At 40.0% G+C, this 144,179-nt stretch overlaps 4 protein-coding genes and 1 long non-coding RNA gene across 7 annotated transcripts; 4 read left to right on the forward strand and 1 right to left on the reverse strand.

Moving 5' to 3' along the window:
• Positions 1 to 962: 962 nt before the first annotated feature.
• Positions 963 to 24,132, reverse strand: dnai1.2 (dynein, axonemal, intermediate chain 1, paralog 2). The gene is given in 21 exon segments (XM_022200518.2): positions 963 to 1,284; positions 8,142 to 8,327; positions 12,353 to 12,452; positions 15,131 to 15,276; positions 19,205 to 19,284; positions 19,468 to 19,555; positions 19,687 to 19,776; positions 20,076 to 20,323; positions 20,496 to 20,539; positions 20,661 to 20,778; positions 20,931 to 21,015; positions 21,311 to 21,387; positions 21,390 to 21,435; positions 21,556 to 21,615; positions 21,755 to 21,910; positions 22,080 to 22,135; positions 22,431 to 22,554; positions 22,864 to 22,944; positions 23,057 to 23,140; positions 23,608 to 23,667; positions 23,824 to 24,132. Coding segments are annotated over 21 exon segments (2,037 nt in total). The 5' UTR covers positions 23,860 to 24,132; the 3' UTR covers positions 963 to 1,212.
• A 224-nt stretch (positions 24,133 to 24,356) lies between these two features.
• On the forward strand, positions 24,357 to 37,152 carry fam219aa (family with sequence similarity 219 member Aa). 2 transcript variants are annotated; one of them, XM_022200540.2, is made up of 6 exons: positions 24,357 to 24,610; positions 28,461 to 28,557; positions 29,440 to 29,533; positions 30,215 to 30,295; positions 33,674 to 33,749; positions 34,227 to 37,152. In XM_022200540.2, the coding sequence occupies exons 1-6, from the start codon at positions 24,551 to 24,553 to the stop codon at positions 34,383 to 34,385; spliced, it is 567 nt and encodes a 188-aa protein (XP_022056232.1). In that variant the 5' UTR covers positions 24,357 to 24,550; the 3' UTR covers positions 34,386 to 37,152. The 2 variants fall into 2 exon arrangements, with proteins under 2 accessions (XP_022056232.1, XP_022056240.1); XM_022200548.2 differs by having other exon boundaries at positions 24,358 to 24,610; positions 33,674 to 33,728.
• Positions 37,153 to 37,275: 123 nt separating this feature from the next.
• Positions 37,276 to 43,792, forward strand: zgc:109965 (Nicalin-1-like). Its single transcript, XM_022200187.2, has 15 exons — positions 37,276 to 38,218; positions 38,828 to 39,018; positions 39,296 to 39,440; positions 39,685 to 39,782; positions 39,867 to 39,944; positions 40,074 to 40,177; positions 41,532 to 41,620; positions 41,715 to 41,854; positions 41,948 to 42,126; positions 42,240 to 42,327; positions 42,437 to 42,475; positions 42,816 to 42,988; positions 43,090 to 43,143; positions 43,226 to 43,304; positions 43,436 to 43,792. Exons 1-15 carry the CDS (start codon positions 37,945 to 37,947, stop codon positions 43,490 to 43,492), a joined length of 1,788 nt encoding a protein of 595 aa, XP_022055879.2. The 5' UTR covers positions 37,276 to 37,944; the 3' UTR covers positions 43,493 to 43,792.
• Positions 43,793 to 44,699: 907 nt separating this feature from the next.
• LOC127534245 (uncharacterized) lies at positions 44,700 to 46,959 on the forward strand. The gene is made up of 5 exons (XR_007942280.1): positions 44,700 to 44,871; positions 45,597 to 45,910; positions 45,988 to 46,038; positions 46,167 to 46,286; positions 46,377 to 46,959. It is a non-coding gene; the product is annotated as an uncharacterized LOC127534245 (long non-coding RNA).
• A 1,162-nt stretch (positions 46,960 to 48,121) lies between these two features.
• On the forward strand, positions 48,122 to 55,978 carry myorg (myogenesis regulating glycosidase (putative)). Of its 2 annotated transcripts, none has more exons than XM_022200579.2 (3): positions 48,122 to 48,236; positions 51,352 to 51,731; positions 51,918 to 55,978. In XM_022200579.2, the coding sequence occupies exons 2-3, from the start codon at positions 51,469 to 51,471 to the stop codon at positions 53,707 to 53,709; spliced, it is 2,055 nt and encodes a 684-aa protein (XP_022056271.1). In that variant the 5' UTR covers positions 48,122 to 48,236; positions 51,352 to 51,468; the 3' UTR covers positions 53,710 to 55,978. The 2 variants fall into 2 exon arrangements, with proteins under 2 accessions (XP_022056271.1, XP_022056253.1); XM_022200561.2 differs by having other exon boundaries at positions 48,146 to 48,402.
• Positions 55,979 to 144,179: the final 88,201 nt, after the last annotated feature.

Raw genomic sequence — 144,179 nt, forward strand, 5'->3', positions numbered from 1 at the left:
ATGCCAATGAGCGTGCATGTTTAACACAAGCAGCCTCAAGAAAAGGACATGGCCACAAGGATGGATGCAGGTTGCACAGACCCTGAGAGAAAGGAATGCTAAGTACACAAAGACGAACTGGCCTGTTGTTGAAGGTTTCTAAATATATCCTCTTATTTCATACAGCAGCTTGAAAAAACAGAAAGTCAGTCTATTGCTGAGAACAGGAACTTGAGCCTGTGTGGTGTGTGTGTGTCATTGTCACTCATAAACATCAGCGAATCGTGAGGCAGAGCGTCTTGCTAAGGGGGTTATATAAGGACTAGAGAGGCTTAGTACAAATTTGTGTCCTCTTCAACAAAGCCCTCACATTGACATCTGCTTCTGGCTGTCTATGACGGGCCACTTGCTCTGGACTGAATCACAGGATGCTCACATACAGAGGGATTAATCCTATGGAACCCCAAACATTGCAAACAGGCTTAAATATATCCCCCTCATCCCACCACAGGTTATTAATACCTGAATACCTTATTGATACCGATATGTATTTCAAACTTTACAACCTTCCAAACATTTAGCAGATATCAGAGTTACACTGAAGGGAGAAAAGGTTTTAAAATATATTATCCCTGACATGAAAATATACCTGTTAATGCTACTATGAGTAGAATTAGAAATGTTTCAACAGTAGCTTCAGTAGATCAGAATATAATGCAATACTGAAATGTGATTTGAGCAAAAGATGTTTTGCCTCTAGAGGATACTACAAACAGAAGTTCATAGCCTCCAAAGAAATTGTTGGAAGTCATCTTAGTAAAATTATTCACTGAAGCAAAAGTGAACAATGCAATCAGCAGTGGATACAGGAAAAGGTAACTTAGAACAGTTGATCACAGAATAAATTCTGGAGCTTGTTTAGACATATATAATGCGGCCAATGGTGGAATTGTATTGAAATTGCTCAGAATTTGCACAATACATACGGAGAAATGTTTAATAAATTCCTGCAGAAAAATACTGAAGCATCAAAATATGCATTGTTGTATCAAATGCAAGTTAAATCAGGAGATAGCATTTTAATAAATATGAACTAATTGCTTTCTTGTCATGTTGATGTTATTTACTGCATACACTGAACAAATAAAGTCGCCTTCAATAAACGAAAACACCAGATTGTACCATGCTGTTGTGTCGGGCAGAGAATCCACGGTGGACCCGTAAATATATGCTTTACTCTGGTTTCCTTAGTAGACTGAGGAGCGTCTCCATCTTGGCTGCTTCCACCTCTGGACCCTCTTTGCCCTACACACATATGCACACACATACATGTATTCATGTGCACACACACACACACACACACACACACACACACACACACACACACACACACACACACACACACACACACACACACACACACACACACACACGCACGCACACAGAACACAGAAATCTGAAATTACTTGACCTTTTGCTTGACCAAGCACTGAAAGAAACCACAAATGCAGCAGGCAGGCGGTTAACAAGAGGTCAATACAACACAAGCAGACAGATATTGAAATTGATGCAAGGTCAGTAGTAGCAGAGTCTTTGTATTTCTCTATTATATAATACTTTACTTACACCTCATTGTAAAATTTGCTATGAAGACATAGAGCTACTGCCTAAAGAACCCCAAAGCCAAAAACATATCTAAACAAAATGATGGTGTGAGCACATTACGTCTTCCTGTGTGTACAAAAGCAGAGTCTTTTAGTACAATATGGCTCAGCATTAGTTCTGCATTGCTGCAGCAGCTCATTTGACCTCTGTAAGAGGATAATTAACAGCAGTTATTAACCTATAGCTTCACTTGATCTTAACCATTTTGATCAGGAAATAACACAACTGACTAGGAGGCTTTCAGAGGGAACATGCATTACACTTCATGCAGCTGAATTAAGGTTGCTGACATTCACAACCTCCTGAATATTCATCCATCCATTATCTATTCTCTCTGTCTGCATAATAATCATTATGGTCGCAGAGGAGCTTGAGCCTATCCCAGCTGATTTAGGGTGAAGGCAAGGGGACACCCGGACAGGTCGCCAGTCTATCACAGAGCTACACATAGAGACAAACAATCCTTGTCACATTCACACCTACGGACAATTTAACCTCTGCATGTTGTTAGATGTGGGAGGAAGAACTTGGAGAAAACCCCGCATACACAGGGAGGACATGCTAACTACATGGAGAAAGATTCCAGGTCCAGGACGGGGGATGCAAACCGGGGATCTTCTAGTTGCAACCCGACAGTGCTAACCACTGTCCACTGTGCTGAAAAATGTCCTCTTTATAGTACTAATGCATATGAATGTCTTGCCTTTGCAGTAAGGCCTAGAATTGTGCGTCTACTCATTTTCTGGCACCCTACACTGATACAAATATAAATGCCATTATGTAACTTTTTTCTTTGAGGCAATATTTATAAATAGGCTATCATAAAATACTTCATAATGCTGCTTTTATATTGTGACTGCCACTTGTGATTTGTGGGTAACTAGGAAAAAAAGCTGCTGCAAAGAGAACCGATGAGGTGAACACATTCAACTTGCACACAGTTAAACGGAACTGTGTTGAACATAGAAAGGGGGTCATTTGATAGCATACATGCAAAGTAATAATAAAAACATTTTTTAAGTGTGTGTCTAAAGTTCCCAAATACGTACACCTTTCGGTACGATATGTTTTATTTCAATAACAATACTTTCACACCAGAATCCACTTGAGTCAACTTGGGACAGTGACTTTGGAGCACACACGTGAACACAGCATAAGACCAGTTATGTGTATGGACAGCACTTCATGCCTTTGAAAACATGTTTTTGTTTTTGTGACACTAATACTTCAGAAGCCCAAAGCAATGAATTAAAAACTCTTTGAGGAGCACAACAGACATTAGGTGCACAAGAGTATGAAAGCCAAGAAGATGGATCGCCTTAAGAGCAAGTTTCAATACCCTTCAAACTGATGACTGCAATACATTAGTATTATTACAGTTTGGATTGTGAGGCCACTGCACTGTAATTTTGGATACAGTTGTTGACATAAGTTTACATACACTTGTAAAGACTATGCATAACAAGGCAGTCTTTAGTTTCCAATATCTCCTATAACATGCATGTTGGCTCATTTATAAATGCATTTCAGGTCATCTGGAAATATGACAAAATCTGCTGGGCTAAAACATGCATATAGTGACCTGAACTGTCAGTTTTGGTAAAGCAGAAACCTTTGTTAATCAAATTTACCTAATGGCATGGCCTATTACAATCTCATGAGTAATTATGATTGTCCACAGCTGCTGACTCTGAGCCAATTTAAATAGAGCCTGTTTGATACACTCTTATCCATTAGTCTCAACCCCAAACACTTTAATGGGAAAGCCTAAGAAGCTCAACACTGATCTAAAGAAGCACATCATTGACATGAACAAGTCAGGACAGTGACTTGGAGACATTTTAAAGCAGCTAAAGATTCCAAAATCATATGTATACAATTATTTCTTAGTATGAAGTGCATCGTACAGTTGTGTCACTGCCACAGTCTGGAAGAAAAAATAAGCTATCACCAGCTACTGAGAGACAATTGTTCAGGATGGCCAAGAGTCACCAAGAATCACTCATAAGCAGTTCTGGAAAGATCAAGAAGCTGCTGGAACACAGGTGTTAGTGTTCACAGTCAAGAGTGTTTTATATTGCAGCTGAACTGAAGTTTGCTGCTGATCCCATGTACAAGAAAAAGGCCCTCTGGAGAAATGTTCTGTGTCAGATGAAACCAAAATTGAGCTATTTGGTCACAATGACCAGAAATATGTTCATAGGACAGAAGGTGAGGCCTTTCACCTCAAGAACAGCATACCTACCGACAAGCATAGTGGTGGTAGTATTATGTTCTGAAGCTGTTTTGTTGCCAGGGGAACTTTACACAAATTGAACACAATAATGAAGAAGGAGGATTACCTCCACACTTTTCAGGAAAAAAGACTAAAATCATCGCATTTGTGTATTTCAGCAAGACAATCATCCAAAATGCCGATCAAAAATGGTGAAGACATTGCTAAATGAGGCTAGAATTACGGTTTTAGTGTGATATTACCAAAATCATGATTCAAGCCCCATCAAGAACATGTGGACTGTGCTGAAGATGTGAGTCTGTGTCATAAAGTCAACAAATTTAGTTACCAATTCTGTCAAGAGGAGTGGTCAAATATACAACTAGAAGCTTGCAGACAGCTACCAGAAGTGCTTTATTGGGGAGAAAATGGCCAAGAACTGTACTAGCCTTGCTATATGTATATTTTTGACCCAGCTGATTCTGTCAAATTTTCAGAAGACCTATAAAAAAATATGGAAGAACTACTATGTATCATTGTTGTTTTTTTTGTTGCATGTTTTAATCATTCCATGATATAAAATTAAGAGCTGTTGGAGTCACTGGACACTCAAAACTGCTGTGACATCCAAGGTCTTAACCAGGAAATGCAAACTTTTTCACAAATATACACACATTTTCCACCATTCTCATTGCACTAGTTTCAGTAGGTTGGTATGTCAATTTCATAAGACATGCTGTTGAAAATATTTGCTGTGGGTGTTTGTGCCTGATGTTTATTTGCCACATTGGGTTCTAAAATACTCTGTACGCTGTCAGTGGTGCTGAACTGAGCAATTATTTCCCAATTGTGTGCTTTAGGGCCACAGTCTGAGGTCCCTAATGAGGTAGCACTGTGTGTGCATCAGTGTGTATATTGTTATGCTGTGCTCAAATAAATTGTGTTCATGTGTGTGGCCGAAAGGCGTAGCAATACCATGTATAATGTAGTGAGTTGTGAAAATAAATGCATATTACTCTAGTCATTAAAATTTTTTTCTAGATTACATGCACAACACAAAGGAAGACTGTAGAGACCACAGAGCTGATTTTAAATGGACCCTGATTAAAGTGTTGTGACTCAGCGTGCCATTTAGTTTCCTCCTGTGTTTAGAAGGACTGCTGATTAGTCCACACCTCATTAACCACTGTCATCACGGGCAACGGTGCATTCAGCGACTCATCAACTGTGACTGGACTAAAAGTGGAATTTTGTTTTACTGTATAGCTACAAATTGCTTTGAATACATAAATTATTATTAGTTTTGTTCTTTTAGTTTCCACAGTATCATCCTTTTTTGGCCAATCTGACAGTATGAGTGACAGTCAATATGAAGCAAATATCTTTGGTAGCGTTGAATCGAGCGCTTTATATTATATTTTTGAGGATAATTTCTTGAGACTTTCTTTTAAAAAGCTACTTTGTCTATTGATCATTTCTAAGAAGCTTAATCAATTAAGATCCCTCCATCCTGTGGCTAATTTTTAACTGGCATAAATGAGCAAGGAAAACTAAATACACCTGATTAGTGATGCTAATTGAGGGGTGGAGGTGTGGGGAAATTAGCCTGGGGTCAGGACTCAACAATAAATGAATCATCTGCGCTGTTTTCATTGATGTGGAACAAGCGGGAGTCATGAATAATGCAGAAGTGTCGGCATGCATCCAGATTGTTTACAGATGAGACGGTATATAAGGTGAAAGGGGAAAAAACAGTTATACAAGAGCAATGATAACACTTTGAGAACATACTTCTTTATAGCTCTGAAACTAGACAAAGATTTGGAAATTCCATTTGCATGTGCCAATAGAATTGTGTGTATGTTATCTTAATTGAGTTCATATTCTGACACAGAAGACAGAAAATGAAATGCTGCTTTTTAAATGCTCAGTGCCTGGAACAATGTTTTATAAACAGAAATAGAGTAATTTTCAGGAATATTGTGTTGTTTCCTTTATATGAATTTCTGCACTATGATTTAAATATATTTTAAAAAATCCAGTTTCCATTCATACCAAATGCAAAAGTAGGGTGATTTTAAAGGATCTTGGTTATCAAAAGGTAAACTGGCGCTGCAGTGAACAATGTGGAAACACCTGACAGGTTAGAGCCAAGAAAGCTTCATTTGTACCTTGTTGTCTTGTAAACATGGCTGTAAACTGCTCAATCCATTTACAATTTTTGTCAATTTATTTGTCATTTTATTAACGATGATATATTTAATTTAACTGACTATAATTTGGATCAACAATTTAACATTTTGAAAGGCTGAACCTTATTCTTTCTGTAGATATTTCTGATCAAAATTAACTATGATCACAGACTGTTGAGGCTATTGTATGCAACAATTGGCTGTCAACAGGATCTGTGGTCATGTGAGCATTGTAAATAAATACTGTTTTAGCACTACAGTACAATGTTCGGTATGTGTGTTAGGGCCCTGATCTGCTGTGCTCCTTTCCCCTTTGGGTGTGAATAATTTTGTCCTCATTCGGTAAATTAGTACAAGCTACATCTGTCATCACTGCACCTGTTCAAAAACTCAGCCAAACTGTCACTGCCAAACTGTCACTGCCAAACTGACTGTGACTTAGTGCAGCAGCTCGCCTATTTGTATCTTGTTTGTGTGTTTTCTGGTACTCAGGTTGATTGTGACTGTGCCAAGAAACTTGTTTTATTAAGGGTTTGAGACAGTAATTTGTGACTTGAGCTCTAGCCAGGCCGTAGGGCTTTGTTATTTTTTGATACTGTTACAATCACATTTCACTAAAGTGCACTTTAAGTATAACGTGCATGTTTAGACATCAGGTCTAGGATTGCTACTCCCGCCTGATTAGCAAGTGCAGTAAAGGCAGAGCAGAATTTACTTTTGAGTTCTTTTCTTGTCAGTACAGATCAGGTATAAAACTTTAAAGCATCTACTTTTTGCTCATATTTATTTATTTTATTTGAGTAGGATCCACTGGCCTCCGTTCCTTCTTTTGTGTGTTGTGCTGGTTTATGTTGTTACCCCAAAAATCTTCCACTACATTCAGCTTTGGTATGATTGCATTCATCTGCTTGACTACATATTCCTTCTCTTTCTCCTAGCAAGGGCTGCACCATTGTTTACTACCAATAGAAGCTGCCACTTTAGGGTTTACTCCCTCTTGTGGCATAACAGGGCAATAATCCATGGTTTCATATGTGTTATTTCTGCATTCGGGAAACTGAAGCACAGTGAATATTTTGCTAGCTACACTACAGTATAGATAAATACTATATACAATGTCTTGTTTTCACATTAAGACATTTAGAATATTTAGTTAAGATTTCCAAAACCTTAGCTTATGTTAAATGTACACTAGTTTACAAGGTTTTAATGCTTCCAACTGGAAAATTTATCCTCCCGAGAGGATAATTATTGTTGGTATTATCAGCAAGAATATTTTCAACCTAATAATCAATAATGGACTGTGCATTGTGAGACCTCTATTAGTGGGGCAGTGGAAAAAGCTAAACTTTGGAATTTCAAGCCAACTACACAAAAATGGCCATTAATATTTTCATGAATTATTCATTTGGCCTTAAGAATATGCTAATATTCTAACAGATTAGTGGATGCGATATACTAACAGAAGACGTGATCGTTTTGGAGCAAATTCATGGAGAATTTGGTCTAGCTTTTACCCTGCATGTTATAGCACTTGGGCTGCACAGTGGTGTGGTGGTTAGCACTTTTGCCTTGCAGCAAGAAGATCCCCGGTTCAAATCCCAGCCTGGGATCTTTCTGCATGCAGTTTGTATGTTCTCCCTGTGCATGTGTGGGTTTTTCCCACAGTCCAAAAATATGCTGAGGTTAATTGGTTACTTTAAATTGCCCGTAGGTGTGAATGCGAGTGTGATTGTCAGTATATGTAGCCCTGCGACAGACTGGCGACCTGTCCAGGGTGTCCCCTGCCTTCGCCCGAGTCAGCTGGGATAGGCTCCAGCACCCCCTGTGACCCTAGTTAGGATAAAGCGGTGTATAGAGAATGGATGGATGGATGTTGTAGCACTTACTTTCTGCAGGTCATTTCACTCTGTGCATATAGCCTACAGTCTAAACTTGCATGTTGAAGGAATCAAGGAATGTTTTGATGTCCTTTTATTCAATTGAGTGAGATTTTTTTAAAAGCCCAGATTTTTATTTCCTAACTTTATTTCAGAATAGAAAATTGATCGCTGAGAAATGCTTCCGAGGCAGCTTGTTAAAGTTCTTACCTTGGGCTTCTTGCGGAGGTTAGGAGAGAGTTTGAAGCTGTTGACATTGCCTCTGTCATCTCCCACAATAATGATTGGATGGATGGGATTAAACGCAATGTGAGTCAGCTTGGTCTTCTTTTTGTCCACCACTAGCTGCTGGCAGAGAGCCTCGTATTTGTTGATGTTGAGGTCAAAAACATGGACCTGAAAAGAGAAGTCCTCATACTGGTTAATGTGTTTATCAATAGTTTTTTCTTATTTTTAACCCCAGTACTAAACTGACATTTCTGTGGTGCACCACTACCACAACAACAATGGGTGACAGTGTAAATGAAAATCTACTTTTGTTTTGTTTATAAGTCCTCAGATTTGATCTTCCCAGAAATGTAAGGGCTAAATGTGTTACAGACTTCCTTTACAAGTGCGTGTTGTGTATTATGTGAAAAGTCGAGTGGAGAAGCACAGTTTTATCGAGAGGCTTGTCTGACCATCTGCTTAAGGAAGGGTGTTCCTACCACTTCATTGAGTGTGCACTACTCCATATGTGCACATGTACGTGTATTTATCCAAATGTCATTGATGATTTTATAGGCATCTTCATGCAGAAGGAACCAGATCACAGATATTCTTAGCCTAAATGCATTTAGACAGTCTGTCCACAGCAAATGAGCCTGCAGCACTGCAAAGCACAGCCCACGGCTGTTATCAGAAAGATGGCATGGTCTATGTGTATAAACACCAGACAGAGCATCACAGTCATCATTTCTAACCAATCATCATACTCTGTCTGGGTATGACTTTCTGTAACCTTCTATCACTACAGCCATTAACTACTGTGTTTGTGCTGTTCATGTACTGTACAAGCACTAAAGTAACATGAGTCATTACTGATTGCAGTCTGCGCTGGCTGCATCTATAATCCATGCAAGAACTTCAAGCAAAGAGAATATTAACTGTTATTTTGCTATAACATAAAAATAGTACAACAGTAAATGTACTAAACATATATTAGGATGAATACACAGCTACACAATAGATGTGACTTTGTATGCTTTTGTGGTTAAATTTTTATTGAATGTATTTAAAGCTGAGATGTTGTGGTAGTGGATATAAGAAGGAATTCATCAGAAATTATGATTACAATGCCGTAACATTTACTGTTACATTTATAGTTAGAAGACAATGTATTCTTACACCACCCCAAAACTTTTTAAGCTGATGAAGGTAGTTTTTATTGCTTTGGGTGGTTGTTGTTAAAATATTAATATCTAAATATAGTACAAAGGGTATAATAAATGACACATGTCAAAGGGTAAATAAAGCTGCACAGAGACCAATGTGAATTGAAAGACTACAAACAATTTGGGTTAAGCCTTGACTTTTGACCACTGCATCCTGACACTTTCCTCAACAGTCAGCTCAGATGGAGAAGCAAGGACCGAGAGAACAAAGAGATATTTGTTTTCACGACACAACTCTGCGTCATTCTTACACCACAGACTGTCAAGCAAATCATTATCCCCATGAACACATGTACACAAGCATGTACGAAGACGCGCAATCACACAAACATGTACACGTTGTATCCCTGACATTTTGCAGTGTAGCAGGAGCAGCAGCAGGCCAGATTGTCATCAACAGTATATACGTGTCAAGGAGCACACAACTCATGCTGAGTCACTCAAGCTCTATCAGACACTTGTCACAGAAAATGACAATTGCACTACAGGGACATGGCGGTCCCTAGCAATAACATGCCGATTAACATCATGCATGGAAAACACACCAGGGAAAATGCTGTCGATATTCTGCCATTCTTCAAATTCTGACAGCTACCAAATGTAAGGGAGAGCTATTGAAATAAATGGAAAAATATTTTTAGTGGATACAGTAAAATCCCTGTGAAGTTTACAGGTAATATTTAAGTTACCTCAGAAATTACGATTACAGCAAACACCAGTATATACACACAATCAGCCACAATATCAAAACCACTTACAGGTGAAGTCCAACACGTTAATCATCTTGTCGCAATGCAATGATCCTTGTTGGGTAAGCTTCGACACTGGCATTCATGTGGATGTTGCTGTGACATGTACTGCAGTGAACATCCCCCAAAATCGCAAGAACTGCTCAAGAATGGCTCATGGAGTATGACAAAAAGGCCAGGGCATTGACATAGTCTCCTCAGATCTCAATCTCACCAAGCATTCATACACAACATTAGGCAGGTGGTTTTAATAGTGTAGCTGTATATATGTGTATTCAATAATCAAAGCATTAAGTGTATCCCTGGAATCAGACTAGGATGATCCATTAAAATTACAAGCTCAGTAGGAAAAAGCAGACCAGACTAACTGAGCTTGATCAAATCCAGTTATAAAAGCTTGTCCTTCCTTCCACTTTGAAAGGACATGATATTGTGCTTGTTGGATGTGTGCCAACTGATGAACTTTTAATGAGTTTTTTAATAGCTGCTGAAAATTCCTTTTGATCTAGTTTCAGGGAATAAATCACAGCACACATGAGATTTCACATGCTTTCTAGAAAATGCATTTCATTTACTTTTTTTGGTAGAAGATGTTTACAGTTAAACTGTTGGTTTTATGTATGTACTGCTAGTTGCAAGTTGGACACTACAAAAGGAACATCAGGTTTATTATTTTGAATTTGTTTAGAAATCTGATGTTTCCTCACTTGCATGTCTTATCAAGAGTGATGCATAGTTGTGAAATAATTTGCATGACAATGGTTGGCATATTACAATGCCGCTTGTGCCTGTGCTGACTGACTCCTGGCACCAAAGAGGGTGTGACACACATACACACACTATCACATAAGGTGTCTCTCAAATTGCTCAGCTCTCATTTCCTCTCTGTCACTCTCACTTGACTTCCCTTGGCACACTGAACAGGAAATGTGGCAGACACAACACTTTGGACTTTTATAGTGTGGAGCAGACTGTGAAGACAAACAGATGGGGACAGCTTGTAGCCATACTACGAAAATATGTAGAGATGAACAACACAGCATCTGCTGAAATTACTTTTGGCTGGAATCAATAACTACTGGCAGAGCAGGAAGCCCCTTTGTTACAAGACACAGTGTTTGAACAAACTTGATTGCTTGAGGCTATTCAGCATTAATCTGAGACTTAGCCCGAGACCACAGCGAGGGTTTCGCCAGCTGAGTCTCTAACTATATTATTAGGATAATAATAAAGTGGGTGGCAGGTGGTAGACGGTGCAGCTGTTTGTTTTTTCACATTTTCAGTCAAGTAAGTGTCAGACTCATGTCATCTTAGGCACAGAGCGGATATGTGGTGGCAGTAATCAAAGCTTTCAGACAAAGAGCATCCTATAGACCTGCATATGCCTAAGACTGGTTGTATAGTCAGCCTATATGATGTACAGTCATTCAAATAACTTTTCATGAAATTGTATTTTTGATCCAATGTCTTTTAACAGAGCATTTGTAATGTCTCTGCTTTTGTTAGTCCTAGTTCAAGGGAAAAAAAACAAGGCAGGTAGAGACATTTCCCATTTATTGGCTTCCGTCCTACCACAAATCCTATGTTCATGGGTGTCACAATACTAAGTTGAAACTGTCTGTGTTGATTGAAATGTATTGTAAGTAAGAATGTTACAGTTTGGAGCACTGCTGTACTTGATTGCACCAACAGGTGTTTCTACTACACTCACAAAAATATAAACACAACACTTTTGTTTTTGCTCCCATTTTTTATAAGATGAACTCAAAGATCTAAAATTTTTTCCACATACACAATATCCCCATTTCTCTCAAATATTGTTCCCAAATCTGTCTAAATCTGTGATAGTGAGCACTTCTCCTTTGCTGAGATAATCCATCCCACCTCACAGGTGTGCCATATCAAGATGCTGATTAGACACCATGATTAGTGCACAGGTGTGCCTAATTTTTGTTGAGTGTAATTTTCACTAATTGTGGCAATAATATTGCTCAGCTCCACACTTACTGTATGTCTCTCATATCGATGCATTAAAATATGCTTTCTTTCTTGTGACAAATGAAAACACCTATATCTACATGCAATGATGTGCATTCTTCATAAATCAAACTTATTTCACAGAACATAGCTTGAAACTGAGTATTCTGAGGCCCATAAAAACAACAAAAAAGTAGAAATTGCTAAACTTTCAGGTCATAGTGAACAAACACAAATTACAAAAGGAATTTAAGACTCTTACATTCCCATCTGTTGTCACAGCAGCAAATACAGTGGAGGAGTATGGAGACCAGGCAACGTCTCCAACAGGTTCTTTTAGGTCAAAGATCAGCATTGGAGTGCTGAAAACACACACAAACATAAAAGTCAGAGAGGAAATACAAACAGAAAAAATGTAACTTTTCATGATACTGCATGAAAACGAGGAGTCCATGAAATTCACTGTCATTTGAAACCAAACCAGAATGGCTACTCAGAGTCACAGAAAGATGTAGTATAGCTGAGACTGTATGCATAGTCTATCTTTGGCTATAGTCGAGAATTAAAAACAGTGTTTTCTTCTGTGATTTATGCATGTGTACGTGTGACTTCGTCCTACAAGTTTTCAATGGTAGAAAATAATCTTTAGACTATTATTCATGGTAATCAGTAACAAAATGTTCAGACACCAATGCCTTGTCAGAGCCTGGCCAAACTTTTGGACATTAAACAGAAGGTTTCAGTAATTGTTGCCTGTCATTAATTATTTATGAAACACCTCTGGAAGCGGGCTGCACAGTGGAGTAGTGGTTAGCACTTTCGCCTTGCAGCAAGAAGATCCCCAGTTCAAATCCCGGGGTGGGCCTGGGATCTTTCTGCATGGAGTTTGCATGTTCCCCCTGTGCATGGGTTTTCTCCAGGTACTCCGGCTTCCTCCCACAGTCCAAAAATATGCTGAGGTTAATTGGTTACTCTAAATTGCCCGTAGGTGTGAATGTGAGTGTGACTGTTTGTCTGTATGTGTGGCCCTGCGACAGACTGGTGACCTGTCCAGGGTGTCCCCTGCCTTCGCCCGAGTCAGCTGGGATGGGCTCCAGTGCCCCCTGCGACCCTAGTGAGGATTAAGCGGTATATAGAGAATGGATGGATGGACCTCTGGAAGCTACATGAAGAAATGAAATATTTCTAAGAGCTGGAAACAGGTACCTACAGGCTACCATTAAATATTAAAAAGGAGTGCATGTGTGTTCAAGAGTGACAGAGATAGAGTAAGCAACACTTTCAACAGATTGCATCTTTTGGTAACAAAGAAGTACAGATATACAGGTAAATGTACTAAGGCAAGAAATAATTATATAACCAACACCTGAGACAGTCTTTAGACACATTCTACAAATTAAGCTTAGCTCAAAAATTTCTGTTCAGCACTTAGCATGTCTACACATCAGCAAGAAAAAACTATTCAAAATGTGTAAGGATTTAACAGTCTAGTTAATGTCAAATAGGGGCACACACTCCCACAACTGTAAATGAGGTCTGTAAGTAAATGATGAAATGTAAGTGGAGTTAATATTTTGTGTCAAGTATCCATCCTAATTCTCTGTCATAAATACAGTATACTAATAGGTAGTCCTAAATTTGATCAAGAGGTGGAGTATTTTCTGAGAATAACCCTCCCAAATTGCATGAACCTTACTAAACAAACCAGAATGCAATGCAATCAGCTGCACTCTATTATTATCATTTGCACCAGCCTATAACAGTAATTCTGTGTAAGACATGCCTTAGATGACAAACTACATTTAAATGTTGCTATGCCTGTTTTCTACACGACATGCACACAGGTAGTTGCAGAATATGTCTACAATTAGGCGTAAAAGGTTAATGATTTTACCCAGATTATTTTAAGAGTGGCACTGCATATACTGTGAATCCAGAAACAGGGTGAACAGGATTCATTTATTATGTCCAGTTTTACTACTAGATTTTGGGCACATCCTTCAAGCCTTTTAAATAACAGACTTGATCCACCACCTTTACTACTACAAAGGCCTTCAGTTCATTCAGGGATGTCTAATGCCGTATATCATTTTTCCTGGATACATTACTCTCAGCAGCACAGCAAAAAGCTGAAGCGTTTACATTTCTGAACAATATGGCAAAGAGTTTGAGAAAACTTGCATGATCCATAAGGTTGTCTCCTGTAGACAGTATGTCATCCTTAGGATGTCCTAGATCACACCCTGTCTCTCATAATGACTGGATGATTACCATCATTATTCAGTCAAGCTGCCTGTGCTGACAAGATGTGGGAGGCACAGTGGGTTAGTCAAATAAGCTTGGAAAATTATGGTGGGTCCTTGACATATACAAAGTAATAAAGACTAATGTACTGCAATATTAAAGATTACAGGAGTGATGATTACCTTGTCCCTACTTCACTGAATGTACATACATATTTGAACACAGAGCATTAGTGTTGCTACAGGTGATTAAATTGCAGTTGCTATTCTGTAACTAACCAAGCTCTTGTATCACACCAACACACGTGTCATACAAGATGTCAAGCTACTTCTTTCAAACCAACATTGAGTTTCACAGGGACACTGAAACATTATTTCATGTTGTTTTGAGGACATTTTATACTCGCTTCCAAATGCAACCCAGCCACCTACTAGGTGTCAACAAGTCCAACTGTGTTTAATAGGACAGCCAGTTAGGCCATCAGGGACAGAGATGGAAACCGATTCACTGTGATGGTGGGCGAGTGCAATAGCACCATGTAACCTGGATGCCACACATACTGCAACATGTTCGATGGACAGCGTTTGATTATTGTTTAATTCTAAAAAATAAAAAAGTTGAAAACCGAGTTAAAAATTTCACAGAAACTGAAATGGCATCTGGTGATAGAAAAGAAACAGAAAGCCATAGGTAACAGAGTTTTACCAAAAACTAAACAAAAAAGTAAAAAGCATGCCACAGTTACAGCAGATGAAAGTATCCAATCGTTCACTCTACTAGTTAACTTGACTCTTACTTGATGGTATAGTCCCAGATCTTGATGGTCCAGTCTGAGCTGCATGAGATGAAAACCTTTGGATGAAAGTGGTTCCACTTTACAGTATCCACTCTCATGGGGTGGGCATCATAGGTCTCCAGGATCTTGCTCGAGTAAGTCTTGCACTAAGAAATATAGGCAAAGTCTTGATTTTGACCAGGTAGGTGGTATAAGCATGAAGTCATATTTTTAAACACAATACTTAGAGATGGAGCTCATTCAGTGACTGCTAGTAGCACCTTAAGAAAACTAGATTTGAAACAACTACGGTATTGGTGGACTGTTGTAATGTCATGTAGCCATCAAATACAACTTCTTGTTTTATCACTGGAACAAAGTGCTTTCACCATACTATAAAAGGAAATACAGGGCAATAATTTGCACCTACGCATAAAGTAATTTCTCAGCAGGTATATATTGTTTCCAAAATCACATTGTTCACTTATTCATTCCTTATAGTGAACATGCAATAGCTTACTGAATGAAGAGCAGTAAACTGAGATTTTTTTTATACCTATCACCATCCTTTTTGTGTTGCCACCATCAGCTGATGAATTGCACAACAATACTTTTGTCATCTTTAAAATATGGAGCCTATACATTCTAGGATTTTTAGCAGAAAGCAGTGTACATGCTGTGGACTGTTTTCACAGACTGAGCAGGAGTCTTCAAAAGCATACACTACTGTTCAAAAGTTTGGGGCCACTTAGAAAAGTTTTTATTTTTCAGAGAAAAGCAGCCTTTTTTAATGAAGATAACATTAAACTAATCAGAAATACATCCTTGACATTGTTAATGTGGTAAATGACTATTCTAGTTGGAAAATGCAGATTTTTAATGGAATATCTACATAGGGGTACAGAGGAACATTTCCAGCAACCATCACTCCTGTGTTCTAATGCTACATTGATTGTGTTAGTTTATCGTGTTGAAAGGCTAATTGATGATTAGAAAACCCTTGTGCAATTGTGTTAGCACATGAACAAAAATGTGAATTTTCATGGAAAACATGAAATTGCCTGGGTGACCCCAAATTTTTGAATGGTGGTGTATGTTTAAAAAAATAGGATATGACTTAAGCTAAACATTAAATATGTTCTTAAGAATGCTTTCACAACTGATAGAAAAGACTTGTGGTGAAAATTATGATGCAAGTGATACTAGATGTGTGCTGTGATTGACAGTTTTAACCCCTAAGAAAGCATTACAGTCCACTGCGGTTCAACATAGAATTACCCTTTAAGTTTCCATAGTATCATTACCATTGACAGAACAGGGTTTACAAAATCTCCAGAACAACAGCAGAGCTAGACAGCAGAGATAAATTAACTAACAATCTGGGACAAAAACAGTTTTATAGGTTGTGGAGACAGCTGTTGAAGTTCAGAGTGGTGACAGTTTAATTGTTGACCTGCAGTGAAGTGAAATATTCTTAATCTCTTATCTCCCAGGGTTACTATGACACTGAACTTTGAGGTGACAGACAGAACATATTTTATCACACGTACTGAGAGGGTGTTTGTCAGCAGGTCTGCAAGGAGACGTAGGTGAGTAAGCTGATTTAACAGGAGTGCAGCAAAGGTGTGAGTCCTCGCTCAACATGCTAACATTTTTCCAAAGTGTCTGGTTTAAAAACAAAATTGCAATAGGGATTAGCAAAAGATGCATAACAGATTCTCTAGGTCAAGAACTCTAGGTTTGAAAGCAAACTTTGAAGGGTGCTTATATACTGTACAAAATATTTAGATTGCTTTCAATACTAGAATATATTAAAAGAGTAAATGTAGCTAGCAGGCTGCCACATCCAGCTCCCAGCTACAATAATGAGACAACATTGCGTAATAAACAGCATCTGTGCATGTGTTTTAGACATGTTATATTGATGGCAGCCTATTATAGCATTAATAGCAGGAATTAACCTCAACCCCGTAATCTCACTGACACTATACACATTCTCTTTAAGGCCACATGTGACAATTTTTTCACTTTTCAAAAGAGCTAGGTTTTAATCTACAAAGATAAGTCAGTTTTAAATAAAATGTGTGTATTAGTAACAGAACTTTGTAAACACTTCTGTTACTAAATCAATAGAACTTAAAACAAAATAGACTGAAAGAGTTTCCAAATGAAAAGAAACACTGAGAAGAACAGTCAAAAAAACAGCAGTTGCTTAAGGAGACACATTAGGTGCTTTATGTCAAACCTAAGGGACCCCCAGTGGGCCATGTGGACACTCACAAACACACATATGGAAAATCTCTCTCTCTCTCTCTCACACACACACACACACACACACACACACACACACACACACACACACACACACACACACACACACACACACACACACACACACACACACACACACAGAGGAATTGTTAATGGAAAAATTCTAGCTTGTGCACCCTCTGGAGTGCAATCCCAGCAGGATATCTGTAAGCACACCACAAACACAATGAGCTTCCATTTTTTAGACGAGACACTGAGGAACAGTGTAAAGCCCCAAGTTAATCCTAATGGCACAGAAAGACAACACAGTTTTAGGTCTGTGGTTTGGCTGAACAACAACAGCAATATCTTGGATTTATTTTCAATAAATTAATCAACTAAACTAGCATAACCTGATTAGTATTTTTGGCAGAAGGCTGTGATATTACAATATGATCATATTTCAGATTTTTTTCTCCTCTTTGTTTGTGATCATACATCTACCGTTTTTGGCACCACTGTCATGATACAAAACCTTTGAACAGATTGTACTGGTATTGTCAACCACAATAGGTGTACCTAGCAAGCCCATTTTGCAAAAGATCATTTTAATTATTAAATAACTGAATTAAATAATGCCACATTCAAATAATTATCGGATAATAATGTATAGTATCTGCAAAAATAGATCAATATCAACATATCTACAAGCCCTTCATAGTACATTGTATCAATATGGACACACTGTATGTGCTGGATTATCTGAAGAATGGTTTAAGGCTCTGCTGAAACTATCTTATTGGCTTGTGTTAATGATGACAAGATCAACTATCAGCAACTGAATAGACAAACACAGATTGTTTGACTCTTCTGATATGTTAAAGCAACTTGTTTGCACTCACTTTGCATGGTTCCCCTCCTGGAGATCCAGCTCCCTCCCATAGTCCAAAGACATGCATCATTTGAAGGCTGTCAAGTGGCCCAAGTGTGAGTTTGGGCGTGCATAGCTGTCTGTCCCTATGTTTGCCGTGTGATAGACTGGTGATCTGTCAAGGGTGTACCCTGTCTTTCAGCCTAAGTCAGCTAGTATACGCTCTAGCCCAAATTGGGTTGATGGATGTTTACACTCCCTGTGCGCTGCCCACTAGGTCTGTGTGCCACCAGTTATCCCAACTCTTTTCTACATCTGACCTCCAATTGTGAATGTATATAGCTAATGATAATTCACTGACTGATTAGTGACTTTGTCTTAAGATACAGCAGAACCAGATTTTTGTGTGCAATTAGAGTGGGAGACCCAGTCAAAGGGGGAAAAGAAAGGAAGGAGAAATGCTGCAGACATACTTTGTGATCAGGACATTGTAAAATGAACCAAAATTCAGGGTCATAAAAGCCACTGTCCTGTGTGATTAGCTATACTTACATTTAAAATGAAAAACCAAAAAATTAAGTCTCTCAACCCCACCGCCTGAGGTGATCTAATTGGCAATGACAGTATGAAGACATAAAAGGAAATGATTGCTCACTCTATTTTCTAATACCCACTACTACCAATAGGTTCAAAATTAATCAAAGATAAATAAAATAATGGAAATTATTGACAATTCATACTTGATAAAACCAGCATTATGTCCAACTAAACTACCGTAATAATGTCTGATAATTGCGTGTGTTCTAGGTTTGGCTGAATCATGTAACCTGTACTCTGACCAAAGGATTAATGTTATGATTTTCTTCTTGACTGGATATCCAATGGCCTAATTGGGTCCTGTCAACAACATGCTAAATGTAATGTTACAAATGATGTCCAGTCAAAACCAGTAAAGTATAATCCTTAATACATACCTTGTATATTTTCCCCTCCTGGGTGCCAACTAGGAACAGATAGTCAATCTGTTTATGGAAGTCCATTGATGTCCCACAAGCTGTGAAGTTAGACACACACTGTTACAGATGCCAGTCTGATATACTGGGCCATGGCAAATCTGAACTGATACTGGATCAGTCTCAACGTGAAATGCTTTATATAATTCATAGTCATAAAGGAATGTTCTGAGTACTTCCTTTTAGATATCCACATGAAAGCATTTTAAGTGAATGAAACCTACCAATAAGGGGTATCTGTGCAGGTTGTGTTTCCTCAGTTTCAGCACCAATCAATGGCAGTCTGATTATATCTGTACAAACCAGCTCATTCTGCAATCATGCACACAAACAGTCAGACATGCTTCACAACAGCTCATACAAAAACAAATCTATCTAGCCACATATTGGAGTGCAAGTTAAATACGTAAAACATGCAAATAAAATGTATTTTGTTGACGAACCTTGACTAGTGTCCAGGATACAACTCGGCCATCAGACGACACAGAATAGAAATTATGGTTGCTGTCCATGTCATCATTTTGCCAGCACACCTGAAAAATAGAAAGAAAATCAACATAAATCCACTGAAAACTTCACTGAAGTAACTTAAGAGTAGCATTACAACTCAGCACCACTGCATGCTTGATGTCAGATGGTTTATCAATCCATCTCCACTTACAACTTAACGTTTGTCAAAATGACAAAACTCCAATGTTAACACAAAATTGGGAGCAAGATACGCAAAGGTTGAGTGGCTGAAATTAGACTGAACAATACACGCACACACACACTCTCACACGCTACAACCTCACATCACACTATCCATCTCTGTTAAGCCCCCTACACTAACCTGCCAGACTGGGGCTGTGTGCTTGCCAGTCTTAGCTGTACTCTTGTAAATAGGCTCCTTTCCCTCCATCTTCAAGTTATAAACAGCCACAGAGCCGTCATAGAAGCCAACAGCTACCAGGTAGGTACACTGCTCGTGGATGTCAAGGCACAGGACACCAGAGCTGGTGGGGTAGATGTACTCTGGGAAGGAACAGTTCTTATATGTGTAGAAGAGAAGCATGCCGCTTCCCTGTTTACAGAGGCTGTCTGACCATATGAAGGACACAAGGGAACAGATTGGCAAAAATAATTAGAAAATAGATTTATAAAACAAATACATTCTTTTTAGAGAATGGCACACATTCTTTGTGACTAAATTAGATCAAATTTACATTATCTATGAGTTGTTTAGCAACAGTTCATTGTTCTTAGTACTTACATGATCCCATTCCCACACCAAACAGATCTGGATATTTGTTATTCCTGTTAAGGACAAGTTGCTCAATTAGTCATCCTCCAATTCTTGTGAGAGAGGAGCGACCATAAAATCACTGAAATACAATCACTAATCTGAGGAAACATGAGATGCGATGATCCAACCTACCAGCAGAGGGCAGTAACAGACAGTTTTTTGGCTTGGTCATATTTGAACGTCCACAAGGGAAGGAGGGTACCATTTGCGAACTTCAACTCATCGGCGGGATCCTCATAGTATGCAAAATCTGAAGGGGGATGAAAAGGAGGCAGTCAGATCAAAAGAGAAGAAAAGACAAGACAAGAAAGGAAAAAAGAAGAGAAAAGATGAACAATGATCTGTTTACTTGATTATCAAATGAGATTGTAGTTACTTATTGTGCCATTTGATAGAATTTACCTTGCGCTATCTCATCAAAGATATTCTGATTGACCATTCGTTCCAAGGTCTTGGCTGCCTTACTCATTTTACTGAGGTCAACATCCTTCAAAATAAACAGAAAAACATACATTAAATGCTGGTATATTTTTGATAAAATTTCATTCTTCATAAAATTATTGTGGACTAACGTAAGACCGATGGTAAAGCATCATCAAAAGTACTAGGGTAGTCATTGTACTAGCTCTGAAAAGGCAAACAATGATTTGACATTAACAATGCATTGGTATGGAAATGTATACAAATTGTGCATGACAACAATATTACTGTGGGTGTCCTAAAATGCAAACATTATCAACATGTTGAGTTGTGGCAGGAAAATTGTTCGGCAGTCAATTTACCTGAGTCTCCATCAGCATCATCTTCTTATGACTTTTCTCATCTTTTTCTGATGGTACAGCTTTCTGCTTCTCTTTATTTTTTCTTGTTTCTGCAGCTCTTGCACATACGCATCATAGATCTCCCACTGCCAAGAGAACAGAGTTAATCGTCATTCAATGCAAGAACAAACGTTCACAGATGCACAAACGTGAGATAGCAAACCTGGCCGAAGCGTATCTTTAAAAACAGTCAGGTAATCCAGTACCTGATTAGCAGAGGCAGAGAATCTGCTACGTGGAGGAGGTTCAGTCTGGCAGTTTATCTCCTGCAAGAAAATAAAAACACCTTCACTGAAAGTTTTGAAGTTATGAATATTTCATTATATACCCATCAATAGTGTTTTTCATGAAGATATCTCAACAATTATGCAGAACAGTGGCTATGATTCCTCTCCACCTGCCTACCCTTGGAGGATTATCGAGAGTCTGGGTGGCCCTGTCACAAGAATTGAATATGTTAGTAATTTTTGGCTCTTTCTTGTCAGTTTTGGAGGCAGCGCTGTCTGGTCTGTCCTCCTCTCCAGCTTCTTCCACCTCCCCTCCATCCTCTACAAGTGTAGTCTGTGGAGAAAACACACATGAAAGGTTTGCAGCTTCAGTCAAACTCTTGGCCTTTTTACCTTTTGAGTAAATGTTGATCAGGTCTGTCATAAATTGTTTTAAATTAAACACAAAATATTGTCCAACACAAACCAGAAGTCTGATTTCAGTCTAACAAAAGACATTTTACCGAGGTTTCTGTTCTCTCCTTATCAGATTCTGCTCCGATGTCAAGTCCTGCATCCTCTGGATACATCAGAAAAATGTAATTGTAATTTTACTATGTAGAAAATGAACCCATCATCTTTACGTGCAAACTACCAACATATCTTGAATTTTATGGAACAAGTTGAAAGTGACATCTTGTGGCACCAAGTGTACATTACACCATAGAGAAAACCTGGCATGACATGCCTCAAAAACACAATCTGGGACATTGTCTGGAGTTATGGAAGATAAAAATATTCAGGTCTGGTATATATGACAAACTACTTATGTGATGTATATATTGTATTGCATTGTAGCATGTTTCAGTAAGTACCTTCATGAAGACCCTGCTTGAGCATTAGTCTACGACCTTCATCAGAGTTTTTATACACAAGGTTGCCCTCCAATTCAAAGATAGGAATCATGTGATCCACAACACAAGGCTTGAAACAACGATCCTGAGAAAAACAAGAAACAAAAATATGAAAAATATGAGCAAAAAATATATTTGGTTTGGCTTTAGTAAAGTGAGAAGAAAATGTATTATACTCACATTCTTAGCTGGAATCATACAAATATTGAAAAAGCACACAGCACAACAGGTTTCTTTCGAGTGCTTATGACAGTCTGACACTGAAGCAAGAATAGCTGCATTCTTTAATTACTTGCTACAGAATCTCAGTTTTACTGATTTTGCTTCAGTATTGCAATCACATTGCAAATCAGTGATGTGCATTTATAAACCTGACTAGATATACCATCTTTACCTTGAATATCCAGCGGACAATATTATCAGGGGCATGTGGGTTCTGTGTAGTCAGGACCCTTGTGATTTTCTCCTTCAGCTCCTGGTCATAACAATATAGATATAACAGAGATTAAAAACACATGGATGCCTGCGTAATTTGGTTGAGGTGTTGATTTCAAGAACAAAGAAATTAAAAACCAGTATCCTCTTACAGCCTCAGTGAGCTTCAGTTGATCTGGAGGCTTAATAAGGCCTTTGATGTGTCCACCACTGATCTCCACAGTCTTTTCCTCATCCTGTAACATCACAGAAGAGATCTAGAATACATCAAGAACTATGTCATGTGGTAAATGCACATATGTGTGCTGTACCTCTCTTGCAGTCAAATGTCAATTTTTTTTAAAATTTTCTTACAAACAGAGAACAAAAGAAGAACAAGCACAAGAATAGTGCCTTCCCTTATGCGTAGCTGGTGTGTTTGAGAAACTAAATGATTACAATTATCAAGCACTCATAGAGCAGTTTTGAGAACTCTTCCCAGAGAGTTTCACCATCATTAGCATCTGGAATCAATCTGGAGGAGATGAACCATTAGATATGGGTTTTGGGGGTGACAGATATATGACTGAGAGTCTCCTACTGTCAGCCAGAATTAAAAGAGCCTCTCTGATGAGAGGTAAAACGTCTTCAAGAAACAAAAGAGACGTCCAGTTGCTTTTGACTGAAGCCCTTGGGATATTGTCAAAGGAAAAGGCACACCCACCTTTTCCTTACTTGCAGCTTTAGTTGACTTCACTCCAGGTGGTTTCTGAACATTAGAAGCCTGCATAGCAATGAGACAAGAACTAAGTGGTTAGTTGTAAAGTCAACGCTACAGTAATACACTGACAGTACTTTTACTCAACATTTAAACGCCTTGGACGTGCTTCATGATTTTGATAACTTAAGCTAACGTTAGTTTAACTGTATTGATAATTACCTTTCGTGCTCCAACGTTACTGCTCCGCACGGACATTTCGGCAAGAGCCCGGCTTTTAGGCTTTAAAACTGGTTAGCTGGGTCCGTTTTTTTGGCACAGGGTTACAAAGTAAAACTTATAAACTGTGAAAAGCAGAAGAGGAGTTTGGTCTCCAGACGTTACCTGCTGCTGTATACAGGTTACCAAGACAACCGTGACCCACAGGAAACGGTCAAAATTACTCAGAGCACAATGTTTTACGTTTGTGAATTAAAAGCAAAATGTTGCTTTATGCAGAGAATAAAACAAACTAGTCAACAACTAGAATACTGCTACTTCTATGTTTTTAAAAAATATATTATGGATGTAATTCAGGCAAAAACGGTAAGGCACAACTGAAATAATTCACAGTTAAATAAAAAATCTACACATTATTTTAAACTAAATGCTGACGTTTCTCAATGTAAATAAGGTATTTTAACTAAAATACACGAATATGGTGCACAGCGCACTTCCATGTGATCTGCTCTGTGATTGGCTGCTTCGTCATGAATATTCTATAGACCCGGAAGTAGGGCGGTACTGCTGTTTTGCTGTCGAGTCACCTCTGTCAGGATGGAGGAAAACGAACTGCTATCATGCTGATTAACGAGGGATCCCGACAACCGAGCATCATAAACCGGCATAGTTAGGCTAAACTGAACATTTATCTTGAACGTCTGCATCGTTTCTACAACGCCTTGCCAAAATGATGGAAGAAATCGACAGATTCCAAGTGCCTCCAGTCAACGGAGAGACGCAGCCTCTGGTGAGAGACGAAAGACAAAAACACATCTTATGCAAATTATTCTCTATTGAGTGCAAACGGTATTTTTTTTTAATTTGTCTCGCTTGTGTGCCTGATCGTGACAGCTGTGTCACACATAATCTGCGCCTGAGCTAACCGATGGCAATTTACAGCTCTGGGACAAACTGGATCTCTGGGATGGGTGTAAGTCGACCATTCATAGATGAACGAATAGCGGCTATTGCTTTCTATAAAAAGGACTTTGTCAATAATAGACACATGGATTGCTACATAAGCAAACATTCACTACATTTTATCATGGTGATTAAGCTACGCACTTGGCTAAAATCGTGATCCTTTAAATCCACGTCAGTATGCGCTTGTTTACATCAATAACTGCTCACTGTTTTTACATTTCGTCATTTGGTGACGTGTTATTTGGGTCGGGATGTGCTGTATGAGTCCAAATGATGAATTGGAGCTCTGTGTGCAAACCCGTACTGCAGACTGAGCAGTGATGACAGTTAGCCTGAGCAGAGTCCCTCCATGGCTTACTACATGACAAGTCTCAGATCTGTTATTGACTTGTTATGACATTAATATTTTGCTGCGCTTATAACACATCTCTGTTATAGATATGCACTGATAAGTCATAGCAACCACTAAACAACTAAACCATCGCTTTTATTCTCTCCATTTAATTTTGAGCTGAGCTTTATTTTCAGCAGTACATTACTGTCACAGATAATTCTGATACCCCGGCCTTATTCTCCTCACTTCAAACGAGGCAGTCTCAAACAGCTGTCCCTTTGTAAGTGTTTGCCTTGGGGGCTTAGGCAAAAGCAGAGCTCCAAGTTCTACTGTTCATACCATATCCATGTTTCCCCAGCCCTGCTGTCCCTGAGGCTAAACTCTGGCAGAAATCACAGAAAAAGCTTACTTTTATTGGTACAGAAGCTGCTTTTTTATGCAAAAAGCAATTGCCTTTCCCCATGAAGATTTGATCAGTCTGCCCTCATGTTTCATCCAGTGAGATTTTTTTGTGTGAAGTTGAATCCAATACAAGAGATGCTTGGTTTGTGGCTGCAGTGTGCCGTTGTGTGCCCTAAAACCATCTCGAACCCACAAAGTTTATTCCTTTTCATCTCATAACTATAAGGGCCTCTGTCAGTCAAAAAACACTGTGGACCTCTCCGGTGCTACCTCATATATTTTACAGTTCTCCTCTTTGGATTTGCACAGATTCTGACCATGCCTGGATCCCGGTGTCTGTGGCACACATGGCTGTGCATTTTAATGCTAATACCATCATTGTGATTCTAATACCGGATGAATGCACTTGGCACCTGCGTCTTTGTTGAGAATCAATTTGACACAAATAAAACCGCTTTATATAGAATTTTGAGTGTTTTCAATCTTTGTCTATTACATGTATATTTCTCTCAATCAAGCATGGTATCTAAATTGCTTTCCAGTCGCAAATCGTCACATTATTCAGCATGAGGACGTCTGAGAGTGAATACTGTAGGCTATTTATGGTAGATTGCCCTGCAACACTTCAAGATTGCAATATATGTAGCCCGGTTGTCATAGTCATGTGTAAGGGTATCATGCAACTGTTTTAATGGTCACCTGATGTATCAGTCCTCACTGCTATTGGCCAGTGAGCGGTTGTTATGCATAATCCTACAAATCGCTTGGTGTTTATGCTTAGTCAGCAACCTTGTGGCTCTTCATCATCAGAGGCAGAAACGGATTCGCCAACAGGACGACAGACTGATTAGACTCATACACAGAGTGGTCATTTCTCTAATGTGTGTGTGTGTGTATGTGTGTGTCTGTGTACACATTTTGTGCGTTCGTCACTGTGAGTGAGCGTAGGTGTGTGTGAATGCACGCTGAAGGTCAGGGTGAGGCCATGTTTTACTGTAATACATAAAAATCAATCCGTCGCCCCAAGTGTCACAGGTCAGGTCTGCATCATTTGTCAGTGGCTGTCAGATTGTGGTCTTTCAGGAAACTGTCGGCTCCGGCTCTTCTTGTATATTTTAAATGTATGTCTGTGTATGATCCCATTGATTGTTGCCACTGAAAGGGCTCAGTTTTCATTTCAGCTTTAAGGTTTAGAAACCTAAAGTTACATTTCTTTAGGCCAGACTTTTCACTGATTCACTGTATTCTAAGCTGTTATGCTTCAGGAAGAGTTTTAACTTGTTTATTATGGGATACCTGCCACTTGCTATCAGCAATTGTGCTGTCGTATTTTTTAACAAGTTGCAGGGAATTCTGTCACACGTAGCTTGGAACAGAATCCCTTTCATTATTCACTGGCAGCCCTGCTGAAAAATTTCAAAGGGATATATTTGACAGACTGTGTGACCCTGCATCATCATAGTATCTTTCTGTAGAGGAATAGAAGTGCGAAGACGCAAGAAGAAAAAAAAATCCTCTGGGTAAGCCTAATCATCTAAGGGAAGTGCCTGTCACAGAACAGAAAATGTTTGTGCTTGTTAAAGTCGGAATACCTCATCTGTGAGATGTGATTTCTCAACCTCTACTCGTCTGTGTTCACTGCTGCTCATTAATTATTCCAATGCTTCATCACCAGGAGAAGGTGAGGCTATTAATGAAGGCCACATTGATTGGCATTACTAAAAAGAAACTATTTATTTCTAGTTGAAAATTGGGGCAATATGAGAATAAGAGATGAGTTTTCAAGTGTGGCTTGTGTTCTGTCTGACAATAATGTGACTTAGAAATTTTCTTGGGCGTGAACCTGAAATTACATGTGTCTGAACATGTAGTGCTCTGCATGGCTGTTTTATCAGATTGTTTTGTTGGCAGTTTGTTTTTAATTGCATTACATAAAAATTGATATGCAAAATAAGCTATTCACTGTCCCCGCTAAATACTCATGAATTTTTCATCAGGCCCTAAGAGATTGGATAAGCTCTGTTGGCCTCATGGAATTGGTCTAAATTGGTGCAGTGTTTCTCAGTGATACCATAAAAAAGGTTTTGATGAAAGAGATTCAGGCATATCTGTGCTCAGACCTATTTATTTTGTTGTCCATTCATGCAGTCTTCAAAGACACTTATTACTGTTTAAAATGTTGCTAGGAAGCACAAATATGCCTCGGCCTGCAATGAGGCTTCTGGACTTTCAACACTTAGAGATTTTATGAATAAGTATAAATTAATAAATAGATTTAAACAATCAGTAAATTGTATCTTGTACACAGCACTGGTCTGAGCGTATATGAATTCTTAACTGTGACTGTAAGTGTCTCAGCTCTAGTTATAAAAAGCTAAATGCCTGGTAGTATTCATTTATCTCTCAGAGTGCAACAAGCAGAGGCCTGTAGGATCAACATAATGTGGAGCTCTGTGAGCAGAGCAGGCCAAGCACAGCCCAGCTCCCCTCTCGCAATCTGGGGAAACCATGGCTCCAACAGCAACCCCCTCTGTTCTCCCCTGGCCACCTCCCCATGCCATCACCATTGGCTCACACATGAAAGAGACAGAGGCACCAGCATAGGCCGAACACTTGAGCCTATTGACGCTGCAATCCAGGGAGCTATAGTAGGCCAGAGGAATCTTGCCAGGGTGTTCAATGCAAGCAGTTTCTAAAGCGAGCTGATTTTCCAGGCTATGTTAGTGATGGATCGGATCATTATTCTCAGTATTGAGTTTATTAGATTCACATACCCCAAAGAAATAGTACAAGCTGATGGGAATTTGTCACTAGAACACACTTTGGTTTTATCCCTGTCTGACATGAAGAGGCAGAGAGAGAAAAAATTCAACTGACATCGCGTGTTCGGTGTTAGTGTTCAAAGCTAACATGCTCTGCACTGTGTTTCTGTTTGTAGGACCCAGCAGCATCCTCCACCTCAGAGACAGAACCTGACACTAAGGGAGAGAGTGTGGCCATGAACTACAAACCCTCACCACTGCAGGTCCAAATAGGTATTATAACGAACACAATGCAAATCAATACATGACATGACTTGACAATATCAAAGGGTTTAACAGTAAGCAGCAAAGAATGGAAAGCATGTAGCACATCAGAGAAATATGTGCATGACATTTGCAATTGGATACTATAGTAAGCAGGCTTGCTTTACTGCATCACACACAGTTAAATTCCATATAAAAACCAAGGGATTCCTTATGATATTTATGAAGCACTTTGCATGTCAATGAAATTATGTTTCCCAGCATTGTAATTTACTTCTACTGTCAGTGATGTCAGAATATTCCTGAACAGCCTCTGTTACTGTACTATCCCAACACTGATAAAGCCTCTGTTGCATTCATGGTCCCTCTTCTTTATTTAGTCCTAAGGACTGTGATCCAAAGAGCTTGTAGAAAAGTAATGTTTCCTGAAACTACACCATGAATCTCTCCAAACTGTTGGCTCTGTCATAACATTCCATCCCATAAAGCATAGTTACTGTGAAGCTAAATGTCTTGGGATGAACTTTTAGCAATCTGAGATGTATTTGATTTTCACGCTACCTGTAGCCTGTCAAAGAACAACTAGATATTATAGCAATATATATATGTATGATATCATGAAGACTTACTCACAAAATATTTCACCCACACAAAAATTACCAACCACTAGTAGTGGCAGCATGTTGGGTAGGAATCTTATTACAACATCTACATTCCTAGCCTCTTGTTAGCTATTCTCATTACAGAGTTGTATACTGTGCTACATTTGGTTAACAAGGCTTTAGTTAGCATTTTCCAAGAAACAAAACCACACAATACTTCTAGTTATAGTAAATGTATTTAGCCTAATTGCTGTATTTACTGATGACCTCACTTCCTCTGGTTGCCCAGAGAAACAGAGGGACCTTGCCAGGAAGGGATCAGTGAAGAATGGCACCGTGGGAAGTCCTGTCAATCAACAGCCTAAGAAGAATGCCAGGACAAGGTAGCAGCTTCCACTGACTGTTTGTTTCTCTGTTATTTTGACCAACACAAGCGCAAATGTTACACTTTGCATTCATTAGCATCACAAGCAATATGTTTTTGCATCTTCAGTGCTCCGTTCAGTGCAAAGTACCGCAACCAACTGAAATGCAAAACATGCGTGCAGCTTCTGAGGGCTTTACTCGCTGCCAGCCTGCCAGCGACGCCGTCGGACTACCTAATGTTACAACCGAACACAGAGCACAGCAAGGCTTCTTAGAGAAAGGAAATTGGATGTTTGGGAGTATGAATGCTGATAAAGAGTCAAAAGCACTGAGCATAAACCCAGTACAACCCACAGTATTGACAACTGGCTCATCTGTTTAATCCCACTCCCTGGTGGATTAGCGGAAATATAAGAAAGGCTACCCACTGGTCTGAACCCGGAATCTCTGAGGCAGAAAGATAATCTAGAACTGCCTGCAATCTGAGGGCAACAGATTAGCCCCAATTTTTTGGGCAAATAAATACCATTATAAGGACAAATAGAATATTCTGCTTTGATTCCTTGACTTATACGTTTGCAGGTCTTTTCATACATGTTTCAGTAATCATACATTGTGATATTTTGTCACAAATGTGAAACTAATTAGTTGTATGCATGCTTTCTTCTAATACACATGTGTGCTGTGCTCTTTTACAGGTTGGTGGTGCCAAACAAAGGCTACTCTTCCTTAGACCAGAGCCCAGATGAAAAGCCTCTGGTAGCCCTGGACACTGACAGGTAGGTGCTGCACATGTCATCATATCACTGTCTCCAACACTAAAGCATCACAGACATGGGAGAACCGATGTTTTAGCAACAGTAGACTAAAAAGGACAAATTGGCTAACTTGTAGTTTTATACGCCTCACTCTGTCACGATGAGACATTAATCCATAGAGCAACTTGAGAGAGTTCTTAACAGAAGGGATCCTAAAAAGGGGCAAAGCCTCTCCCAGGGCTCAGGATTAGAGGATAGCGGGCAAGGATTTAGACAGGCAAAAGCAGCTCAGAGAGAGCGCTCCCTTCCACCCATTTCCAGCAGCTCTGTATATGACACAGATGAGTCCCACCCTCTGTGTCCCCCATATGTTGCCACATGAGGCAAACCCTCTCATGTAAAATGAGCTCTCTGGTGGCCAACAGAGCTTACATCATATACTCTCTATGACAAGCTTTCTGACTCACTGCAACACCGGATACCCGTTTGTTTATTGTCCACAGTTTAGACTCATGTGCACACCCTTTGCACAATGTCTGCTTGTTCTGCTTGTTTGCAGTACAGGAAAGTCTGATTACTCACTGGAAGGAGAAACTATGATGTTACTGCACATTTGTACCTCAGTATGTCTGTACATCCAGCCACATTTTTGAATTAGTAATTTGACTATGAATCAAGACAATATCTGTACCAAAAATGTGAAATCTATAGGCATCATGCAAGAAGCACCCGTACATGCAACTTTGCATTCACCAAATTTCCAGCATTTAGAATTTTTTCTCTTAATTAAAATTTATGAACCTTTTGTCTGAGTCATGTACAGTCAGTCTGCTTTGCACTGCAAGGGGAAAAAAAACATTATTTTGACATGAAACCATAAAACGTTAGTATGAATTAATTTGGAACTTGAATACAATACAGGCAATATTTAATATATGCAAGTCTTCCAAAAGGATTCTTTACATAGCATAATTTTTATTGCTATATTTTGGCATGGAGACTTGCACAGTTCAGTAATTAATGGGGAAATTGTTCTCACCCAGCAGCCTCAGGGACCTTCTGCAGTTCTCTGTCTCAAGTGTGCATCACCATCTACCTGGTTATAATAGTAGTTGGTCTCATATCTTCGTCGCATGACCAAATCACATGGTTTGTCAGGGACCACTTTTAAAAAGATGCTATTTAGCTTTTAAATTCATGTAGCTGAAACAATTCCCTCATATCTTTTTCATGCTACAGCAGCTGTGCTATTAATAATTCCTAATTGTTTCCTATCCTCCAGTACAGCTACTGACACTGCTAAACGTGTTATCTTGTTTGCCGATTACCAAACAGCAGGACTTGAAACTCATTAAAAAAAACCTTTTTTTTTGTGAATGAAACTCGCTCACAAATGTAGCTGAGCATGTAGCTTTATGTAGCACGGTTAGGGATTCTGATTATGTTAATGATCAAATCTCATTAACACGCACCTCCTCATGAACAGGTGATGAACATCAGGCTGAAATAAGTGATTTTGTCAAGTCAAGAGAGTTTAATATAAGAATATGAAACTGGTCTTCCATTAGGCCCAATACCGTGGAAATGTCAACACTTCATGTTTACTAATCACTTCAGATATAAGACGCAGCTTTTAACTATGTATGCAGTTTTTTTTTAAGTGGAATTAAATGCACTACTCAGCTTGAAAAACTTTGTTGGATAATTTCCTCTGAGGCTTTCAAGTGACTCTGAAGGGTTTCTGAGTCTAAGAAATAACCCCTGATGATGCATCATTATCTAGAGACTAAATGGCTCTGGTAGAAACTGAATCTTCATTCAGTCATGCAGTCTCGTTCATTATTCTAATGGCATTTGTACGTGTCTGCTTCATGCCTAATTGGATGCTGTGGTCACTTTTTAATAAAGCTGCAATTTTACTAGGTCGGACCGCAACACTTTCAACATGACATATGAAGTCTCAACTACACCCAGGTGAATTTTTGGATAGGCGCACAAAAACGCACTACTTCCAGTGTTGTGAAGCAATTTGAGGAAGGCTCTTTTCATGTTCCATCACCAGTTTTGGTCCAAAAAAATCACAAAGATGCTTTTGTCTGCCAGAATCACAGAATACCTTTCTCATTCACATTCCGCTACAGTTTCAAATCAACTAAAGTGTCTATAAAAATAAAACTGTGATTAAAACAGATCAGGTCGCATCAATGAGGCTCACCAGTTATTAATGTAATGTCTTGGCAGAACATGAGCAGGAGTTTAGTTTGTTGCTTCCAACTGCTTGTAGGAGTTTATGAATACTTGCAGCATCAAACAGCAGCAGGGTTAATATGAGTGTATTTGGAATAAGAGAGTTGTTTGCATTCATGCAAAAGCGACAACAAAACAACAGCACCATTAATTAGCTATAGTGATTAATAATAATAAATGATCCCTGACATGGAGACAGGATTGGCTCAAGTCTGTTGAGCTGTCACTCATCAAGTCACAGTTAAAATGTTGCAGTTAAAGTATTTTTACAAAGCTTCAAAGTTAAGTAAGTTAAGTAAGTTAAGCATATTATCAAAGGCAAAACATGGGAAATATAGGTATTTAATAAATCATGTTTTTCATCATTTATAAATTAGTGCATGATTAAGCCTAATATTTATGTACAGTCCAATCATATGTGAATGAAAAAATCGACTGCGTACCGTCGCTGTCTTAATCACTTTGGTGGGCCTATCTGAATGAAGCCGTGAAGAAAATCACCAAAAAATGAGCTTTGTGTGAGTGACTGACTGCCGTCATTTTAACACATTTTTAAAGCAGCAATGTATGTGAAAAAGGCTTACAAATGTAAAATGCTCCGTTAATATAATATTATGATATACAGTATAATATTGAATTTCCATTCAGGATGAATAAAGTGATTCTATTCTATTCTATTCTATTCTGTTCTATTCTAATAACTTGCATCACAGAATTTAAACTTTTGCGGTCATTTCACCCCTCACCATCCTGCTGTCCCCATCCTCATCCCCACTCTCACCCAACCAGTGGAGGCAGATGGCCGCCTTCCCTGAGCCTGGTTCTGTCAGAGGTTTATTTCTCTTCTCCCTTTGTTAGGAGTTTTTTCGTTCCTTCCCACTGTCGCTCATAGGGAATCCAAAAGCAGCTTTGGGTTGTTGGGTTTTCTATTCTCTCTATAATTCATAAGGTCTGTACCTTGCTATGCTAAGCGCTGTGAGATGCAAGCTTCAAACAAAGCAATGTAGGATCCATCCTCCATACCTTCGACCCTCACTCGGAATAAAAGACAGAACACTAAATTGTCTGATCACCCTTTCAAAGATTCACACATCCTTATCACTACGTGTTGCTATTATGCAGACCCTCATCATGATTTCTCGTGTCTTTCAGTGATGATGACTTTGACATGTCCAGATACTCCTCATCAGGATACTCCTCAGCCGAGGTGAGATGTCTGAGGGACCAGGTATCTATACACATACTATATTGTTTCACAGCATCATTTGGTGAAACCACAAGCATCGCCACGTGATCACCCAGTTCCTTTGTCACACCAATCACGCCAGGTGTATGTGTACCCATTGACAAAATGTGTACCGGCTCCTCCAAGCTTTCATAGTCACAGTCTCCTTTAAATATTTCTTTAATATTCATCAAAACAGATTATTTCCTTTTCATTTCTTCCTTGTGTAGCTGAATATGTTTCATTTGTTTTTGCCTCTTTCCTCAACCCATTACCATCAGTGACCTGCATGTACTCTGTTTGTGTGGATTTAATTATTATTATTTATCTGAATGTTTTTTTTGTCTATAACTTCTGTAACAAACATTTTTATAATCAGTATAATAATCAGATTAATTAAAAAGGCTCACTCCTAGTCTAAGGATTGGCAAAGGCTTTTTCTGAAGTTCTGCTGACATCATATTTCTTTGGCTCCTACAGCAGATCAACCAGGACCTGAACATCCAGCTCCTGAAGGATGGGTACCGGCTCGATGAGATTCCAGACGATGAGGATCTGGATCTGATCCCCCCTAAAGCGGTCAACCCCACCTGCATGTGCTGCCAGGCTGCTCCCTCCACAGCCTGTCAAATCCAGTAGCACCCACCTACCCCCAACCCCAGAAATCTCCTGCCTGCCACCTGCATTGAGGCCAACTACTGACCAGAGTGGCAGCAAGGAAGAAAGACAATTGGCTGGCAAAGGCACAAAGGGAAAAACAAGGGTTTATAAAATGCTAAAAAAAAGAGAGAACTTGACAAATTGAATATGTACAGTACCTGTGCATGTTCCTCCTATGGTAGGATCTGTGCATCTTACTTCTGCGTTGTTGGTTCAGCAGGGACTCGACTGATGGCAGAAACATTACCTCTAAGGAAAACATGTTACTTTTGCTTCTCCTTCGTTTGACTTCCATGCCATGCTCATGGATTTCCTGGTTTAAGAGGGCCAAGAAGGATTGTGTGACATTGTGGAAGAAGCGAAGTACGAAACTACGATGGTAGGATCAAGTGTGTGAGACAGTGACATGGTGTCATTGGTCCATCCAAGGAGTCGACTTCTTCTTCTACTGGTGTATAATTGATGGTCATATACAACGGACAAGAAGGGATTGGAATCTCGGTAGTGCCCATTCGTTTTTCTCTTTTCTCATTTCTTTCAGCCACTCTGCTTTGTCTTCCTGTGTAAATACGTGTCAAACATGAAAAGGACATGCGTGTCTGATTATGCCCAGGAGAATAGCGCTAAACCCTCAAGCTGCTGATAAAACACTAATGCTTACACACTAAGGTAGTAATCCACATCATTTTTTTCCCCCAACGTTTATCTGTTACACCGAGATTGTCCTGCTTAATTCTTTTATATTCAGTTAAAAGAAGCTGAAAAATGCATGCTGCCTGTTGACACTGTGTCCTGATGACCAGCCTGTGCAGATAATTTATCACTTTTTACCGACCCCATGACCACATCCTTGTGCCGAGGAGACAATATGTGCTTTCAAGTTAGTCATATTTAGGTTCACCTACTGTAATACCAGTAGATCTAGATAAACCGTTCTAATAATGCCAGAAACGAGCTCATGAATTAGTGTGTACTTTGTGTGTGTTTGTTCATGTTTGCCCCCACATGAGTGTGGTTAAGATGCTCGCAAAGGTAGCTACCACCAGTGAAGGTTGCGATATAGTTTATATATATAATTTTCTCAAATGAAAGTTGTGCAATTTGTTCATACCTGCTTTTAAAGAATGTCTGAAGTGATTCCATATTGCTTGGATGATTTTTTTGAATTTCTTCTGTTTTGATAGGATGCGCTTTCCTTTCTTTAAATATTTTGTTAAAGTTTCTTTTGTAAGGTTCGAAATATGTGTATTTCCCTCCTGAAGTACACTATAACTTATTTGTCTGATGTGCGGCAGAAACTGTACATGTAGCATCACACAGCTGTGTATTGTCAATGCATTATGCCATTTCATGTTTTCCATGGAGTTCTATAGGAAGTTGCCCTTGTTGTCCGGAAGTACTGAATGTACACTGTTTATTTTATCATGTTTTTTTGTTTACATCACTCTGATGACATTTGCAGAACTCAGCAGGAATCGGCTATTTTTCCTCGTAGTAGATCGAGCTGGGTTTCTCCAAAAACACTGATAACGAGAGGTTCTAAAAGTGTCTGAAACATTTCTCTTACAAATAACTTAAACATTGATAAACTTATTCAGCTCGTGGGAGAAATATCTGGATATCCTGAGTGTTCTGATGACTGATGTTGAAGGGATTTGAACTATGGTGCATGTCTAGAAAGACGTCTCGTTTTTAGATATGAGACTGTGTTTTTTTGGGAACGTTGCATTCATTTGTCACTACTGTTCATCTGCACATTTCAACAGGTTTACATTTTTATAATGAAACTCTAAGACAAAGGGCAACAAAGGCAGTCACTGAATGGAGATACATTGTGTAATTTATGGCTCCATGATGACTCAGTCTCAGTTGTTCCTATTCTTTCTCTTTTTCTTTTTTTTGGGTTTTGCAGTAATGCCACATCTGCAGGTATACATATATGGGATGTCAAAAGAGGCGTATTTGCTTTGGTCAAATTGATGAATGAATGGTACTGTATGTATAGCGCAAAAATAACTAGTATCTATGTGGATAGAGAAAAGGAACAGTTAATATTGCTATTTTTAAAATCTTTTCCTTTGATTAGTTTTGCTGGTTTGAGTGAACCTCGCAGAAAAATCTGTAACCCAGTAAGAAAACATCTCCCTTCTCTTATCACTGATATCCCTGCAGCATTTGACTTACAAAAATGCACACAGATTTAAAAATAATATACACAAAGAAGGTGCCATGTGTGTAGATAGTAAAACAATTTTCATGAAGTAGAAAACTACATGAACAGGACAGTGGGCCATTTAAAATGTCACCAGTGCAGCTACTGGGTGAAGTGATGGTTGGACCAGTAGCTGTGTTTAGTTAACAGAAACATGGAGGGACTGACTGTTGTGCTGCATTTTTCTGCCATTAACATCATCCTAATGGATTTGCACACAGGTCATCACGGTCATCCTATACTGAGTGCAATACTTGTGGCTAATGTATAAACTGAGGCGTAGATTCACTATCTTCTTGAGTTTCTAGTAATTCGTTGTAACCGAAGCTATTTATTTGCAGTTGTGTGTTTTTCATTTTATTTTCATGTACGGGAAATACTTCATATACGGAAATACTTCATATACAGACGGATGCTTTTTATTTGTCAGATGCTTGTTATGACGATTGTGAACTGGTTCCATTTAGATTTTAATGGTGTTAAAGTTCTGTGTATAGTGCAACATATAAAAAAAATAAATATTAGGTATCTCAAGTTTGCAAGTGTCATGTGCTGCTGTAATTTGCAGTTGCAGGTTTTGTGTTTAGTGTTACAACCGTCGTTATTGCTTTCCAGCCCAGCACTTGTTCAGACTCAAACAGTTTTCTCCGCAGGAGATGAAACAAATAGCTTCTGGATGAAAGTGTTTGTCTGCCTCCCACACAGTGTCTCTGCTGGTGATGGCTGATTACCCACCGATGTGAATGACATTATGAAATAAAGAGGCAGGTTGAGGAGATGGATCGAGAAATAGAGGAGTAGTAAGTGTAAGGGGTGGGGGTTGGGCATTTGTGATTAGCCTTGAGTTGATCCCTCGGGAGCAGATGGTGAATGATGGCTTACACAGATGCCTGGGATCTCAGGAGGTAACAGAAGTGCATGTCCACGTTGGAGTAACACTGAAGTTGAGGAAGACGTAGAAAGACGGCTCATGAGACAGGTGAGGAACATTTCTATGTCCAAGATAAGGCAATTATTGCATAGTTAAGTTCATGCTTATAGACTGGAAATATTGTAAATAGTTGGAGTCCTCTTCTGGAAGTCCAGGTTGGTTGAGACTGTAGTACTCATCACAAGATACATGCTTCATTCACCTGTACCTAATGAACTTTTGTAAGTTTTTGGCCTCATTTTTCCTCAAACAGGAAAACAAACAGAAAAGCATCTGAAGTTTCTTATAAAGTCCAATTTAAATTAATATTACACAAATAAAAGATTGGTACTTTCAGAATAAGAGCCCGCTGTAGAGTGTAAACAGTGTTAGTTAAGAGTGAAGCTAGTTTGTAAATGAAAGTTTTCTCTAAGAGAGATGTAATAAACTATTGTAGCACGTTGTGCAGAGTTTTTAGATGGGTATTTTGGCCTCGTGTGAAGTCTAACTTCAAGCTTCATTCATGCAGACAGATCCCAACTGAACGTGACATCATGTTGCTGAGCATTGCTGCTGCTGTGCTGCTGCTTTGTGTGCAGTGTTTGCATGGCTCTGCTCTTCCTGCTGTGTCCTCCTATGAGTTCACTGCCTATAGGATGCAACAGTACAACTTGGCACAGCAGAAGCATGGTAAGTTTACACAAGTGACAAATTTGGACGTATATGTGTTTTGATTCAGAAAAAAAAATAGCATTTTGTATCTTTAAGGTGTCGGTACAAGTTGGTATTAAAAGAAAACTCCCCCGTTAGCTGTTTTCTAGGGTACAGTACAGACATTGCTTCTATAGCTGAAGTTAGCTTCCACTTAAAGTTGTGTTTCGTTTTTTGTTACTTCATTTTTATTGGATCTTAACTGTGCAGAATGATGTATGCTCAGACTGTGTTTTCAAATGAATGTGCGGAAGAAAGAAAGTTTCTCTGACCTCAAATCCGCGTTTGACTTTTCCATGAAGTAGAAGATTCTGTGTTCAGTGGCTAAACTTTTGATTTCACAAATATTTTTGTGTTCATAGATCCAGGATTTTTCAATTAGGCTGGAAGAGTAGATGCAATTTTAAGAAAAATTAGATAACTGTGGAAAATTCATGATAAACACATATTCAAAGTAGAGTATACAGAGTGCCCCCCCACCCCTTCCCCCCAAAAAATTGATAGCTGCAGTCAAACTCAAATTGATATGTTTTTGTGTAGCACTTGATATTTCTGTTTAATTTGCCTTATTCTGTGTCTTTTGCTGAGGTTGTCGTGGAGCCATTGTTGTTGCGGAGGCTCGCTCAGCAGACGAGCCATCACTAACCCGCCGCTGTGTTATCATGAAGGTGTCAGACTTCACCACAGAAAGATACTTTGAGGCCCAGAGACAAAATGCTGCTGCTGTACTGATCCTTCTGCCCAAAAATATCTCTGGTGTCTCTCATGAAACAATACAGGTAATAAACTGAGAACATTTTTGTGCTCCATGACAAGCTGTAAGGAGACTCAGAGCACATCTTTTATCAGACACCGTTGAGGATACAATTTTTGAACACCACAATATCAGTTCTCCGAGGTATTAGGTAACAGCTCGATGAAGTGTTGTTATAGAGCATTATACAATAGTTATGGAAATGAGAAGAAAACAGGAAAGAAAGGAAGCTGTTAGGTAGCTTTTAACCAGTAGCTCAGTCTTTTTTGCGCCTGCTTGCTATTTCTTTTCTCCCCTTTCAGTCCTTTATGGTGAGTGAGAGCGAGGCCTTGCAGAAAGAAACTCTGATGCCAGTGTATGTCGCACCCGAGGACGAACAGCTGCTTTACATGTACGAGGAGGTCAAGCAGGCTGCAGCTACACGGACCTCATCCATATTTGTCAGAGGTAACAGATGCAACAGGATCTATGCAGTGAATACGGAGGATGGATGAGCTATCTAAGATTATATCTCAAAGAAAATGACAGAGGTGTTGTAAGAAAATAATTATGAAAAAAGAAAAGCTTGGAAAGAACACAGAATGGAAAAATGTCCCAAAATGGAAACAAAGAGCTGGAGAGATTGTGTCAGATGGCAAAAACTGAAAAGAAAACAATGCCTTTCACTAAACGCTATTCTTGTTGTTGGCAGTGCTCCGAAGTATGATCACAGCTACAGCTTTTCAGATCTTAGTGAGCAACAACGTCGCTATTAAGGCTGTCACTGACAATTCTATGGTCACACTGGAGGTGAGTGTGGAGCCATGACAACAAAATCAGCAAATTTCAGTCAGATCTTTTTCCACTTCCCTTGTTTTTGGCTGGTTATTTTAGGGAGTACTTCCTGGAGTAGGCGAAGACATACCCACCATCGTCATCACAGCCCACTATGACTCCTATGGACTGGCTCCAGTGAGTTAGATGCTAACACACCTCATTTAGAAGTGCTTTTAATAGTCATAATCATCTGTTCCCTTCTTAAAATGTTACCACTGAGTACCGTAGTGAGCTCATATACGGATGTGTTTGTGTGCCACACAGTGGTTGTCATATGGAGCAGACTCTAATGGCAGTGGAGTCACCATCCTGCTGGAGCTGGCACGTCTCTTCCAGAAACTTTACAGCAGCTCCAGCACCAGACCTCAGTGAGTTCTAGTTCATTTTAACAAAATATGTGCGCTTTGGTCAATATCTGTTTCTATAATACACCTGCATTTTTATTATGGGTGGTACTGATCAGAAAATAACACCTAAAACCTGGATGAAAACTTAAACATACTTCAAGACTACTCACATAAGTAAGATTAGCTTTCATTAATCCCAGGGTCAATGTATAATTACGGGACTTTTTGTAACATACTTGACAGGTATCATAGTTGACATTTTTGCTGTTTTCAGGCTTAAAATCAACATGGCCGCCTATAACCAAATACCACAGGACATTTTTTAAAGATTCTTCTAAAATAATATATATACAATTGAGTAAAATTGAAATTGAACGTTATTTACAAAGATATTGTAGTAAACCTGTTGACATGCGATAAATCCACACTAGACTCACACACTGCTTTATATTAAATAACTTAAAAAGCCTTGGAGTCTTGCCTGTCTTATCTTTAGGAGGAAATGACATCATGTGGAGCAGGTCATGTGATCTGGAATTAACACACTTCCTTGAGAAGTGTTTTTGCAATGGGTAACTTAGTTAAAAAATGATTTCTCGAACAGAGATACAATTCATTATTTTCCATATAAAATTTGATATATTGCCAAAAAAGAAATATCTGTCATGATTATCTCAACTTAATAAAAAGAACACAATCAAAACAATTTTTGAATTATCTCATTTTATTATTGTTTAGCTAATTAGAAGTTAGAAGGCACTGCATTGTTGTTATTAAATTCGGATGGTTATTTAGTTTAACATTTTCATGATATCCAGTCATTTTTCATGATTAAACAATTCTTTCCACAATGAAAAATTAGGGAATTTGTAAATACATGGTCATAATGAATAAAATGTATGCAAGATATACTGTATCCCATGGACTTCAAAAGTCACTCAGTTATATATTAACCCCCCACAGTGCGGAAATTTGCAGTAGCAAAGGGTATAGTGCAAACATTTAAGGAATGTAGAGGGGAAAAAAACAAAACAAAAAAACCCCAAAATATACACAAGTACTAGTTCTACAAATAATAGTATTGTACATATCAGTGGTAGTGTGCAGGTTCTTTTATGTAGAGACATAATGAGTGAAGTATTAATATCGCACAGATTGCCTCAAGGCAGTAAAATACATATTACATATCACATATTATAGCATATGTAGAAAAATAGGTACTGGACAGGGTTATTAAAAGTACAAAATATTTATAACTCACAGAATGTGTAGATATTGTACCAAAGAGAAGCAGGATGGTTTTTATGTCTCTGTCCTGGTGAAAATATTAAGGCAACATGTCAATAATGAAAAAAAATTGTCCTTTTTGTTTTAGATATCATTTAATGTTCTCTTTGACCGGAGGAGGAAAATACAACTTCCAGGGCACAAAGAGATGGATCGAAGAGAATCTGGACCACGCTGGTGAGTTTGTGACTTTGCAACCCCTCCAACATGTGGAATGTGATTCTAAACATGAGTTGTCCAGTTTTATTTTAGCCAATCAATTTCTCTCCAGAGTCCAGCCTGCTCCACGACAATGTGGCATTCGTTCTGTGTTTGGACACACTAGCCAACGGGGATGAACTGTACATGCATGTGTCTCGTCCTCCTAAGCCTGACACTCCCATGCACTCTTTCATTCAGCATCTGGAGGAGGTCAGCGGCTTCACTGTTTCTGTTTATGCGTTATGCACAAGTCTTGTCAGTCTTAAGGGCCTCCCACATTAATATTTTTTATTTGTCCTGCAGGTGGTTTCCTCCAGATTTCCCTGGGTGAAGGTGGGATTGGTTCATAAGAAGATCAATCTCGTGGAGTCGACAGTAGCCTGGGAGCATGAGCGCTACAGCCTACGAAGGATCCTGGCCTTCACTCTTTCACATCTGGAAGATCCCAAATCTGAGCTCCGTGGCTCTATACTGGACACGATGTAAGCTCTAAGCTCTGGTTGTGACTGTTAGAATAAAATATTTCAGCTACTTGAAAGTTTGTTTGCACAAGACTTAGCAAATATAATTAGCTTGTTTGGATATCACCTCAAAGGTCACAAGTGGATTTCAGAAAACTTAAACGGAATGGAATCATCATAGCAGAAGCACTGGCGCGGTACATGTACAATCTGTCTGACAAGGTGAATGCATGAAGACACAATGTACGTTATATACATAAAGATGGAAACTATATTCATCAGCTGATCTGTTTTTATTGCATGTTAATTACTCCGTGTTCTTTTCCTCAAGGGTTCACCAAAGGATGTGCAGGTTTTCAAGGGCCAGCTGGTAGGTTCAGGGTTATTTTGGTTAATATGCAAAGCCAAGTGCTGACCTCTGGTGTTATTTTACAGGCATTACACAGCGTTCATCTTCAGTGCCTCCAGTCTGCATGGTTACCACAGTTGATTCAGTGGATTCACTTAAAGATCCGGGCGTTTGTATAATGTAAAAAGTTTAGTTTTTCTGTAACAGCTTGATTTGTTAAATGTATTGTTCCTAAATGAAAAAGGAAAACCCAAACTGAACCTTTCACAGCTAAAAATTGAGAGTTCTTAACATACAGTAAAATAGATTTTTATGTAATGATTTATAGGAATTTTCTCACATCTATGTGTCTTTAATGCAGGACTTTCAGGACAGTCGCATTTCTAGTTTGATGTCTTTCTTGACGTCCATCCCTCGAGCCACCCAGCTGCTGGATAAAGAACCCAGTCACATCCTGCTGGTCAATTCACTGGAGCACGAATTCAAACGTTACCTGCAGCAAGTTTACAGACACACCTTCCGACAGGACAAGAGGTGTCGCACATAGTGATAGTTTGAGTAGAAAACACTGCCACGCTGTCAGCTGCTCTAAAAGGCACAAATGCAACAATAATGATGATATTTTTTTCCTATAGGGACCCAGAAATTACTTTCTTTGATCAAATGAACCAGCCAGTAGTGATGTACAGGTAGCTATGTGTCTTCCTATTCATTCTATGCATGTGTTACATTCAATAAGACATCTGGAGAATGACACAGCTTTTCTTTCAGAGTGAAACCTGCTGCCTTTGATCTGTTCCTGGGTGGCTGCATTGCTGCTTATTTGGGGATTGTTTACTATGGAATCCAGGTTTGTTAATGTACTCTTTTATATAGTCCACTACTTCTACATTCATATTCCTATCCATATTCATGTATTTCCAAAGCACTGATAGGAGGAAGAAAATTAATTTATCAGGTTTGTTTCTTTCTCTTTTACAGAATTTCGGTTTTCTCTACACAAAACTGAAAGCAGCGGTGAAATCCAAGCACCAGTAAATACTCTGAGACTATGAATGCTGAGTCTATGACAAGGACTTTGAAGTGTGCTCTGAGCAAGTTGGATGTTTGCTTCGCTGGCTGTGTGAAGAACATGAAAGCAAAGCGACATGAATCTCCTCAGAATGGTCATATGCATAACCTTAAAAGTGCACGTTCGCTTTGAAATGCATATTATTTTAAAGTTGTTTGTACCTTTCATTATACAGAATGCTGTCAAACTGTGCAAAATTACTTTCATGAATAGACTTCGAAGTTGTTTGTACACAAAATTAATAAAGAAGGCGTTTGTATCAAAGCTGGGAACACAAAGCACTGCTTGGATCTGATTTGAGCGTTCGTGAAGGACATTCCTGCCACATCATGACTATGGTTTGCCATGTCCTCTGCTCTGCATCTGTTGACATGGATTTGACTGGGCTTAACATAGCTGTCAAACGAGGCCCAACCACTGCAGTGGATGAACAGCCAGTTCCTGTCACAGATAACTCAGTGAGAGCGCTGGAGACACAAAGGCACCCTACGGCGCTTGGTGAATTATTAATGCTTATGTGGCATGCTGACAGTGAGTAGAGGTGACGCTAGATGGTGGCGGGAGATTCTTAGAAGTCCTATTCCTCTGCTGGTTTGTTCCAGTTCTGCAAATCTGATAAAACCTCAGTCGGTTTTAACTACGAGGCAGCCAAACAGCCAGGAGCTGAGCCTCAGTGTTTGAGATCAGTGCTTGCGCTTGTTTGTGAGGGCCCCCGGGAGGGAAATAGGTCATGGACAGTGACCCCAGGTATGTGTGGCTCTGCAGGGGGCTTGGAGCTCAGGAGGATTAGTGGCCGAGTGCTCAGGTAGCACAAAGAGTTGTTCTGCTTCAGCAAGGATGCTCTTAACCTGCCTTTGCTTCCAGCAGAGTAGATTCATCATGACAGCTACAGGTTAAACAAAAACATTTTATCTATCTGGTAGCTCTTAAGGATTCATTCAGGATTTATAGCTCTTGATGCAAGACATGTACCACGCTGAGATACATGAAGCACATAATAATTAATGAATGGCATGAAAACAGGTGGCATAAACAAAACAGTAGCAATAAACCTCACAGATATCAAGTAATTTTTCAAAAACTAAACAAACCAACTAAAAGCAGGAGGCACACAGATATAGGGGAAGGGGTGGAGCTACTCGGTGATGGGGAGGAGAAGGATGCTGCATGACTCTCAGGCACACTGGAGGTAAGCAGTAGAAAATAAGAAAGGCAGTAAATGAGGATGGCTCCCCAGGTCTACATGACTATGTACAAAGAGCATTTCAGCTCTCCTGGCAGAGCGAAACGAGCAGAACTTCGGCCAACGTCTGCCCACCGCAGGAACAACCCCCAGCCCCGGCCGGTAAGATGCACAACCTTCTATGTAATTGTAAGAAATATCTTGGAAAATTTGTCACCAGAATTTGAAATGTTGGTGCTTTGTCCATGTAAGTGAGCAAAATGAAAAATATGGTGAACTAAAGGTCAGATAGGATTCACTTATTAATCCATATATTGTTTTATATGTTAAGATATACTGAGATGTGTTACACTAATTGGCAGCTGATTGTTTACATTTCCCTCTGCATGGTGAAAGCTGTATCCCATCTATTATTCAGTACTTCCTCCATGTGTATTTATTCATCCAGGAGTAAACAGATCTAAGAGGGGTGTATAATTACTCTACTGTAAAAGAAAAAAAAAGTAACAAAACAAGACAAATAATGCAGGAGAGAGGTGATATTAATATATGCAAATTTTACAGCTTTCACAACACTCGCGGTTTTCAGTGTATTATGAGGACGTTAATACACGGAGAAAACCAGTCGAGAGAAATCTAAATGGAATTTCAGCACCTATGAAGAATTAAAAAACAAAGCAAAATTCATTCATTATTAGAATTTGTTGTCTGTGAAACAAATATACACCATATTAAATGTGACCACCTTTACAAGATACTGTATTCAGCACAGGTAAAGAAAAATAAAAACTAGTGCACAGTGTCTCTACCAGAGCTCTTTTTCACTTTGTCTTCTACTTCTGTGTATATTTTCTCCTATATATGGCATTGTTTTTCTTGGCCCCCAGGACTTTCTGTTTCCCCGGAGTCCTCCATCAAACTACAGGTCAAGCTGCACTCAACCACATCCTTTGCTTCCCGTGGACACCGGCCGTCCCCTCTTCCCCCCTGTCAGACATTTGTCATTTCATAGTCCTGTTACAACTTGTCCTGACAACTCTCTAAACACAGCAAATGCAGGGAAACCACAACACATGCCCCATGTCAACCTCTCGGCAGGACAAGCTCTGCCCTCTTCTGACAGACTGCAGAAACTACAGCTGACGGAGCCTCCATCTGCCACCAACTTGCAGCTCCACACTGCTTTGAAGAACCCCCAGAGGTATATGTTAACCAGGTCAATCTATAGTCTGAAGATAGCGATAAATACACAGTGATTTGGATTGATTTTCTTGGCAGGAGAATGGATTATCAGAGGACTGTCCATCCAATCTCAGCTCAGCAGCTCCAGTAAGCAGATAACCTTTGACCTCTTCCTGTGGCCTTTGGACCCTAAAAACAGTGGATTTAGATGAAGTGATTTTGTAAGTCAGGGTATAATGATGAAAAGTAAATATGTTTAACATTGTCTTGAACAGGCAGAATGCAGGTGCTCAGCTTCGAACAAGGCCCCAAACTAGCCTCCCTCGTGCAGCTGCTCACAACTTTGCGCAGACTCGATACAAGCGGTGTTGTTCTAACAGCACTCTGGATTATAGGTGCACGTTCACACAAAGATATGCATCTCTTCTGTCTTTCTGTGCCATCAATAATATCCACTGACGTCTACATTTTTTTCTTCTCAACAGTGGTTGCTACAGCTGCTTCCATGTGGTGAAACCCCACCAAGCCGGACACTACATCATCCACCCTGAGTTTGTGTCTGAGTGCCTTTATTAGGCCTATTAGAGCACATGGCATCCAAAGTGGGGATCTGGGACCTGCAGAGGTCCTTCAGGGGAACCTGCAGGGGATTCCCTTAGCAAAATGAGGGATTGTTAACTTTTGTTTAATTCTCTGCTAATTAACCCAGTGAGACGAGGTGTAAGTGTGAATTATGTAGGCTGCACCCTCATCGCTGTTATCTCCTCGCGTACGGCATGGCAACCGCTAATCAGCACTAAATCAGCAGCAAAGATCTTCCTGTAAGAGGCTTGTGATGATGAAATCCAATGAGGAATTGTTGCCTTAATGTGTTGACTGTGACATTGCAATTTTAAACAACTACTAAAGTGATAACTTTCCACATGTAATGTAGGAATTCTTTGTTGCATGTTTGAAGCCTTAAAATGGGAATACAAACAATTATTATAGACTTATTATGGGTACTAACTAGTGACACTATGTGGCAGACAAATATGTCACAGTGCAAATAAAGTGATTAAAACAGTACAGTGTGTTTCACAAATGGATCTGAGCTCAGCATGGAAATATAAGAAGCATTAAATACTAACTTTTGCTACTGTTAAATTTTGTGCATGGAGTGTTGTGTACTGATTGTGAATATGGATGTGTGTGTGTGTCAGTTTGAATATTTTTCAGACTTGTTGGCAACTGCTGGTTGTAAGAATGAGGGTGGTTGACATATAAGGTATTTTAAAAGCTTAGTTTATGTAGATTTAACATTCATTCAGCATGTATTTTAATGTTATTAGAGTGCCAAAGGAGCTCCTTTCACAATCCATTTCAAGATGCATGTGCATAACAGAAGGATAACGGTATCTGACAGTTATAAATAGACTCCTGCACGCTGTCTAATTTGCACAGATATATTTATTGGTGCAACTTTTCAGTGTTAGCCAGAATCCATCTCTAAAAAGGAGTGAAGAAACTCCACATACCCCAGGCAGGTAAGGAACACCAGAAGAGAAAAAGATGATTTTTTTCATACTGTATAAAACATGACAGTCAACAAAAACACAGAGAGAAATAATGATATTGCCACAAAATATTAACATAATGTGGGTTAACTCCTAGGAATGAAATACTTTCAGCATTTTGTATTCACAATATGGGCCAAGGCTTGCAAGTTTCTGAAAATCAACATGCGCAAAAACATCACATTATTGCTGGTCTTTTCCCCCAATAATATTTCTGACTGCAATAACACAACTGTGAGTACAATATCCTGCATGCCATACCTGTACATGTGTAAATTCAGCATGCCATAGCTATACTTATCTACATTATGTCATACATATTTATATGTAAATTCATCAAAGTTCATGAAATTCATGAAAGCACTTTTTGTATTTCTTGTCCTGCTTCTTTAATGTAAATTTCCACAGCGAGGGATCCTTAAAGTGGATTTTATCTTATCCTAAAATACTTTTAGGATTGTTAATATTTTTTCAATGCAGAGCACTTTTTTTTGCATTTTTGTAAAGACATTATTAGCATTTCTCACTATACAGACAATGAGTAGTGTTAAGTGTATCAACCAGTGTGATCTTCTCAGACCAGGCATCACTTAAAGATGTGCAGAATAAGAAAATATAGGCTTTTTTCCCCCCCTCACTTCCCTGGACTACATTTCCCATGATGTCTGGGGGCGTCTGCAAGGCGGATACGCTGCAACACGCTTTGATTCCTCACTCGGTGTTTTTCTGTGAACTGTGGCGAACAACTTCCAATTTGAGCTGCACAGAAGAAGCTGCTGCTTCTGATCGGTAGGCAGAAAGTATTTTTAACCAGCGAGCTGCAGAGAAAACGGACTGTGCACAACGAGATGATTATAGCGCAAACGGACTGCGGCTTATTTTTATTCCGTTAACTTTGTCGCAACTCCCACCGAGGCGCAAAACAACAACGACTGTCTGCATGCATCGGATCGACGTATGTAGAAGTTGTTGTCCACTCTTTGCTCTGCGATTACTTCACGGTGGCTGCCATGAATACATTAAAAGTGACCGTTTGTGGTTCGCGTTAATTAGTGAATAAAATGAGAAAGTTCAACATCTTGTCTGAAGTAAAGATCGATGGTAGTGGAGGATGTATTGACGTACTTCACTCAAGTAGGAGTCTAAAAAGTACACTGTAGAAGTACTCTGTTAGAAGTAAGAGCAAGACACTGAAAATGTTACTTCAGTATTCTCGCAAAAAAAAACGTAATAAAAGTAAAAACTGAAAGCATTTATTGCATAAAAATGTCCCCTGTCACTGTATAATATTGAATGGATAATATATTACATTATTATGAATTATTTTTAGCCTTGCATTTATGTAAAAGCAGGATTTTACTGATCTAGCTCATTAAATAGATCATCGCTATTCTGTCTAGGACTGCAAGCAATCTGCTGATTATCTCCATAATTAGTGATTGTTTATCTGTGTAAAGTCTGAAAATAGCAAGAAAATAGTTTGTCTGTATAAACTCTGAAATGTCCTCATAATGATTATGAAAATAGCAGCCGATTCTCTTACAACTGACTAACCTAACTGATTAATCAATCTCCTTGATAACTGTTAGGTAGTTCAATTTAAAACAAAGTGGCTTATTTTAGAAGTTTGTTACACATTTTGTGTACAAAGGTCTTAATTTAAGAAGCAACTAGTTTCTAAACTTTATACATGAAGTTAGTGGAGTAAAAAGTGTCATAGTTCCTTTTGAATTGTTGTGGACTAGAAGTACAAAAGGTTTAAAAAGTACCACCAAATGTACTTAGTGACATTCCACCATGGAAGATCATCACTTTATATCGTTGGTGCTTCGTAATGTTCTGCCTAGTACACACATGTTCAAGTTTATTAGCTGAAGACATAACTGTAGTCCACATAGTGCAACATGCCACACACACACACACACACACACACACACACACACACACACACACACACACACGGGTTTTGGAGATAGTGAGACATTCTCAAACAGCTGTTCTGACTCAGCACTTCTGTGTTTGTTTTTCTCCATGTCAGGATAGATAGGAAATCGGCTGAAATGGCAGATATGAACTCACCCTTATCGTAGCACAAACAAAGAAATGCCTCAGTCGGAGCGTTTTCTGTTCGTCATCGTTGTTTGGTGAGAAACAACAACAAAACAACAAACACTTTTTTCTGTAAAGTTATTGTGATTCAAGCTGAAACGATTCCAAACAAGTCCCTTAATTGATTAGTTGAGGGACGTAAAACTAATTGACAGTTTTGATACTGGATTGTTGGTCAGTATTAGTCACTGTCACATCTCATTGCTATTTGCACTAATTCTGTTTACATATTTATATCGTTTGATTATTTTATTTTATTTGTATATAGTGTGTATTTTTCTATTTTTTTATCTGTAGCTGGGAGTCACCAATCGAAATTTTGCTGCGTGAAAACACAATGACAGTAAAGATTCTTGATTCTTGAGACATGCAAGGGACAGGAGAAAAAAAAACAAAAAGACGAAAGACATTAAAAAATAAGCAAGAAACAAGCAAGTATTAGTGTTGGATGTAGCAGGTTTTTGTTAAAAGCACATAAAACTAAAAAGAAATTAAGATAAAGCTGTATAACCAGCCTTCTTTCTAGTTCCAGCCATGAATATTTGTCGACATTTTTGGACTGGTTGATCAGAACCTACAGTACAAACATCACCATTTCATTGGCTGCAACAGTTAATATTATTTGTTGCAGCCTAATGGGATACAAAATCATGGATTGCCACGGGTTAAGTTCTTGCATCTGTCCTTGCACTTTTTAATTAAAAGCAAAGTGGAATAGGTTTAATTTACAGTAAATCATGATCTGACTTTCATGCTTAATTTTTCTACTTGAGTCCAGCCGCCTGAGCGGATCTCCAAGGAACTAACAGTTAGTTCTCTGTTAATTAATGGTGGGCTTATGTTATCACTCCTGTTGTTGGGGGAAATCTATACTAAGGGTGGTTGAACACAGAATTAGTCAATTAGATTGCTAATTAATAGCCGGCATTTTTATTATCGACCTCTGCTGCCGGGGCAGAACATGAGGGTCAATTGAAGTTAGGACTAGTCAGCAAACAGGGAAGTTGGAGAGGACTGAACTCCTCTCGCTCTGCTGTGCATTCTAATCAAATCTGTTCTGATTAGCTAAAGCCACATTAACTAACATCAACCAGTTAATTAGCCATAAGAGTTTCTTCTGTGTCCTTGCTGGGAAATACAGCGAGTTCAATATGGATCTTTGTCTTTGCAGTTTTTGTCTGATGTGTTGTCAAACTGGAATAGAATGATTCAGGCTACTTGCAGTTGGTTAGCCAGGCTTGATAAAGCACAACGTTTAGTATTCTTTCCTTTCCTTCCTGGTATTGGCAGAGGTTTAAGGCCAAAATCCCCTTTTCTGCTTCTCTACTCCTTACATACCAATGAGTCTTCTTTTCAATTGAACTCATATGTTAGAATTACTGCTGGGAACATCCACTTTATCTTTTTATGGGTAATTGGCAGCAGATTTGTTTTGTTAAATCTCCAACACATCTTTAAAGTTTACATCCTGACAGCGTAATGCCTTTAAGTGCTGTGAAATCACTTTGTTCAGCAATGCAGAGCATGTAAGACAATGCTAGAAATGTAATGGAGGCTTTGAGCTGACAGGGAAGCAAGAAAGACTGAGAGCACATCTCAGGCCCTGATCTGGGTGGAGCGTCTGTGATGGTTGAGGCAATGTGTACTGACTGTTCACATTAGGTATGCAGATATTAGATGAATGTGGCTCGCTAGATAGTTGTAACTTTTGAACACTTCTCTAAAGTCCACATGAAAAATGCAAATATTTTGTCGAAATCTCAACACTGACTTTTCATTCTGTTTCTAATGACAGGTTTGGCAAACAGATGTGACTAGAGGGCCCGAATACAACAAAACACTTTCCCTGCAAAACATTTTGATGATCTGTGCAATATCAACTCTCGGATTTGCCAACTGAACATAACAAGCCATGTACCAAGTAGTACCGGGAGGAGCAGGGGGCACAATTACAGATGTTATCCCCAAGCAGAAACACAGCAAGGACACTCGACCCTTAGTCGGAGCTGGAGTAATCGGCCTGGTGCTGGTGATTGCAGCTGTGACTGCGTGGTGTTATTACATCGCCTCTCTACGCAAAGCTGAGCTGCTTAAGACACAGCTGCTGGATCTGAATAAAGATGGCTACATTATCCGCAACCAGGGAGGATCCATTGTTTTCAGAATGGACTTCAGGTTGGTGTTTTTACATTGTTGTTGAAATTGCATTCTTGTGTTTGGATAAAAATTTCAGATGCATCACAAATAATTTAAAATGTAAAGGTACAAGTGTTTGTTGAACCTTGGTACCGTTTAATAGAAATGTAAGGCTTGTGTCAAGGGAAAATGTATGGAAATGTTACTATTTTTACATCTTGGCAGGTCGGGGACCCTTGATTTGGATTCCTGCTCGAAAGAAGGTGAGATTTTAAGCTGTGGACGCACCACTGATAGAAAATTAAACTTCTTCATTGAGACAGTGCGACCTAAGGACACCGTTCAATGCTACCGTGTGCGATGGGAGGAACTGGTTCCTGACATTCCTGTTGAGCATGCCATGACATACAAGTTTGCTCACTGGTATGGCGGTGCAGTGTCAGCAATTCAGCACTGGCCTATTTCTATTTCCGGCCAACAGGCTCCCAAACCATTTGTTACTAGTGACATCTACTCAAACCGAAATGAATTTGGTGGAATTTTGGAGAGTTACTGGCTTTCATCCAATGCTACTGCCATCAAAATTAATAATTCTGTTCCCTTCCACTTGGGTTGGAATGACACAGAGAAAACCATGTACTTCCAGGCACGATACAGTGATAGTCCCTTCAAACCAAACCCAGGAGAGGCTCCATGTGCAGAACTTAGCTACAGAGTTTGTGTGGGCTTGGATGTGACATCCATACACAAGTACATGGTTCGCAGATACTTCAACAAACCAAACAAAGTGCCTGCCAAAGTCATGTTCAAGCATCCTATTTGGTCGACTTGGGCTTTACATAAAACAGACATTGACCAAGAGAAGCTGTTGACTTATGCCTCCAACATCCGCAAACATAATTTCAACTGCAGTCATCTGGAGCTAGACGACCGCTACACCAGCCGCTACGGGGAATTTGAGTTTGACAGAATAAAATTTCCTAATGCTTCAGCCATGTTCCAAAAACTGAAATCAGACGGATTTCTGGTATCACTCTGGATTCACCCTTTTGTTAACTATGACTCAGAAAACTTCCACACTTGCGTAGATAGGGGTTTGTTTGTCCGAGAGCCAACAGGACGGCTGCCGGCCTTGGTGCGTTGGTGGAATGGCATTGGAGGCATTTTGGATTTCACAAACCCGGAAGCCCGTGATTGGTTTTCCTCCCAGCTACGTTCACTGCGCTCTAGGTATGGGGTGTCCTCCTTTAAATTTGACGCAGGGGAAACCAACTACTTACCATGGAAATTTAGTACTCGGACCCCCATTCGGGACCCAAGTTTTTTCACAAGACGTTACACGGAGATGGCTATTCCCTACAATGATCGAGCTGAGCTGCGCAGTGGTTACCAGTCCCAGAACATATCCTGCTTCTTCAGGCCAATCGACAGAGACTCTGTGTGGGGATATGAGTTGGGTCTCAAATCTCTTATTCCCACAGTGCTCACCATCAGCATCCTGGGCTACCAGTTTATTCTACCAGACATGATCGGAGGGAATGCCTATCTGAATCGCACTGATGGAAATCATGTATTACCTGATCGAGAGCTCTATATCCGCTGGTTGGAGCTGTCAGCCTTCATGCCCTCCATGCAGTTTTCTATTCCGCCGTGGGAATACGACAATGAGGTTGTTGAAATTGCTCGGAAATACACAGCCCTCCATGAAAGTATTGTGGCCCCAAGGGTTCTGGAGCTGGCTGGCGAGGTGCTGGACACTGGGGACCCGATCATACGTCCTCTGTGGTGGATTGCCACAGGTGATGAGACGGCATACAAAATCGACTCCCAGTTCCTGATTGGCGATGACCTCATGGTAGCCCCGGTTTTAGAGCCTGGAAAGCAAGAGCGCGACATCTACCTCCCTGCTGGCCGTTGGAGGAGCTACAAGGGGGAGAGGTTTGATATCAAGGAGCCACTGCATCTCACAGACTATCCTGTAGACCTGGATGAAATTGCCTACTTTGTTTGGGTGTAGCAAGAAGGAAATGACAGACTTGACAAGCCTATGCTCCAATTTCCTTGGGAGAAAAACATCACAAATTTGTCTTTAATGGTTGAGAGGGAAGATTTTATATCAAAAGATTCATTTTACAAATGCTTTTCTGCAACAAAATGTGTAGACTTTTGAGCTAAATTAAAATTTTAACACCACATTACTTCACAAATGTGGAACTGTGTTTCTCAAAAACGCTCAAAACCTCATTTTAATTTTTCATTTAATTTTTCAATTTCATTTAATCGGAAGAATGTAACATCTTCTTCAGCATTGTGCGCTTTGATAAAAATAGGTATGAGTCCGTTACAGTAAGACTGCATTGTAAACTACTGATCAGATCGGTAAAGCTAAGTGTATTAAAATCATAACAGTATGTTTTTAAGCTCATCATTTGAACGTCTTTTAGTCATTAGAGGAAGAATTTTCAAGTTATTTTATTTGCCATAAGCTACATAGTGCTGCTTTAAAAGCCGTACAAGTCGTGTATTTGACACATTTGTTTAAAAGGGAATATACAAACTGTGAATTGAATGAGGCATAATTGCCACTTTATGCCATAAATCTGTTGTATCTTTGAGTCTCGCAGCACTTTGAAATTCAGCTGAAGCCAAACAGACTGTATCGTGGGAGGACAACTGAGGGCATGTCACGCTTGTCATTCAGCAGATTGCAGTTCTACATAATAACTGGAGAAATCCTACTTTCCCGTGACACTAATGACTTTTCAGAAAGTTTTTCTGCTTCACATATCAGGATGACTGCTGGAGGTTTAATCATTACAAACTGCACATGCTCTCATTTGTGTAACACAGTGTCATGTAACTACTCTTCGCCCAAAAGAAGGTGCCTTTTATTAGTCTCTAAATATTTAATGCTCTTCCTCAGGTAACTGCTTTCTCAGGCTGTAGTGTGTTTGAAGTGTCTGGTAGCTTTTCTTATACGTTTTGCTGACACTGAATGTAGCATAACAGCAAATACAGCAATGTCTACTACAGTGACTACCACATCCAAAATAATCATATTTCTGTAGCATTTTTTGAAGTCATTTTTCATTCAGAAACACCATACAATCAGTGATAATTTTTACTTTATGACTATACTGTTATTATGAAGTTAGCATCACTTAGTTATCTGTTTAAATGGTACAGTGTTTTGTTAATGTGAATGTTTTAACTGCAGTGATGTCTCTAAGACCCATGTGTTAATAACAACTGCCATGTGTTGTGTGTGATGTTTTAAAATGCATTTGTTGTTGTTACTGATTATTATCAGTTTATTATATTCTTATCAGTTTTGGTGACATGAATCTGGGGTCAATGGGTTTTTACCCCAAATGCTGCAGAACATGATCTCCTGTGTTCGTCAGGCATGATATTTTCCTTTAATTTTTCACTACGTTTTCTTTTTTTTTTTTTCCACAGTTCTCGATCAAAGTATATCACACAAAATCATGTATCTTATTATCCAGAGATGAAACGGATATTGATCTTTTCATAGGGGTAGGGCAGCAAGCATCTTCCACCGACTGGCACCCTGCAAAGTATATCCAAGAAGCCAAGAATAATATTAGTAACGTGGCTCATCTTCATTTGTGTTACAAGTTTTAGAGGAGATTTATAAACATATATTTTTGACATAATGAAAATGATTCTAAATCCTTCCTAAAAATTAATAAATGCATAAATTATGTGTTTAATGATGTCCATGTTTGACCCTTGTGGTTCTCTTGGTAGCTCTTTTGATAACTAATGGGTTTTGAAGCTGCACCAACAGTGATTTTATGTCTTGTGAACACGGCTAAGAAAATGTCCACGTGCTTATTGTGCAATTTCCACATTTACAGCGTTTTTATGATTCCCACTCATGACCAGTATTGCAGCCTCTTGTTCCTTGACACGAGGCTCCCCTGTTGACCTCAGTGTGTTATGTTTGTGTCTTTTTGACACAGTTACATCACGACTACACTGCCTATTTAAAGCAGTCCTCACTTAGCATCTGGGGCAGGCCAATCTCTGCGGCTATTTCTGTCTCAGACGTCTTGCTTTATGACAAGGCTGAAAGACTGAGTCTCGGGCTGGAAGTTTTTCATTTTTTTTGTTTGCTTTTGGCTCTTATGACCCAGTGCGTGCAGTTTGTTGTTGTGAGTGATAATTGGCATCATTTGCATGTGACTAAAAGACTGCATTAATTTCAAAGTGCATGTTTGGATGTCACTTTGGGTGAATGTATTAAAAGACATCAAGCTTGACTTTTGTTTGCTTGTGAGCATTTTTGTGACGCTTAATTTGCATGGATCAAACAATAATCTTTGTCTGAAATTAAATGTTTGCCATCGTGACTAAAACTGCTAGACAAGTGGTGTTAAATCCTCCAAGAATGCTGTAAGAGTGACTATATGTCAGATTATACTTTTAACACACTAAAAAATAAACAACTAAATACAAATACAAGAATAAAAGATAAATGGACGGGAAATTTAGGTCAGTAAGCTGATCATGCAATCATTGAGCCAGTAACAACCTATAACCTTTTATGAGTCTGCAATATATGAAAACTAATGTGCCTATCAGTTCAGTATCGAAAGAGACACCCTTGAGGGACTTCTTCAGCTTTTTGATACCTGGCTCATGATGGGGCAATAATGACAAGGTGATGAAACAATTGTGCAGGTTATTTGGAGGCTGTGTTCAGATCAATAAATCATCTGCTGGTTCATAGTGTGAGGCCACAGAGCAAGTGATATAAAAGTGTATGACTAGACATCAAGAATAAGAAAGATAAACTTACTACAGTTGGAGATAGGAGTGAGAATGCTTGTTACAATTACAGCATTAAACATGGTTGCTCTTTCTGAGTTCAAACAGTCTGCCATCTCCATTCCTCACAGATATCGTCGATCTTTCATATGTTTGGGGAATTTATTCCATTTCACAACAGCGGGATATGCTTCAGAACTACTTCACTTTATTTGCCAATGTCTCATCTGTCTTCAAAATTGATCTGGACTTGCAGCCTGTGCGGGGAGGACATACATTCATTGATTAGCTGTCTGTGTGTTGTTGGGATCAATATTATTTGTCGGTGTGCTTTCTGCAATCATATTGTTTGGTTCTGCCCATCTTTTCATAGACTGAACAAATAATTTATGTAAGATCTTTAGGAGCTCTGGTGTATGATCTGGGAGATTTCTGGGAGACGAACTGAAAAAGAGAGAAAGATGATTTCTGTGTGCCAAAACAGCGGCTTGATGAATTACATTACAGTTCAGTGTATGAAAGCATATATTTTACTGTTTCCTCAGCAATATTAATTTGTTCATTTACATTAAAAAAGATGCTACGTATTTTACATTACCTGTTGTTTATAGCAGCAGACTTCGGTTGAAAATAGGTGTGCATATTGAAAAAATAAGCAAATCATTGGTTAATCATTTCAACAACTGATATTTAAATCTAGCCAGATATTAAAAATTAAACAATGAGACATGAAGTCTGTGCTGGTTTAGGCCATGTGGTGCTGCGGCCGCCCAGAAGGGTGCAGTGTAGCTTCATTGATGAGTTCTTTTACTGACATGTCAGTGGACCGTGGTCCAGATGTTGCACGCACACACATACACACCACACACACACAACAAGCAGGACACAAAATTGGCAGAGCTCTCCCCCCTTCCTTCTCCACCTGTGAGCCCACCTGTGTGTCCATCTGTAGAGGAGAGACACCAGTTGTTCTGATTAGGAGCCAGTGTGTCTCAAGTACCTTCCTATATCCTCTATGCGAGACCTCAGTGAGGCTATCTGCTGTCTGTCGTACACAGTAAGGCCTGTATGTCTTATACAGAGAATGGCGCTCTGAACAACAAACTCAGAAAGAAAAAAAAAGGTTCATTAAACAATGATAAAACAAATTTAAAAATAGCTTGCTGTGGTTAATGTCCCCAGCTGTTTGGAAAATCTGGTGACACTGACATTATGTTGAAAATATGTAAAATACAAAGAGAGCAAACAGGCGTTCTGTTTTCTGCAGTGTGTATTTTTGTTGCAATGTTTTTTTGCAGCAAAATTCAGCTGGGCTTGTATTAGCATATGTCACAAATTAGCAAATTCATGAATTATATATATATATATATATATATATATATATAGTTTACACAAAAAGCTGATTTCTGAGCGAGATCATCTGTTCACTAAAATAAATTCAGATGAGCGCACTTTATTAGACTTGCTAGATCACCCATAGAAGCTGAACTGAAGGGGTGACAAACAATGACGAATAAGCTTCACTTTATTAAAAAAAAAAGCTTTCTGGCTCCTTGGAGCTAAATGTGGAATGAGCATTTATTGTAGATGACCACAGGGGAAATAAAACCTCATGGCCATCTCTTGTGTGAAGTGAGAATCTTTGTCCTTAACCCAAGATTTTCACTCCGTAACTAGAATGACCTCGCATCTGGTGTTGCCACGGCTTGTCTGACAGAAATATGTCTGTCCTCGCTAGGTAACAAATGAACCCAACACCCCAGAGAATGGTCTCGCATCTGTTTATCTTTTTCGCCTGTCTGTTCAGTGCGCTGCATCAGGCTGACACTCCTCTGCAGCCTTTGTGGATTTCAGAACTTGCCTCTGGCATTACAGGGACACAGTCGGTGCTGACTGGTAGCAACATTTGTTAATGTTGGGACTGGATGGGAAAGTAGAGAGTGTATCTGTCTTAATAAGTTAGTATCCTTGGTGGGACACTGTTTTGCCATTTTTCAATTTTATTAGTTTTTTTTTTTTTTTTACATTGAAATTTTTTTTTCCTGTGTATTCACTCATGCTGAACCAACAGTCAATTAACAGACCAGCAATTGGGGACTATTTGATAAATAACTAATTAAATCAGTTTTTCAAGCAAAAATGCTCCACACTGTCAGGTTACATTGATTAAAAGTGCTGCTTTTCTTTCTTTAATGTGACTGTTATTTGGACAAAAACATGCAATTGGATGGCATCACTTCAAGCTCTAGGGAATTGTTCTGGGGATTTTTCAGTACTTTCTGACAATTTATAGACTAAATGAATAATTAAATAATCAAGAAACTAAGCTGCGAATGATTTTATGATGAAAATAATTGTTAGCTGTCGCCCCAGTGTTGGCTGACTTTGCAGCTGCAATTTGTTGTTGGAAACTGTCTTGCGTCTCGAGTCTGCAATGAATCATAATGTAGCGTTGAATCATGAAAAGTTAGAAAGTGGTGCCAGAAATGCAGGCACACTTAGTAAAATTAAGGACTTAGGTGAGGACAACAGGCAGGGCACTTCCTCTGTGCCTTGGTGGGGGTAAGAGGTTGAATGAAATGTCAGGCGCTGAAGAACAGATGCATAATTGAAACGTTGCGTTGCTGCTGCAGCCGTGCACAAGGTTGTTTGATTGATACTGTTTTAGAACACTCCTGTCCCCTCATGCTCATGGGGTTTACCTGGGGAGAAACCAGGGGAGTGGGAAAGGTGCTTAGGTGGCTCATCTGGGTTTTGGAGGAAAATTGGTGCCATCCATCAAACACTGCATTTAACAAACGCTAACGCAGGCCAGGCCAACAAAGGATTCGTATATAAGGCAGTGAACTGGGAAACATGTGCGGTGCAGGGACTGCTGAGGGTCTATCAATCAGCCAGTCAGCTCCTTTATTTAACAAGCGAGGGCCACAGACCCCGAGGGCCACACTCCATATTCTGGCTGGTTGGGCATGCAGTCTTCCCCTGTAAAAGGAAGAAAAAAGGGGAAGAGCGGGATGACGGGAGGAAGGAAAGAGGGGCATGAAGGGATTGGGGTTTGGTGGGGGGGTGATGGAGGTGCAGAAGGGTTTGGCCCGTGTCCCCTGGCGTGCCGGTGCGCTTCATCTTCTCAGTGCAAGGGCCTGGAACTGCTGCTTGATGGGATTTTCAGCCCTGTGGCCTCCGCTGTCCCAGCATCCATCTGGAGGGCTGCCGTGTGCACAGCGGAGAGCCAGCCACTCAGCGACACAGCCATAAAGAACAACCCGTAGGCCAGCCAATGCCACTGATCTGAGGCTCGCAGCTCTGTTCAGTGGACAGGCCAACACTCAGTGGCACACATTCCTGTCAGGGACACAGACTGATCCCTAAGCTACTGTGTGCTCAGTGTAACAGAAAACACGCTCTGAGAGACAGCCCACATCCGACCACTGACTCCTTCAAAGCTTAGAAAACTGGAATGGAACGGGAACTTCACTATTCAGCACCCTTAATGGCGTAGACAGGACTATCTCCCCGCGCTCTCATTTTATCTCTCTCACCGAAATAGCACATATACACTTATCCTGTGCTTCTGCAATGTGAGACTTCAGATTTTTTCCTCATAAATTTACAGTGCATTTCAGATTCTGATTTAGGAACAGCACAGAAGTTGCAATGGTACCTTACAGATTATGCAAATGCATACACAGTGGTCACACAGATTTCTGAAAGGCAATGCTTCCTTTGTATGTTTAATAACACGCTGAATCCATTTCTATAGAACAGTTGAGTTTAATACCACACAGCGCAGCATCCAGAACAATACACAGTGATATATAATTGAAAATCAACACCAAATATGCAAAGACAATCATTACTGCCTCTCATTATTGGATCCAATTTATGTATGCCCCAGGGAACGGAGGAGCAAATAATGGATTGGTACTGTGGAGAGCCGAGTTACTGTACGCATCATATTGGGGTTGAACATGCACGAGATTCCAGCCTGATATAACCCAAAATAGTGTGGAAAGTTTGGATTGAAAATGTTTTTGTTTCTCCTCAGGGCTACACAGCATCATTAGCATATTTTTTCCCTCCTGACGACTGTAAATTCAGTGAATGTAGCCCTGTGGTGGGTAAGGTGGGCAGACGGCAGACTGTATAAATAAACAGAGTCTGTCTGAGGGCAGCACTGTGGCCCCCACCTGCCCACCATCAATCAATATTACAGCGGCCACTGGCAGCCCAATCGCCCTTTTATAGGCCTGTGAAATGATCAAACATCTGCTCATAACCATGCTTCATATATAGATGGATCACACGTACAATATCAAATCCTACAACTAAATGTAACAATGCCAATATGGTACATTTATCCAAAAGTATGTACAGTGGGGTGTACGAATAGCCTTTGGACAGAACTCATCAATAACTGAATTAGTGAGCTTTTTAAGGCTCTCCAAATAGTGACGATCAATGAAGTCTTCCTTTAATGTGGCCGAGCCAAAGCCCAGCTCACTGTCAACTCTTTCTTTGTTTACTGTTTAAAAGTCCACCATGCTGATGGAAGCTGGGTGAACATGATAAAAGTTGAGGCCAGTAACTAGTTTGGCAGCTGTAGTAGACAAAGGTTGCCGGGGCCTGGTCCATGGAGAGGAGGAATGAATCCAAGTGGTCCAAGGTTAATGGTGGCTTGAAACAAAATGGATTCAGTGCCAGGGGCGTGCTGACAGGTGATTTGACATGAATGAAGGTGGGCCATCAATCTCCCGTTGGCCCCTCTGACCCTCCCCCGCCCTGCCATAGCAGCTAGGGGGCGCCAGGTGTCATGGTGCCCTGACCTGTACAGGCCTCCAGATAGCCCACCTGCTGTCTGCCTAAAGCTCCCCCTACGGCTAGAAGAGACTCCCATCACTTCACGCTTGGCTGGCATAATGAAACTGTGATTGGAAGATAGTGAACTGTGACAGGCAGTAGTAGACTCAAAGTCTTCTAGCCAAATTCAAACCTCTCACTCCAGGTTTCCTTTTACAGCCCTCTCTTCTCTTGAATCGCTCTGACAATTTAATGGTGCAAAAATGATAATCTGCCAGCCTATCTTTAATATGCTTTCATACTCCGCGTGGCTATTGTCTCACGTACTGTAGAATAAAAGGATTTAGTAACTCGCTCAACCTGAGGAGAAATACAGGTAAAGTACGCTGAGGCAAAAAAACACTTTGTGTAGTTTGAGTGTCATTAAATGCACGTGTGTACGTGCTCACCCCCAACTACAAAGTCCACCCCAGGCAGGTTGGGCTTCACATTTAAACCTGACATAAATTCCCTGTCACAAATCCCTGGGGCAGCCAGGCTTGTAGGCACAAAAGCAAATATTTCCGTTCCTGATCACGGCCAATCCCTTTTAACATCCACACCCTCAGACCACCCTCCTCCCCACCCTCCCCTGAACGTACCCTAGCACCGCAAGCCAGCCATTTGTCACAAAGTAATTATAGAATTATCGATTGGCAAGCAATTAACACCTTTCTTCTCTTTTTCCACCCTCCTCCGGCCCCCCACCCCCACCCCATCCACCCCATCCTTTAATTTGAACTCGTAGAGAAAAAAGGAATAAGAAGAGGGGGGGGCTGTAGGAGCAACACATTTAATCCTGCTGGCATTTCCTAGTTCTCCTCAAATTAATAGGGTGACGGGGACAAAACAGCTTTTCTCTTTCTTCCTCTGTTTCCTGTGTTATTTTCTCTCCTTGTCTTGCCGGCTGATCTATCTTTAACAGAGAGGGAGCTGCTTAGAGTACAGCCAAACACTCTATTCAAGCTGCGATGAATGAATGTGCCATTAAACCTTATTTCAGAAAGAACACTACATGCTTCATGACAACCACACGGTTCCTGATATGATAGCAATGTCACTGCTGCAGAACTCTCGCAGGGACAAATACCTCGCGAGTATTGACTGCTCTTTTCATTTTTTGGCAGCCTTTAAATTTGCCTCTTCTCTGAGCCCTGTTTTCCAGCTGCCACTGGTAGTAGTGGTCCAGATGGACGTACAGGGAAACAGTGTTAGAACCTCCGGCTGGCAGGTGTCGGAGTCAGGATGGATGTCATGGAACATCACCTTAGTAACATATGGATAGGGACAGAAGAGTTGATTCCCCTTCTGGCAAGTTCGATCTTCTCTTTCTGTTTACCAGCTTCTTTCTCTGTGCATGGCTCACTCTCCCAGCTTTTGCGTTATACTTGACATGTCCACTAAAAGAGTCTTACGGCTTATGCCTCCTTAACTCTACATACAAGGGCATTTTGTTGCATCTGAAGCGGAGCATAATCTGTGTTCTTAAACTGTGGACCAAAAGTGGGTCACAGCTCTGCTTTTAGGGTGTCCTCACAAAGTAAAAAGCACCAATAAACATTAATGAGTCTGTACCGTGGGATGAGACACTAAATTTGTAATTTGGGGTTTTGCACTGAAAAAAAGCACCCCTGAGTTACACGATTTAATTTCCCTCCGCTTTCCCCGACTCGTGGGCGGGGTTGGGGGTTGGGGTGCTGGTGGATGGGGGAGTAATGCTACTTCAAAATTGCAATTCATGTCATCACACCAGTGCGTTATTTTTCTTTCCTGTGAGAAGCAGATGAGATAGAGCTGCTGTTCTCATCACAGCAGCCATGACAGAATTAGTCATATTGATCAAAAAATGATAACAAAACTAATTTTCTCACCGAAATGATGAGAAGGTGAATGGAAAGGGAGCTAATTTCAGTACGATCAGAGTGATGTATTTCTCAGTTTAGAGCTATAGGGACTATATTGGCCATTTAATGTTTTAATAGTATCACACTTGGTACTTTTACGCACATTAACGAAGTAAACAGTAGAAAATACTTGCAAATGTAGCACACTCCTTTTTACACAGCACTCTCTTCTTCCCTCAAAATACTGCTAACCTAATGCGAGTGGCATTAATTTGACAGCAATTTAGGAACAATTTGAAGCCATTTAGGGACCTTTTTCTTTCATCCTGTAGTGTTGATCAATAATTCCCCTCAGGATGTTATTCAAACACACATACAGCAATATTCCTTCCTGAAAAACATTGTGATATTGACCTGTTTTTCCTTCCCTGCAGCGCTTCTTATTTTCTCAAAGAAAGGGCAGCCCAAGAGACAGACATTGTTGTGGCCCTCTGCACTATGCAGGTTTTCTGGCTTTTATGGCTCAAACACTTTGGCTTTCTGGCACACTTTCTTCAAAGTCTGCTTAAATCTCTGGAATGCTTTCTGTACCGTTGACATTTAAGATAGTTTTGAGTTTTATTTGTTAGTCCGTCTACACTTGTTTTGAAATGAGTTGCAACTTTTGGGAGTTAACTGCAATGTTTAAAGATCCCCTTTGGTGAGAATCTACTTTTTAATCATGTAAACATGTCAGTATGATTGGTTTTATTTGCTAAAAGTTACATCATAAGCAAAAATTAGCAGTCAAGACTATAGTTGAGCCTTTCCCCAATGAAAGTGCAGGACACTGATGACATTTTCAAAAACACATAGTCAAAGGTTTCATGCATAACAACTTGCTGTATTATATTTCTGTAGAGTCGGTTTCTGGTTTGAACATGTATAGTTCAATTACTCCACTATTAGGGCTTGCTATTGTGTAGCATTGAGTAATTTCACTGTATTTGACCAGAGTCACAGGTGAGCTGGTGTGCTGAAGCTGCAAAGAACAGGGAGGTTGGAGTGGCAATAAGGCATTGAAAAGATCACTTTCAGTGATAAAGTTTCTAAATATGTCACTTTGATAAACAGAGATGAATTTTTAGGGGTTAAATCAAGACTGGAAAAGGATTTTAAAACTCACCATCATCATCTCATCCTCATTTCAAATTAAAGACGATATTGCACTGGAAGCTTTCAAAATCAAACACAGACTCTCATAGTTTTCGCTCATAAATTTCTTTCCATGCAGTGACTTCCCACATGGCCAAACATCAAGAAAAGAATTTCAATGTCAATCTAGAATTCCATCCGTAGTCATCCACAGTTTAATCTGTACTTTTATGCAAGTTTTGTTACCTTTACCCAGGCAGCACTGAAAGCAATAACTGTGTGCCCCAGAAAAATGAGATACTGTTGGTCAAAGTAGCATTATTCAATGTTTACGAAGGACAGATGAAATACTCCACTACACCAAGTGTAAAAGTCTGAAAACAATAAGCCCTTTTCACTGCAGACATTTTGACACACATGTAACAGATGAGATCAATTTCTCCATTGTTACTGCCATCACTTGTTCAAAGTACAGACACTCTTTTGCTCTAGTTTGAACCACTAAGTCCAAGAACAATAGATGGTCCTCTTTACTTGGCCAACTGTTTTGGTGATGTTCTTTTGTTTATGACATGGACTCATTCAGCTAATTTAGTTCCATTTTTTTGTATTTTCTATTTTCTTTGATAGTAAAGCTCACTTTTTGTATTTTCAACTTTTCTCTACTGGTGCATTTGGGTCCTCCTTTCCAAACAGTGACAGTTCTAAATAAAGAAAATAATAGGTTCTACTCATTACTTTTATATTAAAAGCTGTTTCAGGTTATGCTTTCTTCTTCATTAAGCAGAAAATTTCCATAAAAGGCAGGGGCAAGCACTTAAACATTTTGCACTTATTTAGAGAAAACACTAAAGAAATTGGAAGAAAAAAAGTGCACCAGTTCTCCTTTTATGTTTCATGTGGTCCTTTTTCAGTCATAATTTTAAAATTGTTCAAATGACTTTTGTGATCTTGCAGGTAGCGATTAACAGATCGATGTCAAAAACATTTATTATGTAAAAACGTGCCATTTTGCAAAGGATTGCTTATCAACAGTATGATCTATATGATATGTGTAAAAAAAAAATTGACTCCCTTGTCTCAAAAATCCTGATCACATTTCTTTCTATTTACTTCTAAATCGCATAGTTACATGGGATCAAAGAAGACACATAGCTATTGTTTTGCACTTTATACACATCTGTGGTTTGGTGAATTGCCTTCCACTTACTGCATCAACATGCACAATTAACCAGCGGATCCCTCTCATGATTCATTAACCTGCGTCCCAGCCGTTTCAAACCCCTCTCCTTTATCCACACTAAGGTGTCATATGAAAGGTGTTGGGGTTACATAGGAGTCACGTGTGAGTTGCAGTCAATGTCCATTCCTACTTCGTGTTGGGAGATTTGAGGTCCACCTAATTTATCAAGTGGATAGTGGGAATCAAACAGAAGGTACTGGTGCAGGCAGTCAATTTTGAGACAACCCCCTCACCTCCCCACTTTTCAGGAAGACAACACCATCTAGGAATACCTATTTGTTGTTTGACATGGCCTCTGTTGTAAAATTGATGTTATCATCCAGTGAGCTGATGTGTTTTGTGAAAGCCACCTCCTTAGAGGTTCCTTTATTCACCCACGTCAACTCTTCCCTGTATCCTTAACCCTTTGATGTGCACCGTGGGTCAGGAGATGCGCTCATTTTCCATTGGATTTGGGTCACTTTTAGCCCATGTTGTGCATCAAAGAGTTAAAATGGCAGCACACTGACATAATTGCTCATACCTCCACTGGAAATCTGTTGCTACTTGTAGGAAAAGAGTAAAGGATGCAAAATATTAACCTTCTGAATCTCAAATTCCACAGGTAGGCTTGAAAGGCATGTTTTACAAAATTGGCAAAATTATGGCATTCATCAGAGCCAGAAACTGTGAAATCAAAAGAAAATGCTAGATTTTCAACCTTCCTTGTACTTTATTAGTGACACTCTGTTCCATTAAGAAACTTCATCAAATTTAAGGTCATGATACTACATGAAAATCATTTTATTCTAAAAAGAATAATTGTACAAGAAGTTTGCTCTACCTGGATTCTTTAAAAAGAAAATGAATTCTACCCTCATCGGTGAAACCATGAAACTATTAGTGACTCAGCTGTGACCAACACTCATGTGACAAAAATTTAGTGAACCAGAATGAGCTGCAGGCTGTGTTTAAACAGATCAGAGAGGCAACAAGTATGAAAAGAAATAAAAATTGTACGAAGTGAAATATCTTTTGTATGTAGAGTCACTTTTTTTCCAGTATTGGTAAGACCTTCAGACATGTTGATTTTAGGCTTTTTTAAAAACATTTTTGTGAAATAAATAATTTAAGTGTTTCAACTTTATTTTTTTATGATTTGTGGCATCATAACTGTGTCATACTGCACAGTGACACGTTTCAGTGTCTCTGCTTGTAGTCATGGTTGTGTGAATCTGTTCAGAGGTTTGAGATAAGATGTTGCTGTATAACTACCAGTGTTGTTTATATAACCCTGCTCTTCCAGTGCTCTTGTTTTATTATGTGTTATCATCTATTAATACACACGTGGACAAAATTGTTGGTACCCCTCAGTTAAAGAAGGAAAAACCCACAATTCTCACTGAAATCACTTGAAACTCACAAAAGTAACAATAAACAAAAATTTATTGAAAATTAAATAATCAAAATCAGCCATCACTTTTGAATTGTTGATTAACATAATTATTTAAAAAAACAAACTAATGAAATAGGACTGGACAAAAATGATGGTACCCATAACTTAATATTTTGTTGCACAACCTTTTGAGGCAATCACTGCAATTAAACGATTTCTGTATTTGTCAATGAGCGTTCTGCAGCTGTCAACAGGTATTTTGGCCCACTCCTCATGAGCAAACAGCTCCAGTTGTCTCAGGTTTGATGGGTGTCTTCTCCAAATGGCATGTTTCAGCTCCTTCCACATATGTTCAATGGGATTCAGATCTGGGCTCATAGAAGGCCACTTTAGAATAGTCCAACGCTTTTCTCTCAGCCATTCTTGGGTGTTTTTGGCTGTGTGTTTTGGATCGTTGTCCTGTTGGAAGACCCATGACCTGCGACTGAGACCAAGCTTTCTGACACTAGGCAGCACATTTCTCTCCAGAATGCCTTGATAGTCTTCAGATTTCATCGTACCTTGCACACTTTCAAGACACCCTGTGCCAGATGCAGCAAAGCAGCCCCAAAACATTACTGAGCCTCCTCCATGTTTCACCGTAGGGACAGTGTTCTTTTCTTCGTATGCTTGGTTTTTGAGTCTATGAACATAGAGTTGATGTGCCTTACCAAAAAGCTCCAGTTTGGTCTCATCTGTCCAAAGGACATTCTCCCAGAAGCTTTGTGGCTTGTCAACATGCATTTTTGCAAATTCCAGTCTGGCTTTTTTATGAGTTTTTTTCAGCAGTGGTGTCCTCCTTGGTCGTCTCCCATGAAGTCCACTTTGGCTCAAACAACGACGAATGGTGCGATCTGACACTGATGTACCTTGGCCTTGGAGTTCACCTTTAATTTCTTTGGAGATTGCTCTGGGCTCTTTGGATACAATTCCAACGATCCGTCTCTTCAATTTGTCATCAATTTTCCTCTTGCGGCCACGTCCAGGGAGGTTGGCTACTGTCCCGTGGGTCTTGAACTTCTGAATAATATGAGCCACTGTTGTCACAGGAACCTAAAGCTGTTTAGAGATGGTCTTATAGCCTTTACCTTTAAGATGTTTGTCTATAATTTTTTTTCGGATGTCCTGGGACAATTCTCTCCTTCGCTTTCTGTTGTCCATGTTCAGTGTGGTATACACCTTTTCACCAAACAGCAGGGTGACTACTTGTCTCCCTTTAAATAGGCAGACTGACTGATTATGAGTTTGGAAACACCTGTGATGTCAATTAAATGACACACCTGAGTTAATCATGTCACTCTGGTCAAATAATTTTCAATCTTTTATAGAGGTACCATCATTTTTGTCCAGGCCTGTTTCATTAGTTTGTTTTTTTAAATAATTATGTTAATCAACAATTCAAAAGTAATGGCTGTTTTTGATTATTTAATTTTCAATAAATTTTTATTTATTGTTACTTTTGTGAGTTTCAAGTGATTTCAGTGAGAATTGTGGGTTTTTCCTTCTTTAACTGAGGGGTACCAACAATTTTGTCCACGTGTGTATGTGTTTTAAGCTAAGCGTGTCAGTGGTCCATGTATTTTACTTGTGGTTGCAGGTTGCTGACCAGTAAAGTCACACTGTCTCGCTTTAACATCACTGCTAGTAGATGAACTCTGTCGAAGACAGTGATAAAGCTCTAATGAAAGACATTTCAGCAGCAATTGGCTGAATTGTGAGGGTCAGGCCTCGATGCTGATCAGTCTGTTGTGTGCATAATGACTTGTTTATTTGCTGTGTATAATGAGCGTATGGTGAATTCTGTATTAGTACATTGACCAGAAATGTTGGTTAAAATATCATACATCCTATTTATTTCAGTGTAGTGACTCAATGACTTGTGTCTTGTGAATTTGTTAAACGAGAATAAGAAAACACTAGTGGAGCAACAGGTTGGCCTCCATTAGGTGGTGTGGGAAAAACTGGATGGGTAATATAGTTGTGGGAATGTTGGGTGAAAAGGGGGCTAACTGGCAGACAGAATGGAGGACCCCGGAGCTGGTTTTGTTCCCAGTCGGGCCAGGACCTGTGAGCACAAGGTGGACACCCTTCATCAGGCCGTGTCCCCACCCCTACACTTGCCTTCCAGGCTCTCATTTTCCACATGATTAGCTTGCCACCTGTCCTCCGGCTGGCCCTTGGCCTCCGGGCCATCCGCATCACGACACCATTTAGCACTGGCAAGACTTTTACTGAGACATGCTTTATCACTGTGGGCCTGATGGAAAGAAGGCCTCAAAAACTGTGTGTAAAAATTTGCTTCAATACCTACACTACCAAAGTAGAAAGTCATGTTAGAACTTTGTGATCAAAAGCTGATATATATATATTCAGTAGGCTTGTAGATGAACAAATTATATACAGACAAAGTTAAAGTAGAAATCAAACAAAAACCAGGACTTTACAGCACAATTAGGATCCTAGTAGTTTTTAAGAGGAGTTACTTCTGATTTAGATTGGAGTCATGTTCGTGTAGTTCTCATATGAATCAGCGGAAGGCACTGTTTACTACAGAATACCTGCTCTAAAGCTCCAAAGCGCAGCTGGCTGTTGAACAGTCATAACTTGTGATCCATCTGCAAAGATGACAAATGTTAATGGGCTGATTGGCTTTTGGTAACATCCCAGAGTCTTCATCTTAATGCACAAAGATCTTTACAAAAGATAGTTTGTGTGACAGCCCAGTAGCAATCTCCAAAATTGTTTAGACCGCATTATCTCACATTGAATAAATAAGTGTCATTATTGGTGAGATAACTTGTAACCCTGATTTCTATTCTTCAAACAACTGCTCAAAGCTTGTCTCACCGTGCGACATACAGTTGAGATTACTGCATGTTAAAGGTGTGTTTCTTGCGCAAACTGACAGAAGCTGATTTTATTCCTCTCTTCTGAATACATTTTCCACCTGTTTGAACCTGTTGTGTGATGCACAGTGGCACAGCGCGACACACCGTGTTATCCCTTGGTAATTCAGCCCGCTGGTAATACATTTATGCTCCGTCAGAGCAAGGGATTGGCCCTGACCCATGTTGGCCTTACGTCTGATGGTAGTGGCTTCAGACAGCAGGGACAAAAAGAGGGTTACTAAAGAGGAATGGAGGTCATGCAGTGAAAAAGAGAAACCTCTACCACTTAAAATTATGACAAGCTGGTACATTAATAAATTTCAGATCTCCGTGTTCGTTTTTCAGGCCCGCATGAACATACATAATAAACCACTGAAATTTCATTACCACATTTTGGATTAGCACAGTGATCTTCATGAATATTTGACGAGGTTATTTGTAGTATCCGCAGTTTGAAAAAAAAATGTCACCTACCACTTCAAATTATCCACAGCGGAAAATTTACCACGTTGAGAAATGTTTGAGAGGAGGCAGCAGCACAGTAAAGCAGCACAGAGTGAGACGTCATTTATGTATGTTGTCAAGCAGCTTTTCTGTGATGCTTGTATAGATTCTAAAACCCCAGAAGTTTTTGTTTTTCAGACTTTAAGGTCACGCTACTAAAGCAGCAGTTGTCAGACATTTTGGCAATTAGATTCTCCATACTTGGAGACACGACACGAATTCTCACATCAGACTATTCAATACACATCCAGGCTTAATTGAACACAGGTGGGAGTTTGGCAGCAGGGAAGAAGAGAAAGAAAGAAAAGAGATGAGGAGGAGGAGGAGGGTTGTGAGACAGAGTAAAGTTTTTCAAGTCTTTGTCCCTCCTCAATTTGCATGCCTAATGAAGCTGAGCAGGAGTTAATAGCGGGTGTAATGACTTCTGACTGGCTGGGCTGAGGGCTGCTGGGACAGGAAAGGGCTCCGAATGGCTAACTATGGAGTAAGGTGGGCAGAAGCAGGTAGGGACACGCTCTGTGGGAGGCAGCAGAGGAAGCTGGCTTCACCTCTGATACGTAGTTTTTGTTATTAGGGTATATTAGGCTATTTTAGGAAAGACGGTAAGTAAAGGTCATGGGCAATAGCAGAGCTCAAGTGTTTCTCAGAACAGCTAAGGACAGCAGACATAAAATTAGACGCAGCATGGCAGCAAGGACAAGTTGAGGTGCCTTACAAGTAGAAAACCAGTGAGTTACAGCAGGCATAAAAACACATTCAATTGGTCATTTAATCAGCATAGATTAACTACCATCTCTGTCTGATTATGAACTTGAGATATACAGTAATTAGATGCTGTGTGACACATCAGTAGACTCCATGGATACACCAGGTGGGCGGTAGCTATAGGCAGGGTTTGGAGTAAACCCACCAAACATCCATCTTGTCCACCAAATCAAAAGTCAAGACAAATGCCTTGGTGTTCAGTCAGTGTAAAAATAGCAGAGAAAACACCAACAGAGTTTTTAAATTTCTGATTGTGTGAACTGACCAGAGTGTCTCTTACAGCATGCCAAGTGATTAAAAAGACAAACACGGTCCTGCTGCTCGTGAAAAACCACACACTCCACTGCATGACCTGCTCCAATTCCTGTATGGTTAAATTACTGGTCTAAATGTTAATTTGACTTTAGTTAAGTTTTTAGTTTACCACATTTATTGAAGTCAAGGATCAAATGACAAAAAACTAATCTCACAGGAGGAGATGCCAGTATTTGGCCTCCAGCCAGCAGCCCTCTGATTGCTAATCCACTTCTTTAACCTCTGGACTACCTACAGCATAAGTTGCCCACTTATCATTTCAACCAGCCAACTGTATTCTAGCAAACTAGAACTGGCCCTGGTTATACATCTTTTAATACAGTTGATTTTTCCATCTGTTTTCAATATTTATTTGCTGCTAATTTGTCACGTTTGTCACTTATTGTACAGTAGTTTCAAATTATCGGTCATATTTGTGACATCAGTGCACCAGTCTTTTTTAAAAAATAGCTTTTGTTTTATAGCATAACAAACACTATCCTTCATTTCAATTCACATGTTGCACCATCATTTGTAGTTTGAACTGCCTTTCATTAAGACTGTATTCATATTTGTTACTTTTATGTTAATTTATCATATATGTATATGCATGGGATGCATGTCATTAAAGTTAATATGAAATCTATTCAACTGTGTTTTGACCAGAGATCCCATGAAAAAGGAATGCAAATTAAATAAAAGCAACCCAGATATTCATTTGTATCAAAATAGGTGATGACACCATGGACATGTTCATATTTTAGTTTCACTGCATTTTGTCTTTTGTCACATTTTGTTTTACATCATAAGTGATGAGGATAAAGTGGATGATGAGCTTCACATTATTTTAACAAGAAGATAAACACTACAGGTCCTTACGAAAAGCTGTTCTTTCAAACTACTTCCTTGGATCTTCCTGAATTTACCAAATAAAAGTTGCAAATGCTTCATTTGCTTAATCAAATGCTGCTGAAATTTGTTGGAGACCTAACTAAGACGAAACAAAAACTTTAAAATAGATTAAAATCTGGCGTTCCACATTTCCACAGCTACCAATTTTTTCCCACTTCTTTTGCATCTTCTAGCTGATGTGTTTTCCTGCTTTTCTGGCGCAGCTCACAGAGAATTCAGACTGGCACCGTCACCCACACTGGTCACTGTGTGCCAACACTTCTGCTGGCCGTAGGACACACACACATGTACACATGCATGCACGCACACACACACACATACACACACGCACACACACATACATACACATACACATACACATACACATACACACACTCTCTCTTTCCTGATGGCCACAGATGTAGTGGTGACCAGCCCATCTCCACCAGGTGTTGCTTTATAGCTGTGTCACTTTGAGCCTGACTCCATCTGCCACACTCAGCAGGAGAAAAATAATCCAAAAACAAACTGCTTTTCACAGCATGTTCACAAATACATAGAAACATTGATATGCTCATAGTAGATCATGTGCATTCCAAACTTTGGTATCATCCCCTCATCATGCGTGCAAATGCTTGCTCATATGTACACAGAAATGTATAATTAGCCTAATATAAACCTCTCTGCAGTTCACTCTAAATTCATTGTTTTCATGCAGGGGCGGAGGAGGATTTTATTGTTGTTCTGTGTGTCTTTCATTGTCTTTTCATTTCTCTTGTTTCCCTTTAAGGTTGCTTCTGCAGTATTATAGCCTGAAATAGTCCCTAGTTCACAGGGATCACGTATTGCTTTTTGCATGATTGCTGATTGTTGACTATAAACAATTTCAGCATCTTTAAATCCATGTCAATAATATTACTTGCAAAGAAAAAGCTCTGATCTCAAATACGTTTTTAGGTCATATTACCAAATACATTAAAAATTCACTATTTTCCAGATAGTGGATTCTTTTAAAAAAATTACTCAGGATTATGGATACCACAAGTTCTCTGAGGCATTAGTATAACATTGCCTCTTTTATAATCATAATTATATAATCATAATTAATCACACTCTCCAGTATCACAATAATGTTGTTTACTTGCAAAACTGAACCTGGGATCTGAGACACTGGCATCGAATCCTAATAGCATTGTTTAGACTCAGCGATCCGTCATCCCACCAACAGGTAATATGATAGCAGAGGAAACAGGCAGTGCAATTAGATTTGTGTTGAACAGTGGGGCGTGCTTTTCTCCACCGCATGCTTGAATTTTTAATCACAGTTGTTCTATTTTGGAACACACCTGCCTTGACACAGCGTTCCAGAGACTGCGAAAGAGCAAAAGGTCGAGCCCTAAAAGTGATAAAGAGATGGAGATGCTCATCACTGGCTCATGCATATTTATACTTTATTTAATTATATGTAATGAGAGGGTGTATTTGATCCACACAGTGCTCTTAATCAAGAGCTTAGGATGATTTTCTAGTCTACCAAAGGCAGACATCTTCCAAGTACTTATGGTAATTTGATATTTGAGATGTAGACTTGGGGTCTATGTGGAACTAATTGCTCATATTCCTTATATAATGGAGCTCCAAATATTTGACGCTTTATATAATAAATCATGCTGCTGTTTGTATTTTATCTCTAATGTTCTATTGCTTTGAAAAATACCATCATATCTCATGTCCTATCTTGGCTTTCTCTCGCACATTATTCCACTGATACACACTTAGAGACTGTATTATCCTAAGAAACTTAGCAATCCATCAACAAATGCAAGAAAGAAGAAGAAAACTGCAAGCTAGCTAACATGGATGTAAACAACTGAGGTTTCAAGTAGTCATAAAAATTGCTTGAGCAAAAGTTTTAGGCGGAAGGAAATGCATTCAGTGCTTGTTAGGTCTCGAGATTATACACAATGTGTTCTGGTGAGGAAAAAACTGAAAGCAAACACAACTGTGTTTGTTTACAAGAAATCTCCACAGGGCACCATAAGTATATTTCACCACCTGCAAATGTATCTCTGTTTTTTACCCAAAGTGAAATCTTCTTCTTATGGTGGAAAACCGGCCGTGTTGAAAGAAGTAAACACTATTTTAGGACAAATCTGCAAAGTATAGAAATAAAGGCTTAGACCACCAAAGTGTTGGTGATGCTGCTCTGCAATGTGTTCAGTCTCAGTGGATAATTAACATGACTGTCAAAGAGGGATATATAACCGGAAGCAGTGTTGTTTAACTTTACAAAGAAAGCTATTAAAATAAGTGAATATTAGATTTTCAGGTCGAGACAACATCTTTCTGTCATATGTAGATGATGTAGCTGAAGAGGAAGGACAGATCAACCATTAGCAAGATTGGTGGTTGAATCGTTCTCTCCTTGTGTCAAATTGTCCTTAAGAAGGATTCTGAACTCCATTTAGCAAGATGCTTTGTCTACTAAGAAAGAAAATGGAAACTACAATGTGTATAATTGAGAACTTTACAAAACACTACATTTATGAGTTTCTAATATAACAGAGATGTGGACTCACCTCCACATTTTGACCTGAAAGTGGCTTAATACAGTCCTGAAACCCAAACATTACAAATGATCTGTTCTTCTCATAATAATAAACTTAATTTGTGTAGAACTTTTCTGAACACAAGTAAAATGATAGTGAGACATGATCCACCTTCATCAACTTTAGCTGACTGCAGCTACAGTTTCTGATCTTTACCAGCCATCTTTCAAGTCTACTTGTGGAAAAACTTGGACATTTAAAGACGATGGTGTATAGCTGGGTGGGGTGTTGAACATCCAAGATTTGTGCCTAAATCTGCAGCAATGTGAAAAGTGATGTACTGAAATCACAAGATGCTGTTGTTTTGTAATCATCCATGTTTTTATGTGGACATCATGGATTTTTTATGTATTACGAAGACTGGAGTTGACTGACTGCACTTATGTGCAATATACTTACCTTTCTCTCAGTGGTTAGAAGAAAATCTGAAATCACAGCTTTTATCTCAGCTTGACATTATAGAGAAAAGTTTTAGACTTGACAATAGCATCATATCTACTCCAGACAATCTGGCATTGCTTTATCTGTAAACTTAAAGTTCATAACCGCCTGTGCTTCAGAGAAAAGTCCTAGTGGGTACCAGGTGCTAAGAACAGCAAGTATGAAAGCTTTCATTAGCTGTGTAAAGTCTGAGTGTCTATTGTATTGATCAAAGATAGAAATCAGCCGAAAATCAATATCAAAATATGCTGATTATTGATTCGCTTGATGGTTCAGCTGGCATTTGAGTTGTCTGGCACATCAGAACGAATAGAAGGACATGTGCTTGTGCCATCTGTGGTAGCCGCTTCTTCTCTCCTATACTCTTTTATCTCTTACCTGCTCCCCCTGTTAGAAGTGTTCCTTAATCTAGCCTTGCTTGCAACCTGTCCCCGTCTCTTTTTTCCCCCTGCATCTGTCCACATGTCCGTCTGCCAGCCCTACCTCCCGCTCTCACCCTACCCCCCCGTCCTCCGTCACGAGGAGATGAATGGTGCTCTGTCACTTGCCAGGCTCTTCAGAGGGCCGGTGCTCCGTATGAGGAAAGTGCCAGTCATTAACGGGAGGGGGAGGAGGGAGAGAGGCAGGATGAAAAATGAGTTCATTTACGGGCAAGTCCTGTGAGCTGCGTAACGTCAGCAGCAGCAGCAGCAGCAGCAGCAGCAGCAGCAGCAACCCCCCTTCACCTGTCCCTCCCTTCTTCCTCCCATCACTTTCTGTAGGTGCCCAGTTTGGAGGGGTGTGCGTGTGCTGGAGGAGGGAGGGGTAGGTAGTGATGGTGGTGCTGGTGGGAGTTACTCAGCAGATTTTCACCCCTTTAAAAAAAAATTAAAAAAGAAGGAGGCTGCTGAGTGTCAGAAGAAGCAGTCACAAGATTAAGGAAGCTAAGTTGGAGCGAGAAGAGTCCGAGCACAGAGGAGACAAGGGGGAGCGTTAGCAGGTGGGGGATTAGATGAAGCCTCATTATTCAGATCGGAGGGCCCGCGATGAATTTTAGCCAAAGATTAACGCCTCTGGTCACAGTTAAGCGCTGCATGAAATCTGAAATGCTAGGTCAAACTGTCTTAATTTGAGGTTCGGTTACGGTTACCAGTAGGAACGATATATGGTCCTCAGTGATACAAAGTGAAAAATGTTCATGAATTGAGTTTCAACATTGTAAAAAAGTAAAATATACAGTATTTCTTTAACTGATACAATACTACAGCTGAACAGCTTTGCAGAGTGTGTTTATACATGTACAATAATGGCAGCAAGGTGCCAGAAAGGCTTTTTTGTGGTGTTTTTGTATTTTAGACACATGAAGCAAAAACTACATTTTGCTAGATGGTAGAGTACAAGGAAATAACGTAGGTTTAAAAAAAAGTGTGCGTGTGTGGGGGTGCGAGTGTGTGGGGGCTGGGGCTGGGGTGGGGGTGGGGGGGGCTATGCATGTGTGGCAATGGATTCAACAGGAAATCGGAGAAAGTTTAAAAATGAAATCTTAAGTTTGGTATTTGGTAGTTTATTGCTTGACAGCAGTGTTGTTCAGTGTATCTGGTTACTTAGAGATAGTCTGAATCACTGCATGTAGACTTTGGGTATAAGCCCATCATTATATTTTCAAAATCTGCTTTGTTTCAGGAAACAACATCAATCTCCAAGCGCTAATTTATACATTAGATTTGCATTGTGCAATAATGCAAGCATGCTTGGTTTCAACCAAAAAGATTTCCCTTAAACACTATCTTGCAGGGGCTTAGCTCTGCCCAAAAAGACTGTGATTGGTTTAAAGAAACTCAAATAAGCCAGAGCTTTTTTTCCTCCCAATAGCAGAATGATTATTAGCAATGACCAGCGCTTGGGCAACAAGTCTGGTTATGCAAGACTCACAGAAAACCATCAACACCTAGTATATGTTATATTCACTCACTGTCAATTCTGAAAATATCAAGAGAATGAAAAAATTACAAAAACTTAATGTGTAAAAGTGCAAAGCTTAACTAACGTACCTGGTAAAACATTGTTTAATTAACTAACAGATTCACTTTGTTGTCAGGAATGCAGCTATCTGCAGCAGCACCTTGTTTATTTGCTATCTCAAGTGTCTTTCTGGACTCTGGGTCTCCTTTTTTCTTAATTCTGCATGTAGCTACTTAAACTGGCACTAAATGAAAAAACAAAGGATCACCAAAGTCGCATTCATCCACTGTGAAACACGAATGCCTGAGCAAAATTTCAGCCATCCATGCAATAGTTGTTGAGATAAGTGATGTACCACCAACTGAAACTAGCAACCCTTGAGCCATGCAGCATACACCGGCAAAAACCCGCAGTGTGGTAGAGTTGTGTCAGTGTTACTGGACTTGGTTTCAACTCAGTGGCAAAGTCCACATCTCTAGAGGGCTAGTTTAAGCAGCATTAACACATCAGGCTTGTTTTATGCAACAAACTGTGAAGTTACAATATTATATCATATCTTAAAATAGTCAAATTTACAGTTTAGCTTTCAGTTTAGTATCAGACCACCCCCCCTCATATGCTCACCTTGAAAACTGTGCTTTTTCGTCCAGCCTAACAAATGAACAACCCACTGAACAAGCTATTTGTTTTCTGCCTGTGGCACTGGTCAAGGAAATAGGAGTAGTTTGTACGTTCTCTGTATTCAAATCAATATCTCTGGCTCAGCTTAATCAATTATCAGAGTCATTTTCTGCTTTATTGTAGACATTAAAGACAGAATTGTACAGAAATGAGATTTAGCTGTGGCAGCTCTTGAGCTCCCCTTCCTTTCCTACTGCATTTTCAGTTAAATTTTGAGGGAAACATACTTTCTCCCAAATTGCATTATTATTACAAATACATTTGTAATCAACATATCTTTGCCAATTCATGACTTCTCTACTGTTTCTCCTTTTCAGCCAACACATCATGTATTATGTGGGGCGGGACCTTTTACCCCGTGAACCCAGGAAAGGGAGAAAAAGCTTTAAATATGTTGTTAATGTTGTGAAAGGTTCAGATTAAACCCAAAGTACAATGTTTCCTTGGTTTAACCAACTATCCCAAATACTGAAAGTTTTTAAAATTAAACTGTGGAATCTGTGCCTCTATGAAACTTGAAACATTATCTACTACACCATGCTCTTATCTTTATGAGAGAATGCAGTTCAGTTAAGCATAATTTCTTGTGGAGGCAAGACAAGCCTTTATAATACCTATGGATATAAATCACTGTTGCTCCTTGACAGGTGTTGAACAGAAGGGCACCATTTCCTCAAAACGCTCATCATTTCAGCATGTCAAGTTTTGGCCAAATTGACATTGATGCCACTCAATAAAAAACAAGTGCCAAATGTTAATCTGTATAAAATCTGAGGCCTGAAATACGTTTCAGATGGATTGCAGGCCCAATAAAGATTTGATTTGCTTTCCTGCTGTGTTATGTAGACAGTGAAGAAAGAGGCGAAAAGAGAGAAATGAAGGCCCTTTTCAGTAAAGCTGTTGAGGTGAGAACACATTGCAGGTGTTGTGCTTTGTGTGTGGTGGTGCTCCTGCGTAATTTAATTTCATACATCATAAATGCCACTTTGACACTTAGTCAGGCATGTGGTGACATGAAAGCGGAAACCATAAATTAAATCAAAGCCATTTCCTCTTTTCTCTCTGTCCAACTTCCTCCTGATTTACTCTGCTTGGCTGGAGAAGACCGAGGTGTTGGAGAGCTGATTAATGCTGCTCTTTGAGTGTTGAGCGCAGTCACGGTAGTTTGTATTAGTTCGAGCTCACACATATGCCTGTGTGTAGTGAGACAGAGAAAGTGACGGAGACTTAGACAGACAGAAGCTAAAAAAAAGGAAACAAAGATGAGAACATCCAGTCTTGATCCTCAGGCTTAGAACATTTCTCAAAAAAAAAAACTCTTGGTACCAAACTAGCCATGTACAAGTTTGAATAATGCACTTCTCTAGAAATTTCAGTTTTGTTCCCAAGTCTTTCCACACTAAGAAAACTCTCATGCAATACAAAGTTTGCAGCGCTGGGACTTGTGGTGAGCACAGTATCTCTTTCTCTGCATTTTCTTTTATCAGCATCATGCTGCTCTGATACACAAGCCATTGCACTTCAGTAGGCTACACTATTGTGAATGATTGTGAATGCTTCATGTTGCTTGACTAATAGCACTAAGCTTTTTGACAATGGTCTTAAGTGCATCATAGATCTTCAGTTTATCACCGCTGTGAATTTTTGGCACTCACAAGTCAATACTCCTCTGCAGGAATGGCAAACCTGTGTTTATGAGTGAATTTCCCCCCAGGGCTCTGCCATTATGTGCTGTTGATTCCCTCCAGCACTGTTTAATTTCAGGCTCCAATTGGAAGTACACATTACAAGTTAATGGGTGAGGTCGCTATTGATTTTAAGATAAATAACGCACAACAATACAGACCAGCTTTTGATTTTCATTTACCTTTTCATTGCTTCATACTCTTTCAAAGTTTCTAGCCGCCTTTCTTGTCAGATGAGTCATCTGCTTGGCTCCTCTTTGCAAATGTTCTCAGTTTTTTCACAGGTTCCAATTCATCTTCTCTATTTTAGAGTTTCTCTGTCTGCTTATTTCGCAGGAGTATCAGTGAAATGGACCCGCTGTGAAGAAAATTTGCCCCAAAGCATTGAGGCCACATATGCGTCCTGGCTGGTGCAGCTGCGTCTCAGCTCACGCTGCTGGCTGCTCCCTGCCTGTACCCAGTGGTCTGTCAGGCGGCGAAGCAGGGGAAACGGTGGGATAAATGATTATTTATGATCTGCCACCTCCCATCCTCTCAGCTATCCCCAGGCCCCGTTCATTACTGCTGCAGGCTGCCACTGTGTGGGAGAACACATGTGCACACATACGCGTGCACACAAATGCTAAGCAGCGTCTGCACACGAGGACTCTTGGATACTGTGCTCAAGCAAACAAACACACAAACACACACTCCCCCCCAACACACACACACACACATCTCATTCTTCCTGTTAAAAGCAGCATATCTCATGTGCAGTCTGCCATCGTGTCATTTGCACAATAATGCACAGCGGAATTGGAAACTCAACTTGCCAAACTTTCCCCGAGCAAACTGTCCATTGAGAAGCAAAGACATCATCCCATCCCATACAGTGCTTTGAAAATCAGATCCTCGCTTCTCATGCTCCCTGTTTGGCATTAAGTGGCACATGGCTGACGAGTCTCCACGGTGTTTGTCTCTCTCTCCATGCATCATGTTTTTCATTGTGCAAGACTTTCAGCAGCTGGACCTCATAAATCCTAGGAAAACCCAGCAAGCTCAAGGTATCTTAAATAATTGATCAGACTGAGCATGGAGCCTGGCAGCCAGCTTGCCTAAACTACAAGGAAATCACAATAAGACAGAGAACACTATATGTCCATGTTTGCTTGTGCGTTTGTGATTGTGTGAATGCATGATCTTTAGTTTGTTCTTTGTGAGGCTTTTCACAAAATCAAAAACGTAGGTGTTTTTTTTTCTTTTGCAATAGAGATTTTAAAGTGATATCTATGTATGAAAATACATACCGTAGAAATGAAAGGAACTACTTTTTCTCTGCCTCGCAATGCACACTCAAGCATCATGCACACAGGCTCCTCTGTACAGTGATCTTCATGGAAAACGAGTGAAATCGAGCCAGTCCCAGAGAGGAGCTTTGACATGTCAGTGTATTAGGCTGAGAGACCTGCAGAACACAGGCAATTTCATGTTTTAAAAGCTCCATGTGACGTCTTGTCTATAAAGAAGAGAGTTAGGGTGTGCTTTAAATGGAATATACATCACATACATCAAGAACTGGTTAAGAGATTGTATATATAAGTCCCAGGGCTAAAGTGATATGTTACAGCAAGTCCATTTAGCTGAAAATACATTGTTCCACACTGGACACTGTAATTGTCCACTAGGCATCGGAGACCATAGTTGGTAGAGTCTATAGGTGGAACCCTACCATGAATAACTCACATTAACTGTCCATAGCTGACCATTTAACGGGGGAAGAGAGAGCAGAGTCTTGGAGCATGGTGTGTACAGACGATGAATCAATATATCGGATGATAATATATGAAGGGGGAGGAGACGTAGGCAAAATGGCGCTCCATTAGGGGGCCATCAGTGGGGATATTCCCAGGAAGGAGAAACTGGGCAATATCCATCAAGATTGTCAGATGGATTGGTGCTCCACATATAAGCCCCCTGACCCAACGACTGCCCCTTTATTGCTCCTCAGAGTAAAGCTCCTCGGGTGTTTTGGTGATCAACAAAGTTAATTTGAACTGAAGTGGTTTGGGATTATTAGTGGACGTTTTCAAATAGCTTTCATATTACAGTTTCTGTAAAACATGTACCAAAGGCTTCTAATGCTTGGTCAGTATAGAAAGAAAAACAATATGTATATCCACCTGAAACTATATGTTGGTTTTCTTGTTCCTGCTCAGCATCCTGAAAAATTCTTCATACAATGGAATATCCTGCACTTTAAACATCCACCTCCAGTCTTAGCGTTACAAAATTGCTCTTTGTTAAAGCACAAATAGCTTTGGCAACGACCCTCCATGCTAGTGCCCTCTAGTGGCTGTAAATATGACTCTTGTCTGGTGGCAAAGGAGGAAGTAGCACAATTCCACAGATGGAGGAAGTAGATGGATGGGCCAACAAAACACCAGAGTTTGACATGAAAGTCTTCTGTTTTTATGATGAATTTTCTAACCTTAACTTTGTATGTATTACATGCCCCCAAACCACAAAGCTTCACGCAGTAGTAATTTGAATTCAAACTATATTTTCCTAACTTTAATCAAGTCACTGTTGTGCTGAGATGTATCCAAGCTTTAACCAGAATTGTGTAAGATCAGAAGAGACCCAGTTAATTATAAGGAACGCATTTGTACCGTCTATTTCAGTCCTACAATTGACTCCTGTGGAATAATTTTTTCTCCAACAGAGCAGGATTTTATAAAATTGGATGGTATGACACGTTATTATGATAGCTTCCACTCTGGATCTCATTTCACTCCACAACCAGTAGTGTCAAGACAATTTGCTATTGGTCAATAGCATAAATTTGCATGTTAAAGTTCACCAAAGTTGAACTCCATGTGAGTGCTCCTCATTAATTTTTTAAGGATCCAAGGCTGGTGGATTGTGGATTCGGGTAATGAACTGTATTTGGTACAAAATGTAGCCGGTGTAATTACTAGTGTGCTCGTCTTTCAGGCCTTCGCACACTTCAGTTGTACAGCTGATGTTCCCTCAAAGTGATGCCATAAGAAAGCCGACATAATTGCCCAGTTATGATACGCCTTTGAACTCCTCCTGCCTGTTGAGAACACCTGGCAGTGAGTGATACAGTAAAGCAATAGGCTGCGGGAGAAAAGCCTCACTGTCACCTTTTCTTGTTTATACCCTCTTTCCCTACCAGGACGACCCATCAATAATTACACGCAAACTCCCTCTGGCTTAAAATCTTTTTAGCTCTCTCCTTCCCCTCTCACTTTCCGTCTCTCCTTTGATTTTCTCTCCTCTGCATGTCAACACAGTCAGGTCCCTTGGCACCGACAGAGCTATCCGCTGTCGCATCCTCCCTCCCTCTGCCCTGTCCCATTACAATGACAATAACAGATAAGAATATTTATTATGTTGGCTCACCACTCCCCGTTCCTCCAAACATCTCTCAGGGGAGCGGCTCCTCACTATCACCCTCAAAAGCCTCATTCAGTTAACAGAAGAAAAAAAACACACACACATCCACCCCTGGCCTTGATGCTTTCCTTTATCAGTCCAATGAAAGAAGAGCCAGAGCATGAAGGCGTCTCATCTCCTCTGCTCCTTTTCTTCTCTCTCAGCTCTCCCTCCCCACTTTTAATTTTCATCTCTCTTTTCCTGCTCATTTCAGAAAATAGGGGGAAGGAAAAGAAGGAGGGAGGGAGGGTGAGCAAATGAGAGTAGGACGCTGGCTTGTGATAACTGCCATGCAGAATGGACATCTCCCTTGTTTATTGGCTTTTGAAATTCAATCCATTGTCTGGGACGGGAAGTGATAAAGGGAGTGGAAATACAGACGCTCTTATCATGCCAGCTCAGTGAAAGGAACTTTTTTTCCCTCCTCCAGATGCCTCCGTTTGTTGTGGGGTACGTTTGTTGTGCGCGCATCGCCACATCCGAATAATGGTGTCTGAAAAATGCATTCATTCAGCTGATTATTTGGACCCGGCTATGCCACTTACTATTGTGCCATATCGTTGTGTGTAGTCATCACATTTAGTGGAGGCACACAATTGAGAGTGGTCACACTTGTCTCATAGGCTTTTCCCTGGATGTGTCATATTTAAAGGTTGAAAATGCTCTTGTTCCCCAGATACAGAGTATGTACAACAGTCTGCGAGTATTGTGGCCATTTTGTTGACCACGTTGCCCTTTCAGCTCCTTTATAGTGCTGGATTTAGACATCTGAATCATCATGTCAGGGATGTAAAAGCAGACTTTTATTCTGAGCTGTACCAGTTTGGATGTTACCTTCAACGCAGAGCACATTTTGATTAGGGCATTTAGATATCAGATGGTCATTGGATCTCTGTTTCGGACTAATTAAAGTTTTATCAACACCCGAGCTGTTATATCTGAAGCACAGAGGAGAAATTAACAATATCATCTGGCATGAAATATAATACATCTGTATAGTTGCACCAATTTAAAAGTGAAAACTAGAACAAAGAGCAATTAAAGGTGTAGCTGTTCAGCTACACTGGAATAAGATGCGACTGCTGCTTGAATCAATATGTACAGTATATTGCTGTTTATAATGTAGTGATGCATTTTTTGTGTTAGTATGTTCAGCCTTTCCTATACACAGAGAAACTTCTTTATACTCATTTGCTCTAAATAAAAATGCACATGTGAAGCTATTTTATTTCCTTTTTAGTGAAATTCCACACAAGTGAAAAAACTCACTGCCAAGAGTCTCTGATGACTTTACCTTGTATGTTAAGAATGAGGAGGTAGCTGAACTAGCCTTTTTCTCACAAATTAAGGTCAGTTCATGGTTTCTGCATGAGTGATGTAGACTTTAAAACCAGATGTGCATGTGGTTCTATTCAAACAAAACAGGGATTGGCGCATTACCTCTCATATCGAACGCAGAAAAACACACAGAGGTGTTTCTGAAGGGCTGGCTGTCACTCTACCTTCTATACAGGATAAAGCAGATAGTTACAGATTGGGCAGTATCACTGTTATTATTCCCGAGCAGCACCCAGCACGGCACTTCTGGAGAATTTTGAACTTCATTCGGGTGATAGAATGCGTTGACAAATCCAAGTTTTAATGATGAATAAAGGGGTGGATAGCGAAGAACTCCTAAAATGTATTTGTTTACAGCACCATTTGTGTAGTGGGTGTGCTTACACTGCAGAGGGGTTGTTGGAATTGGGTGGATGACAAAGTCTATGTCACGCTTACACCTGCAGACCCTCGTGGACACATGAACGTGCAAGGAACAAACTGTACTTTAATCTGCTAGCATGTTTACTGCTGCTATAGGGACCCGATGTGCTCGGCCTGTCAGGTCTGCTCAGGGTCCTGCATTTGCAGATGACATGACACGCAATGACACGCTGTATGCTGGATAACGTACACCTGCAGTGTGTAATGTACTGTTGAAATGAACAAGTTTTGATTGTTTGCGTAGAGAAAGAGAGCTACAGCAAATAAAATTTAAATGCTGAACTTTACATCTAATTAATTCATATTTGTCTGAGCAGAGTATTAGTTCAGTGTACATATACATATATCAATCTTTGGAATCAGATTTTTAATTCTTTGCTGTTCAAAGGACATGGTTTGCTCCATTATTTATTAAAATGTGTTAAATTACTATTTCCCTGGATGACACAAATAGAATTCAGTGAGGGAAAGACACAGCAAATGTGTAGCACAGTTTGTATACAGTACACTAATGTTCTTTAGCTACAATCCACATTCATTTCTAATCTTAGTTCAGTTGAGTTGCCTTTACTTAACACCAGCTGGCTGTGCCGGCAAACCTAAATAGTAGCTACTGCCACTGGACATACGTCCGGCTCTATGGGTATGTGTGATTCCTTCTAATGGCCTTCGCCTCAGGTGGTAAACAACCGCAAAACCCGCTAGAGGGCAGATCATCTGTAAAGGCAGGACCCTGAGCAGATATGGCAGGCTGAGCACATCTGGTCCCCACAGCGCCGACCACCACCGGCTGTGAGAGCTACGATTAGAATGTTACCTAATAACAGATATTGTTAGATGTGACTGGGTTTTAACTTTAAGAAAGTTACCTATTGCAATGAACACATTTCAGTAGGTAATGATTCCTAAAAAAAACATGTCTGTTTCAATGACATTGTGATGTTTCTTCTTCCTTACTGGCTATTTATCTGACACAGACCCAAAGAGTCTGTGGAAAAATCCAGTGGTAACACAACTTCAATACAGAAAATAAATGGCATTGAATGGGCTCTTTGTTGGGATTTTCAGGCTAGACATTTTATTTGCAACATGATTCGTCATGGTTGTAACAGCCTACATACATATTTTGTGAGGAATTTGGCTTCAGTTAGACAACAAGATACTATTCAAAGTATTAGCCAACTTTTTCATCTGTCTTGTGGAAAGTTTTACTCAGTTGTCAAGGATAGTTATGAGGCTTTTCTTTACTTTTTATACCCATCAACAGCGCAACTGGGCGAACTAGCGAGACTGTCAAAAAGGAGTCTATTGATGGCCTCAGCTGTAACCATCAGCCACATCATTCTGGTGTTACAGAGTCTGTCAACAGTCCGTCCTTCACCTGCAGCCAGCAATAAAATGGTCTTCATCCAGTAGTTACAGACAGAAGGACAGCGAGACATTAATAAAGACGGGACTGTTTGAGAGGTGAATTTAAATTGACTGATTTGAACTTTTTTCCATTGATGAAACTACACAAAAGACGTCCTCAGGTCAGCAATTTATGCATCACTGTTTAATATACTGTCTGATTTACCACTGTGACCTCAAAATTCCTTCATGCAACCAAAGACAAACCTACAGTTAAGTTAAATCATATTTCATCGAGAAAGGTGCGACTTTAGCAGGAGTGATTTTTTTTTATTAGTGTTGATGTGATGCCCATCTGCAGCACCGTAAAATATATCTATAAGGTTACATAACTCAGTTAGTCTGGGCAATTAATATTTAACTATTCACCTGTTTGGATTAGAAACAAAGGAACAATACACAATATATTATTCATGAATACTTTTAAATAGACAGCCTAAGACGTGTGGATGTGTATTATGAGAGCCAGAGCATTCAGTTTGAACTACAAAGAGAGAAAAAAGCAAAAGGACAGTCACTAACAGTGCTCCAAACTGTTTAAATCAAATGGGATTTGAAGTATTACCAAAGGCTTAGCTTTATTACCCAGCAGCCTTCTGTGGCTCCTTTAGTAGACAGCACTGAAGTCATGTTTTTCCTTCCCAGTGGCTTTATTCCCGCAGAAGGGACGTTTGTTAATGTTTAGAACTGATTTATAATTTAACATTTTGTCTGCGTCTTGGCTGGGCACCTACAGCTCCCCAGAAAGCCGCTGATGAACCACAGCGGGCAAAGTCATTCTTATGTGTCATCACTAAATTCCCATGCAGGTCAAAACAGTGGAGAGAACAAAAGAGTTAGCCTTGTTTATTCCTTGCCTCCTCCTCCTGTTTGGATGAATGACCTCACACAATGAACTATTTTCACAGAAATGTCTTTTCAGGGGCCACAGCAGATGAAGTGATGTGACAAAAGAAAAGTGTATCAGCATTCAGCCTGTCTCTACAGCGCTGGTTACCTGCTATTCCTTCCCCGTCTGCTGTGGGGCTCTGTCGCACAGGAAATCACACTCTACTTTCTCTCTCTCTCTCTCCCTCTCACCTTCTCTTCCTCGCACCATTCCTCTCTCTTCTCCACTCCCCATTTCCTTTGTCATCCATCCCTCTGATCAGGCAGACTTTTAGCCTCTTTTTCCCTCATGCAGATCCTTGACATGTCACACTTAGCATTGTTCAAAGATCAGGCTGACTGGACATCAGACTGTGAAATAAATGTGACAGCAGTAATAGGAAATATTTCCAAGCATTTGAAAATTGTGTTTCTCAGACGCCTTCACCGGTGAAAATGAATTATGGTATACGAGTGCGGTGATGAGGTGATAATCTTGAATAATAATCTTCATAATGGCCCCTTTTTCAAACGACACCAAGCAGCCAAACACAGTATATAAGAGTGTTGATGAGGTTTTTAATTGGATGGTTAAGAGGAGATTTGTACCAAAATCCCTTGACGCCCTTCGTGGACACAAGGTGTTGTGTCACGGTACCACAGAAAATGGTACAGTGTTAAGAAGACTTAAGTATTAATTACCCTATTAACTACATAGGATTCACTGTCTATATCGGGTCAGCCTCTTGTGTTGAAGCGGCCTGTGGAATTAACAGAGGGCTGCATTAATCCCCTCTTATTTTCCACATCAGCACTGGTGCATCTGAAAAACATGGTCCATTCAGGCGTTAATTACATAAAGTTCAACGATGTGTGTGTGTGTGTGTGTGTGTGTGTGTGTGTGTGTGTGTGTGTGTGTGTGTGTGTGTGGTGAAGGCCATTTGTTTTCTAGGCGACATCAGCGGTGAAACACATTAATCAATTAGTCTTAGGTGATAAACACACGAAGCGCACCGTCACGTTTCACATGGGATTCCCAGGTTTCAAGGTTGCTGCTGTCCACTGACAAGCACATGCTGCATTTACACACAGACACACACACTGTAGTGTACACACACAGACGCACACACGCAGATCTAATTAAAACCATTGTTGTGAATAGATCTGATTCTATTTCAGTGTGGTTAACAGTCCTTCATGGATAAGTAATGAGCTGGTGCCGACAGAGGGAGAGCACTTCAACCCTTAAACTCTCCAGCTCTGCTGCTGGACTGCAGCAAGACTCCTTCAGGGGTTTCTATGGTGATAGCTACTGTATTTGGCAGAAGAATGAGTGTAAATGTAATGAAGTGAAAGACTTTCAAACAGGCAGTTGTGTGATAAGTTAGTGTTACATTCATGATTTATGTGACAAAGTGGAATTTAAATTTGAAAAATACTGTTAAACTTTGGTTGCCATCTGTATTACCACATACACAGTATACGGTATTAACAGAAGCAGATTTTTCTAGTCAAGAAATGCTGTAGGTTTTCAAAACAGCTGAAAAGCAGATCTTTTTGGATGAATGTGTTCCTACTTTTGCATAAAGATGAAGGAAGCATAGCAGTCCCATTTAGCAATCTGGGTTAATTATAGTATGTAGTCTAGATGAAAAAACCTGCCAATTTCTGAGGTATGATCACCTCCTATTTAATGTATACAAAATGTTGTACAATTAGTGCAGTGGTAAAGTAATTATCAGGAAACAACTACAGAAATTCTGGAACTAATGTAATAAGAAAATATATTATTATAATATTAATATTTACAATATTTACATTACAGCTTTACAGACAAGGAAAATTACTTGAACATGTAAAAGATATCACAGTGGAGTAGTGGTTAGCACTTTCGCCTTGCAGCAAGAAGATCCCTAGTTCAAATCCCAGCCTGGGCCTGGGATCTTTCTGCATGGAGTTTGCATGTTCTCCCTGTGCATGCGTGGGTTTTCTCCGGGCACTCCGGCTTCCTCCCACAGTCCAAAAATATGCTGAGGTTAATTGGTAACTCTAAATTGCCCGTAGGTGTGAATGTGAGTGTGATTGTTTGTCTGTATATGTAGCCCTGTGACAGACTGGTGACCTGTTCAGGGTGTCCTCTGCCTTCGCCCAAGTCAGCTGGGATAGGCTCCAGCACCCCCCACGACCCTAATGAGGATAAAGCGGTGTATAGAGAATGGATGGATGGATGTAATAGAGATGTCCCAGTTCAGTGTTTGTGTTTGGTGAATGTGTTGGTTTTTGTTGTCAAAATCCTGGATGCAGCATTCTGAATTAGTTGTAATTGTAAAAGAATATATTGCTGCTTAAGCAATCTAATAGTGGTCAGACTTTGGAAAAAAAAGTGATGTTTTTAGGACCTTGAAATGGCATATAAAATTTACTGCAATCTGTAACTTGTGTTTCTCTCTGTTTGCACATTGATCACAGCTTTTTGTCCCCCTACAAGTGAAATCTTTTTTTAATAATCAGCAAGTTGATAGATGCACCATGTATGTTGTTTAGTATTGACAACCTAAATTGCTGTTAAATGATGTATCACTGAAAAGTTAGTTTTGTTCAGTGTTTCATACCATAATTCATATCTCTGTGGTTAACGGTCAACACTCAATGTTTGGTTTGGAACTTGATTACATGAGTTCTGGCTGGATTTAACATTAAAGGCCCCGCATATCCTTACAAGTGTTTTCAATTATCTCGGATGATTAGACCTCCAATCATGTGGAAGTTGGGTGGAGCTGTGCGCTGGTACACGTGTGATCTCACCATAGTACGAGGCTAATAAGCACTAATAAGCTTTTTTCACAGGAGACATTTTGACATGTCACAGAATGAATGACTGCAGAGTTAAAAATAATAAAATTAATGGAGGCTGAATTCCTTTTAGCTGCTTCAGTTAGTGTCCTCTTATTGTGCTCTCTGGCTCACTGTCACACTGTCGTGGCTTACTGGGACACTGCAAAAGAACAGAGCAGTTGTTAATGTTTTTAGTACCAACTGTGCTTTTCATACTGTGACAGGTTGTAAAGTCAGTGGCGAAAAAAGGTCTGTAACTGTGCAGTTTGTCCCACTGGTAGCAGCAACAAAACCAAGAGAAGGGTGAGGGAGATGGCAATCAAGCTCAGTTTGTTCGTCCTCGCAGTCCTGAGACAAGATTTAATCAGGTAGTATGAGTGAAAACACAATTCTGGACGCACAATATGGGCAGTGGTGCGGCAACGATAAACATGTGAGAGTGGTGTCTAAACTGATGCTCGATGCTTGAGAATCTGCAATTTTTAAAAAATCATTGTCTGCGTCTGTCAGAAGAAAGGATGATAGGACTGCACAACCGAGACAATGAGAAAGGAAAGCAGGAGAGTGAGTGTGCTCCATTAGGGAAGAGGAGAATTTTTGTTCTTGGTCTCAGCGGCCCTGGGGATGGACCCTGTCTCGACTGATTGGAGTGAATTCTGTGCCGAGCTATTGACAGCAGAGCCATTGGAAAATAAAACAGGACAATTTCCTCCCATCTGTCTGTCTGTCTGCCTGTCTGTCTGTCTGTTAGCTGAGATAAAAAAAAAAGTGTGTGACTTGGGCTGTGTGTGTGCAGTGCCTCTTCTTTTAACATATTTTCCTCTCTGTGCCTGTTGGAGCAGCGGGGCCACTTTGATCAGAGTGTTATCTGCACTGCTGCGGCCTAATCCGTGTATTTGCTCCGAGTCTTAGCTGGATCACCGCGCTCAAATCAAAGCACTACAGAGTCAGACCAGGAGAGGACGGAGACATGCAGGAACACACACCTTCAAACACTCATAGTCATACTGTATGCACACACAGTCTCAAACACACTTTAAAAAAAATCCACAAACCACCTCGCGGTCATGCGACTGTATATTAACAACCGAATGGGAGATCAAAGTCACAAGAACATCTATGTAGCACAACAAAACAGAAAAATCACACTCACTGAATTAAAGTTCCTTTATAAATAAAAGTCTTACATTCTGCCTTGCGTTTCTTTGAAGAGTAACAAAGAATTAAGCTTTAACGGCATAAATAATTTCCTTGTAACACCTCTGAAACTGTTGTTTACCACACTGATGTTCAAAATGAGGCTGTATCAAGAGAAGCTTTGAAAAAAATTGTTTTGTCTATCTCCGATTACTAAGTACTGCTAATTACAATACAACTGCCTACGCAACATTATAAGACAATCAAAAGATGATTTTGTCTAGCTCCTCACACTCAACAGTTCTCAGTAATTTCTACGACTTGCATCCGAATGGCACTCAAGTCATTAAACCATCTCCCACCAAAGAGTCCTGTGGATAATTTTCCGAGGAAACAGCAAAATAGCCAAATATCTCGAGCCGTATGAGGTTTTAATGATTATTTTTTGCAAAACTCCAGTTGTGCCCATTTGAACACTTTTAACTATTTGATGGTTTACTATTTCACAGTTGGCATTTCACTCATTCTCCGTAGTGTGCCTTAACCTTTTCATAAAAAGACACAAGTGGAAATCAATTGTACTGCTTTTCTGAATGAAAAGTTAACAGAAGAGCGATGACTAAAACAAACTCATTTAGCGAATAGCCTAAATGCAGGAAACGTGTGGCAGCTCAGACTATTATATCAAACACTTTGACTGCGAAATCATTGCTGGAATGCCCTCTATTTAGTAGATAATCCCATACCCTTCTGTCTGACCTCCCAAAGGAGGCAATACACACAGGGAGATAGAAAAACAAAGCATAGAGAGAGAAAATAGAGCTAGTGAGATAATGAAATAACTTATGGAGATGTGCCTCCCTCTTGGAGAGAGTGACTGAGGGAGTGAGAGAGGTATATAAGGAGAGAGGTAATTGCTCTGGGTTCATAGCACTTTGACTTCAGGTCAGATTGGGGGCAGGGGATGTTTTATAAGATCTCCTCCTGTTGGACACCGGTTAGTGGAAATAAAGACAAGATGGAGGCTGTTATCTCCAGGATGCACAGGTGGAAAGAGGGATTTTCTGATGTAGTTAAATATTCAATTTGAGTCCTAGCCTTGATCTAATTACTAGTTAGATCTCCAGCTGGTCCACTCAAAGTTCTCAGAGTCTGTGCATTTAAAAGCAACTTCTCATCTTTCTCCACCTGGTTTGTAGTGATACCCTATGAGGCTTCACAACTGCACAATAACTACTAACTACAAGGCTTTAGAAAGCCTTACAGAAAGGTGAGAGGATCAAATCCACTCTGTCGGGGATCACTTGCACTAATTTGCAACATTTCTGTCCTCAAACTATCACAAGGCAAAATATAGCAGAAAGTTACTTCATGATTACACCATTGCAGATAAATACTTCAAACTACAGTAAATGCTTTCAAAAATCTCTCTGATCTCCTGCTACTGTGGACAAATTTTGGCCAATTCTGCACTTTTCTTACATTCAGTGTACATTAAAAAACCACAAGCAGCAATGTGTTACTTTAGCAATGCTGTCAGTTGTCAATTCTGACCAACCTCAAACTCTGTCTGCTCCTCAAGCACAAGATCATTTATTTAATATGATGATGGAATTTGAAAAAACGGTTGTAAATACGTAATTAATTTCTTTCAAAAAGCTCTAAAATCTCCAAAAACAACTAGGCACTGTAGCTTTTAACAGACAGGAGAAATTTCTACACTTGTTGGAGACTCCTCTCAGCTGTGGATTACAACACATTTCATACTATTTATGGCATCAGTATGGAGATTCACTGCAAATAAACTTCAGTGTCTGTGTTCATCATAATGAAAGAGCGTATCTCATGAATAATACAAGAAGACACACAAAAAAATAAGGTTAGTACATGATAATAGTTAAGAGAAAATGATACAAAATGGTGAAAGATCAGTTCAAAACAGGGCTCTCCTTTGTCAAAGGTACAGTGTTTGATGTTCCCTCCATTCTATACGGCTCTCCTTCACTTTAATCTCTTCTGCAGACAGACAGGAGTCAAACTTCACACGATCACAAGAGCTCTTAAGTTTAATCGATTCTACTTTCAACATTTGGCAAATGCAGTTTTTTTCCCCAGCATTCAGACAGTCATACAATTAATTTTAAATTAATACAGTGATTATACTGATAGTAATTCTAGTCCCACCTGTTGATGAAAATCCCAAGTGCTTCCTGTGGATGATGAGAGCAGCGCTGAAGCAAACTTTGATGCTGAGCTTTCTGATCCCTGGGAGACTTCCATGTTAATAAATGAGATCCCCTACAAAGCAATACTGCTTTAAACCTATGTATTATGTATGAGGCAAAGGAGAACGGCACTAAAAAGGAGGAATCATCTAGGCACACATAAGTGCCAGAATCCAATCTCAGCTCCATTAGTGCAGGACAAATCCTATACAGTGAGAAGGGTTCTCCATATGTTTCCATGAAGGAGCTCAAGAAGCCATTATGGAAATGAAAGGGGACAAATCACATGTCACAGATCACTGGGTAAAGCAGGAACAAAATCATGGTGCAGTATACTTTGGTCCGGTAGGCTCAACAAAAGAAAGCTGAAACCTGCACAGTTCCCTCTGCAGACTTCTAATAAACTCTCACAGCGAGGAGGACAGCCAGAGAATTCTATTAGTTAACATTTGTGTCATCTTGTATCTACAAATGATGCCATTTTGTTGTTGTGCAGATCACAGATTACACCTCCTTCCTTACTTTTTCATAGCGCTGGCATCTTCCACATGACATACTATAGTTAAGCAGCACAGCATCTTATTTGATCACGTGTCAACACATTATCGCTATCTCTCCATCTGAGCAGAGCACAGAACTCATTCTGAGTACGCTTGGAGTCACAACTACTGCAGAAGGTTATAGTGGAAGACAATTTGTCTGTGTTTTCCAATGAGTTAGCATCCCCTCTGAGCGTATGCTCCATCACTGTAGATACAGATCCTTACAAACAATCTCCCAAATGCTAATTGAGGTAATTAAAGCCGCAGCATCCAGAGGAAACAGGTGCAGGTGGTAGACATTATTCATGTCCCCTTGCCCTTGGAGGTAACCCTCTCAATCTAGTGAGGTAAACAAGACAGACAAGGGTGCAGTTTTCACTGTTTTCTTTGTTAAGGTGAGCACACAAGAAGCTATATTTCCCACTGGTGTTAGAGTGTCATTGCTAGTGTGTATGACAACAACAGATAAGTAATCTTTCCTCCTCAATGCCAATATCTTTTCAAAGACACACAAACATTTTCCTTGAGCTGTATGTGCAACAACTTTGTTATGATTTATACAGACTTTCTGAAAAGAATGTAAGTAGGTAGGTACCATGAACCTCTAAATATGGCTAAGCCAGTAGTGCCAGGCACATTCAGTTCCCAAGGAAACACGATCATGCAACTAATAAATGACAAGTTGCTCTTTTAAGAGACAAATTTTTTTCTTGAAAAGAGTTGGGAGTGGTATTTTTTTCTAGCCATCATTATCCATCCTCCCTCCTCCCTCAGCAATGTCCTTCAGTTTGTCAAGGCTTTTTTTTTTCTTTTTTAGAAAAATGCAAATGCCCTCAGCCTAAATGCCAGAGTTAGGTAGTCATGGCGGTGGGGGTCTGACATCATTACACAGGCCTTGCTTATATTAGACAGTGATTAGATTAATACTCATTAGAGAATATTTGTGTCTGCACCCTTCCTGTCCCCCCCAGGCAACCAGGCAACAGGAACCATGGCAATTAAAAATGGGAAAGTGTCATCCTCCATCACCCCACAGATGAGTTGGCCATTGAAAAAACACACACACACGCATACACTCTGTGCTTGATAACATAAGCAGGAGAATAGAAACAAACTCTCTGATCAAACAACTATTAGATTATGTATAAACCCACTGACTAAAACCAACATTTATTTCCTAGCACCACTTTTGCATCTCTACAAAAAAGCAAAACAAAAACAACAAAACACGTGGGCCCAAAAAAAAGATGATACTGCACCGTTATGAGAAATTGCTACATGACCTACAAGAGTCTAGACTCCTGAATAATTGTAATAATCATGCCTGCTACAATTTCATCAGCCTGGTGTTGCTGGCAGTAATAGAGAATTTAGTGAGCATTTATTGCCTTTCTACACCAGCTTCTCCATGCAAAGATTTTTTTCTTTGGCATGAAGAAGCCTTTCATTTTTGCATTCACATCCTTTTCCCAAATCCATACTGCTCTAATTTCAACTATGATGTAAAAATGGAAGCCAATTTAAATTTTGTCACAGTTCCCTTTTGCTTTTGGGTGTTTTTCTCTTTTTTTTGGTTGGATTTCCATGGTGAAATGCCAAGCAAATAAATGAGATACACAGCATTAAAATAAACAGTTTTGTTCAGATGAAATCTTTGTGGTGAGCAGCTTATGAAACAGTGTGACTGGAACCTGCATGTCAAGTTTACGGCACACTGAATATGTAAACTGATCGTGAGACTATGTATGCTCTTCATGTGCATTTGATCCTCATTATGTCCTGTTTTTCTGTTTCTAGTATGTGAAAAATAATGATCTTGATGGCTGCAGCATAATTGGGACTTGGAAAGTCACCACTGCCTCTACTATACCATTTCTGACTCTATCATTATAAGTGAATAAATTTATGCGTCTTTTTGAATCATTTTAGCCTGCGTTTGGTGCTCTATTAGCTATGGGTTATGATCATTAGGATAAAAGGAGGTTACTTTAACACGCCCGTGTTCGGAGTGTTTGGCCTTGGGGGACGGACTTCAGAGAATTGGCCTCACTCAGAGACTAAGGAAGAGGGAAAGCGCTCGGTCTGAGGCCACCTTAATTATGCCTGTCGTAAAGCTTCTCTTTCCTTTTGCTACGGAGGAGACCAAACTCTGATCTCATCTATGTGGAAAAAGGTTCCTCAGATGTGTGTCATGAGATGGCTGCTGGCTGCTACTTTCTGTGAATCAGCCTGTCGCTGCCCGTCTCCCAGACTGTCCGTCACTCTCCCCTCTCTGTCTAATTATCCGAGGTACCAGCATCTCTACTGTGCATTCCCCTCTGTTTTCCATGCTGCCTTCCTTCTCCTCACACCCTCCCTCCTCTGCAAAACCTCTGAAACATCCAAAACAAGGAAAGCAGTCAAGGTCCCTAGGGTGCGGAGGGGGATCTTCTAAGATCTGGGACAAAACGGACACATTAGTTTGTCAGTTGTGATGTTGTTCAAACATTCCAGAGTTCTCAATGTTTAAAATGGGGAGCAGGCTTGGTCAGTTCTCTCCACATTGGATCCAAATTGATACTGTGAAGCTGAGTTGAGCTAAAGGTCAACATGTTCACATGCTCCCAATGAAAATGCTAACATGCTGCTTTTAAATAGTAGTGTGGTATCCATGTTCACCCCCCTGGCTGAACGTTTCTGCATGGCAACAAATTTAGAACATATGACTTAGAATGATATGTAAGACTGCCATTAGTTTAGCGGCTTTTGAAAATTGGTCAGACTGAAATTTTAACCCAATGATAACTCTGGGTGGAAACTCACAGGGTTCACAAACCTGAAAGGAGCTTGACTGTAAAAGAAAGTGTCAATCTGATGGTAGTCTTGTCTATCCAACTTAACCTGTAGTACATAATTGTCTAGCTCCACCTCATTATTAATCTGCTAGGTGGAACAAAAAAAAAAAACCTCTAGGTTGTTTGTATTTCTTTAAGTCAGTCACAGGCAATGTGGGTGGAGCTAAACAAAGGATGCAGCTGTTTTCTCAAAACAGTGATGGATGGAGCTGTTGTGGAACATTTGCATGCAGGAAGGCAAGCACTGTCACTAAAATAGATAATCTGCTGTAATGCACAATCCAAATCCATTGCAAAACTGGATATTTTCACTGTGGAAGGTTGCACTCTGGAGGTTGTCGATGCTATTTCCCATAGTGACGAGGATTTTGAAAATGGTTGTAGACAGATAGCGAAAGGAGAGGAGAAAGCTGGCTGACAGGACCAGCCAATGGCAGACTTAAACCAGCATTCTACATCCATTGAGTCAGACTAATATGATGGTGGCGTGGGGGAGAGCCAAGGGATCACCAAAGGATTATTCATTAGGTCATTAGGATTTGTCATCTAGACATCATTAATGTCTGTGCTAAGTTTACAGAATGCTTTCAGAGATTCCCATTGGACCAACTAGCAGACTGAAATCGCCTTCCCCAAAAACCGAGCTACTAACAAGTCTAAAAACTCACAACTAAATTTTTATGATGATATGTGTTGGCCGCCTAGATGTAAATTAAACTTCAAAAGCTTGACTTTAAAGCTATTTAACAACAGCTCAAACAGAATAATTAGCTTGAGATGTTGCCAGTAATGAGAGAAATGACTTTTGCCTTTTATCAAAGGTTGTTGTGCAGTCATTTGGTGAAACAGCTTAGTTTATTAGTGTACTGAAGTTTTTATTGTTGTTATATGGTGAAGTGCTGTCATTAGTGCCTCTTGGATCAATATGCTCTTAACACAATGCCCATATTCACCTGAGAGCAGGACTCTTTAACAGAGGTGTTATTGAAGCAGTAACAGCCAAAAAGACACTTAGGACCAACTGCACGCCTTTTTGAAAATCCTAACAGGAAAATGCTCAACATGAGGTGGGATTTACATAAACATACTGTAGACTCAGGTATCTGTCATCTGATTTTGAGATGAGCAGCTTGGGTGTTGCAGCAAAGCTTTGTTTCTCCCTCTTCATTTGTTGTTGACTAAAAGGTAGTGATTCGCTCTTCCAAGAGTGAATTAGGTTGAAAGTCAAAGAGGCTCAGGTTGTGGTCAATAGTCATTAGAGCTGGCCACTGGCCTTGGGTTAAGACCTGTCCTACTCTGCTGTCAGGCTTGATACCATGTGGACACATGTCCACATCACTATTTCTGCAGCTTAAAATTGTCAGAGCTTTTTGGTTAAAAACAATAACAACAACACAAATATCAAATAACAAGCCTGTTCGCTGACAAGCATATTGTAAGTATTTCTTATTTTACTTCATCTGTAGCATTTATGCATTTATGAGTCTCTTGCTGGCACAGACGATATAATCAAAAGCTAGTGTATGATTGAGCAAAACAAATAAAGAAAAACAGCACATTTTTAGAAATTCTGCTGGCAGAGCCCTTGGGCTTACAATTTTGATTTGTCCACCAGTTACTTAATCTACAACTTTGGTTCAGATTAAATCACCTTTAAACAATTATTGGATGCATTTCTATAGAAGTCGGTGTAAAGATTTGTGTTCCAGCCACAACCGTAATTGTAAAATAAATTAAAAAAGTGAAATTTTTCATTCTTGATGTGTGTACTTGTACTAATTAGCAAAAGTTCAACATTCTGAACTTAACATTGTTTCTATTTAGCATCAGCATGTTGGCAGGATCACTGGAAGTATGTTTAGCTGACATGCAGTATCTACTGCTGACAGAAACTCCAGCCTGGCTGCATAGTTGTCTGCTTTTATACAGAGCAGATGGCAGAGAATGGAGCGCCTTACTTTGATTTCAAAGGATGAAGATCACCTTCATTTCTACATGCTCAAACCACCTCTTAATGTAAACATAAGCACAAAGCAGTTAATGGCTTATGGACAGAGGTTCACACTCAGCCAACTACAATCTCACTCTTCTCCCTTTCAGCTGTTTTCTTTCATCTTTTTTATTTGTATATTTAGCATTTTACTTTTAGAGAGTAGATTTTCATATCTTTTCATATCTTTCTCAGATCATGCCCAGGGTGCCGTCTTCAGCACCCCTGCATTGATGATTCTATATTCCTCGGCATGAACTTCGCTTCAATCTTTGATAAAGTTATAACAATGTGGAAGGGAAAGTTTAGAGGGCAAATGTGAACCGGACTTGTCTTATCAGACCTGCAGACATTAGACAGTGATAGGGATCTTGGTACCAACTCTGAGGTTGGTCCACTGGGCATAACAAGACCTTCCTCCTGCTTCAGCAGATATAATTAGCTTTGAGTTGGGGATGAACTGGCAAACAGTTTTCTTTTAAGGTCTTTCTTCTTGTGTCCTTCCTCTTCTCTTCCTCCCATCCCTTTTTTCTCCATTTTTTCCTCTGAATTGCTGCCAAGCCCTGTTTGCCTCGGTAATTAGGAGCCAGAGCGGGCTTTCACGACTCCATTATGAAAACAGCAAACGGTCCAGTGGTTTATTGATAAAGCATTACACTCTGCTGCAATACCGTATGGCGATGTACAAGGAGCCTGCAGCCTTTTCAGGTGGACCACCATACAGCCTCCCTCACCGCCAGATGAAATATCATAATGCTATAATAGCCCTATCACATAGCCCATATAGTACAAGACTGAAATGTCGAAATATTAGTATTAGTGAAATTTAATGCAAAAAAACAAAACAAAAAATACAACAGCAACAACACGAGTTGTGCCATGCTCTGTCAAATGGAGAAAATGACCACTGAAAAAAAATATAGCCAATCTAATCTGCGGCAGACAGAGACAGTTGAAAAGGTAATTTCGCTCAGCAATATGTGAGGACAGCTATTTAAATGTGTTGTTGGCTCTCCAATCAGGTTTCCCAGGGTGCTGTGATATTTAAAAGTGACACGGGTGACCCTCCACATTTGCGAGGTGTCATCATGCATCAATCGGCAAGGTGTATATCAAAGCTGCCTGTAATGGTGTGTGCATTGGGATTTATATTTCCAATTAAATCTGCAAATTATATGATTATCCTCTGCACCGTGCCGAGGCCATTTTGGAAACGGATTGTGCTGTTCATTTTGTTTTTCTACAAAGATAATAGTGCCAGTGGCAAACCTGCTTATGCAGTGAGAATATTAATGTCCGTGGCCTTGTCACACCTACATGTGTGTTTGTGCTCACAGCTCCAACACGCACACAATCACATATGAATGAACATTCCAGTCATGACCCACCTGCAGAAACACACAGATATTCCCTTTGATGAACTAACAGCTCTGTATTCTTTCTATTTCCCTGTCACTTAACCTTACAGACAGACGTATGTAGCTGAGATCCAGCACCTGCTGCAGCTCCTAATTGCCTTTAAAAAAGATATCAGACCCGGGATCTGCCTGATAAACCTACATGTCCATCTGTCAGACACACTGATGGCCTATATGGATCTCAAAAACAATCACATGCATGTAGAGCAGCTCACACAACCGCACACGTACACAAACACACACAGAAACACCAGCACTCACTGGATGTGAATTATTGATTTGAACATGTCAGCTAAAAGACAGCGCAGACCGCCACTGTGGGAAAAGGAAGGATATTTTGCTATTGCTTTGCTATGCTTGACTGCCAAGACAGTGTTCTGCAGAAAGTTTCCACTTTCTGAATGTTTACAGAGCGATGCCTAACAATGCCCTAAGACAGAGAAAGGAATTGCAAGAGTTTAAGGATGCTGGGTGAGTTGTACAATCATGAAGGAGGAAGGATATTGAAAGACTCTGGAGACTGTGAGAGTTGGGAAAAAAAGAGAGAATTGGAGACTAAAAAGGAAGAAGGAAAGTAAGAAAGAAAGACGGAGTGAAAACTTTTCCTCACAGGCTATTTGTATATGCATCTCTGGGGTGCCATTTTAGCTTCCAATACTTCATATTGAGTAAAATGCTGTGGGAGTATTAACTGACTTGCCATTGCCTTCCTCTCCTGTATTACTTTTCAGCATTTTGCCATAAGAAAAAACAGTTATGGCTGTAATTTGGTTTAGAGTGAAAAATGCTCGAAAAGCAAATTTTAGTTCTACTGTATCCTTTTAAGGTGCACTTTCTATTGAAATTTCATATGCACTATGTGGACATGAAAAACTAAAGCATATTTATGCCAAGTGAATACAGGACTGAGATTAAACCTTGTTATGATGATAGCAATTCAAGGATACAGGACCTTTGCTTGTAAAGTGGCCTTGTTTTGGAAGTTAGATTTATCTGTGTTTTGAAATAAAAAAACATGGTTGAAGGAATATGCAGTGATTCATTTTGTAATAAGTAGTTTTATTCTTTTAAAACTGAGGCATGCAATGTAGTTTCTGAAATCTGTGTATTCTGGCCACCTGATGAGTGCACTCCTCTGAGCTCATTTTTAATCCTGATCATGTCTGGCTCTTTTGCTGCTAAATGCTCCATTCTGTAGCTTGTTGTCAACTTTGTCTGTTTGCCATTTGCTTCTGAGCAGTTAATGTAAAGCTGGGCTTCAAAGCATTTTTTTCCTTTTTTAAAAAAAAACTGAAAACAGATGCCTATTGCAGCCGAAAGCGACAGTGTAAGAGTGGTGAGAGTGAACCAAAACAGTAAAGTTGTGAGGATAGAAACCAAAACAAAACCTGAGGCGGGCTATAAAGCTCCACAGAGCTGAGAGAAACAGCAGAGCCGGGTGATAATTCTTTGTGGATTTTTTTCCAATATGTGCAGCACAGTTTTTGCCATACAAGCAGTCATTTGATCCAGTGTTAATAGAAAAATCCTCATTAGTGCAGCTTTAATCTGATCAACCACATCAAACTGTACGAAGCCGTTTATCTTTATGGAGCTCAGCGACTTCACTTCACCAGTAACACAGCAAACACACGGAAGCACACAGAATCCAAAAGAGTGCTTTTGGGGTCTCACTGATGAGATACTGAGGTGAGAAGCCTCCTTCAGAACCCACCTCTTGTTAATGAAACAGTACAGATTTGTCAAGCAAGAGACTTGAATGTGCAAGCAACTAAGTGAGAGAACGAAGGAGAGAAACAGCTTGCCATCCTTCATGATGATAATCTCCTCCGTGCTAATGCACATCTCAATATCCCAGGCAACACAAGTCAGATTGTAGTATATGACAAGTATGGATTGCATAACAGCAGCTGGCTAATCCTCACCCTACAGGCGCATGAGCATATCTCCCTTCTAATTAGATTTATTTGCTGCTTTCATAGGGCCCATCTTTACCATTACTGTTTGGTTCTCTGGTGAGAGATGTCATTAAAATTCTCTCCGAAGTTTAGTGGATTTCTGCTCATTTCCATGGACACAAGTAAAGGATGAAGTAGAGGGGGGATGATTTGTGGGAGGGAGAGGAGGAGGAAGATGAAATGATGTGTTGTTGGTATGTGGCGCTCGATGTTCCTGCAGCACGTCTCAGATGTGACCATGTTGTTGCTGTGATACATTAAACAGTGGTGCTATTCTTAGATCAGTATAAAGAACGCTAAGTCCCATGTTTTACGGTGACATGTTCTTCGCAACACCCAGGTGTTGAAATGAAATAAAGAGTTTAAGGTTAAAGTGGATGTTTTCAGCTTTAAAGGTGCTCAGAATGTTTACATCTACGTTCGATGAACTTCATAGCAACCATAACCCTTTACCATCATGGAATTAAAGCTGAAGGTCACCGCTTTCAGCCTCACCCTCACCTCAAATCTAAAGTGGTGGCATTCTGAGCTGTCAATGCTGTCTTAACCCTTACACTCTGCATTCTCATTATTTGAACATAGCTAACTAGAATTATAGGACAAATGAAGCATAAGGCTCAACAGTTTATTGGTACTTGCAAAAGTCAGAACAGTTCAAGAGAAAATTAATAGTTCAACAGAGCTCAGTTATTCGTACAAATACTTCAGTGATAGATGAGACGGTGTGTCTTATGTTTCTAACAACTGCCTATGTTTAAATTATTTATAATTCAAACCTATGGGGCCCTGCAGATTTCAGTACTATTTGTTTTTTAATTCATCGGGACTAATCAGTGATTTTGCTCTCTAATTACTAAGTCATGTCTCCCATTTCTTAATATTCCTAATATTTGTTTTAAGTCATGATTTAAAGAATTTAAAAGGCACTTTGACATTTAGTGGCATATACTTACTCTATATGCATAAAGGCAGTGATTGAATTCAGAATAATTTATTGGAATTCACATACTTAGCTTAAGTAAAAGTACTGAAAGAGCTGAGTAAAAAACAACAACAAACTCCTCTATCAAAAATCTTAGGAAGTATTAGTATAAGATGTAGTCAAAGTATGGAAACAATTGTGTTGGTTTGGTGCCTCTGGCTGATATATTGTTACAGAAGACATGATTGGATTATTAATAGTGAAACATCAGTGTGTCATCAGAATGTTACCGTTGTAGCTGCAGCAGGTGGAGCTAGTTTGAACTATTTAATTTACAGTTTTATAAACGGAGATAGAAGACAAATCTGAGAGGTTGTGAGATGATTAATGAGAAAAAAGAAGAAGAAAAGCTAAAGTGTAAGGCATGAACTTGCTTTTTGGTCTTTATTCTCTTTTTGTGTGATTTTTGGTGGAACATAGAATAGAATAGAATAGAATAGAATAGAATAGAATGGAATAGAACAGAATAGACCTGTTGCTTTATTGTCATCATACAAGGGGGCATGACAAAAAATATAAATAGCTGCCACTGGACGGTGCATTGATAACATGCTATGAGTATGCAAGAGAGGCAAGACATATACCAAATGGGAGGCAAATGAAATGAAATAAAAACAAATAAAATAGAATATATTGGAAAATTTGAACATTTATTGCAGTGAAAACATATGAGAAGATTAGAAGGGAAAATCACTGTTTGGCAGAGCTATTAACAAGTCAAAAACATTTGAATTGTGAAGCCACTTGTAACTAAAGCTGTCTAACAGGTGGAAGCGTAAAGTCGCACAGTATGGAAATGCTCGAGTAAAATACAAATAAATGTATTCAAGTACAGTACTTGAGTAAATGCACTTTCCACCGCTGTGTAAATGTATCAACCAATGTAAAGCTTGGTAATTAACAGATTTTATTTAATTTAGGTTAGTCATACACAAAACAGAGATGTAAAATTGACAAGTGGTTTTAGTGAAGGGTTATGACTATTGGTTGGTGGGGTCAGTGACTTTGTGGAGTCTTGACCTGACACTGAGGTTTCTAGACTACAGATAAATAATCCTTGACAATTCTTATCCATCTTTAAGCTAAGGTAAGCTAATCAGCTGCTGGCTAGAACTTCATATTTAATGTACAGACAAGCAAGTATTGTTGATCCTCTTATCAGGCTAGGAGTTTTAGTGCAGGGCCTTGAAATGTTTCCCCAAATGTAATGCATTCAGATTGTCTTTGTCTCTGTGATATTCTGTTTCTTACACAATTTAGTTGCAACATTTGGTGGTTTTTGAAATTCATTCACATTCATACACAGAATAGGAAAACAATTATCCCCAATTTCTGCTAAGCTGGTAACAGTACCCTGAAATATTAGGGTTGGGGTTGCTTATTTACTACATACAGCCTGTGCAGCTTTCTAGTGCTGCACACAGATCTGAAAAGTACTTCTGTAGCTTTTCATTTTCCTTGTGTCGGGGCAGATGATGTTGTGTAGCCTATGTAAAGTCAAAATGGTTTTACTTCAGTGCTGAGAGATGAGAGCACATGCTATTCAAACATGCACCCTTCCAAACCTGTAAAGAAAAATCTTCAGAAAGTGTTTGCAAGAAATACGGTTCCATGGACCTTGCAATTAGAGCTAACCCTGGCAAGTTGTGCTTGGCCCCGCTGTGAGTGAAAGACAGGGTTAGCCTTGCACTGACCTTCCGATCCTGAATAGGGATTAGTCTATATGGGGTCTGGCTAGATGCGAGCTGGATCTGTCAATGCAGGGCATATGTCTCAGGCGGCACATCTTTGCAATGTTGTGCTTGTTTTGAATTTGTAGAATTGGAAGGTAAACTAATAATACCTGAGGTTGTTTTAGGTAAAGCCAGAGTCATTTTTTCTTTATCAAAATCTCTCCCATAGATAATCTAACTGTCCCGACTCACAGCCAAACAGGAGAACTTTGATTGTGCAAAATGATAAAACTCAAGGGAGGAGAGGTTTGGTGTGAGGAATGTAGAGGGCAGGTGGTGCACTGGAGACTTGATAGATTCAATTTTATGGCTAAGCGGAATTTGAAAATTCATCACATATGGGGTAGAGATCACGGTAAACCTGCCTTCTCCAACTTTTTCTTCTAATGTGAATGGGTAGCAGGACAAAAAAAGAAACGAGACACAGCCCCACCCTCCGTAAAAGCCCGATGACATACAGAAAAAATAAGCACATTTACAGCAATACATTTCACACGTTTGGTCGTGGCGTTAAAGGATTAGGATCTGCAGATGAACTGACTGACTGGATTAGTGCTCTTGTTGCCAATGCCCGCTGCTGACTTCTAATCTGAAGACACTGTGAGAGAGGGAGCAGAATCGCATCCAAAAAAAACAAAAACAAAAAAAAACAGGGCAAGACAGTCGTGCCTCAGATCCCATCACAGTGTGCTGTGATACAAAACATGACTTTCTGCGATTAAGTAGTCATGGGGCATACTGTTGTATCTCCCCAGCAAAAAATAGACCAGCAGGGCCACAGTTATTACTGCCAAAGCATGTAATGTAGCATATGAAACGAGTGCAGGGGCCCATAAGGCCAGCTACAATCACATCCTCATGTGTTTCTGCTCTCAGTCTGATCACAGTGCATCACGTGTATCTCAGTGCGTGTGATCATGTGTGAGGATGCTCGCGTATTGAAGTGCAAACATCATTTCAGTAGAAAGAAGCCGATGAAAGCGCCATGCTACAATTTCCTCCTCCTCTATTTGCCTTCATCTCCATCTCAACCTGTTGCCATTTCTTCTCTCCTCCTGCCCCGCGTAGCCATGGAGATGTGGTTTGTAATTAAAAATATCCTCCCTCCTCTGGTCTATTCACTTACTGCCGTCAATTAGCAGCTGTTGGATCTGTCTGGATTGATGATGGGTGTTGCACACTGCACCCTGCCGCTTTACATGTTTGCATTTTCATATGCATGTGACAGGAAATGTGAGTGAATCTAGAAATAGTAAAGAGTGAAAGAAATTACATACCTCTAAGTTGGCAATCCTGCAATTAAATTACTGCCTAAGTGGATTTTTTCCTTAAGAGAGTAGCTTAATTGGTTTGAGTGTTTGTTAGTCGTCTTTTAAGTTATCCATGTTGCATATTTAATCGATGGTCTAAATTTCTTCGATTCCGGCTTTGCAGCATGTTCCTCCTGCTTCGTTAGAGCAAAGTAAATGAGCAAGCACTTGCTCAGATTACTCCCCTGTGCATTCTGCCTTCCTTGTGATGAAGAATGAATCAGTCTATCGCGGGAACTTTGCCTGCATTTATTATACATTATCACCTGGATCAGGGATATAATTTTTCACTGTGTCACAGCTTTCTCTTTGAAATTAAAAATTCTCTTTTTGTTTAAATAACCTCTCCTTTCTGATTGACAGATCTACATTGCTTTCCAAGCCAGCCTGAATTTCATTATGTGGGTATGTATATTTTACTCAGCGCCGGCTGATCTTGCTTTAAATCTCTCCAAACTCTTTCTGTGGTAATCACTTAGGTGCACTCTGGGACAAGAAGCCCTGTCAGAGTCAAACGTTTTGGTGTGTGCTAATCGCTGTGGGAGTTTCATACGTCAGTCGCAGCACTCCTGACACTATTGTTGGTGTGTCTAATTAACACTCCAGTGTGGTGCTGATGCTACACACTACTTGTGCTGAGACACCTGTCCTGTGACAAACCTAGCGTACAAGAGCAAATGATTGTCAACAAATATTTTATCGGGGATACAGATTTGAAAAAACACCAACCCTCAACATTTGTTTTTGCTGATGTTAAAAGGAGAGGCAGCAGGTGTTTTTGGGGAGACTCAGCAGGTCGTGCCCAGGAGTGCCGCTAGTGTTGATGGGTCCACATGCATAATACTACACAGAAACAGATGGATGAGAGTATGACAAAGTCTGGCAGATGACAGAAATGAAATTGTCTGTCTGCGATTTAATGTATTTTCTTTTAAAAATGTTCCTCTCCGTCTGCTGAAAGAATATAATGACGCTTTCTTGCCAAGAGGTTTGTCAGGGAAGACGCTTGTGAAATTTGCATTTATATTTTACAGCAAGACTTATCATAATCATCATGCTGCTGAACAAATTTAACCACAAGAGCACAATGATGGGAGGAGGGAAAAGATGTTCTCTATGTGTAGCCATGTAAACAGTCACGAATGTTATCAGCTCTGGAGTGTTTTTAATCATTTTTTTTAACTTTGTGTGGGTGTAGATGTGTCTGTGATTGCACATTCTAGTGTGCTCGATTGTGTGCATTCACCAGTCAGTCAGTTTGCAGTGACCCCAGTGACCCACCGACCCTGGCTCTGCTCCAGGTAGCCTGCAGTCCCATCCTCACTGCCTGCATAGTTCTCACAGAACTCTGTGACTCATTGCTCAGCATTGGTCATTTTTTTTTCTGTTGGTACGACTTAAATTGAGTCTGTCTAATGATGATGCTTCATCAGACCCGCTTATGTCTCAATAGATACACACAAGGTACCTTTTGGTGTCGTGATGAACTGGGCGTTCAGTTAAGTTTTTAAGTATTTGGCATTTTTGGATGTGACATTGAAGGAAGATACATTTTTCTGCCTAAATAAGAAAGTTTGTGGGAGGACCTGTAGTCCTGAAGGCTTATTTACTTACCATAAATTCCACTCACAAGGTTTTCTCTACATAAAACAAAATTAATTTAGATAATTAGGGTAGAAAATATTGGTTTATGATTTGGTATTCGTTTTACTTATTTCCACTTTGTCTCTGAGACATTATGCTTGTCACTTTCAGATAGCGGAGGTCTCCTATAACACATAACATCACAAGTTTCCCACGGCAATGAAAGCAAAGACAATTTTCAAACTCAGATTTAAATATTCACTGCTGCGCCTTTTGATCTTTGATGTAATTAACTTTGACAAATATAGCTATCGTAATTGTATCTGTACACAGTATATTTGTGTCTGTTTTGCTGCAGGAGGCGCCGCTACCAGTCTGTTTTTAGACAGAGCTTCAGACTCTGTTTGCTTCCTACCACATTTACAGTATATGTAGTGTTTCTGTTTGCATATATTTTCCCAGTTTTCTTGCCACGCAGCATAAGTTTGGCCGCCAACGCTTGCAAACTGTTGCACGTGTTAGCTAACACATAATGTTACTGTTTTTTACAGTATCGGTACGAGAAGTTATGGAACAAACATTAAATGTGACATGTAATTACAGCTGTACATGTGAGGAGTGCCTATAAGTAGTCTAATTAGATAATACATACTTTGCTTTTGTCATCTGTGGGGCCTACATGAATAGATGCATAAACACACCCACTCTGTATGTTAGTATCAACAACATGGCCGAACCCAGTGAGCTGATCTCACTGTCTAAGTGTTAACAACTTATGCTGCTCTTCTGCATGCTGATGAGTTATTTTGCTCTGAACGCGGATCCTTGAATATTATTTTATGTTATCTGATCCGTCTGCCATCTTCAATTTATCTGCTGTTTTGTTATGTTTGAACCAGTGTGCGGCTCGTGGTACCTGATACATGTGAATCATACACAATCCTTTTGCTTGAATACATCATGCATCAACAGTCAGCTTGTCATGAGGATTTGAAAAGGCACTGATGGATGGAGTGTTTAAAATCATGCCCAGTATTTGAAGTTAAAAGATATTTAGCTGGCTACAGATGGCACATTTATAGAAATGATGATTAATACGCATGGATTAAAGGGACAATTCCGGTGACAGTCCATGTTTTTTCTTACTGTGAACAAATTCTATGAAAAGACCAATACCAACATGTGCTAGTTTGCCTCTGAACACGGTTACATTTCTCCAGCTTGAGTGTGGCGACACACATTATTCAAACAGGAGTAATTAATGCATTTGTAGGGAGCTGTTTTCTTCTGCAGACTTGATGCACTAATGAGCATTTTTTGGCAACACGATGATCTATATGGGCACTGCTTAAAGTAAACTACAGTGCCTGTGTTCAGCGTAATAAAGGAGCAAATGTCAGTGCAGCAAGCGGCTAAGCACAACCTCACAGAGCTGTAAACTTGGCTGTGGACTCTCAGTCTTGTTAATTGTTTGGGGACAACAATTGAACTCTACTGAATAAGCTGTATCAGGCGTTTGCAGCCAATACGTGGTAGTGTGATCAATTCATTGTTTATTTCTTCATGCAAAGAAAAGAAAATTCTTGAAAAGTAGTACAGCTGGCTGGGCAGAAAGCAGTATATATTGTACCTCTCTTAACAGACACAAGTATTCACCATCCTCTGCCAACCTCTGCAACACCTTCAGATTGTTTGGACTCACGAGTGACAGAGTGGCAGAGCGTGGCAAGTTGCTCTCATTTGGTGACAGCCAGAGATGAATCATTTAAAATGCTCGTTTGTGGCCTCACAGAGCAGTGTTTTCTGGACTATTAGCTACACAAGCAGCATTAGGCAGATGAGGCGCACTCTCCTCATATCTCACCACACGCCTGAGGCAACACACAGAGGGAGAGACTTCAAAGTCTTCAGATAAGGAGATAAACACCTCCATGCTGAACTTGAAGAACCTTCACAGATATAATAGAGCACAGGGTCCCGTGTCTGGGTGCTGATGGACAGCCTGCCTCCAGCTTAATTTGCTCAACAATTTATTGATTATGATTAAGTAAATAGCTAAATGGTCATTGACTTTTGCGGACAAAGACCATCTTGTTGAAATGGAAACATAATCTATATGTTTTTGCTGTCTCCTTGGAGGCTTTTGCAGTCTCCCCTATTAACATAGTTTGCCCTTTTTCTCCCAAGACCTGGGCCATGTTTGTGTGTGTGTGTGTGTTTTTTTAAAGAGATGTGGTGGAGGAGAAGATGCTGTGCTGCTAAACATGAGGATGAGAGATTGTGTGCGGGAATGGCATGGTGACGGGGGAAGGGTGAGGAGGTTAGTCTGTTTATGTGAGCGCATGTGTGGAAGTGTGTGCTTGTGTGCTTGTGTGGTTGTTGCTGGGGGGGTTGGTTGCCTGTGGGACCTGCCTCTCAGTGTAATTGAAAAATGTGACCTGGAAAATGTTTGCCCAGCGGAGCATGAAAGTTACCTCCACAGCAATGGTGGCGTGCTCAGAGGCAGCTCACCTGGCCCCTGACAGGGAGAGCCCCGCATTGGGTGGAAGCTCACGTTAAGAGCCACTTTATCCCTTCACCACAAGCAGAAATATGCATTATTTAACAGTGCTAAAGAATCCGAGATTGACCAACAACAACAAAAAAAATCTAACGGAATCTCCACCTATAAGCTGTAAAAAGACTGACCTCAACAAGGGCACTTGATTTGCCTAATTGAACATGTATATGTGTAATAATCATGGAAAGTAAGACTTTCTGCAATATTTGCATTGACTTTGTATCAAAGTGGTTTGTGAACAACAACGAGCCCTCAAACTCACACGACCACACAGGTCGTATGTACGTGCCCCTGAAATACGACACATGAGAGCGTATTTAGGTTAGCGCCCCTACGGGGGACAGGAAGGCCTTACGGGATTTAATTCACAAAACGGCTTTTCCCTCGCGAAACGGCTTTTCCCTCACTTTCGCAAGACGGGTTTAGGGTTATGATTAGGGTTAGGGTTAGGGTTAGTGTTAGGTCAAAGTTTGTTCATGGTGACGTTTCAGCTGAGACACCGGAGTGTCGATATTTACTCAACCGCTAGAGGTCGCTTAACGTCAAAACGTAACACTCGGTCGTAATAAGGGCGTGTACAGACGACCTATGTGGTCAATTTTTCAAGGAGGACAGTCTCTGAATAATGTGGGTCCTGATGAACATTCTTGTGTCTCAGCATTTACTAAGTTATTAAGTTGGTGATGAAAAGCACTCAAAAAAGTTTACTTTCTGGTATCTGACCAATTCAAATGCTTTTTTTCTTGCTTTTGTCAAGTGTTTACATTCTCTTATCTCGAGCATTAAGTGCAATATCACATTAGTTTGGTGATAATGGCTGCCATTTTCATTTAGTTCTTAAAAAATGGAAAATTTGTCCAAAAAACGGAAAAAGAGAAAACTGTTTTCACCTATTTGGAGCACTTAAGACACCACTCTCCCAAATACACACTCTAAATTGCCAGATAGTATTTCTGGAAGTATAACTTTCCAACTTTGTAACATTTCTAATATATGGGGCACTGATACAGAGGCTAACTGAGCTTGTTGGCCTTAGACAGTATTTTATGTATACTGTATGTGTAACAATCATGGAAAATAATCATGTGAAATATTTGCATTGAAAGGCATTGACCTTGTATCAAAATGGTTTGTGAAAATTGTAACACCATAAGAAACACACACACTTGTGTCGTTTTCATTAACCCCACAACCATTATTTCAAATAACGCATGCGTCTTCACACTCTGACAGGTATGAAGACACGAGTGTGGCTGCAGTGCTTCAGCAATGTGGACAGACTAAATTAATATATAGAAGTGCGGAGTCAGCATATGATGGAGACATGATGTATGTTTTAAGTCCAGTATTGATACTGTCCAGCTGCATAGTTTACATAACAACGTGAACCAGCACCACCGCTGTGTTTAAAATGGGAAAAGGATCAGGGGAGACAAGCTGAACAGGAACAAGGAAATGGCAGAGGTAAACAAGGATATTGTCAGTGAGAGGTCTAAAGTGTCTTCGTAGATGAGCACTCACCCCAATCATACAACAGCTTGTGGGGATACATACTAAGCAGAAGACTGCAAGGCAGATGTAAATTAGTCTGAAAAAAAGCAACAACAAGCAAAACCCCCACAAGTAAATAGCCTAAAATGATAGACTATAATAGGAAGCCTGTTGTTTAAAACTGCAATGAAAAACCATCTGTTTTCACTTTCTGTCTCAGTTGCTAATTTTTTCTAATTTTTAGCAACAGTGATCTAAAATACGAGAGCGAGCACTTCTGCCATTGATGCATAAATTTAGAACGATGTTAGCACTTGGAAATGCCTTGGGGAGAGTTTCACCTCATTGTTGCTGGTCTGCACTGGCAATGTCATCAACTAGCTAGGTAACATGGATGTGAATGTGCTATTCACTGAGATGAAATATTAAAATGCAATTAACAACACGTGTGCTAAACCTGAGCTGTCATTCTCAACTATGAGGAATGTCTCCACATTGTGTACATATTTTATGTATTTCACCGTGACAGATTAATGATATACAGCTTAAAACTACCAAACATTTGATTGTGCTTTCTGTATTTGCAGTGATTTCTGAAGCATGTGTCAAAGTGGTGAAAATCCATTAATAATCTGTAATGTCTGGAAAGCTCAAAAATGGAATGATTGAGCCTGTTTGCAACAAAAGAAAAAAAGAAAGAGTTCCTTAGCAAAATCGGATGAGAAATGACTCTCACACCTGTTAAATATTGAGCTTCAAGCTGACAGACAGGTGGTTGTGACTTTATAATCATGAGAGTAGTAGAACTTCCCAAATTTACTCGACTGGCTCATATATAATATTATATAATGTGATGTTTTCAAACATACATCAGTTTAATGGAAGATGCAAATTTGCTCATTAAAGACAGAAGCATAAATCCCTTATACACTGGGCTGATCCATAATTGCCATAAAAGGCTCAATAATTAACAGGTTGTAGCTTGTCATATTGGTAAATGGGTATATATAACAATCCGCTACAACATTAACAACACCTGCCTAATACTGTGTCAGGACACTTTAGGGCCACCAAAGCTGTGAAACATCAAGGCCTGGAATCCACAACACCTCTGATGGTGTCCTGTGGTATCAGGACCCAAGATGTTTGCAGAAGATCCTTTAAGTCCTGGAGGTTGCAAGTTGGAGCCTACATGGACCGGACTTGTTTTTCCAGCACATCTCATGCCAACTGGACTGAGATGAAAACCACAAACTTTATCCTGCCATTGGGGAGCATTGTAGCCATGAAAGGGGCATCTGTGGTCAGCAACAGTATAGTACAGGTCAAGGTGATAGATAGATAGATAGATAGATAGATAGATAGATAGATAGATAGATAGATAGATAGATAGATAGATACTTTATTAATCTCCAAAGAGAAATTCACAATACCAGCAGCATGAAATGCAGAGAACATGAGAGCATCTAAGTTACAAATAAGACTATATACAAATAAGACTATAAAAAAATATATAAACACATAATAGTCACATAATTCCCCAGAACCAAGCTTGCGGCTTATGTTAGCTTGCCTTCTTCCTACTCTGTATCATGCTGTCATCTCTTTTCATAAGTCCACATGAAGTCAAAGAAAATGTAATCTAGGCTACCTTCTCTCATTGCTTATTGCTTTATGGTCCATTTCTGATGCCCATTGTAGATGCTCTCAGTGGTGGAAAGGGGTCAGTATATTAACTCTGAGGGAACTGTGGCTGCACAGCCTCATATGCAGCAAGCTGTGATGGACTGTATGTTTTCACACCTTTCTATTTTAGCCAGTATTTACTTCTTCTTCTTTTTTTTTTTGCAATTTGTGGAACTATAGCTTTTTTGTGACTCCCTCTTAACAAACCTGTAGCCCATGACCCTGTCACCAATCCACCAGTTGTCCTTCCTTGGACCACTTATAGTACATGTAACCACTGTGTACTGGGAACTCCTCACAAGACCTGTTGTTTTTTTAAGATGCCAGTCATCTACCCATTCAGTTATTTCAGTTCAGTTTTATTTATATAGCACAACATATGTTATCCCATAGTACTTAACATGCTAAGGCAACAACCTTACAAATTTTGAACAAAGAATCCAGCAAGTTCCTTGGATTTACTTTAAGGAAGCAGTTGGTGACAGTGGGACGAAACCAAAAGAACCTGCCTGTTAGCCATCATAATTTGGTCCCTGTCAAAGTCACTCAGATCCTTACGCTTCCCATTCTTACTTCTTCCAACACATAAGCTTCAATGACTGTCTGTATTTTATATTTATATAATAGCATTTTCCCCAAAACGTCAGACAACTCCTTCAATAAGAATTTAGTTTTGGAAATACTGCAGTGAAATTGTTCCCCAACTAGAACTAATCTACTGAAGCTCAGTGTCACAGACAATTGTAAGCTAAGACAAAAATGAATCTCCTCGTTGAAAAAAGATCTTGAAAAGTTTACTTTCTGGTCGCTAAGCAATTCTAACATTTTTTCCCTCCTTTTGTCAAGTGTTTACATTCTCTTATTATCTTGTATAATAAGAGCAATATCACATCAGTGTGGCGATGACGGCTGCGATTTTCATTTAGCTTTTTAAAAATGGGAAAATTATTCAAAAAACAGAAAAGGAGAAAACTGTTTTCACCTGCTTGGAGCACTTGAAACACCACTCTCCCAAATACACACTCTAAATTGCCTGATAGTATTTCTGGAAGTGTAACTGCCCAACTTTGTAACATTTCTAATAATATATGGGGCACTGAGACAGAGGCTAACTGAGCTTGTTGGCCTTAGACAGTATTATAGTAAATACTTAAGGGCCAGAAAGGGGAACAAGCTAATTATGGATCGAGTCTGTGTAAGAGGGACTCTTTAATGAGCAAATTTGCATCTTCCATTAAGCTGATGTATGTGTGCATATATCATATTATTGAATATTACATATGAGCTGGAAGAGTAAATTTGTGAAGTTCTACCTCCCACATAAACTCCTGCTCAGAAAGATCAATTGTTCTGCCTTGGGCCGTCACTGGTGTAGCCAGGTTAAAAATTCCCTGCATTATAATGTAATGGTGTTGAAATAAGGTTTGATAAAATTAGGGATAAAAAGTACAATTGATTAAAAAAATAATAAATAGCCTACAATAAATAGTTTAATAAATGCTTCTTAAAATCCTTGCATTTCATTGTGATTAAAATTGTTAAGTTCATGGTTAAAATGTTTAATTGTGAATATTTTATTTCATATCCCGTTTGTACTTTGACCTGTAACCTTTGACCTATGAACGGGAAGTGATGTACATGCAGAGAGAACGAGAGAAAAAAAGACAGCGTGGACATGCAAAGAGACACGCGTTTTCCGACAGCATGCGCTAACGCTGGAGCTTTATGCTTGTATTGCTGAGTTTGTTTGCATGTTTCTGTACTATAGGTTGTCAGTGAGACAGTCTGTGAAAGGACATGTAATGAGGCCGCTGGGTAAGCGACAGATCATTTCTGCTCGAAGTTAAGTTCTGTTAGTTATCCTTTCATTCACTAGCTAAGTAAGTGGCTATTACAGTCGGATTGTGGCTTCAGTTAGCTAACGTAGCTAGCCACGTAGCCTGTCCTGGATTGTTTCCGACCCAGAGACGGCGAGAAGGATACCAGATAGTGCTCTGAGTGACCGGAAAAGCTCAGAGTTCCTCTGGCAATGTGGGAAAATACGAGGAGAGCGCTGCTGGAGTTTGCCATGTGTCTTGAATCCCTCTGCTTATGGACTGAGGCTAAAGGACTGGAGTAGGAGTCACTGGACATTGACCAATCGCTGGACAAAGGTATCACGCTTATTGTTTTGTTTTCCTCATTATTGAGTAAAGAACGGGGAAGTTTTGCTTTGTGGAATCCCTGGTAACACATAAGGCCTGCACCTTGTTTTGATTTTTTGGTTAAATTTTTGGCTGAGAGACTTTACTGGTGTGCACACCATAGGTAAAGGGACAGTTTCTATGGGGGTATTATTGTAGCAAAACTATTTGTCAATGCGAATCAGGAGTTGTTTGTCTGTATTTAAATCCGTGTGTCCGAAGTGAGATTTGTCAATGTGTTAAAGAATTTGTCAATATGAACTGAGATTTGTCAATGCGAACTGAAATCTTCAAAAGTCGTCTGAAAATTTAAAAGTTGTACATGTAATAAAATTTGTCCATGCGTACAAACAATGTCCCGATCGCTCAAAGACTTTGAGGCATAGCGCCGCCTGATGCCTTGCAGACGGCGAGAACTGCCGAGGTACAAGGCAGCCAGCATGGACGAGCCTGAGAGCCTGAGGTCAGGGAGCTAAAACCTATACGTTTTTCAGATACGAATCGCACTCACGGCAGAAGTGTAGCAAAAGTCACATGAAAATAAAACAGCCAATTGTGAAACCAAACGACTCGTAACTGGTGAGTTGTCTGTATTTTCTGCTGATGTGTCGTTGGATACGTAAATTTTTCAACTACGAATACCTTTGTATGCATTGACAACTCCTTTTACGCATGGGCAACTCCTTGTACGCATGGACAAATCTTATTACGGTACATGTACAAATTTTATTACAGATTGGCAGATTTTTTACACAAATTTTCAGATGACTTTTGAAGATTCTGGTTTGCATTGACAAATCTCAGTTCACATAGACAAATTCTTTTACACATTGACAAATATCATTTCGGACACATGGATTGAAATACAGACAGACAACTCCCGATTTGCATTGACAAATAGTTTTGCTACAATAATACCCCCATAAGTTTCAAAGAAGGTAAAGACTGTTAACCTGATTCTTCCGGTTGTTTTATTGTTATTATTATTATGAAGCTGGGTTGCTGTGAAACTAACTTGTGACTGTGTTTGTTGTTTATGCACATTTCCCACACATCTGGGGTTAATTAAAGTGGGATTGTTGTAGTTTGACTATTTCTGCTACAGTTACTTATTTAAATGGTCAGTAAATTAGTAGATTTTTCGTTTTGCACTGAATAATTTAGCTCAGGAATTAAAGGGTTGCAATCGCTGTATAGACCCAAGAGCTAAAGAGAGTCAAGAAAGACTTTTCATATGAGAGTATAACTGTAACAAGAACTCAGGGCCCTGTCCTATATAACATAGGGATCGGTGGGCTACACTGGCGTTTCCTCTTTAAGAACATTTAAATTGTTAAAAGCCATTAGAATTCTCTAAAATTTATCATTCAGTTACTTAGTTGGTCTGTAAAAGAGAACCAAGTCATGTGAAAATGTTTAGTTATATTAGAGAAAATGCAACATGAGCACTGCTTCTTTAGTGCCGCTACACTACATCACCAGCACCGCTGCCATCATCAGCAGCAGCTCCTACAACCACTACATGAGATAAAGAAAAGCCATATCAGGTAATGTATAAATGAGAGCACAAACAAGCTAGTAAACAGTGTGAATCTAATTAAAAGATAATGTCAGCCATTTTGTCACAAATGTTTCTACTGCTATGGGCCTATCTTCTAGCCCTGGGGCTCTCTATCTGTTGAGGACTATTGCTCTCTACTTGCAGGCTGTATCTTTAGTTACGCTGCTATCTCCACTTCCTCACCCCAGACTATATCTTCCTGACTTGGTGGTATTTCTGCTGGCCGTCATGCTTGACTGTGCTGACCCAGTATTTCTCTCGCTCAGAGATCAAATATCCTGTTTGGTTTCTCGTAGTGCATAAGCTTTAGAAAACAGCAAATAGGAAGTGAAACCAGAAAGCAGCCGTACAGTAGGTGTACACACTGTACGTCCAATGAGCTTTGGTGCATTTTCTTCCCCAGACAGGACAAAATAATAAAATTTATGGCTTTTTTTTCCAGAAAGTCTTCTCAATATGGAAACTAGGAGCAGAAATACAGTACATTAAAATTCTGTGTCTGAAAACTCTGTGTTTTGCACCCCACTGAATATGCCTCCAGACTTCCATTCTCTTTGAGGATGGCTAGACTTTACGCAAACATGTCTTGCTAGGAGGATGATATTTCTGACAGGAGGATTGACCAGCCCTATCTCCAGAGCAGCAACTGCACATTCAGAGTGAACATCACCCCACAAACTGGCCGCTGGAGGGGAACTTGAAAGAACAGGAGGGAGAGCACTGACGCACCTCTGAAGATGGTTTAGCATCAACCACTGACAGCTGACTTCAAAGGCCCAGTTATGAACATGACAGGCAGCCTGTGCAACAGCCTTTGAATCCAGTGCACATTTTTATCAAGAATTTATGGTCTATTTAGAAGTGATTTTTTTGCAGCACCAGGAATTTGATTTGACTGTACATTTCATCGCTGACATGGTAACTCTCACAGGTCTCTTCTGGATGCTGATATATATGGGACTTGCATTTTCATGAGTGCGTGATGTTATTCCACATGGCAGCTGTTGATATTAACGCCTTTGATTCCTGAGGAGTTCTAAAGAAATGCTCCACAGAAAGCCCCCCAAGGCACAAGTTGTTTATTTGCCCAGATATATATTAATCCAATCAATTTTTCTTCAACTCACACCTTGTGGAGAATTATAATGGAGCAGATTGGTACAGAGTACACTCCAAAAAAAAAAAAAAAAAAAAAATCAAATACCTCAAGACAAAATCTTGGAAAGTTTAATGTACGGGCATATTTTGGTATTTATGCATTCAGAGTAGTCTACCTGAAGTTTCATGGTGTGCTCATTTGCTTTGCAGTATTGCTCATGAGGATTTGTAGTGAAAATGATCATTGCAGTAAAAGTCTATCCCATTAAAATATCACTTGTATTCCAAATAAAGCAGCCTATCAAATACTATAAGTTAGATCTATGCTAATATACAGCGCCCTCCATAATTACTGGCACCCCTGGTTAATTAAGATGTGTTCTCTAGCTTCTAATAAGTTCAGTTTTTTTTTTCTAAATAATGTACGACCACAATGGAAAAAAAGAGGAAAATTCAACCTTTAATTCAAGTGCATTTATTCAGTGGGGGGAAAAAAATCACACATTAAGAAATGATTCTTTTACATCAAATCATGTGTGCCACAATTATTAGCACCACTGATGTTAACACTTTGTACAACTCCCTTTTGCCAACAAAACAACACCTAATCTTCTCCTATAATACATTTTTCAGCAATTTTCCCTGTGAGAGTATGCTTCAGCAATAAAAATGTAATTTATTTTAAGGTTTTCAACACATCTTAACCAGCGGTGCCAATAATTATGGAGGGCACTGTACCATATTTCAAATAATTGAAAATTAAACAGAAAATTTGTAGAAAAAATATGTTTTCATCATACATATTTAGTTCAGTCGATATCCATATCACTGATGGTCAGTTAAACAATACACAGAGGCTCAGTAGTGTGTAACCTTTTCAATCGTGCTTCCATTTCTTCTGTATTGCCCTTCTCTCAGGCTAAAGTCACTCTCAAGATCACTGCTGGTGTATCCAATTCTTTCACTCCATAAAATATGAACCCTCAAGACATGGTCACACAGTCTTGTTTGTATGAGAGGGTGGTGATACCTCGGAGTGTGAGGCCATGTGTGAGTGCGTATGTGTGCTCTGCAGCATGTGTACTTGCGTGTGTTGCAGTGTCATCCCACCCTGGAAAATGACTTATTAAAATGAAATTAGGCAGTGCCCTGACCCATGGCAAACGGCATGAGCTGCAATTTGTCTAGCAGTTGAGCTGTGAATAAAATCTGATTGGCAATAATTTGGCTTTGCTGTTGATATAGCCTCTTGTCCTACACATCTTTTCTTCTCCCCCTCCCCATACTCTCACTGCTCCTCCTCGAGTTATCATGGACATGCTGATCTAAGGGTGAAATATTACTAATATAGTGATCCGGGGTCAGTGAACAGAGCAGTGTGATGATGGCAAGTGGGTGGTTGGGAGGTTAGAGAAGGGTTATATGAAGCCGGAAGAGCTGATGGCGATGTTAAATGTCAAAACTGGCGACTGATCTCCAGTAAAAGGGTGAAAGTCTATGTGTGGGTTGCTGTGTGTGGTGTGTGTGGGAGGATAAAGCTGCTCCCTCTGACCAGGCTTTGCTTGGCTATTTAAGCCATTGTCTTATCCCCTTGTGTTATGTCATATCAAGGCATGCTTGTGAGTGCATTTGTGTGACTGTATATTCATGTGTGCGTGTTGTTATGATGACCGGGTCATTTGTTTTATAAAGGCCATTTGCTGTGGTCATCTCTTTTAGCATAAAATGGAAAACAATTACAAGCAGCACTTTCCAATTTATCTCATTTGTCCAGTTTAATAAATGTCTTTTTCTCTCTATGAAAATCTAGAAACGCACACGGAGAAAAGAAGAACCAGGCCCATATGATAGAGGGAATGATAAAGGTGGGTAATGGCGGCAGGGTGTTAAAGACCCTGGTGCAGTGGTGGCCTTGGACAGGTTGATGTAGTTCCAGCAATGAGCAGCTCATAAAAAGTGCTATCCGTAGGCCTTAGGAAGATATTCTATCTCTCCGCTGCTAACGGCACAGCCTAAAATCACCTGCTCCATCAAAGTCAGGCCCCCCTCCATAACATAAAATGCACCAGGAATACAGCGGAGGAAACAATAAGAGAATGTGTGTGCGTACTGTACCAATTGTGGGGGAGACATTAACTTTATTTAGCAGAAGAATTGGGATGCTCAGTTCAAAGCAGGAGATTATAGAAGGAGTGGATTCTGAGAATTTATTCAAATGATTAATTTTCACATAGATATCTCACGGCACAGTTGTGACAATCACAGTGATGTGTTTTTTTCAACTTTGTGTTTTGCTGACCTCTGCGTTAGTTCTTCATTGTTTGGAATCGTATAGACCTGTAACAATTCTACAACGCTTTTGTCCAAAGCGACGTACAACACAAGCAAGAATTCTGACATAAGGAAAGACCTTTAGTAAGTGCAAAAAGTGCTTCAAGTGTGATTGGTCAAAGGTGTTGCCATCAAGTTGCAGAAGAAGTGCCAAACCCCCCCCCCCCCCCCCCCCCCCTTTTTTGTTTTTTTTTTGTTTTTTTTGTTTTTTTTGTTTTTTCAGCTTTGTCAGTGCTAAACAAGTGCTGGGTTTTGGACCACTTGACTTATTCTACCCCTAAGGTGGAGTCGGATTAAGTGCCTAGGTGTGCTCTGAACAATTGAGTCTTCAATTGTCTCTTAAAAGTAGAAAGGGACTCAGCAGAACGCACAGAGGTTGGTAACATAGTAAACTGTAGAATCAAACAATTCCCTTACATTCAATCTTTTTATCCCCCGCCTCCACGAAGTGGAAAAGGGGGATATAGGTTTGGCCTCCGTCCGTCCGTCCATCTGTGCATCCGTGCGTCCGTCTGTCCTTGTTTCCGTCCGTCCATGCGTTCGTCCGTCCGTCCGAGATGAAGGGGACAGCTTTTATTCTATTACAGGTAGGATTACGAAATTTAGTGTGTAGCTTCACACCATGGACACCTTGATCAAGTTCGAAAATAAGACCTGTGCGATAATATTTAACACAGTTATGGCCCTTGATCACTATTTTGGATATAGACTCATATGAAGCGGACAGCTTTTCTCGGAAACTATTACAGCTAGGATTACGAAATTTAGTGTGTAGCTTCACACCATGGAGACCTTGATCAAGTTCGAAAATGAGACCTGTGCGATAATATTTAACAGAGTTATGGCCCTTGATCACTATTTTGGATATAGACTCATAGACATCACATGTGGCGGGGGATATTGATGACCATGTCGTCTTGTTTCCTTTCGTTCTGATCTTGTGAAAAGCCGATATGAGGAAATAATATTTAAATGACATCCCTTTCCTTTTTCAAAAACTTGGGTTCCACCTTTAAACCATTATCTATCCATCTCCTTTATTGGCATAACTTTTCTCATTGATGTTTTTAGTAATTGTTTTTTTTTTCTTAACATAATATTTTAAATAATTATTACGTAAGGAATGCTTGTCACAAAACATGCACGCAACTCTGTTAGCATAACCTTTTTAGCTGGTAGAAGAAGAAGAAAACAGTGAATCACATAATACACCGGAACTGACATCAAACAGTTTTCCAAAAGAATGTTTTAAGCAAAGCTATGTCCTCTCTTCTATTTTTCATATTTTTATAACATTGTTAACCTTGATTGAATGTCTCACTCTACCTCATGCAACCCTGTTATGCATATTATCAGGACAAAACAACTTTTAAAAACTTTTTTCTTCACTGTTTTCTATCAGCTAGCTAAATATCTAGCTTGTACTCCTGAGAAAAAGCTAACATTAGCATGGATTCACAACCTTTTTACTGTGATTAGAGTAGGGTTAGCAAACAACACATAGAACTTGTAATAAAAATGTTACCACTGATGTGTAAGCTGAGCCTTTGATAGTTTGTTTATTATTGATGAATATGTAGCGGAAAACTGCAAAAGCGAAGATTCATTTTTCAAAAATTTTGAAGCCCAAATATCCTCCAATTCTAGAATGACCCATTTAATAGAAAGGTGCAGTAATAGCAGACACAAAAATGTAGATAAAGAGAGAAAGAAAAAAGTGTAACTTTGGCTGGAGTCTTTTTTTACTATGGTAAACAACATGAACACCAAAAGGTCAACTTCTCATCAAGTCAGATACCAGTGTATTTATAGTAATGGTTATAAATAACAATGTTATGTGCATAGAGCCATACTTCTGCCGGATTTAGTCCAATACCAAGAACATTTACAGAAATAGAAAATAAAATTGGTCCCAAACCGGTTCCTTGATGAACATCTCACCTTGAAGTCACAAAGTTGAGTCTCAATGAATTGGCTTTTTTTTCCCCCTGCACATCCTGCAGATACCCCACTGAACTGAGAGCTGGCAAATTTGGAAGTGAAATCAACACTTCAAATTATTTGTCATGTTTCTCAGACCATTTCTGAACATTTTTTTGCAGCATACAGTATCTTGTCATCAGGGAATACTGCTGCCATGTACGTGCACATGGTCTGCAACCATGTTTAGGTCAAAGGTATGTGTCAAAGTAACATCTATTTGATTTCCAGGAAAAAAATGTTTTCCAGCAGAACATTAACCAAAGCATTACCCTGCCCCCACTTATTTGCCATCCTTCTGTAGTGTGTCTGCTGCAATTTCCTCCCCCAGCTAAACAAAGCACACACATCAGCCACATGATGTAAATGACCCTGCCCCCTTCTCCCATTGCTCCATGGTCCAGTTCTGATGCTCGCATTCCCATCTTTCAAAGGTGAACAGGGATCACCATGAGCACTCTGACCAGCGTGACTATGCAGCAAACTGTGATACACACTGTGTTTTGACACTTTTCTATCGTAGCCAACTTTAAGGTTTTCAGCAATTTGTGTGAAACGTCTGTGGGACCGTACCACAATGGCTAGCCTTTGGTCTCTATACACACCAATGAATTTTTCACTTCCATGACCTTGTTGCTGGTTCACTGGATGTCTTTCCTTGGACCACTTTTGGGAAGCACTGACCCCTGCATACCAGGAAAACACCACAGAACCTGCTGTTTTGGTAATGCCTCACCCGGGGATCCAGACATCATGATTTGGTCATTGAAAAAGTCTCGGATTCTTACAGTGCCTTTTTTTTCCTGCTTCTAACACAGCTTCAAGAACTCACTGTTCACTGACTGCCAAATATATCCCACCCTGTAACCAGTGCCTTTTTGAGAACATAATCAGTGTTATTCTGTCAGGGCTGGACGGTGTGTCAACCCAAAAAAGCAGGCAATCAGGCAGGCAGGTGAATTAATAAGGGATTTAATGTATGTATATAATAAATAAACAGAAAACACTCCATGTGGGAGGCACAGAGAAATAAACAGAACAGGGAAACTAAACTGAACTAAAAGCGACGGTGCACGCCCGCGGTGGGGGCTAAACTAAAACTAAGCTAACAGAGGAGAGGTGACTCACTTTAGTCCGGGGGGAATCGGGAGATGAGGCAGGGGCAGAGCTGATGAGCCGGGGACGTGGCAGGGACAGCGGAGCAGACGAAGGGGAGTGCAGAGCGGAAGAGGGGAGACAAGCAGACGAGGGTTCCAGGGTGAGGAAAAGGAAGACGGAGCAGGCGAGGAAGTCCAAGGGGCGAGTCCAACAGAGGTGCGCACATGACGGGGAACTGCAGGCAATGACCCAGCGTCGGAGGTGTGGAGAGAGCCAGGCTTTATCCTGTGGCTGATTACTGATTGTGAGCAGCTGCGCTCCGTCACAGCCGCTCGCAATCAGTCGAAGCGCAGAGCAGGAGAGGGAGGGGCCATGACATATTCACCTTCATGTGGAAGGGGTTTTACTGCTGAGTCTGGATGTGGCATGTCCTCAATTCAAATGTTTACAAGCAACTCTTACAAAATTATATGAATTAATTCAGAGTCAAGGTGGCAAAGTCTGTTTTGAACTGTTAAACAGGGCCGCAGTCTCCAGAACCTACAGCATTCAAAATCCCTGTAAAACCACTGTGCATACTATAGTATTTTATATGTAAATTATGTTAAGCCACAGCATGAAGAGGGAAATCCCAATAAGGAACATGAATAAATGAAAATCAGTAATATAAAGTAAATCTGCAGAATTGTTTAACAACAACAACATCAAGCAGAGCTCATGTGATTTGGTATCATATACATGGGCACAGTGGAACATAAATCCACTGAGTCTCTGTTTATGTATGCTCCTGGGAGCGCTGTCAAACTAATGGTAACACATGGGCAGAAGTCCTACTGTACCAATTAAATACACACAGCATTAAAAGGAAAAAAAGAAAGAAGAATGAATCTTAAGCCAGTGTAGTGGAAAATAAAACAATATAAGTACACACACACACACACACAAAGAGAGGGGGAGAGAGAGAAGGACAGCATGCATGCAGTTTGGGGTTCTGAACGCATAAAGGCATAAACAATACAAGAATTCCCATAAATATGTAAATATTCAAATTTCACATGAATTAAGGAAAAAGCAATAAAGTTATCTATTAAACTTAGATATACATAGTTATTATCACGCCTCAGACAAACTTCTCAGTCATGCAACATGTATAAGCTTCTTTGCTTGTTTCTGTTTTAAGTCGAGATGTTTTATCTTTTTCTGGAATGCCTCTGGGCAACACAGCGGGAAGAGGAGGAAGGCAATGCATGCGCTATACACCATCAACAACAATGAATTCTCCAAAAAATAGCTTTCCTCGCTGCACACCCTGTTATTTTAAGAAAAGGAAGATGCACAGATGGGCACGGAAAACTTTTAAATCTGAGAATGTTGTTTAAAAATTAGTGCCCAGTAATATCCTAAAATCTTGGCTGGGAAAAGCTCCTTTCAAAATGTCCTTTATCTTAATTCAGCACAGTCGACAGTTTGTAACTAAGCAGAACTCAACCCACCTAACAATTCCTTTGATCGAGCCTCCTGAGAAGCGATGTGAAATCATTTTGACCCATGGTTCAGTCATGTGTCTCTATAGATTAAGATGTGTTGAGAGGTTCATAACACTAACAGCTGCAGGATGTCAATCAGACAGAGAATGTGTCTATTTGTGAGCAATGAAAGCATGAGCTGTGAAAACAAGAGAATAATCACATGCATTTATATAACCATCCCAATCATCACTGAGCCCAATGTCAGGTGTCACTTGCTTCTTGGAACAAAATTTCACATCAACAGCTGATGTCTATGCTGACCTACATTCATAAATTGCTTTAAAGCTCTGGAAGCACCTCGCCTTAAATGAACACATCATGATCTTAAATGTCTTCTTCCCACTTTAAACCATTTCCACTGACAGTAACTATTTAGTAGTGAACCTCACGACTCGTTTTAAGGTCATGCTGTTGTCATCTGTCACATGACAATGGGGGTACTTTGCGTCTCCACTTGAGTCTTCCTCCAGAGACAGAGAACTTAAATTTCCTCTCAGAGCTAATAGAAATTTAACTCTGCCCATAACTCCACTGAGTCCTCCAGGCTCGACACTAGGCAGGGCCCTGGAGGAAATAGCTTCAGATGTCATTTACTTTACTGTTCTCTTCTTATCTCTTTCATTTCTTCCCCCTTCCCTGCTCCCATATCTTTTCATGATGTTTGCTGTCATTGGCAGTGGCTGGAGTGGCCACGTTGTGGAAATATTGATTTCTTCCCTCCCTCCCTTCTTTTTTTCTTTTTTCCTCCCTCCTCTACAATCCCTCCACCTCCTTCTCCTTCCCTGTGTTGCATCTAAGGCTTGGGGTTGACACATGACCAACCCACTTCACTGGCAGCTCATCCTGCTCCATTCTTTAGCTCTTTCCCTTTTTTCCTCCTTCTGTCTCCTGATTTTTTTTTTCGGGAGACGCAATTCTGACATCAGGTTGCTGCTTCACTGTCTATGAAAGCACTCTCCATTATGGGGTAGCTGAGAGTTGGAGGTGTTGCGGCGAGGGGTGGGGAGCCTCTCTCTGCCATCACTTCGCTGTATTCTTCCCTACATCCATCAAAGCAGCAGAGGCCCATGTTCAGGCACTTGGCTCTCTGTCGACCTCAGCCACTGACGACTCATTCCCCCTGACAACTCACAAATAACTGTAAACTTTTGCTATTAGTGAGGTCACTACAAAGTGAAATGTCTTTTTCAAAGCATGTTGGCACAGATCTTCACTTTGGCAACAAGATTCCTAACCTTCGTTCCAAGTAAGAGGCAAGGGAAGGTTGTAGCTATCATTTTCTACTAAGATTGGCTGTGTGTGTTTTTGTACAGCATGACATTTTATCTAATTATAAAGCGGAACTCCTTGAAACTAAGTAATACAGGAAATTTTGGCAATAATACACATTGGGGGCTCTGTTTTAGGGTGGACAGACTGCTGTGGGTCTAAAATAGTCTAAATATGTGGTTGCACATAGTGTATGTGGGTGTAATCAACAAACTTCTTGTGATTTTTCCTGACAAGAAAACGGCAGGATGCTCTTCACATGACACAAAAGTAATCTCATTCTCCAAACTGACAAGCATTTGAAAGATCTGGATGCATTCTGAGGACACCTGCTTCTTTCCAGACAATTATGTTGTTAAATTTAAAAGCTAATAATTTTTTTTGGTTAGACAGTTAGTTACTTTTACTGTGCTAGACATGGTGAAAATCTACACATCCAACAGTTTACATGCTGTTGTGGCAAAGTCATCTCCATCGGTTTTGTGTGTCTGTATGTGGAGTGAAGCTGTGGAATAGCCTGGAAACTCAGCACAAGCAATGCCAAGGTATTCATAGTTTTAAACGACAATATAAACATAAAGTCTCGTCACAGTATATTGAAAAAGGGTCTTGATTCTTTACCTGTATTATCAAGTGTGTCTTGTTGTTTCCTTACTGTCGTTGGTATATTGTCCATTGTTGACATACATATGTGTATATATGGATATGTAGATGTATGCATGTTTGTATGCTTATGTATGCATTTATTCATACAATCACTACTCTGAATCCTGTGTTATACCTTTTGGTATGTATAATTCCTTACCATCGTTGGTATGTAACTGTTGTTGCTATTTAACTGTTTTGCTATTATCTATGGTTAATCCCACTAAGTTTCATTACTTGTCATGCATTGCCTATCTAATGCATAACTTACGTTTATAGATAACTAGTTTATTTTGAATTCCTTTTCTTTATTTATAGGAAGTGAAAATTTTGAATTTAAGTAAAGGGGACGGGGGTGGGATTAAATAAGTTTTCTTCCTCCCACTCCCTTTCAGGCATCAGAACCTACTGTATGTAATACCTACTGTAGCTTTGTAGTTGCTGTATGGAAATAACAATGTATCTGTATGCATAAAATGCAGTTCTATTGTATATACTTGCCTGAAATGAAATAATAAATACAATACAATATAATACAATACAATCATGAGCCCTGGACTCTTTATCTAACATGAATGATACTGGTGAGAATACTTCTTCACTTGTTTAAATGAAATACATGTCAATCTGGTAATAAAAAACATGGAGCAAATGGAAAGGGACAAAACTTAAACTGAAGGAGTTTTGAGATTTTAAGATTTTGTAAAGGCCTGAATCTCCTCTGCTCACTGATGTCAAGAAACTTTCTGCGATGAGAAAAAGGTTTTTACCACAAACACATTTTCATGCAGAAATGGTCCAAAAAAATTTCACTTAATTGGTATAATCAAAGCCCCAGCTGCACCTCTCCTCCCAATGAGGTGGAAACTCATAGGTCCTTGAGTCTGAAAGAAAATAGGGCCGAGATTGAGCCAAAGCCGGTAACCACAAACATAGTCACAACTTTGTGTTTGCAGAGAAATTACCGCTACAGAAGCTCCAGGGCTCCAGACTGCGACTAAATGGTCGCATTTTGCAAATGGCCTGGTTTAACCGACATTAACTCCAAAAGAAGATGAAAGGAGACGAACACCAAAGAAGAAGAAGGCGGGCCAATGTGTGTGCGAGCGGGGGACTAATGACGGTGAAGAAGCTCCTGATGTTTCACAAAACCTTTATTTACGTTCAACCTTATTTTGAACACAAATTCACCTTCCTGTCCTTCCCTCCTTTCTTGTCCCCATTCCAGCTGCTTCTAAGTTTAGACAAATCCTTTGCTAGACAGCAATGCAGCGTTGAACCGTTTTCTTTTGTCTTTATGTGGATTTTCGGACTTTTCAGCAGCGTCTTCGCCATGTCAAGAAACCTCTTCTTGGAGAATCACTTCCTGTGCCGCTGAAATGGTCACAAAATAAAAGCCCGTAGGATTAAAAAAATACGCCTTCAAAATAAAAGCATGAAGGGAACGGTTATTTTAACACTAGTAAAACAAAGGCTTGCCAAAATTAATGAACTGATCAACAGACTTTTATAGGAGTAATTTACATGTGATTCGGTATAAATACATAACATGCACACGCATAACACATGCCTGTGCTCAGCACAAGGTCATATTTATTACCGATTTCATCCGTCTGAAATTATACGTAAACTGACCAGCCTTGGTGGAGTACTGCGCTCTCTGAGTGATATTCTTATGTTGTGTCAACTGCTGCACAATAAAATGTGAATTGAAAACATTTTCTGCATTTATTGTGCAAGTATTTATCAGTAATACATTGATAATGAGAGGAAATGTGAATATTTACTTTGCAAGTCTATTTTGGTGTGCGCCCCTAAATTTTCTGCTCGGGCCACTATGCTCCTAGGAATAAAAGTTAGTCTGGAGCCCTGAGCTCTGAAGAAGTTCAGGAGCCCATTAGAGAAGCAGACAAGCCAACTATAAGCCACTGCAGTCAGTCAGCAATGACCAAAATCCTTCCAGAACCCTTCAAATCGTATTTACAAGGCTGTGGCTCAGGTAGTAGAGCGGGTTGGCGGTTCGATTACCGTTCTCACCTAGTCATGTGCTGTTGTGTCCTTGGGCAAGACACTTTCCCGCCTTGCCTCCAGTGCTGTTCTCACACTGGTGTACAAATGCGTGTGAATGTTGGTGGTGGTCGGAGGGGCCTTAGGCGCGGTTTGGCAGCCACACTTCCGTCAATCTGCCCCAGGGCAGCTGTGGCTACAAATGTAGCTTACCACCACCAGAGTGAGAATGTGTGAGTGAATGAATAATGGATCCATTAGGTAGTGCTTTGAGTGTCCAAAAAAGCGCTATATAAATCTAATCCATTATTATTATTATTATTGTTATTATAATTCCCACCAGTGCGCACATATTAGAGGGACTGAATGTAGCAGTTGAGACAATAATGACTTGATTAAAGACAGCTACTTAAAATATTAAATTACTTATGGGGCCAGGGACTGTTTTGGACCAGCATCTTATGGCTGCTTGGTTGTGAGTAATGTACCGACATGAAAAAACAGCTTCTGTGGTGTAAGTTGATCCACTTTAATGTCTACTTCAGAAGTTTGACAGCAGAATACTGATTGTGCGTTCTGCTGTGCATCACTCACCCAAACTAAATCATTTCACATAGAACAGAAGCGAACAACATCATGTTGTTCCCATATGAAATAAAGAATTCTCATCCAACCTTTGCAGGCTATTTAATATTGACACTTGGGCTGATGCAATCCACCTTTTCCACGTTTAAAGATACATATCAGTTGTTGTAACTGCTTTGTTTGATTACTAATGCATATTGACAATAATGACTTCCCAACAAGCAGATGCCCAGAGTCTGCTACTGAAGAGGACATTAGCATTGTAGCTTTACTAGCTCCCATTAGCAGTAAACAAATGCACCTGTCTCTGTTTACCATCTCTGCTATATTGCCTCTGACAACACACCGACGCCAAGTCATAAACACAGAGGAGGAGCAATTCATCTTTATTGCATGCAATCATTCTCAACATCCACATGGACTATCTGTCCCACAAAGTCAGGTAGGGTGGAAGCCAAATAATACCCCCCCCCATGATTCAAGTTCATCATTTTTCCTGAGTGATCCCATCAGTCCATAGTCAGGAGGTATGTCAAGTTTAGAAAGTGGGTTTATAGTGGGTGTTTTTCTCTCTTTCTGTCTAAGTTACCCGTGTGGTGACCATGTTAACAGCAGGTGCGATGCTACACGAGTTACAGTAGTTTTGTGATATATTGGCTTTTATTAGTGAGCATGATTAAAGTCAGCCAGGAGGGGGAGCGGGCAGGTGCTGGGCTGATGAGCAGAGTGACAGTGTTAATAGACTGAGGCTCCAGGGAGGTGGCCCCCGTTTGCAGCACCAATCCGTCTTGATTTCCGCACATTGCCTTCTTCAATTACACTAAGTGTTTAGCTCTAGTCACTGGCAACCTGGGCATGCAGAGACCGTCGCTGGGAATAGGGGAGCGTACCGTACATTATGCACAGTACATTATGCATGAAAATAAGAAATACAAGCAAGTCGTGCAACCATTTTGAAATAATTGCGGGCCACACTCAAACTTTTTTCTCCCTGAATTTGTTAGTAGCTGTGACTACAGTTGCCTGATTGGGTATGAAGTGCAAGCCTGTAATCTGTAGTTGCTGCTTCACTATCTCTAAGATGTGTCCAGGCTCTTCGCTCAGCGAGAGGAGAGAGATGATGCAGAGATAAGACATTGAGGGATACTCTCCCTTCACAGGGGCACAGAGGGAATTAAAGGTGTCCTCTCCCATCTGAAAAAAGGTTATTATCTTCATCACCTGGTCCCTGCACCTGACACCACGCAGCACCTTTACTCAAGATAAGACCTAATCTGGACTCTTTCTTATGTCTTTATTTACTTGTGTCAAGGTTATGAGCTACAGAACATGCTGTCCTTATTCAATCAAAACTGACAACCCAAAGTTGGATGAGAAGAAAGGTAAACTGACACTTTCTATGTGTTATGTGCGTGTATAATAGGGTTACTGTTCAAAAGGGAAAAATTAAACACCAACAGGCTGTTTGGTTTCTAAGAGCGTCTTGAATTAAGGTTATCGACTTTTGCAAAGTGAAAGCAAGGGGAATGCAAGTGCACATTAATTAGGACATGCTGTAGGAGCCAAATTCTCTAGTGAAACTAATGTAAATGAAGCTTATATTGTCTGGAAAGCAGAATGAGAAAGACATGAGCAAAGAGGCTTTTGAGGGTTTGTTTTTAAACACCAAATGATGTTTTTGTGTTTATGTTTATGCAATACACAACAATCAGCCAAACAACTGTCAGCAGAAATCTACATCCTACCAGGTAACGATACACATTAACCAAAATGGCCTGAGCAGTTTATCGTTTGCTTTCCGAGAATGAATGTGGTTTCCTCCTTAGAGGAGAACGGCTTGTTATGGGGAATGCTGATGACAGGCAGTGAATCTAAATTCCTATAGATTGTTTCTGTAACCTTTCTCAACTGAGGAATAACAGAGACGTGATCCCAGCACCACTGCTCTTTAGATTGCTCCCTTGCTGTCATTTGACACAAATAAGACAGTGACGTCTGGGATGCGGCACCGCTTACCTCTGCATTGAGCGGGGAGGACGCGCCATCTTTTGACCCCCTGATGCATTTCAGAAAAGGTCAAGCTGACAGTCGTCATCTCATCAATCCACCGTTGCGACTCTGTCAATCTTCCCTGGGACCCCTTCAGAGGTGGAGTGGTGGGTGGGAAAGAGTTTTGAGAGCAAATTTCCCCCATCCTGATTCTCCACCACCCACCCTCGGTTTACCTTCGAGAGATGGTCTGTGGGGGTGGAGCTGGGGGAGGTGGGTGGGTGGGGTGACCTTTGTGACCACCTTATCTTGTGGAAAGGTCACAGCGAGGCCCCTTGAAAACCAGAGGGGTGGGGAGGATCGATCTGGAGGCTTTCTTTTATTTATCTCGGCAGACATGCTGCTCCTGGTGTTCTTCCAGGCCAATGGTGAGGGGGAGAGATAACGATCTATTAGTGTTGCAGATATCCTCCTCCTTACCTCTCTCTCCCTACAGCCCCCCTCTGTCCTTCGCTTTTCTTGTCAGACACCCTAACTCTATAGAAGCCCCTGGACCCGAGCCAGAGGCATTTGGTGGAAGGAAACTTGGAGGTCATCAGAATGGGTTGGTTGACACCCCGGGGTCAACACGATCAAGCCGTGTCATTGCTTAATACAGTGTATGGAAGGGTGAGAAATCAGGCCGCCCTCATAGAAGCTGTGTAGCTATTAGAAGTGAGGTGGGGGGGACGTCACATACACTTTTCTGTCCTGTCCCCTTTGACTTTTGCAGTGCAGTGTATTAATGGCCCACTCTTATCACCATTTATCATTTCAACAGTGCAATATATAGGAAGTGGTTACATCAGCAGAGAGAAAACAAAGGCAAGATAGAGACATTACGCAGCGAGATGAGTGTGTTGCAGAAAGCTTGCATGATTTAATTCAAGAGTTTTCTTTCCCACTGTTTTCAGGTCTGTGTTTTGTTTAGAGATGAAAATGAAACAAATGACTCATTGACATTGCTGCTGACTCACACATAGCTCAAAATGTCTGAAGCCCCTACCACTGATACCATTCATGCGGTAATCTCGTTGCACAGCACACACATACAAAACACGGGTGCACAGACGTATTGTAAGTCTGCTTTTATTTGCCAGAACTCCACCGCTGTCTTGGCGTAACACCTCCGCATGTGGTAAAAATTGCTCCACCCTTACATGTTTTGAATATTTCTCCATTACCCCACCATCATGGTCAATTAGGCCTCAACTTTCTACACCTTTTATCTCCTTAACCAGGGTCCTCATCTGCTGCTTGTGTCACAGGGCGTGCAGATAAATAATTCAGCAAAGGGGGGGAGGAGAATTTACAGCTCCCGTCTCACCCAGTCAGGCCGTAAATTCTGAATGAGGGGAAACGAGAGGATATAGTAGGGGGGAACAGAAAAGGGAGGAGGGGGGGGGGGGGATGAGGGAGGAGAAGGGCTGTGGGGAAGTGGTCCCCTGGGGGCCATCGTCTCACACAGGCAACATCATAAAGTCACCATTAGAATGCTGTATTTATAACAGTGGGTTTGCCCCAGGCTGCGGCTGCGATACCAAGTCCCCCCCTTTCAAGCGCACACATGCTTCCTCCGTCGCTCTCACACTCCCTTCGTGCAACACACTAATCGCACACGGGCACACTCACATCCTACACAGCACCCATATCCACATGATAATGTCATTTTCCTCAGTATTAGCAGAGTCTCTCCATAAAACACACACTGTGTCCTTCTCCTGGCTCTGCTGTCCCTATATACGGTGTTCAGCAGGGCGCCAGCATCACAGAATATCAATGGCTTAATGAGGCGAGGGCTCTTTCTGATGTGCCGCAACATTGACTCTTTGGGGGGAACACGGAGAGTGAAACGACTCTGTGAAGAGATAACAACGCCCCCCGATGGACTGCTGGCCAGCTCCGAGCATGCTCAGTAGTGCCTGACATAATGGCTGCCTGTAATGACACAAAACATCTAAGTGTGCAAGGATTCTTTCCCCTCTTTTATGCACTATTTTATAAGATTTGAAAAGCGACTGACCGTTTTTGCCTCAGGGTTATTCTTGCTGATGATCTAATAAATCATATATTTTACTCAAAGAAGAATGAAAGTGTTTATATTTCTTGGGTCATTTATTGCATCATTTGTGTTCATCTTGGGCAGTATTAAGAATAATTATTATAATTATACAATATTAATGTGAAAAATTCTGATTTAATTGGCTTCAACAACCAAGCGAGGTTAATGTGACTTTTAACTGCAAATCTTTGAAAGGCCACTCATTAAACAGCATATGGTAGAGTCAGATGTAGCAGAAGAAAGCCAAAGGTTAGCAAAAATATTCAGTAGAACCAGTAAACATAGCGCAGTAAGCACACCAAATCCCCTGTGCCTTTTCATACACTCTGTTGAAAAGCAATAAGAGGAGGTACAGTACCTTTTGTTTATCTGTCCCACTCATGCGTTTATTGTCAAACCTTGTTTAGGAATATAATTTCCCTTTAACTGGCCTTTTGCTTTCCTGGCATTCTTCAGGCACTTTCATGTCAGTGGTCTACAGTGGGGCCGCTGCCTTGGAATAAACTCCTTTTATTTAAAGCTAGCCAGAGGGGTCAGAGAGCCTGATCTGTCATTGGCAGTGTAATAAACAGAGAAAGAGAGTTCCACATAAACACCTCCAACCAATATGAACAGTCCACTACAGGAAATGAAAATGTGGCCATAGGAAGTTAACCCTTTGTAGCTGAGGACTGTGGTAGAAAAAAAGGAACATGAAGCTGCAATCCAGTGTTTAGCTGAATGCCTGCGTATCCTTTGTGTGGGTTACTGTAGGGGGCATTTCCTGAGGGCGTCTGAACATGCATTAATTGGTTGTCATGGAGAGATAGGGCTAAATGTGAACGGGGTGGCAGTGTCGAATCCCACTTAATGAGAGAATAAAACAGACTCCCATTGAAGGCAGATAGGGAGAACGTATTGACCTGCGGTGGTGCTCGTGAATAACCAGTTGTCTACCTCAATCGATCACAGCACAATGAGAGACAACACGGAAGGAAGGCTGGCATGATTTGTGAGTGACACAGAAGGTCAAAACACATGTACGATGCATTGACTCTTCCTTTCCCATATCTCTCTAAATTTGTTTTTGATCTTACACACAAAAGCACTTGAGTTTTGCTCTCCATGACAGTGTCCTCTCTGTGGCACTCCTCCGGCCTCCGTCGTTCATCCATGCATGGTCATTAAGCTCAACGCTGCGCGATTCTCAATGAGGCAGAGCCAGCAGCCGAGTTGACCCTTCGAGGGCACCACTCTGACTTGCTCCTCTTTCTCCTTCGTCTTCTTCTGTTCTCACTCGTCTTATTCCCCACAGTCTGCCTGTCAAAGGGCCAAAGCCTTGGCTGCTTGTTGCGCATGCTAACATCCCAGTCTGAAAGATGGGACAGAGAGCGAGCGAGAGAGAAGGGGAGAGAGAGAGAGAGAGACAGACCGAGGCTGAGGGTGCTGTAGTTATGGCCGCCAACCACCGACAGACTTTGAGAGTTGAGTGAATAAATGCCCTGTCTACTTGGGACAGGGTGCACTCACTCTCGCAAACCAGCACGCATGCATAAAACCCTAGGGGTCGGGGGCTGGGGAGTGGAGAGATCCTCTGCAGAGAGATTGATAACGCCCCCAGCTTCAAACAGCGGACAATCCAAGCAAGCCCAATGTGACTTTTAAAAACCCCAATGAATAGTGCATGGAGACGGGTCAAGGGCGAGATGGGTTGAGGGAGGGCAAAGGAGTTTTTCTTATCAATCAGGGAGTCATCAGGGGAATGTGAGAAGACAAGAACCAAGCCGCCGCTTGTTGGGGGTTGGGATGGTGGTGGTGGGATAAAGCCCCCCTTTGATAGCTGTGAAATGGAGAAACAGATGCAGAGAGGTGGAAAGAGCATTATGGCTGGTGATGGTAAATACTCCGGGGCATTGAGCCTTTTAGGTTTATGTCACTGGTGTCATGTTTAGCTGGCCTGACTGAAGTTAATCTGTTTTCAGTGGTGAGGAAAAAGCAGAGCTATCTGAAAAGAAATGTGTCACATATGAGGCCATTTATCAATTCCTGATTAATAAATAGATTGTTTTTGTGGTCAGTAACCAAATTTTGGCTTTTTAATGCCCTAGAGATACAAAATTTACATGAAGGTTTGAAAAAAACCTCATGAATAATAATCCTGCACATTTTTTATGTTCTTGCATATTCCTCTAACAGTTTTACAAGAAACAACATAGCCTGATGACCCACAGTGAAAAGAACAAACTCCAGAGCCACTGGCCTTGATCAAACGTGATTGAAAATTACTTCTATTCAAAGGACCATGGAGAAGAATAACAGGTGGGAACCGCTCTTATAATGGCAAATCAATATAGAGAATCTACAGCACAGTTCAGCCTAAATGCCACCCCGCCCTTTGGCCTCTTATCAGCACCCAATCACAGGCAATCAAGCTCTTTTAAAGGGTGATTTAACCCTGATGAGCCCTAAGCTGGATGAACCTCACACACGGACAGCACCAGTCACTCTGACACCGGCGAGCACACACACACACTCACACACAAAACACTTTCTGCAATATTGCAGCAGAGATTAAAGCCACATGAAAGGGGTAGAGACAAAGGTGACGTCTCCTCTTTTGAAATGGCAAGAGCGTGGCTTGACATGAAGCGAGTGGGTGAGTGCCTGGGTGAACAAAAGGCTGGCGCCATGTGAGAAAAGGGCAGAGGCGGGAGCAGGGCAGCAGTGGTGGGGGGGCAGGCCTTTAATTAAAAGGATTATATTGAGGTGCACAGTGCTGCAGAGGAGCTGTCCACTGGGCCCAGATTGACTACAGTAATGAAACCTATCCCTGTCGGAGCAGAAGGAGAGAGAGCAAGAGGGGAGGTGGTGGAAATGCAGCACTGAAAAGGGGTCAAGAAATTATAGAGGAATGGGTTTAGAAAAAGTAAACATTAGGAATAAAAGTGTGTAATGAGGGATCATCAACTGGAATTGGAAGATGGGAGCTTCAAGTAATAAATATACAAGGTCATAAAGAATAATAACAATGAAGGAACTATGGCATTAAATTAGAAGTTCTCATAGATTAAAGTCATTACAGATATGCTTCCGGCCAAGTGAGAGTTTCCCTCTTTAATGTAAATGAATGCTAAGTTTGGCATATCCATCCAGTGCCTCTGCTTCTCATTAATTTTTATCTCTGCAGATATAATGAAGTCATAATAGCGGGGAGTGTGATGAGTTGTCAATTAGAAACTTGAATGATCCCTGTACTGAAATAAAAAAGAGAGAGACAGAAAGTTATTGATTTTCCTGCTCTCTTTAACTCAATGGTAACCATAACCTATTAGCTCAAATTCATTCATACCAGTGTTTTTCCTTCATTTACACTTTGTAACCATTTTTATTATGCACAGCGAAGAACCACTTTTGAAAGAACACACGTCATTTAAACGGAGTATAGACTTTGCATGATAACTGTTTGTGTTGTCATGGAACATCGTTCAGCATCAGATTATAACATGCAATAAAATCAACATAACAGAGTAACTGAAGAATTGTCCTGTCACACATGGCCACTTGCAAACTTTCCAGTGTGGAGATAAGTCCCCCTGTGTCTGCCTCTGACTATATTTGTGTTATCATTCCAATCCGTTGTGTTGTGTGGAACTGCATGACTTCCCACTGCTGCTGACCAAGATTAACATTATCTCTGACCACCCTGCCAGAAAACCAGACACTGCAGTAAATGAATTAGATAGAGGCAAGACAGAAAAAGTATAACTTTTGGCATCTACTGTCTGTTACATTCCCAGGTTTGCCATTTTCATTATGTTTGTATCTTATACACATATATAAACCATCAGTCTGACAAAGAAAAAAAAAGTTTATTACCGAAACTGTCATTTTGGATTCTTGTCTTAGAGTCAAGGAAACACAAAACAAGCTGTACCAATGTTTTGTGTGCTGTAGGCGTTTTACTGCAGTTCATGCACACCTTACTTTGCTGTTTTGCAAGTCATACCAATGGGGATGTGTCTCTCTAGACCACGCAATATATTTTTATTCATACTGTCCACAAAACAGTGCAAAAAAAAAATACAATAAATGATGCAACAAGTGAGAATTCAAAGCTGATTGAATACATTCAGTAAAACTGGGATTTTGATTATATTTAATAAAAGCCATGTGAATAAAATAGACCAATTCATTCATAGCATTAGGTCAAATACTGAATCGGTTGAAATGATGCTACAGGCAATGATACCGTCGATCGTTTTCGAATGGTTTTTAAAAGGGATGTTTTTTTATTTTTTACTAAAATACCACGATTTTCTTCCATCCCAGTTCCTTCTGATTTAGTAAATGCAGTAACACAGTAATTGTCCCTGTGAATAAAACGGCACATGTCTTCTGTAACCAGGAGTTGATGTTAGCTGCATTAACAGAACAGTTTCTATGTAGGACACTGTTTGCAGCTGTTGTCCTCACTTCTTGTCCTGTTTCCACTCTTTTTGTAGGAATAGTATGGGTGGAGTTTGGCAGCCTCTACCAAAGTGGAATTCATTTTATGCATTTAAAAATTTTGACTTTCCTATGTGTGAAAATGGAACATGACCAACTACTTTAAGAAAGTGAGTTTGATGAGCGACAGCAGAAAGACATTTTAATGATATTTGGATGACATGCTTTCACTCACAGAGCTTCTTTCTCCTGTACTTAACATGAGTGCATTTCATTGGTAGCTTTATGCTGCTTTTTTTTTTTTTTTTTTTTTTACTGTGTAACCTAACTCTAATCAATATCTGTGTAGAATAGTGTTTGCCATAACCTGCAGTGAAGTCAGAGGAGGAAAAGAAAAGACATGTCTGAAAGAAGTTGTTGCTGCTGGAGTTTGTGGTGCTTGTGTCAGATTTTATGATTCAAGTTTTGAAGACTACAAAGATTTCAGGCAGAGTTTTGCATGGTAGTTCTGACATTTGAATATTGTCATCGCTAAGTGCAGGTATGAGAAGCAGATCACCAAGAGCTGGATGAAATCCACACCAACACAAGTACAGAATAGAATGTGAATGTGCTTTATTGTCATTATACAGTGTACAAGAAATTGGAAAGCTCCTCCCTTTTCAGTGCAAAGAAATCTTAAGTGCAGAGATTGAATTTTTTTTTTGAAAACTGTTATTTTTTTCTTCGTCTTTCAGTTTCATGTAGAATTTAGGTTCGACCTATGTTTATTGTTAATGCTGAGAACCTCTGATGCGTTTCTTGGAAGTGTCTGTAAAACAAAAACAAAACAATCCCAAATACAGTTGTGTTTTCGGGATTTTAATGTAGTTTACCTCTCAAGTAACTACTCGTTTTCATTCATCTCTACACCATCAGTATGAAAATTAACCTTCTTTGACTAAATCTTCTCATTGTCTTGCTCAAGGACATCTAATAGAGAACTATGAAAACAGCATTTGTTAGTGAGATGACTTACAGGTCTTAGCGTGAGATCGGATGAGGCTGTAATATGGAGCCATATGTTATATGTCAGCAGTAAATACATTGGATTCAAGTGTTTTCTAAATCCTGAGCTATGGTTAACATATTGCACACAATTATTTATAGCAGCATCACATCTGTGTCTTTCAAACGGCTGTTTCTCCACAATTTTCTCAGGTCAAAATGCATATCTTATTACAGCAGTGCAGCTATGGAACATGACACAAATAATGGGTTTTGAATGGCTGAGGTATTGTCCTGAAAACTGTTTTTCACTGGAGCCATAAATCAATTGAGTATTACGTCTTTTGTCTTTTCTTCATAAAGCTTAATAGCACGTGCACAGGGAAGAGTTTTTTTTTCTCCATAGAATGTGATTTCTGCAAGATACCGGTTAAATGACAACAGTGATTTAATCTAAAATTATGTGTAAAACATCATGGTTCTTTTGAATTTTTTAAAGATTGGTTGCAAAAAGACAACCCTGTCACCATTCAAATCAGACTATGTTGCATAAGACATGAAAAGATTTACCATTTACATTAATCTACAGTAGAAAAAAAATACTAATATTTAAATTACAGTCTACAACATGCAGTGTAATTAATTCAAAGTGGCAGTTTTTGTCCTAGTGCAGTGCTAATACAGTATATATCGATGCAGGTGTATGGGAGGAAGATGGGAAGTTTAGGGAATAAGGTGGGAACAGTGGAAGGCTACACACAACATACATTAAGAAAATCAGTATTGAATCATTACCGAACACATGTTTGCTTTTTCTTTGGATCTTTGGGACTGATGGCTTCTTTTCACGTCTAGTACATCCATGAAACTCACTCACCTGCTTGTGTTATTACATGATTACAACTCAAGTAAATGTTAGATGTGCCACAGTGGAAAACGAATTCAGTTTCTCATTACTACTAAGTTCAAGATTCAAAATTCACGAGCTTGTATTTGCCACATGCTCATACAGTATGTGCAGTAAAATGCATAGATACTGTTCTCAAGGCTGTGTAATAACAACACAACATTTTAGATAGATACAGATTTTAAGTGGTAGATGTTTTGCCCCTGTTTCTTAAATGTCAATATTTGTTTCTTTAAGTATGTACTATACCAGTGCACAAACCACACCATGCAAATTTGTAATAATTACACTGTATATTGTGGATTGTGTTCTAAAGTGTTACAGAGAAAACAGTTGCATCAATTTACAGTTGTTGTGAAAATCTCCTCCTCATTTTGATAACGTTCATTAAGTCTAAATGACTTGAGGAAAAAGTTAACTTATTAAACATGTTTTTCATGTTTTTACGCACTGTAATGATTAATAGATAATTACGTACCTTCAAATCTTTATATCGCCTCGGTAATGAGTGGAGTAGGATCATTGCGTTCCAGAAGAACGAATGTGGTGTATTCTAACTTCTAAAGGAAGCATTATATAACCTGAAAACTGCTCAAAAGTTGCTTATGTATTGGCTTAGCATTGCAGAAAGGCACTCCTCAAGTGAGTGTGCCTGAAGAGGTATGAAATGAATTTCATACCTTTTTCCCCTCCCTCATTTGCCCGACGTTTTTTAACCGGTCTCCTCTGCTCAAGCTATGTGTCTCACCATTACAGAGCTAATCCATCCATGACAATGTTCAATTTCCTCTGGGGAATATGGAGTGCAGTGGGGGAAATTTGCAACCCTGTGGCCCATCTAAGTACCATTAACGACAGTGCCCACATAGCTCAGAGCCGGAGCTTTGTCTGTCTCATCTGAATTGAACAGGTCCATTTGGGAATCTGGTAACGCTGTGATATAATCTACTATTACTGACATTTTTTTCATGATATGATAGAGATCAGGGAAAAGGAAAAAGACACAGAGGCATTGTCAAACATTTGACATTTGCGATGTCATTGAAAGAAAGCAATTTTTTTGTTCAGAAGTACTAGAGTGATTTGCTTTGCTCACACTTTATATCCTTGCATTGTAAATACTGGTCAAAAATATTAGCAATTTGTAAACATTTATGGTTTGATACTTGATTTTACAAGTGATGTTGAGTATGAAGCATGATACTTTGTCAGTTTTTTGGTTTTTGCTTTGTTATTCTCATCTCAGCTACAGGATTTTAATCTAGAACTAAACATAACTAAAGATATTGTCCAATTACAATAAAAGTCACAGATAAGCTCTTAGCAAGCAAAACATAACATATGTTATCCGGACACAAAGTGTTCATGGTAACTGAACCTGACATTTGATGTCTGACTCATACACAGTTACCCTCAGTGTCTCTATCAGATTTTCTAGAAACAGTGAATATCTATATGTTTTGAAAAATATCTTAAATTTTGTAATTTTAGCTTAAAATTGTGAATAGATTCATGCATGAATTCAAATTTCCATTACTATCACATTCATGTCATAAAGGCCATTTCTATTTCTTTCTACTTATTTCTTTGGTTCCAGAACGCTGCATGAAACATCACCTCACTTTGACAAATCAAAACGTATTACTTTAGCTTGCATGTATGCGATTTATGCGCTCCATCTTTCCTACAGTTAGTGAGATTACCTGCACTGCATGGATTCAGCAAACGACGTGTATCCTCAAGTGTATCCACTTAGATTCACTTTAATGGTGCCATTTTAAATGATCATCTGTCCGTCTTGTTCTGAATTCCAATTTCATGGCAATCATGTCAGAAAACGCTGCTTCACAAACGTTTGAAGACACTTTGAGGGCTGCGAGGTGAAGGTTCTGATAGTTACTTGCAGCTTTCTGGCTCTACCAGAAATGACGTGAATGCTGTTGAGATTTGAGATGAATGTCATTTTCAGGTTTATAGCCTCCATCTCTGTGTACGATTGACACTTAACAGTTTGAACGATACCACCAGCTGGGCTAGATTAGATTGCTCTTAACATCACTGCACGTCACCTGGGCTGTAACTCACGTAAACAAACCTGACAGCAGCGTAACTCATTTGATTGACACCTGATTGGCAAAAGAATCATTGGGTGTCGGAGGACAGTGAGACATCAGAGGGCAGATGATTGCGTTATGTTGTTTTATGTTTGCACCACGCAGCCATGGTTTGTATATTCTGTATTTTCTGAAGCTTTAAATGAGCTGCTCAGAAAGAGTGCTGGTTGGTAGCGAGCGACATGCTGGAGACCCCTGGTCTATCGCCTCAATTCTGCAGTGTTTTACTGTTTTTATTGCCCTAATATAGCTGCCATATTTCAAACCATGCAGGGCTGCCTTTCAGTTGCTCCCAAAATGTGCATCTGTCTGGCCCTCGGTGCGTCTGCTCAATACACTATCGACAGTCCAATCATTCCACAATCATGCTCAGCACACCATCTTTATTACTGATTATTGACCAGGTCATCACCGCCTGCATGGCACCTCGTACTGACATCAGGTGCCAGGAGAGAGAGAAAGAGACAACCTGGAGTGAGAGAGAGAGGCTGCGAATCTGTCAGCACTCTGATGAGCTGATCTACTGCTGGGTTTTGGATTGCGGAGCCAGTGACCTACAGGTGGCAATTAAATGTCAAGACATTTGGATTCCAATTCTGGTCTGTTGCTGAGTCACATAAGTCATGCAGTAAATTCAGATGTGTCAAAGAAGCTAGATAGTTTCTATCAGATGTAAGTTGTTGACTACATCAGGTCCCCAACCTGCCCTTCACTTATTTGTCACAGTAGCCAAGAGAGTGGCTCCAGCAGTGAAACATACTTGAAGAAACTGCAGGGTTTTGTTTTTTTTTGCTGAGGACCCAGTCATCATGGCTGTTTCATTGTCAGATGTGCAAATGTCTTAAAATATAAAACTTAAGAATGCATATTTTATCATTTACGGGTGGACGTGGAGCTTCACTTAAATAAAAAAGAACCTTTACTCTAACGCACATATTTGTACTAGAGTATACTGTTTGCATTGTTCTTCAGCGATACAAATTGTTAGTGTGAGTTCACCCCCCCTCAAAAAATACCTTATCGTACTGAAATTGTACATAAGATAATCAACAAACCAATTATTCAGATATGGAGTATTTGGGATTACTTATAGTCCAAGTGAAATCTAACACTGCTTCTAGAAAACATGTCAGGGTTGAACTTTTTTCAATATAATTTTCTCACTTGTTGTGTCCAACTTCTCTACTTTGTACTATAATATAATATCTATCAAAACATACAATACACTTATCCAAATCCTTATAGAATGCTGTTTTCTGCAGTCAGTGTGCAGGAATCAACATGCTTGTTCACTTGAAACTAAAAAGAAAATTAATACATGCATCAATCAAACTGTGAACTGACATTGCCAATTAAATTTCACAACAAGACAGCAAAACATTGCATTATCCACTGAAGTGCATTCAAAAATGAAAAGATTTGAAAGTTGGTCAGTCTTTGAAACTGTATCACACCAAACAACTCTGCTCTGAGAAATGCCTCCGACTGTATTGATTTCTTGCATTTTTCAGTGTTTTCTATACTTCCATACATAAATAAAATTGCAGTTGTATGGAGCTGTAGCAAAAAAGCCTTAGAGAGAGAAAGCCATGTCCAAAACAATTAAAAGAAGTCTAACTAGTTATTTAAAAAAAAAATCAGCTTTAGTTGAATAGCCAGGATAAGTAGCGACAGTATCTGACCACACAAATTAGATTTCAGTTCAAGCTTTTCAGTGTTTTCTGTCTGTTCTAAATTGTTTATTCTTGGAATATTGCTACTTTACGCAGACAACCACTCAATCCATTTCAATGTTTACTGCAATATATCATGTGTGGCCATTAATTCCCATAAACAGACACGAACAGGCACACAAACAGATACACACAGGCATATTTTAGATATTGATATTGTATGTTTCTCCATTCTCATCACATATCATGTGTGTGCTTGTTGGTGGTATAAGCTGAATGT

The sequence above is a fragment of the Acanthochromis polyacanthus genome, chromosome 5 (assembly GCF_021347895.1).
Source record: "Acanthochromis polyacanthus isolate Apoly-LR-REF ecotype Palm Island chromosome 5, KAUST_Apoly_ChrSc, whole genome shotgun sequence".
NCBI classification, from domain to species: domain Eukaryota; kingdom Metazoa; phylum Chordata; class Actinopteri; family Pomacentridae; genus Acanthochromis; species Acanthochromis polyacanthus.

Excerpts from the sequence above, each read along its gene's own strand:
- myorg (XM_022200579.2), top strand. The coding sequence starts at position 51,469 with ATGTACCAAGTAGTACCGGGAGGAGCAGGGGGCACAATTACAGATGTT. Across the intron at positions 51,732-51,917 it reads GTTTTCAGAATGGACTTCAG|GTCGGGGACCCTTGATTTGG; the intron begins GTTGGTGTTTTT and ends ACATCTTGGCAG.
- fam219aa (XM_022200540.2), top strand. The coding sequence starts at position 24,551 with ATGATGGAAGAAATCGACAGATTCCAAGTGCCTCCAGTCAACGGAGAG. Across the intron at positions 29,534-30,214 it reads AAGAAGAATGCCAGGACAAG|GTTGGTGGTGCCAAACAAAG; the intron begins GTAGCAGCTTCC and ends GCTCTTTTACAG. Across the intron at positions 33,750-34,226 it reads TGAGATGTCTGAGGGACCAG|CAGATCAACCAGGACCTGAA; the intron begins GTATCTATACAC and ends TGGCTCCTACAG.
- zgc:109965 (XM_022200187.2), top strand. The coding sequence starts at position 37,945 with ATGAAAGTTTTCTCTAAGAGAGATGTAATAAACTATTGTAGCACGTTG. Across the intron at positions 41,855-41,947 it reads TCATTCAGCATCTGGAGGAG|GTGGTTTCCTCCAGATTTCC; the intron begins GTCAGCGGCTTC and ends TTTGTCCTGCAG. Across the intron at positions 42,127-42,239 it reads GGCTCTATACTGGACACGAT|GTCACAAGTGGATTTCAGAA; the intron begins GTAAGCTCTAAG and ends ATCACCTCAAAG.